General features: G+C 41.4%; 9 protein-coding genes across 20 annotated transcripts in view; 5 read left to right on the top strand and 4 right to left on the bottom strand.

Annotated features, from left to right (window-relative positions):
• The window catches only part of grm2b (glutamate receptor, metabotropic 2b), a 27316-nt gene extending 9292 nt beyond the window's left edge, over positions 1–18024 (top strand). For all 3 annotated transcript variants that reach the window (XM_028998674.1, XM_028998672.1, XM_028998673.1), the window contains exons 3-6: positions 8558–9395; positions 9822–10879; positions 16246–16429; positions 17261–18024. In XM_028998674.1, the coding sequence (XP_028854507.1) occupies positions 8558–9395; positions 9822–10879; positions 16246–16429; positions 17261–17334 (2154 nt within the window). In that variant the 3' untranslated portion in view covers positions 17335–18024. The remainder of the gene's footprint in view (positions 1–8557; positions 9396–9821; positions 10880–16245; positions 16430–17260) is intronic.
• A 1428-nt stretch (positions 18025–19452) lies between these two features.
• Positions 19453–24679, bottom strand: rrp9 (ribosomal RNA processing 9, U3 small nucleolar RNA binding protein). The gene is made up of 15 exons (XM_028998797.1): positions 24513–24679; positions 24324–24409; positions 24129–24241; positions 23978–24045; positions 22644–22685; positions 22428–22554; positions 22222–22346; positions 22037–22129; positions 21406–21506; positions 21048–21182; positions 20902–20964; positions 20632–20777; positions 20352–20431; positions 20152–20225; positions 19453–19677 (listed from the first exon to the last, which is right to left on the bottom strand). The coding sequence occupies exons 1-15, from the start codon at positions 24588–24590 to the stop codon at positions 19587–19589; spliced, it is 1422 nt and encodes a 473-aa protein (XP_028854630.1). The 5' UTR covers positions 24591–24679; the 3' UTR covers positions 19453–19586.
• Positions 24680–25580: 901 nt separating this feature from the next.
• Positions 25581–29683, top strand: LOC114801058 (probable G-protein coupled receptor). Its single transcript, XM_028999008.1, has 2 exons — positions 25581–25736; positions 28085–29683. The coding sequence occupies exon 2, from the start codon at positions 28152–28154 to the stop codon at positions 29490–29492; it is 1341 nt and encodes a 446-aa protein (XP_028854841.1). The 5' UTR covers positions 25581–25736; positions 28085–28151; the 3' UTR covers positions 29493–29683.
• A 4239-nt stretch (positions 29684–33922) lies between these two features.
• Positions 33923–36905, top strand: cav4a (caveolin 4a). The gene is made up of 3 exons (XM_028999124.1): positions 33923–34299; positions 35343–35530; positions 35768–36905. The coding sequence occupies exons 1-3, from the start codon at positions 34078–34080 to the stop codon at positions 35916–35918; spliced, it is 561 nt and encodes a 186-aa protein (XP_028854957.1). The 5' UTR covers positions 33923–34077; the 3' UTR covers positions 35919–36905.
• Positions 36906–38871: 1966 nt separating this feature from the next.
• Positions 38872–46684, bottom strand: LOC114801060 (isotocin receptor-like). Its single transcript, XM_028999011.1, has 3 exons — positions 45643–46684; positions 44409–45438; positions 38872–40293 (listed from the first exon to the last, which is right to left on the bottom strand). The coding sequence occupies exons 2-3, from the start codon at positions 45361–45363 to the stop codon at positions 40067–40069; spliced, it is 1182 nt and encodes a 393-aa protein (XP_028854844.1). The 5' UTR covers positions 45364–45438; positions 45643–46684; the 3' UTR covers positions 38872–40066.
• A 31223-nt stretch (positions 46685–77907) lies between these two features.
• On the top strand, positions 77908–84156 carry ptgis (prostaglandin I2 (prostacyclin) synthase). 2 transcript variants are annotated; one of them, XR_003751364.1, is made up of 10 exons: positions 77908–77996; positions 78067–78190; positions 78359–78534; positions 78601–78753; positions 80034–80158; positions 80841–81016; positions 82118–82262; positions 82370–82548; positions 82631–82793; positions 83666–83799. XR_003751364.1 is itself a non-coding variant. In XM_028997411.1 (10 exons), exons 1-10 carry the CDS (start codon positions 77923–77925, stop codon positions 83808–83810), a joined length of 1449 nt encoding a protein of 482 aa, XP_028853244.1. In that variant the 5' UTR covers positions 77908–77922; the 3' UTR covers positions 83811–84156. The 2 variants fall into 2 exon arrangements, 1 of the variants encoding a protein (XP_028853244.1); XM_028997411.1 differs by having other exon boundaries at positions 82642–82793; positions 83666–84156.
• A 3442-nt stretch (positions 84157–87598) lies between these two features.
• Positions 87599–113126, top strand: kcnb1 (potassium voltage-gated channel, Shab-related subfamily, member 1). Its single transcript, XM_028997401.1, has 3 exons — positions 87599–87894; positions 88323–88948; positions 105258–113126. The coding sequence occupies exons 2-3, from the start codon at positions 88394–88396 to the stop codon at positions 107184–107186; spliced, it is 2484 nt and encodes an 827-aa protein (XP_028853234.1). The 5' UTR covers positions 87599–87894; positions 88323–88393; the 3' UTR covers positions 107187–113126.
• On the bottom strand, positions 110579–120574 carry LOC114800262 (somatomedin-B and thrombospondin type-1 domain-containing protein). Of its 2 annotated transcripts, none has more exons than XM_028997412.1 (6): positions 120261–120574; positions 117479–117712; positions 116972–117163; positions 115215–115293; positions 113970–114152; positions 110579–113676 (listed from the first exon to the last, which is right to left on the bottom strand). In XM_028997412.1, the coding sequence occupies exons 2-6, from the start codon at positions 117678–117680 to the stop codon at positions 113559–113561; spliced, it is 774 nt and encodes a 257-aa protein (XP_028853245.1). In that variant the 5' UTR covers positions 117681–117712; positions 120261–120574; the 3' UTR covers positions 110579–113558. The 2 variants fall into 2 exon arrangements, with proteins under 2 accessions (XP_028853245.1, XP_028853246.1); XM_028997413.1 differs by having other exon boundaries at positions 120224–120278.
• A 732-nt stretch (positions 120575–121306) lies between these two features.
• On the bottom strand, positions 121307–130591 carry stau1 (staufen double-stranded RNA binding protein 1). 8 transcript variants are annotated; one of them, XM_028997402.1, is made up of 15 exons: positions 130384–130591; positions 129302–129555; positions 127594–127715; positions 127143–127299; positions 126745–126898; positions 126436–126607; positions 125776–125871; positions 125348–125560; positions 125105–125266; positions 124869–125015; positions 124706–124775; positions 123943–124265; positions 122714–122836; positions 122441–122520; positions 121307–122358 (listed from the first exon to the last, which is right to left on the bottom strand). In XM_028997402.1, exons 2-15 carry the CDS (start codon positions 129492–129494, stop codon positions 122283–122285), a joined length of 2088 nt encoding a protein of 695 aa, XP_028853235.1. In that variant the 5' UTR covers positions 129495–129555; positions 130384–130591; the 3' UTR covers positions 121307–122282. The 8 variants fall into 8 exon arrangements, with proteins under 8 accessions (XP_028853235.1, XP_028853240.1, XP_028853237.1 ...); XM_028997407.1 differs by having other exon boundaries at positions 125105–125248; XM_028997404.1 differs by having other exon boundaries at positions 126745–126895.
• Between the last annotated feature and the right edge of the window lie 13588 nt (positions 130592–144179).

Below are 144179 nucleotides of genomic sequence, written 5' to 3'. Positions count from 1 at the left end.
TGTCGAGCAGGTTCGTATTTTCATGTCAACCATCTACACAGCACACAACGTTTCTCCATGGTTTCTCCATGATGTGACACGAAATGACAGGATTGCTCACTGGGAAAATCTCATCCTGTTTCCAGACCTATAACTGTATTTAACAAAGATTCTAGTTTATGTACTTGCGTTCTGTTAAAAATGTGGGTGATGACACACGTTAGAATGTGAGATTTATAAAGTATGTGCGAAAACAGAATGTGAAACGTGTATCTTCAGACATTTAAAGGAGCTGCAGAAATGTATTAGCTGGTCATCACTTTGCTTCTCATAGGAATTTTATTTGTTGGACCTGGTCATTGATCTTGGACATGTCAATCAACCTGTTAGTGTGGGATCTCTGGTGCCGAAATGTATAGATGCAGATCAATATTAACTTACAGTCTATTTTAGAACGTGTTAGCAGCTACGGAACAGATTAAACGGTGTGGGGGATCTTCAGTCCTGTCCCTGGAGGAATCCCACTGGCATTTTCTCTTTCGAGCTGTCCCTTAATTATGCTCTGGTCATCATTAACAGTCTATTGATGTGCAAAGCAGGATGGAAAGTGTTTAAAGACAAAATATGCATGCTCATACAGATTTTGTGGGGATTGCAGTCCCGTGTCCCTCACCAGTGTCATCAATAAACAATCAATAAGTTGATGCATTCGTGAACTATAACAGCACAAATAATTAACCAGTCCACAGCTTTGACATGACTCCAGCAGAAAACGTCCAAATATTATTTTTTGAATTTTGATTTTTACAGAAGCAAATAATGTGCGAGTGTTCCAAAGAAAAGTTGTGCCCTCTAGTACCTCTGAATAAAAAAATATGGGACCGTTGTTATTACAAGCTACACTCTTTGGACTGGGTTGCATGAGAGTCGCATGGTGTAGAAGAACACCATTAAAATTTGTCTCTTGGATGTCGGTAACAATAACTCACAAAGCAAAAGGGCTTGGTGGATAGAAGGGATGGAGGTTGAGGTTGCCCGAGAAGCCCACAACAGCAAACAAATGAGCCAACTACGTTTATTTCCTCCCCCAGTGAAATGTAGTACTGTTCGTGTGCATGTGTGTGAAAGACATCATAATCACCTCCTTTGCGCTCATACATCATATCAGAGATTTTAGGGCCAATGATGCCTCAGTCGGGACTTTTAGGAAGTTCCTGGCCTGAATGAGGGAATGTTAATGTGTGTGGTGGGGCAATGATGCCACCTGCATGGCACTGAAGCCCACTGGCTGAGAGAAGGCCTGGCACCAGCCTGCTGACCGGTGGACTGGCTGGCGTCATACAGAGGCTCTGGCACAGTAGTCAAAACCAACATGTTCATGAACATGAATATAAAGGAGGTGACACATGGCATTGCGTGCGCCATTTGGTTGTCTCACTTCTCTTCGCCATCTGTGCACTGGGACGACAATCCAAAAACCGAGTGACCACTAATTGACTGTTTAATGCCAAATTACCATTTTCAGGCTCTGTAACATTGCAGTAAAATGGTGATATGTGCATTACGTTTTTGGGTGCAAATTCGTTGCCATTTTTATATTCCTCATGAATTGATGATGTTCTGAGGAGATTTTTGCCGTTGTTGTTTTTTATTATAACGTGTCTCAGGGAAGACAGCATCCCTTGTAATCTGAAGCCTTATGCTTTTATGGTCGTATGTGGCAGTTCTGGAACTGAGCTGCAATCTCCACCGTCATTTTCAGCTCACTCACAGATGGCGTCTTAATATGGGGACACACGAGTCACAGTGTGCTGTTGCTTAGCTATGTTTAGAGACGATCCGCTGACGGCATCTTTGGTAGGCGGTAAGATACGCAAGCCTGTCATACATTTTAAGATTTTAACACAATGCTGCTTATGAAACCAGCCGTTCGGGACGCATGTGACCCTGCATTGATCTGCTTGTGGTGACCCATAATGGGATCAGTCAAAGGGAGAGGATGACACAATGCTTCTTGAAATGCTACTTAGGGACAAAAGCTGCTGTTTTTTTTGCTTAAATAATGGATCAATTTCATGACAGTGTGGTCGCAGCAGTTTAATATTTCCATTTATGGCATTGATCAGACTCCAGAACGACTTATCCAGAACGACTTACAGTCAGTAGATACAGGGACAGTCCCCCTGGAGACACTCAGGAACACAATGGTAGTAAGTGGGGTTTTATAGTAAATAGTACTTTTGGTTCATAGTACCCACTAGGCTTCAACCTCTCAACTACTACTCATTGCAAACATATTGCAAACGTATTGCGAACATATTGCACATAGTTGTGTATGATTCAATTATGATATCTATCTCACTAAAGTAAAATGGCAAAATTTGAAAAGTAGAATTTGCTGAATTTCATCATACAGCACTATACTATACTTGAATATCATGATTTTTAAATGCCTGGAAATTTGAGAGAAGATGTGTGACACACTATTAATGTACGAATATTTACATGCCCACAATGGGAAATGAGTGGGAGGAAATTGTTAGTGTATGAGGTGTCATGAGGCTTACTGTTTCCGAATGGCTAAATTCTGGCTGGTTAAATTCTGCTACGTCTGTGAAGGTATACTGGCCACAGGATATGTGATAGCATCTCAGGAAATGTGCTGAAAAACAGATGAATGCCGCAGGAAATGGAAATGTGCACAGAAAGTGCTACACCCTTGCAGAAACCTCTGTTTATAATACGTTGGTTTAAAAGTTTCCCCTACATACATGAAAAGTGTTTATGAATGAAAGTGACATGATGCAAGCAAATGACAGTGTGGGTACATTGACACAGGACCCACTCCCTCTAGGTTGGCATCAGTATTGCAAGCCAAGGGACGCCTGCCCCCTGTTTGTTTAATCTGCCCTTATAGAGATGTTGATTTAATCCCGTGCAAGGTGATATGGAATAAATTATCATAATTTTGCACTGATCCTGTGGCTGAACAGTATAATGACTACTATTAACATTCATAAATATGCGCAGCAGAATTATATCCTCTGGTGTTGTATCAGACATGGTATGAGCAATTGTGAGGTTATGCTAATGGTGTTTTCTACGCTGTGTGATGCTGTAATATTATAAGAAATAATATTATAAGGACTTTATATGCAGATGTGTTGTTGCTAAATTTGTTAATTAGTTTGAAATCATTGTATCAGAACACTTTCCATGGTCATTATACATGCATATTTTCACATGCACCTCAAATTTTCTGTTGTAATAGCTGTATTATACAGGTATATCACACAGTCACTGTCAGTGGTGCAGTTGCAGACAGGTGAGCTGAGCTGAGCCTGGCTTTATTGGAGGGAGAGTAGGGTGAGTGAGACAGTGTCTCAGCAGGGCTGAAAGACGCGCATGTTCGCGATGCCGCTGTCAATAGGAGGGGTCAGAACTGGAGAGAAGTCAGTGCAGATAAGGTCAGGCCGAGGGAGAATTGTCAGGGCAGGCAGGGTGGAATCTGTGAGGGAAAGTCAGAAGTCTGGGGGAATGCAGTAAGCAGTGGTGCAGGAAAAGCAGGGTCGAAAGCACAGTCATCAGGCTCAGCATCCTTATCATGTTTATTATGGTTGTCTTCGTCTGTAATTGTTAAGATATGGGGTAACTCCTGGGGCGTCCATGCCCTCCCTGCTGGGGGTTGGTGCAGCTGGGACCATGACAGTGTTGAGGAAGCAGTGTTCGGAGACACATGATCGCTTGTCATGACACCCGCAATTCAGACGGACAGACTTTACAGTAATGGCCCTCTGTCTGTGGTCCCCTGCTGGTTTTGACCTACACCTGTTATGACCACTTCTCCCAGCGAGCTCCTATTTCCGGAATGCCTTTTCCAGCTACGAATGCAGCGGCATCACCCGCTACATGACCCATAACCAGACCACGGCCCCTCACTGCTCAGCACAACGTTCACTCCTGCTCTCCATGCCCGCTGCCCGGATCCTGCAGCCCCCTCCCAACCAAACCAGGATGTCTGCAAATGCACCCCTGGATCACGACATTGATTTATCCCACAGGGGTACCTGAAATTTCCCTGAAATATCAAGTTCAAATCTGGCCAGTCTTGCAAAACTCGTCACAAGGTCCTGGTCACATCCTTTTTTTCTGCTTCAATCACGTTGCGTTGATGCGTGATAGACAATCATGCTCAGCAATCAGATGTCCCCAGATAAACGCGAGCAAGGACACAACTACTTACAGTGTAGTATTGCAGTTCCAACGTTTATGTACGTTTATGGTACCGTTTTTAATACACATTGTATAGTGAATACTGAACCGAAAAAAAAAACCACAAATGAAATTGCAATCGCAATATCTGTCAATGGTTAAATTATGGTTAAATATTTTCTTTAAAGTGGGGTTAGCCCTAGCAAGATGACTATAACCAATATAAACATGGTCAAAGATCGTATGATGAGCTAGTCAATCTTAAACTGGAGGTGCGATGCAGGTTCCCCGTTTGTGTGTAAGATTTAAATGATTATATGGGGCAGCAGCACAGACTGCGGCAGCACAGACCACTAAAGATTTAGAAGATGGTCTGCTTCTCTGAATTTTATTTGTTTGTTTGTCTTGAACACATCAATCAGGTTTTTTGACAGTAAATCGAAGTGCTCTCTGAGAAAGATGAGTGATAGAACGAGAGCACACTGTCTATGTCAGTTCGGTTGGGTTTTTTTTTTTTCCTATTCCAGGATTTAAAGCTTCCCCAAGCTCAGAATAAACCTACTTAAATAAATATGGTCAACGAATCACTGCACAGAAGGCGGCTGAAATGTGACCAATAGAACATAAGCAGCAGAACTCCCCCAAATAATGTAGAATTGCTTCATTCAAGTCAAGGCATAGTGGGTCCTGCTGCTTTTTAAATAATCGCACAAAACCTATAACTTCTCTAGTTTATGTGGCCATACAGGTCAAACACTGTTCCAATGCATTTTCTTGATTCAGCACATCATTTTACTTTAACAGCACATAATATTCTCGTTTGTTTGCTGTTTACGTAAATGTTGTGCTAGCTTCTTCTGTATACTTGATGTATACTTGTGTGATTGTTCAATTTTATGATTATCAGATTTGAATAGTTTCTACTAATGATAGAAATATTCCTCAACTAGCCAACTGCATTCAATAGCATTACAAACAATAAGCCTACTTATTACTAAAAAAACAATAATATTTTAATATGGATGATATTATACAGTGAAAAGAAAAATGTTTTCATGTATTAATTTATCACTTAATGTGATTTGATCTTCATCTAAGTTAAGGAAATTGATATATATAAAGTGCCTAAAAAAAGAACACAAAAAGTCAGATATTTAATTTCATTTGTGGAAAAAGTATGTGAACCCTTGGAAAGTACCTTAGTCTCATCAGTCCACAAAACATTTTGCCAATACCGCTGTGGAGTATCAATGTGTTCTTCATATGGCATTTCAGATGTGCAGCAATGTTCTTTTTAGTAAGCAGCAGCATCCTTTGTGGTTTCCTGCCATACACACCCTGCTTGTTCAGTGTTTTAAATAATGTAAACTACATTAAAACTATGTTCCAATTTAAAATTGTTGTCTGTAACTACTCTTTCTTGCCACAGTTTGTATGATATGATATACTGTATATAATACTGATAATGTCAGTATTATACGGGTAGTGTGCACTTTGCATTGCTGCTGAACGGAATGTGTGAACAGCTCAGTGTTCATGAGGTACATTGTGAGGCAATGACAGGTGCCCGGGGAGCAGTGTTTGGGGACGATGCTTTACTCAGTGGCACCTTGGCAGATCGGGATTTGAACCGGAAACCTTCTGATTTCGGGTCACTTCCTTAATGTATATAGGCTACTACTGCCCCAATAATAGAATCTATTTTTACCACAATGCCTCTCTCCTGCCCTTCCTTCACTCCTCAGCCCTGAGATGTGACAAAACTCTAATAATTCTAAACACTAGACCCCATAATGAGGTTGAGGTTTTTGGCAAATTAATTAAAAATAAAAAACTGAGAAAGGTACATAAGTATTCACAACTTTTGCCATGAAGCTCAAAATTAAGCTCAGGTGCCTTCTGCTTCCCCTGATCATGAGAAATACAATTCTCTGGTCAGATGAGACAAATATTGAACTCTTTGGTGTGAATGCAAGGCACCAGCTGATCATCACCAACGGTTTATCTTTCAGCAGGACAACAACCCTCAGAACACAGCCAAGACATCAAACATATGTCTTCAGGACAACTCTGTGAATGTCCTTGAGTGGCCTGGCCAGAGCCCAGACTGATCTTAAAGTGGCTGTGGACTGACACTTCCCATCCAGCCATTTAAGCAAAGGCTGTGAATATTTATGTTTTTCTTATTTTAGAAAAATTTGCCAAAACCTGTTTTCTCTGGCCTTTTGTTAAAGTCCCACACACTCATTTCACTTCACTTTGACATAGTGTCAATTATAAAGTCCAGTTTATCACAAAATCCCCCTGTTAGACACGGACAGGGTTAAATTCACCGGGCCACTGTAGCACCAAAATATACCACTATTACCACGTATTTCAGTATCGGTCGTACAGTGCCACCGTCTGCCGCTGCTTCTCACATTTTCATTGTCGTTTACCTCAGAACATAAGCTAAATCTACACCTTTTGAAATATTAGGCTCTCAAATAGGAGATTTTGTTCAGAGTTGTACAGATGTGCTAGGAGTTGTGAATTAAAGGTCTCACAATTAAGAGAGATTAAGAGAGTCATTACACTGGACATAACACATCTGCATGAGCTTCTCTGTGGGCTTAGTAAATTCATTTTCCACATGAGAAACATTTTGAGCCACTTAATCAACATGTTAAGGACTTTAAAAGAGTCTAAAAATGCACTTTCACACAACTGAAGAAACATTTTGTTCTTTGCATTTGGTCAGTTTTTGTGAGAACCAAAACCTTAAACTAAATTACTGAACAAAATGACCTGTTGGACATTGAGTCAATTATTTGAATATGATTGACACATCCTGCGGTTCCAAGATCATTTTGCTCTAAGCAAATGTACTGTATGCAAGGAATTTAAAATAATGTATTGTACTTACAATCAAATTGTAAGTACAATACATTATTGTACCACAAGATCAATTTACACTGTGTTAATATTCCATTATTCGAGAAAAGAAATTAGTATAACTACAGTGTGCTACTGAAAGGAACACAAATTCCCCAAATGATGAACCAAGAGCTTGCCTTAATGAACAGACCGCTGGTCTGCCGTCTATTATTGTCATAAAGATGGAAAATATTAGCAGATAAATAAGTGTTCAAACGCTATCATCTTCCGAATGTGATGAAATTAGCACTGGTTGCCTTGGAAGGAAATTGGTTATTGTCAGGCTCCTCTATATCGTGCTCTATCCCTTGTATTTGCATTCTCCTATTTAGCTGGCAGGTCAAATGACAATTATTCTATCAGATGCCCATATACTCATATTGACATTATTAAAATTTGAGAAAGGTTTAATTTGAGTTTTGATTTTGCACATTTGTTAATTCCTAGTTTTTTCCCCTATGCTTTTGCAGACACTGACCACTACCAAAGTCATTAAGGCAAATGAAAAAATGGGTGATGCTAATGTGTTCATATTTTAAATAACTTAGAGTGTGAATGAAAAAAAAGACAATTGGGTCTAACAATGGTGATTCAGCTGAGAGAAGCTTTATTTAGACATGTGAAAGGCGAGGAGGGAACTGTTGGTTTTCGTAGACCCACACAAATCTCTATCAGCATCTGCTGGTCCCTCAGGGGCTAATTGTCTCCCCAAATTGCCTGGCTTTGCACATTTTCATTCTCCCCTCCCTTTCCAGCTCCCAGTGTAATGAGTTTCTCCATGTCCCTGACACCAGATTCTGTATTACAAACCCTGCACGGTAATACCTTTCCACTCAGGAGTCTGGATCAATATTCGATGTCTGAGTTGTGTCTGTAGGATGTGTGCTTATCTCAGGGTAAAACATAGTTGGCTGATTTCTGGAACACTGACCATTTTTTTGGCTTCCCCATCCAGTAATTGCATTAAAAACCTTGGAGAAACACAGTTAGTGAGTCCTCACAAACCATTCTTCGTATCTGCTGCTGCTGTGGCAACAGCAACTTCCTCCATCTGGATTATCTTTGATCCATGCAGAGGACAGTATCCTAAAAGTGTGAAACCGGAATTTGAAAAAGAAATGCAAAGTAAGATGTGGCTTCCTTAAAATCAAGATTGCAATCATTTCCTGCATCCGCCCTCTACAACACACTGCTGTTCTTTACACTGATATTAATACCCGCATTGCTTATACTGTGTATTGTAATTTTGTCGACTTGCATCATTGTGCAATTTGCACCAGTGGTCTTTGTAGATGTAGTCAGCATGTTATTTGGAAAAAAGGAATCAAAAACCATTTCTTCCAGGGTATAAGACTAGCAGTGTTGAAGTGAGAAGCCGCTGAAGATTGTGGTTTGAAGGACCCTTGAATCCTTGGTCTCCCTGAATATTTTTCTTCTCTCCCTGCGGCAGGTGGCCAACCTGCTCCGCCTCTTCCAGATCCCACAGATCAGCTACGCCTCCACCAGCGCCAAGCTCAGTGACAAGACGCGCTACGACTACTTCGCCCGTACCGTGCCCCCAGACTTCTACCAGGCCAAAGCCATTGCAGAGATCCTGCGCTACTTCAACTGGACCTACGTGTCCACTGTGGCGTCCGAGGGCGATTATGGCGAGACGGGTATAGACGCTTTCCAGCAGGAGGCGCGGGCGCTGCAGATCTGCATCGCCACCTCGGTGAAGGTGAGCCGCTCCATGAACCGCCTCAACTACGAGACCGTGATCCGCTCGCTGCAGCAGAAGGCCAACGCCAAGGTGGTCATCTTGTTCACCCGCAGCGAGGACGCCCGCGAGCTGCTGGTGGCCGCCGCCCGCATGAACGTCAGCTTCGTGTGGGTGGCGAGCGACGGTTGGGGCGCCCAGGAGAGCGTGGTGCAGGGCAGCGAGGTCGCCGCCAACGGGGCCTTCACAATCGAGCTGGCCTCCTACTCCATCCGCGGGTTCGCCGACTATTTCACCAAGCTGACGCCGCACACCAACCTGCGGAACCCCTGGTTCCAGGAGTTCTGGGAGCATCGCTTTGGCTGCCGCCACACTGAGCCGGGTTGCGCCCAGAAAAGTCTGCGTGAGGGCAGCTTCCGGCACGAGTCCAAGATCATGTTTGTGGTGAACGCGGTGTACGCCATGGCGCATGCGCTGCACAACATGCGGCAGGCCGTGTGCCCCAACAGCACGGGGGTGTGTGATGCGATGAAGCCGGGCAATGGGAAGAGGTTTTACCGGGAGTTCATCCTCAAAACCAAATTCAATGGTGAGTGGTGGTCAGGCTCAAACGGCTGGTTTGTTGAGTTTGGTGACCCTTGGTGACCCTAGCTTGGGGAACTTTTATGATGTACCATTCAGACTAGAATAGCATTTGTAGCATCTAACATTATCTTAGGCTGAACAGAGACTTCAAACGTGTTTAAGATATTCAACTATGCTTCAGTTGGTTTTTCCACCGTGGATTCATTATTAATTTTTGTGCTCAAAAACAAAGAATCATTTCAAGCAACTTAGAGGTTTCTAATTGAAATCTAATTTGCATTTGACGAGCTTGATCAAAGCTCATTGCTCATTTAAACTGTTTGCATAGCATTCTTTTGCCCTCTTTGCATGTAAACTGTTCCTCTTGCTTTAATTGACTTCCCATTGAAACTCATTCGGAACTTCATGTTCACTTCCTGCTCCTCCGTAGCCCCTTTTGCAGAAACTGAGAATGTGGTGCGCTTCACGTCAACTGGAGACAGTCTTGGACGCTACAACATCTTTCACTACCACCAGGAAGATGGGAAGTATGTGTACAGGAAGGTAGGATACTGGGCGCAGAACCTGTTCCTGAACACCAGCCAGGTCCTGTGGGCAGGTGGAGTGGTGCCCACATCCCAGTGCAGTGACCCATGTCAACCCAACGAGGCCAAAAGCATGCAGCCAGGCGACGTGTGCTGCTGGATCTGCATCCCCTGCCAGCCCCACCAGTATCTTCTGGATGAGTTCACCTGCCAGGACTGTGGGTTTGGTGAGTGGCCCCTCGGAAACCTGACTGGCTGCTATGAGCTTCCCGAAGAATACATCCGCTGGTCGGACGCGTGGGCCGTGGGACCAATCACCATCGCCTGCCTGGGGATGCTGTGCACGTTGGCCGTTGCCGGGGTGTTCTTACGGAACAACGACACGCCGGTGGTGAAGGCCTCGGGCCGCGAGCTGTCCTTCATCCTGCTGTTGGGCGTGCTGCTCTGCTACGCCATCACCTTTATCTACATCGCCAAGCCCTCCGCGGTTGTGTGCGCCCTTCGCCGCCTCGGCCTGGGCACGTCCTTTGCGGTCTGCTACTCGGCACTGCTCACGAAGACCAACCGCATCGCCCGCATCTTCGGCGGTGCCCGGGATGGGGCGCAGCGGCCCCGTTTCATCAGTCCCGCCTCGCAAGTGGCAATCTGCTGCGCCCTCATCTCCTGCCAGCTGCTGGTGGCTGTGATCTGGCTGCTGGTGGAGGCACCCGGCGTCCGGAAGGAGGTGAGCCCGGAGAGGCGCGATGTGGTGACGCTGAAATGCAACAGCCGTGACTCCAGCATGCTGGCGTCACTGGCTTATAACTGCGTTCTCATCGTGCTCTGCACCGTCTACGCCTTCAAGACCAGGAAGTGTCCTGAGAATTTCAACGAGGCCAAGTTCATCGGCTTCACCATGTACACCACCTGCATCATCTGGCTGGCCTTCCAGCCCATCTTCTACGTCACAGCCAGTGACTACAGGGTGAGTCTTGTTATGAGCTTCTGGTTTATTAGTAAAGTGACAGTGAAGTGATTGTCATTGTGAAACACTGCAGCGCAGAACACGGTGACACAACCAAATGTGTCCTCTGCATTTTCCCCACCACCCTATGTTAGCAGTGAGCAGCCTTAAAAGGTGCCCAGGGACTCTTCTCTGCTCAGTGGCACCTTGCCAGTTCAGATTCGGGTCTGCTTCCACAAGGCCACCACTGCCATATTAATGATATGTGCCTGTGATATGACGTTGAAATCATACATGAGGATTTAATGTATCCAGTTTACATAAAATCCACATACTTGGATACTTGACAAGACGCAACATGCGCTAATGTAATTCAATGTAGAAAGATGCGTCATACGTAAACTTCTCATCTCATGAATTTAAAAAGAGGCCAGTTCAGATTATCTGGATTAATACCACCTTTGATTTTAATAGACTGCAATGCACTACAGCTGAGGGAAGATTCAACCATCATTGTACTGTCTTTCGCGGTAATAAACAGCATGAGGGCCAGGAATACAAAATAGGACATAAAAGTAAATGAAAATGCCACGTAATGTTCCGTAAAGAACCTTAAAGACGGACATGAGAAAACAAATGAAGTAGAAAGAGTCCAGATTGACCAGGACCCAACACTCCTGTCAGCACATAGAACCATTCCAGAGTCAAATTGAATAATTCACTAATTAGTATTAATAAGATGTTTCATGAGCAAAAACACATGCCCTTAAAAGGAACAATTCTCCTATTGTTCAAGCAAAATTGGTATTATTATTTGTCGTGGACATTATGCTGTGTGAGTATTAGTCATATTTTCTACTAGGGTGGTCCTCGTCAGAAGCTACTTGAACTTTTATGAGCTGCTCAAAAATGTAAGGGCTCCTCTTCTTAACTAAATATTTCACTTCTTCAAGCTTTCAAGCTTTAGGGGTGTCGTGTTTTTGTGACGTGAGGATCTTCTGACATTTAGAGAGAGGTATAATAGACAGACAAGGGGACACCCTCGCTGTGCTCTAACACAAACAGACACAAAATGTTGGGACAGATGTAACAAATTTCTAGAAGGGAAAGTCTAAAATCTAAAATACATTCATATGTCATCGTACAATTTAAGAAATCATTACTTATATAAATATGATTTATTTATACATTTTTTTAAAAATTACACAACACACTAGAACACAACTACATTTGTAGTTGGTTTCCTCCATTGTAGCCAGCATATCAGTGGATTTTATGAGCCACATTCACTCTGTAGTGTTCAGTTTTTGGGATTTTGAGCATGCAAGTGTTAGTGTGTAAGTGGGAGTGTGTAAAGATTGAACTTTTTTCTAACCAGTCAGCAAACAGCAGGCACTCGACAGTAGTTTTCAAAGCCCATCCTTGGTGGACATGGAAGACTCCTCACATCACTAGGTTTTGGTAGAACATGTCTCATACACCCCTGTGTGCAGTAACGTGCAAAATGAGTCAACAAAATGAGGTTCATGGGATGGCTGTCTCAAGCCAGATATGGACCACACCCGTTCTAAGCCCATCCTGAATCAATATAAAAACTTTTGTGCGGCTCAAAACTGTATGCTCATTGTAGGATGAACAGTGATGGGAATTCCTGGATTTTGTGTAAACCAGTGGCTGGTCAGTATGTGGCAATATGGCGGCGAGCTTCAGGACTGGCAAAAATGCCTAAATACAGCAGCGGCTTCTATATCCTCACTCTCTTTAGTAATCAAAGCTTATCATGTCAATATGCTTGGCCAAATGATTGTTGTTTTTTCATGTGAATTTAATGCTACACAAATTATATTAATGATACACAAATATACACTATTTTATAATGTGAACTTAGGAACATTTCCAAACTTCTAATTACGATATAATCCATTTTTTTTCAACCAACCAGTTGAGTAATAGATCCACTGCCCAACTGCTTTTTTTAATCAAAATCTTTTTGCTGAAAGCATTAGAACACACACAGGGCAGTGGTGGCCTAGCAGTTAAGGAAGCGGCCCCGTAATCAGAAGGTTGCCGGTTCGAATCCCGATCTGCCAAGGTGCCACTGAGGTGTCACTGAGCAAAACACCGTCCCCACACACTGCTCCCCGGGCGCCTGTCATGGCTGCCCACTGCTCACTCAGGGTGATGGGTTAAATGCAGAGGACAAATTTCACTGTGTGCACCGTGTGCTGTGCTGCTGTGTATCACATGTGACGATCACTTCACTTCACATCCTAACGATGCATGTTCTGCAGCCAGGTTCAGATGGGTGGAGTCTTCTTCCATCAAGCCCTGGCTGCTCAAGCTTCTGCTGAAATTTGTGGGAAGCTGAAAAACATTTCACTGAAGCATATGAATGCTGGCTCATCTGAGGAAGGCCAGATTTACTAAACAGATGGTTCTATCACTTTTCTTAGATGTGAACACATAATTGAGATTTTCGAGTGACTGTGGGTAACATTAAAGGAAAAGGAAGCCTGATAGGCCTATTTTGGCACTGCTGCTGTGCCAGCTGTCTGCTAACCGACTGCTGCACATCTGTTAACTGAGCATAAATTCTGTCAATTTCTTGTCACCCTCTTCCACTGGTTACACATTCCCAAGCATTGGAAAAGCATTCAGAAGCACCAGACCATGTTTCTGATTTGCTTATGGGTTTATTCAGTGGGAAAAATCAGTGCAGCCTTATTTTTTGACGGTTCAGATTAAAGGTCCCCTATTGTGAAAATTTTACTTTGTGAGATTAATTAACATCAATACGAGTTCCCCTAGCCTGTCTATGGGCCTGCAGTGGCCATTCTGCTTTGCCGTTTAGGGTGTGGCAGCTCAGACGATCGGATCCTTTTTTTTTCTAATTACTAATTACTAACTAATTAACCAGTGTGTTAATTTTATTTTTATCTGGAAAAACGTAGACACAACTTCCTGTCTGCGCCGCCAAACATCGTGGTTGATGAATGGTGTCGACGACGTCATTTCCACGAATGCCCCCTCAACATAGGCCGCTCTCCTCCTCGTCCCGCCTTGCTCTGACTCCGAACTGCACGTCCTGGGGAAATCTCATTGTGGGACTGGATCAAAGTGGCTGTAATTCTGCATCTAGGCAGAGTTTCAGAAAGAGACTTCAGTATTAATACAGTATTAGGGGACCAATATAAATAAAAAAATAAATAAACCATAATAGGAGACCTTATTAAAAAAAAAAACAAAAACATTTAAATATATAATATATATATATAAAAAAAAAATCAATGTTAATGGCACTTGAGTGTGTCTCCTCTTACTCATAAGGGTACCCTGTGATACATGTTCATAAATATTACTTCAGAAAAGACTGTTCATTAGTTTTGATGTCCCGTTTCCTTTTGGTGGAAAGAAATATTGATCTTCCCCTTCCTTGCTTTTTGACCTTTTGTTTCTTTTGTCTGATGTGGGTTTGACTCAGTTTGAATTTCCATTTGATACAGATGGTCTTGATTAGATGACCTGATGATGAATTAAACATGATCTATTAATGTCTGCAAATCAGTAAGACAAATTTTATGTGACATTAGGTTAGATGCCCATTTCAGACTGACTGAGCACCCTGTGGGTTTTTAAATGGTAAGTGTCCTGGTGTCTCTTTGCTTAGTGTGGACATGACTACCTTGTGTTCTACAGGGTCAACTCTGATTTCTGAGAGTTCCAGTGGATTTAAAATAATGTGCAAAATTAATTCTGACTTCTCATTAGATAAGGAGTTCTCCCCCGTAAAGGAAATGGCATATGATGTTTCCAGAGAGCATGCAATAGAAAATAGGCTTATTACAAAAGTCAGAGGCGTGAAGTTCTTAGCATCTAAAGTGGCGTGCCGTGATTGAAGTTCTTTTCTAAGAGCACACACTTTTCCCAATGAGACCACTGGTACACACAAACACACAGGCCTCAGGTCTCATCACATCTGTGAGGGGTGGCGCCACCGCACATTTTTAAAGCAGAAGCCCAGCCCATTACTTTCATTTTTATTAGATGACTTGATGAAGAATTCACGTATTTTTAAGCTCCAAAATGTTAGCGTCTTCTTTCAATTTCTTCTCACAATCAAAGCCACATTAAAAAACAAATGATATTTGGACACATGTCACATATTGACAGGCGCAGGTTGAAGAAGTTGTGTGCAGAAGACCTTTCAATTACTGGGCTCCTTCCATTTTAAACTGTTTATACAGAAAGTGAGTGAATCTTGTCATTGTGATACAGTGCACGTCCTCTGCTTTTAACCCATCACCTTGGTGAGCAGCGGGCAGCCATGGAAAAGTGTGTAGCAGTGATGAATCGGGATTTGAACCCGCAACCCTTTGGTTACGAGTCCGATTCCTTACCCACTAGGCCACCATTGCCACCTAAAGATTGTGTTCTTAGGACAGGAATAATTACACACTAATAAAATCATTTCTCTCCATAAACAGTGAGACTGACACGCAAAAAATAATTTGCTTCAAGATACAGACAATAACCAACCTGCACTCTCGTTTTATGTATTGATGTAAATCCTGAGGACACCTTTCACTTTACACTAGCAATCAAGCACCATGCTTCATGCTTCTTATTTATTATTATTATTAATAAGCTTGGCTAAATGTATGTATATAGTCTGCAGAAATGTTTAGAACAAAGTGAGAGGCAGAACTATATTGGGAGATCAGTTTGCTTTTAGGTTTTACAGTTTGTTTTTCTTCATATGGTTTTCTCTTTAATTTCTTGTTTCTATTGATTAATTGATTGCAATGTTCCTGTCAGCATATTTACATTTACGCCCTTATCCTACAATGTGCCTACAGTGACCTACAATGTGCCAGGGTTTCCGCGGGTTTAAGACCTTTTCTAAGGCCACTGTCATCACATTTAAGACCCTTCATTGGGGTGGACAACTACATTCCTCCAAGGGCCAGAGTTTTTCTCGGCAGACACTGTGAGGGCCAGATGCTCCTCTAATGAATATATAATTAATATATCGAATAATTATATATTTCTTAAGATAAAATACAATTAATTAAAAAAATTGTGAACGGTGTTCCATTTGTTTGTAAGTCACAAATGCTATTTGTGAATCTTCTGTTACATTTGATGCTGAAGCAACAAATATATTTGTGAATATTTATTTGTAAATTCTTAATACTCCATACTCTCCATACTCGGTCACTGAAACCCCCTGAGGAGAAGCAGTATTTCTAGGTTGAGTTTAAATAGTTACACGGTGGACTGAACAAAAATATGCTGGCTCCACTGTTGTCAAGCTTTATTTCACAATATGCATATGAGGTGCAAATATGAACAATACCAGAGCAAAATATCTTTTGCCTTGTCCACAGGTACAAACCACGACCATGTGCATCTCGGTGAGTCTCAGTGGGTCCGTGGTGCTGGGCTGCCTCTTCGCCCCCAAGATGCACATCATTGTGTTCCAGCCTCAGAAGAACGTGACCTCGCTAAGATCAAAAGAGAACCGCTTTAACACCAAGATCACTGCTTCCACTGGCTCCAACTACTCCCAAGGTACTGGCCTCCACCGGCAGCATGTACGAGGGGGGGGTTTAGAACCTGCGTTGCTGAAAGGTTTGGTTTGTTTGCTTGGAAGAAACTCGAGTTGTTTTTTTAAATCTTCTCTTGTCCTTTCTGAGAATTAGTGTCGGCGATTAATGGTTCAAAGACCTTCTCTAGAAGAACAAGATAAGGGCTGTGGAGAATGTTATTTGCCAGGCCTAATGGGATTTTGGGAGTGGAAAAGGGGAATTATGCTATCACAAAGATTTTTTCAGACAATGACATTAACTCCTTATTAAACCACGAAAGACATGAGGAATTTAAAAAAAAAATCCGCTGTAGGTCACATGATCTTCTTCCAACTGGACTTTTGAGGGTGATGGATGTCTTGGACTGATGCATGCTGTTCGTTCTGTTATCGGAGGAATCCCCTGTGCCAGAGCTTCAATAAAAGTCCATTTCCTGGGGGTACAAGCACGTAAACTTATTGTACCCCCCAGACAGAAAGCCAACCTTCTAATTGGCTTGTTAACGATGGACTCGGGGGGGATAGCATGTGTTCCACAGGCTCAGTCAGAGAGGGGGAGAAAACGGGGGGAAACTGAAGTGGGGGTGAAAGGCAGAGGAGTACACACTTTTCCATTCATTTCTCAATTTATGACCATGTGTCTTTTTTGCTTTTCTTTGGTAAAGCCATAATGATATTTAGATAAAATTGGAATAAAATATAGAAATCTATTTAATCTAAATTACATAGTTAAAATAATATGGCCACACAAAAGAAATTCCCCAAGCCATGACGTGTGTGTGTAAATGTTTCTTTTCCCCCCTCCAATCGCCCAGGGTCTTCCTCAACCATAATGCCAACAATATGCAACGGGCGAGAGGTGGTCGACTCCACCACATCTTCCTTATGAAGAACAGAACAGAGTCCCGCTTCTCCACAATGGATCTTCCGCCACAACCTTCACCAAGGGTGCTTAGACTTAACAGTTGGAGTCGAGCAGAAGGTTCGAAATCAACCTTGTAGATATTTCTTTCAGCTCCGTCACCATAACGGTTCACAGGAAGGCAGTGCTTAGTTCCTGCGGCGGTTTATAAATGTATCTTGTTCCATCATGAGGCATGCAGTCATTGGAAGAAACCCTTTGTATTGTGTTGGCGAGACATTTAGCTAACCAGCATCAGTGGTGACCATCTCAACCATCATATAACTTCATTGCTGAGGCCTCTACTACAGACGGCAGTAGTCCCGGTGTAACGTTAGATCCTACGATCCTGCAACTTCTGTTTGCAAACATCTGCCTAAATAGTGAGTTAATAAAAGGTTAAAAACTGTTAGAAATAGCCAAATAGTGTTCTTTACTGGGTGTTAGTCTCAGTGTAAGTGATGTGAATCCCCAAACCCCATTATTTATTCTTGCTTAATCGGTATAGGACCCAAGTGAAGTAAATAGTAACTCCCTTTTTTTGGCAGAGTTGAATGAAAATATTGTGATCGGTTCTTAAACCTTAGAGATTGTTTTAATATATTGTACAGGTTGTGGAACCAGTGAGTGCATTCTTGTAATTTATGTAAATAAACATTTTATAATTATTAACTCAAATTTTCATTGCATGTGTTTTGTGTGTTAGGCAGTAAAATACAGAAACCATCAGAATATACAGTGAAGGCCAAAAGTTTGGACACCTTCTCATTCAATGTGTTTTCTTTATTTTCATGACCATTTACATTGGTAGATTCTCACTGAAGGCATCAAAACTATGAATGAACACATGTGGAGTTATGTTCTTAACAAAAAGTGGAGACCTGCCCCCCACAGTCACCGGACCTGAACCCAATCCAGATGGTTTGGGGTGAGCTGGACCCCAACAAGTGCTAAACACCTCTGGTGTTGAACTCCTTCAAGACTGTTGGAAAAGCATTTCAGGTGACGACCTCTTGAAGCTCATCGAGAGAATGCCAAGAGTGTGCAAAGCAGTAATCAGAGCAAAGAAACTAGAATATAAAACCTGTTTTCAGTTATTTCACCTTTTTTTGTTAAGTATATAACTCCACATGTGTTCATTCATAGTTTCATAGCCTTCAGTGAGAATCTACCAACGTAAATGAAAACAAAGAAAACACATTGAATGAGAAGGTGTGTCCAAACTTTTTGCCTGTACTGTATATGATCAAAAAGGCAAGAGGTTGCAATTGATTGCCACATTACCAGCTAAAACCTACTTCGGTTCATTTGGTACATAATTATTTTCTTTATAAAGAAAATAATTCCCCATTTCCAACCACACGCAAAACATGATTACAGAAAGAGGTCGCTGTTGGGGTCATGGATCAAATTAAGGTTATGCATCAAGCAAATAGGACAAGTTAGGAGACTGCTGCAAGGATGTAGCAAGATAGTTGAGGGCAGTCATGAAGTGCAAGAACAATCTTGGTGGACCATGAAGTGTTACCACATAAAACAGAAACAACGGCATGGGCAGAATTAGTGAAGTCAGCATGAGACATCACTTACGCCATGGAATCCCGACCATAACCTACTGAGAACCACCAGATGGTTCTGCAGAAGACTTGATAATAGAATAATACAAGCCCCGGAATAAAATATATGTTTTGAAACGTCAAAACCTAAAAGTAGTTTTCTCCTCTACAGAAGTGTACACATACAGTCCACCATTCACATTTTGGTTAATATATTATATCATTCCTTGAGACAACACTGAAGATATGACACTAATTAAATACATAGTGTAGTCAGCGTACAGCATGTATAACAGTGTAAATGTGCAGTCCCATCTACATAACTACATCGAAGGGTCATATCATCGGCGTGGTCCCAAGGCAAGATATAATGTTTACAAAAATGAGAGGGGTGTAGTCTGTACAGTGAAAGTCTGTAATTTTGCAACTTCTGAGATTTGTGGCAAGCCCTATCCAAAAACTTAAAGCACGGCAAAGAAAACGAGCATCCAATTACTAAATAAAGTGAACAAAGAAATCTTTTCTTTTAAAATAATGCAAACACCAAGTGTTTTCCACATAATTTTTCTTTTTTCAAAAGCTCACATGTATTTGGTGTCAGTCAAATTAAAAATGAAAAAACATTCCAAAACAGCATCTGCACTAAAACAATAAACATGTATCTATAATTTTGCTCATGAATCCTCAGCGTTCTTCCAGCTCAGGTTCTTGCCTCTTCAGGGGAATAATGCAGAGTCCATTCTTAGCTTCCTTTATCCTCCACCATCGTCCCAGTCTGCAGAAGCACCACAAGCACATTAACGTAAGTCGCAGTTTAACGTAAGTGAACAGCTCCCCCTAGTGACAAATTCCTGAAAGTGTAGCTTTGTAATTAAAAAAATAAATAAATAAATAAATGTGAAGTGATTGTCATTGTGAAATACTGCAGCATAGCAGACGGTGACACAACAAAATGTGTCCTATGCATTTAACCATCACCCTGCTGGTTATGGGGCCGCTTCCTTAACCACTAGGCAACAACTGTCTCTGGTTAACTTTACATGTATGTAAATAAAAGGGATTGGTTCCAAATTATTCAAATATAGCAGATGAACTGCCAAAACAACAATTTTATTTTTATAAAATTATATTCTAAACACCACATGCATGAGAAATCACAAAGCTATCTTTGGATGGATGTAACAAATATTTACTCTTACACATAAGAGACTATGAATGCTCCTCACATCATTCCTAACTGCGTACATACCTGTGCTCCTGGCCAACTCCTGCTACCAAAAACTTTCCTGAACTTGAAAACTTCAAGCAGTTTACAAAGCCGGGCTAAAATAAACGGGACACAAAGTCAAGCGATTTACAACGGCAACACAAGCACCACTGCTGAGAATGATGATAGTCCATATGAGAGTGCGTTGAGTTCTGCCCTGCCAGTACCCACTTCAGACCTACCATAGGGATGGTGAAGAGGGGCTCCAGACTCCGGAAGCCCTGGCCACACCTCCAAAGCTGCAGTCTGGAATTATGGGAACCTGTATAGATAATGCAGAACTGTTACCCTGATGCTACATGTAATAGGTAGTTTGTGTCTCCATGAACAAATGTGTCACTAAGGTTAAGAAACAATGGAAAAATAAACTATATACATTTGGATGTTTACAAGATGACTATTTGCGGTGTAGCTCCTACAGTGTGATCTCATAGAAATATCTTGTAATCATGCCTGAGGCACCTGAGGCCACTGTGTCAGAGTTGTGCAGGGCCGCCACCGAGGACACCCAATATGGCTGCTCCAGACCCACGTCACCATGGGAACCATGGGCCTGCTTTACAGTGACAAGAGGCTTCTTCTTGTTAACAGTCCATAGGGACACAGAGCTGAAAAAAAAAGGGTTCAGAACTCAAATGACCAAGGTTTCACAAATTAGGAGAAAAAAATATATATGGAAAGAGAAAAATTATTTGATGGCCAATAAAAGAAAAGAAATTGTTACAGCCTTACCCATCATCTCCTCCAGCAACCATGTGCTCCTCGTTGATGAGCTGAATACAATCTATTGAGCCCCTTCACAAAACAAATGAAAAATTCTAGAATAAAACAGACTGGAATAATAAATTCATCTGACAACAAGCCAGAGCAGAACTCACTCATGGCCATGAAACACAAGCTGGGACTCCTCAGCAATCTTCCACACCCGCACCGTCCTGTCCCTACCGCCAGCGGTCACACAGCGTTCTCGACTCAGGCAGTCCAGCCCTGTGATGGCATCCTGGTGCCCGAACCTACAGGACAAGAGCAACAACCTAAGTCCAAAGGCAGCTCACACAGGTACTTTACATTTACAGCATTTATCAGAAGTCCTTAACCAGAGCGACTTGCAACCCAACAAAGTTTTCATTCCAACCCACAATGCCTACAACCTGCTACGCTCATTAGGAACATTCCCATGGACCAAATATCATGAGGCACTGATACTAACAGAACTCATGCAGGCTGAATACTCACAAAGTTTCCACGTAAGCATTTTCAGCAACGTTCCACACTTTGATCGAGCGGTCGTGAGAGCAGCTGTACAGATCATGGGTTCCTCTCCTGAATGCCAGGCCCTGAGGAGGAGGTAAGGAGATGTATGCATGTTGACAAATGCCAAAAAATATCTAGCTTCATTGGATCATATATGTACTAGAGGTGTGATGTATAAACTAATATATGTACTTGACGTGAGAACCTTACGATTCGATTACGTTTATCAGTGCCTTGATATTGATGCATCACGATGCGGCCCATACATTTTGTAAATGGTTATGATGTTTTCAAATACAAGAATTAAGGTCTCGATGTAACTTTTCAAAATGTCTAATTTCGCTGCAGTGACAGAAGGTAAAGAATTGAACTGACATGTCAGTTTTTCAGTATTTTATCTATTTAGTCACACCAAGCAATATCATTATGATCAATCACGGCAATATCGGCCATGTCTGATGCATCGATTATACGATTAATTTCAACAGCCCTAATACGTACACATCTTAATGAAAACCAGACTCAATTATTCATGTTATAATCTAGCTATTGGTCTATATGAGAACATGCAGGCAGTATAAATTATGGAGAAGAATAAGAAAAAATTACCCACCGACACTGCATCTCTGTGCCCTGTAAACTTGTAAAGATGTTGAAGTGTTGCCGCCTCCCAAATCATAATCAGTTTATTCTTGTCCCCAGTAGCCTGCAAAATAATCCACAAGCAGCATAAGCATGTATGTACACTGTGTTACTAGATCACAGCCTCATGTCAAGTAAAAAAAAAAAAATTCTTACCAAATATTTACCATCTGATGATATAGCCATACATAGGATATGAGCCGTGTGCCCGACATGGTGGTGCTCTGTTCCCTTTCTCACACCAGGGATTTTGTGGAGTTTCTGTCCAGTTTCCATGTCCCCTAAATATACAAAAATTCAAAGTCGTTTGGTGAAGCTTGTCAGGTAGATTACTCCTATAAAAAGTTGTCCGTCTGCCTCACATTTGATGATGCAACAGTCTTTAGCTGCTGAGAAGATGTACTTGTCATCAGGCGAAATGACCAGGCAGGTGACAGGAAGTTTGTGTCCCCTTAACAGCCTGAATTCGGATTCTTCCGGAGGCAGGAGCTAAAAAGCAGTGCGGGAAATGACTGGTGTTCTACACGTCTGGTCAATGTGATGTTCGGCCTGTTAAAGCGTGATGTATGGGTACTTACATCTTTGGCTATTAATCGTTGAAGCTTTCCTTTCTGTTCAAGCTGTGGGTGTAAAAAAATTTTAAAAGTCGAGTTAAACAAAAGTCTGAGTCGAAGAAATGCCAGAAAGAAGCACTCAAGGAGAAAATAATGGGTTGCTGTGAGATTTTACAGCATACGTGCATTTTACCACGACATTATATAGACAGATAGGGAAACTCAGTGTTTACATTTCAAAATTATACAAAAAGGCTATGAAATTGGTTAATAACTTAGAACCTTTTGTCCTACTTAGTGTCCCAACCTTTCTAGACTACTTAGAAGCAGAGCTGGAACACGCTGTGGTATCCTAACCCTCTTGAGCATTATTTGAACAATTTTGAACTGCAAAACTTAGTGTGAGTGACCATAATAACACTTAATAACACCATAATAACACACAAAGTAGGTCTTTGCTACAAAGATGTTTCAAAGCAACTCAAGGGGTCAGTAAAGTATTTTTTGTGTCATTGTGATGCACAGCACCTCTGCATTTAACCTTCACCCTTGGTGAACAGTACACAGGGGAGTAGTGTGTGGGGACGATGCCATGATCAAGGGAACCTCAGTGCCATTTTTGCAGTTTGGGATTTGAGCAGATTACGAGTCCACTTTATCACACGGAAAGCCACCTCTACAGTCTCCTTCACAGTCAAAAGTGACTCTGTACAGAGTAATAGGAAACCTGAAGCAAATCGGCCACCACAGCATTCTGCAGTGCCGTCTGGTATGCACCAAACTGGTCAGGGGGTTCATCCCACAGCAAGATGGTGACCCATATCAGTTCAAGATATGCTACCTTACGAAAAAAAGAACAAGACAGCGAGCTTGCGATCATTTAGTGACCAGCAGTCTCCAGACGTAAACCCCATCTAGCTGGTTTGGATAAACTGGACTGAAACTAAATCAAAAAAGCAACCTACAAGTGGCCGAAATTTATGTAGAAAGAATTCCACAAGTGTGTTAAGCAGCTATATCTACCTAAGGTGGCTACAAAATGTGTCCTCTGCTTTTAACAATCACCCTTGGTGAGCAGTGGGCAGCAATGACAGGCGCCCGGGGAGCAGTGTGTGGGGACGGAGCTTTGCTCAGTGGCACCTCAGCGGATCGGGATTTGAACCGGCAACCTTCTGATTACGGGGCCGCTTCCTCAACCGCTAGGCCACCACTGCCCCACAACTGCCACCCAGCAGCAACACATCAACGTTCAGCTTGTACTTTTGTGTAGTCATTAGTTCTTGACCATCACAGATTCATCAGTGTTGTGACATCATCAACATCACAGGCAACATACTGATACTGTATCACATCCCTACCACATCCTCCTGAAGACGTCCAGCAACCAGGTCCGCCTCAAAAGACTCCTCCTCTGCCCGCTTTTCTTCTGATCAAATGAACATTAAAAATGTTATTAGTTTTGTTAGTTTAATGTCATCGATGTTTTACTGCATCGTGCATGGATTCTACCTTCTTCCCTCAGCTGGTCAAGGTAGATCTTGGCCAAGCGAAGCTTCTTCTCTTGTGCGGTCTCCTCGATCTCCTCCTCTTCATCCTCTCTCCGTTTCTTATTAACGACGGGACTGGGAGGAAATTTAAAAAGCGACTTTTAATGGAAGGATAGCGGCCACGGGATTATAACGCACAGCGGGGTTTTCCTCTTACCTTTCGGTCTCAGAGTCGCTGGAAATTTCTTCATTAAGACGCTTGTCCTGTCTGCTTTTGCGCCGTTTGCCACCGTCGCCATCATTCTATCCCACAAACAGAAAAAGAGCGTCACATGGCTAGTTAAGAGCTCATGTTTGCTGAAACAGAGTTCCGATTTGGCTAATTTGAACTTATACTCATCCTCACCTTTCCTGCTGCACTCAGTGAACTGGCCTTTGTTTGCGAAACTTTCACGCTTCCCTTTTTCTTTATAAAGAAGGACATGACGAGCGAAGTGCGTCTACTTAACGAGTTAGCAGATCGTCCTCACCGCCCAGCCTCGCGCATCTCTGCTCCACGTGTGTTCCTCGCAACCAAACTAACAGGCGCTCTGCAGCGCGAGGCCCGACGCTCATTGGACCGATTCCACAAGTCACGCCCAAAGACCACGAAGTCCCGCCTATTATGGAAGCGGAGTGACATTATTGGACGTAAAGCAGGAAACTCAATGCGCGAGGTTGGTTGAGAATAATACGTATCGCTTTTTAAACTGTTCGCGGAAGTCTAATTGATTTGGCTGTATGTTTTACATCCAGGACGCCTAGAAATCACACAAACGGTTACCAAAAAATATTAATATTAAAAAAAATATAATAACAATTACAATGGGTAAATCCTTCCTAATTTGGAACATTTACCTTCTGCTAAATGTGGGGCAGTGGTGGCCTAGTGGTTAAGTGGTTAATCAGTGGTTAATCAGAAGGTTGCCAGTTCGAATCCCGATCCACCATGGTGCCACTGAGGTGCCACTGAGCAAAGCACCGTCCCCACACACTGCTCCCCGGGCGCCTGTCATGGCTGCCCACTGCTCACTCAGGGTGATGGGTTAAATGCAGAGGATAAATTTCACTGTGTGCACCGTGTGCTGTGCTGCTGTGTATCACATGTGACAATCCCTTCACTTAAATACAAATGGTTGTCAATAGTATCGGTGGGTGATTTACATTTTGCCACCAGGTGGCATAATACCAAGTCAATGAAGCCTACATTCTCACTGGAGAGCAGATGGAAGTATCAGTAGTCCTGACATTCAATCAAATATTATTGTCTGTACTGAAATTACACAAGGAATAAACAAAATATGTAAAAGAAAAAAAAAAGAAAGAGCTGCAGAGAGGAGGATGGACCGTCACAGCAAAGGGACCCGATTGTGACTCCGCCTGCTGTGAGGGCATCACATTATCCTCCTCTACACACCAGCTGTACTCTGCCAGAACTGGCCACTGCCTCACTGTCTCAGTCAGACACTGGCCGAGTGCTTTCGGCTCGCATCTCCCCGACTCACGGTCATCAAGTAAGGGATCAAAGTCAGGAGCCCTGAAACAGAGGGAGCACTTCTGCCCAGAATCTGCTCCGACGCACCCTCTTCAGGTAGGACAAAATTCCACAATACGTAAAAGTGGCCACTATTGTTTAGATCCCAAAATCCAGAATTTGCTAACCAAATGGATTAGAAAATATGAATAATTCTGATGATTAATAATATCTGCTAAATCACTTATCTCACTGATCTTGCCAATCTGATCTCAGGGCCTAGAAAAGATGAGTGTGTGTGTGTGTCTGTGGGTATATATATGCATAAATAGTTTTATAAAATCTTGTTTTAAAACTGATTGTACATGGCGATCTGCTGTCTTATTTCTACAGTTTGACCGAAACTCCTGTACAAAAGTATTGAGTTTTCTTTATTATTCAGTATTCATTTACATTCATTTTCAACATTTAGAAGTCTAGTCTAGTATAGCCCAAGATGTAAATGTATTTTCTATTGTAATTTATTCCTTGTAATATGGACAGAATTTATCATTTTTAGATCAAAATAAATGGGTCAACATCTAAATCTAAGACATAACAAATGAATTTCATCTGTCTATTATTATGTAATATTTAAATTTTTTAACCAATCATCTTGTAATAGATCTAAAAAGTGCAATATGTTGTGAGGTTTGGTCTGACTGTGAATAAAATGAAAGCGGTCTTATGTAACACACGAAAAAGGGGAGACAAAAAAAAAAAAACACACTCATGCTTGTAAAATCCTGTTATCAAATACATTGCCTGTCCAAAAAAAATTTCACCTTCTGAATTTAATAAAGCTGATAGGTAAGAGGATAATTCCTGCACAGATGATTATATTCCAGCTGGTAAGAAGTTTTTTTAACCTGAACTGATTTCATTTCTTAAACCACCATGTTGGAAAACGCATCCAGTGTTCATGGAAAAGATGTTTCAAATATGGTCAGATGCAGCAGTCAATCAAAGGAAGCGCCTAAGGGGATTTCTGAAACTACTCAAACTAAGAACTGTACAATGCATTATTAAAAGCTGAAAAAAAGCTTCTTTGCAGAAGAAATGTGGTCAAAAAAACTATCACTGAAATCAAATCATAAAAAATCAACAGCTGATCTCAAGGCTACGTTCAACAGTGACAGCACAAGCATTTCCACACGCGCAACGTGAAGGGAATGAACACGGCTGTGTAGCTTTGTGCAGTGGCCCGACTGTCCAGTCATTTCTATTTCTTGGTGAAAAGTGAATGAAACTCTGTGAAGAAATACATGTAGTGCAACACTATAGAAACTCAAACATGGAATTAGGACATGACTAGGATTATTTTATACATAAAATACCAAGAATAAAAAAAATTAGCAGAATGCGCATTTCAATAATTTTTTTTAAATTAACTACCTTTTACTGATGACACACTAGTTGGGGCAGTGGGGGCCTAGCTGTTAAGGAACCCAGTATCCAGAAGTTTGCCGGATCGAATCCCGATCCTCCAAGGTGCCACTGAGGTGCCACTGAGCAAAGCACCGTCCCCACACACTGCTCCCCGGGCGCCTGTCATGGCTGCCCACTGCTCACCAAGGGTGATGGTTAAATACAGAGGTCACATTTCAGTGTGTTACCATGTGCTGTGCTGCTGTGTATCACAATGATAAACACTTTCACTTTTACATTCATACACAAACTGTGAAAAGTTTCTGCCTGTTAATAAAAAACCTTTTCCCCAGACCTGTAGATTGTGCTTCAGACAACCAAACTGTTCGTGCTTTCAAAAATTGACATTCAGGCATGTTAAAGACTTTTGTAACTCATGTGACAGTAACTACTTTAAATCTCTGTGAAAATATCAAGCAGAACAATTAAGAAAAGTTGTCTGTCAGCATCAGTCCACCCTGCTGGATGTGGAGGTGACAGAGGTAAAGCAATGCCAATGTGGTATGTGGCCCAGTGCAGCTGCACACTCACAAGACAGCTCATTATGCCCCCTCTTCAAAAGGTTTGCACCATGAATTATTCCCATTGATCAGATCTTCCGTTCCGCGAGTGCTCGCAGTTGCTAAAAAAGAAAGCGTGCAGAACTGGTCTTCCATTCAAATCCATTCACGGTGCACATTCTGTGGTTTGATTGATAACAAAAAGGTAATGAAGAGCTTTTGTTTTATCTCCTCAAAATTTGCATTGTAAATTGAAATCCCTGTCACTTTAGATTTGAATGATGCCACAATGAATCTTCGAGCTGTCCATTCACGCACGTCCCTTATCCCTCAGAGACGAAAACTTCATTCCTACAAAATGCCACTAAATATTTTGCTTTTATTAAATCAATGCAGTTGAAATATTTAAGAATGTTGTTATCTAACAATGATGATATTAATGTTTAAAGCAAATATGGACATATAATTTTCTGTTTTTTGTCTCTATATTTGTCACAGGAAAGTCTGTTCAAGTAAACAACACAGAATGGCAGATTATGGAAGATTTGGGCGTTTCTTATAAGCCATGGAGGACTTTGCTTCTTCTACATTGGCTCCTGACCTCAACCACACCATGCCAAACATCTCACTCACCCATGATGCTTCTTTGCAGCTAATTCCTAGCATGCACCTGGGCACTGCTGTTGCCCCTCAGTCACGACTGAAGGACCTAGCTGGCGTGGTCTGCATGGTGACGGTAAATGCGGTGGCACTGCTGGCCAACACGGCCGTGTTGGTGGTGGTGGTGAGGGCACCCCACCTGCGCAGGCTGGTATTTGTGGGACATCTGTGTGCCGTGGACCTGCTGTGTGCCACACTCCTCATGCCACTGGGTGTGTTGAGCAGCTCTCCGTTGTTCTCCAGTGTCCTCTTCTCCTCCCTGGAATGCCGTCTCTACGCCTTCCTGCATGGGGCCCTTGTCCCTGCCTCCATATTTACAATCACTGCAATTAGCATAGAATGCTATTATTACATTGTACACCCCATGCGCTACGAGGCTAAAATGACCACCCGTATGGCGACCACCACCCTGCTTCTGGTGTGGCTGGTTTCTGTCCTGTTGGGCCTGGCCACTATGTTGGGGTGGCCGCCACATGTCCGCCGGGGCTCCGTCAGCGCCTCCCTCTGCCCTCTGCATTGGCGTCACAGTAGGCATCGGTCAGCCTTTACTCTGCTCTTTACCAGCATCTGCTTCTGTCTGCCCGCTGCCGTGATTCTGGCTGTCTATGGGAACGTCTACAAGGTGGCCAGAGTGGCGGCTCGGCACCAAAATGGCCCGCTGCCTAGCTGGTCCTCTACAAGGACCACTGTGACAAGACCACTCCGCTCTGATTCAGTCAACAGCCAGATCACAATCATCACCACAATGACCTGTGCCAGAAGCAGGTGGAGACATGGTGGAGCCTCTCGCAGAAAGAGGCATTTGGGTGGAGGAAAGGCAGCGGTGACGTTGGCTGTCATTGTGGGCCAGTTCCTGCTTTGCTGGATGCCATATTTTGCATTTCACCTCCATCTGTCTTTAGGTTCCTCCCACAGCATGGTGGACGAGGCTGTTGGGCCGGTCACATGGCTGGCATACTCCTCCTTTGCCATAAACCCATTTTTCTATGGACTTCTAAATCGGCAGATCCGTGAAGAGCTGTGTAAACTTCTGTGCTGTTGCCGCTGGCAATGCTCCACTGCGTGGCCGGTTAGGCCTGAGGCAGCAAATCATGATGGCATGGCCCCTGAGGAGTTCTTGCAGATCCTACAGAGGAATAGTGATGTAGGAAGAACACCCTGCAGCTGTAACACTTCTGCTTCCAAGAGTGTTCTGGACCAAACATCTTTGAGGATCCCTGGACTGATCCCTGAGGAACTCCCATAAAAGATATGTCAGTATATAAAAAGACAATATACAGCTAAACAATAGCTAAATAGTTATTTAGTTTTCTTCAGTTTAAATAAATATTGTTGTTCAACAATAAAATCATTGAATAATCGTGACTTTTTGGGTATAATACATGTTGAAAATACAACATTGCTTAAAAAGTTAGGGTTTATATTGTTTTTTAAATTAAGTTGAGACATGCTGCTGGGTCTCATGCTGCATTTAATTACTTTACATTGGGTCAGTTTCTGGTTCATGAATTAAGTCTAGTCCTAGACTAAAAGCTGTTTTGTCTAGGACTTGTAGTCTGGACTATAGGCAACTGACTAATTGTGACTTCTTAAGACTAAACACATGTGTTTGTGTCCTCTGTAAGAGCTCCGTTTTGTTGTCTTGATGATGGTTGACATGGTTGGCTCTTCTCTGTTCTTGTAATGCAAATGCAGTTCATCGTTAGCCTCATTTTAAAAAAAAAAAAACAATATCACAATTATGGTGTTCATTTAACAGATACGTTTATGGCAAAAATTGCTAGCAAGTAGTAATGAGTTTAAATAAAGTTTCTATAAAGTGAGTTTCTATAAAGTGGGGTTTAGCTGCTCTGATGGGGGGCACCATCTGGGAGCTGCTACAGACAAGGGTACAGGGATCATTCCAGGCAACATTCTGATGAGGAACGCAGCAGTTTGGATGAATATATAAGCCTTCATCAGTTCAGGTAGGTGTTTGGGGATCAAATGTCATTGCTAGGAGATCCACGAGAAGAGTATTTCAGTAGTTGCCTCGAATTGACTCGCCTGGAGTTGAATCTGGCTGCATTTCAGCTGGGTCAGCCTTTGTGTGCCACTCTTATAAGCAATGCCAAAAACCAAAAACCAAAAAAAAAAATTAAGACTCATATTCCATGTATGACAAATTGATATACAGTGTCTAAACTAACAACTGTGTAGCAATCTCAGCAGCAATATAGTTTATTTTCTGCAGAAATAATTCAAATAAACCTAGTGATCTCAACTTGACTCATGGTGAGGTCACATATTCTGCTTTAGTAAGACAAATACATCAATCTCTTGAAGCATGAGACACATAAAAGGGCAAGCGCTGGTGCCAGGCCTGGTTTAGTGTGAAGTGTCTTGAAAATGCCCTGCACACAGCTACCGCACCACTGCCACAGATATTTGCTGGGCCGTTCGCAGCAGATGGGCGGTGACCACCATGCCATGCGGTGTTTGCACTACGCAGCTCATCCTCTCATCTCCATGCGTGACCTCTGTGCCGTTGCACATTTATAAAAAGACTTAAGACCATTACGGGGCCGGTTATGTAAGAGGGAAAATCGCCCCTGAAACAGCTGGAAAACAGCATAACTAAAGCCCTTGCACTCACAGCTTAATCGCCCGCACGCCTCCCAAGCCCCAAACCCATAGCCCTTTCAGCCAAAGAGTCATTATAATTATCATTATGGGCCAAGCCGGCACACCTGCACACTGAGAGCTACGGCGCAGACCCTGAAGAGGCTTTTCAGCCGGATACTACATGATGCTATTTTTGGAGTGACAGTTCCGGTGGGTTACGAGTGACCTGGACATGCAGATTAGTTTTAAGGGATCAAGCTGAGAGGAACGTAACAAAATTCCAAAAGAACATCCATCACTCCCCTACATGGGCAGCTTATGACACATACACACACACACGCACACACACATACTGCAAAATTTCAATGATTTAAATACACATGCTGTGAATATTTAATGAGAGCTCTGAATATGTTTATTAATCTCAACTGAGGCTTGAGATTTAAAAAATCATACAAGTATGATACTAATGTTACTAATGATACTAACGATCTTTGAGTAGGTTTGTATAAAATAACTTACTTGACAGCAAAAAAAGATCCTGCAACATTACGTCATAACATACTTCTGTTATGAATTATGCAACCTGGATGGCAAAGTTCAAAATCTGAAGTTCAAAATCTGCAGACGCTTCCCAGAAACCCTTATGAAGATGAATAAGCCTTTCAAAAGGTTGTCCCAGTCTTTTTTCACAGTTTTAATAGATACATATTATCATCAGAGTGACAGGAATGGAAGTGATGAAACGAAAATAAAGATGCAGACATAATATTGTAGTTCAGCCTCAAAGGAATTCTTAAGAGGACATTTTTCTGAAGGCAATAAAAACCACACGATTTTCCGCACTATCACCGGTCCATTATTTATACATGAGTTTATGGAAACGTATTGGGTAAATGGCATGACCAGGAACAGGGAAAAGAAAAAAATGAAAGAAATATATTATTTATCTATAAATCTGGATAATCTTTATGTCATTTGTACAGAGTGTATAATGGCTTATTACACCACACACAAGAACAACACCTGGTTTTATCACTGCATCATAAAAAGGTTAAACTGCTCTAATATAGGATCTCTCTCTGTCTCTCTTCCTAACACACTCACCTACACACACACACCTGGAGGTCCTAGCCACCCAGTTAAAGGTGCACATAAGAGAAGTAGAGTTGCAGTGGAACTCTTCACAGTGCAAGAGACTGTTTCTTCTGTCCGGGGGTCTAAATTAGAGTCATACAATCCATATTCCAAAATACTGGGACGATGTGTTAAATGTAGATAGAAACCGAATGCAGGGATAATCCAATGTTTAGTTCACAATAGAACAAACAAAACATATCAAAAATGAGACAATTACAAAAGGCTGGGGGAGTAAATAATACTAAAAGGAAACATCTGGTGGAACATTTGGAGAATAAGGTCAGTATTGTGTGTGCAGAGTAGTCATGTTCTCCCTGTGTTGTTCCCCAGGTTCTCTGGTTTCCTCCCGCAGTCCAAAGGCGTGTACACTAGGTGAGCTGGTGACTCTAAATTGTCCATCAGTGTGAAGGTATGAGTGAATGGTGTGTGTGCCCTGCAGTTGGCTGCTGCCCCACCCTGGAGCCTGATTAGGAATAATCAGTTATGGAAAGTAAGTGTGTGAGAAAGGTTGGAAAATTCTAGAATAAAGATATTGGATATCGCATCATCACCAGGACATAATGTCATCAAAGAATTCTTTTTGGACGCCCATGATCTTCAGGCCCTCGGGTGTCAGTGCATTAAAACATGCATGATTCTGTTATGGAAACACTTCCTGACACCACTGTGTTCAAAGTGGAAAGTGGAGAACGGTTCTGACCAGTCCTCCATACTGCAGAGGAGAGGGACTGTCCACCTCAGTTCAAAAGCCTGCATCAGCACCTGGATACCTGGGGAGGCACCACGCGCTGCGATGTCTGTAAACGTCATTCAGGCCTTGCACATCACACACTGCATCTGTTTCAACTGCATGGCTTCATAGCAGAAGACTCTGAGTGTTGTACAAAGATGTCTGTCATCAGAGACATCAACAAATGGAAACATATGACACATGAAATGAAGGATTCAACAAAGACGAGCCAGGAAATTTGAGCATCTCTAATCCAATATCTAACGAGAATGGGACAACATTCTTCTTTCAAAACTTGGTCTCCTCTGGAGATGCTGCAGAGCGGTAAACATGACCCAGTCATGAGACACCATTACCTCCATCAAAATGTTGTTATTTTACAATGGATAAATGTCAAAATTAGTTGTGATGTCTAAATATGAGAGATTTGTAAAGCATTGCACTAATTTAATGCCAGATGTGAACAATTTACATTAGTGGACTACATAACTAGAATAAGATGATTTGCTCTGGTGAACATCCTCATTCCCTTAATGAAACATTGTTCCTAAAAGCGTGTTTGCAAAGAAAAGACATTTTCCACATTATCCTTACTCAGAAGATGTCAGCCTGACATGCTCAGTGCGATTCATTACAGACACAGTCTGGGACTTGGGCTCATAAAGTTTCTATGGAGCAATAAAACCTTTTTGAATCTCTCTTTCTTTTTCTGTCTACACTCACACACACACACACACACACACACACAAACACACACACATGTTGAGCAACCTTGAAGAGAAGCAGGCCAAAGAAGTGTATTTGGCGGTAGGGGGCGCACTTGTACTGTGATCCTTCTGGAACAGTCAGTGGTTCTTGATGGTTTTACAAAGTGAAATGTTCATGTGAAATACCCAGCCAGTGATTATACACATAAATATCCAACAGGAATAATGAATAATGAATACATGATAAATAGAAATGATATATTATGAAAAATGATCAATTTCTTCTGGTACTGTCTGTATCAAATAAGACATATTAACACTACTTCTTGCTCTATGCAGCTTGATTTGCTGCCTGGAGGAAGTATTTACAGTGTACATGAGGAGACCTCACACACAGGATATTAATAACTGCTGTATTACTGCAGGGGCTCTCTGGTCCACCCATGCAGGGCATGCTTGGAAATTCCAGCCGGGGCACAGTCAGCTGCCCGATATATCCTGCCGAATCCTGCCCCTGTGTGTGTGACTGAGACTGACGAGCGTGTTTTTACACGTAGAAAATGCTGTCCTGAGACACACAAAGTGTTGCAGGCTGCCCATTTCCAGCAGGACCCCAACTCCTGGTGGTTTTACGCGAGTAACGGGCCAGAATGATGCGAGGAGTGGGTCGGGAGCATTTGAACGTCGATCCGGAGGACCCTGAGGAGCAAGAGAACCAGGAACAGGCCTGGAAGACGCCCCTTGAAACTGTGCTGGAGGAGGAAGAGGAAGAGGAGGAGGAGGAGGAGGACGAGGATGTCATCTCCACACAGAGTGACACCAGGCCCTTGATTAATGAGAGAGATCCCCGTCAAATTAACGAGTGTCTCAAGGTAAGCTTCCTTTTATGGGCCAGCTGATGATATTAGATCAATATGCCATGGGTATTCCGACACCATTCCGAGCTACTTTACTGCCCTCTGCTGACATTTATTCCCCTCAGTTCTGCAATTAAATAGATGTGAATATTCAAAATCTTTCTTAAAATAAAATTACATTCTTTTTTTTTTTTTTTTTGTGCCATTAAATGGTTACATGTACATTATATTTCTATGTTGCTTAAAACCACTTAATCATAAACATTTTTTCAATAAAATCCTTTTACTTCTCTGAAATAAATGTTAAAAAATATAAAATGAAGGTAAAATGTGTTTCATCTGTTGATATATTTTGTACATACATGTGTATACCCTATACTATATGTCTGTGCATTTGCAAATAGCATATTTATTCACAGATCCATCTATATTTCAACTATATTTATCGACTGCTTACTTTGCACTTGTACACCGATCAGCCACATCTTTATGACTTCCATTCCACTATTGAGCACATGAGGGTTTGCTGTGGTATCTGTGGCAGATCCTATAAGTCCTATAAGTTGCAAGGTGGTGCCACAACTAATTTTCCAGAACATGCCACAGATCAATCCATTCCATTAATAGCTAGAGAATTTGGACACCAATTTGTGGTTGTGCTCCTCAAAACATTTTTGAAGTGTGGCAGAGTGCAAAATGGACACGGCGATCAGGGAAGGACATTCCGAAGAATGGGGCTACTTGGAGAGCAACAGTGTTTAAGCAGGTGGTACGTGCCAAACTAACATCCACATGCGCAAAGGACCAAATGTTCTCCAGCAAAACCTCGTCCAAATCTTGACACTGGCTCAAATCATCTCCCCACGTACATTAGCGAGACATTCACCATTTGTCCTTCCATGGACTTCTTTGGTAGGTCCTGTCTGCTGCAGAGTGGGAACTTCCCAGATATGCAGGAATCTTTTCTTTAATTTTGAATCTTTTAAAGCCGTTTGGGGCTTTAAACGTTTTTGCTTCAGCATTGTTGCAATGAAATGTGGCTTACTGTGTGGCCTTAGGTGAGCTTTGAGGATGTGATAGCCGAGCCGGGCTCGGTGCGCAGTGGCGACCGGATATGGATTTGGAGCCACGCCCTATTTGAGGTGTCGAGGTTGTGGTTCTACCGCGTCATCACCGTGCTGCTGGCTGTACCCGTGTCCCTGGTGGCGGGAATCCTGTTCGGCATTTTCAGTTGCTTCCACATCTGGTAAGCAAGGTCCACTGTCAGCCCAATATGTTCAGAAATTCATTTGATAAAGTTGACTAAATAAAGAGATCATTCTTCTGCAGGAGAAATCCTTCACAGATATACAAAGCTGATTAGACAGTTGTAAAATGTATTTTTCCTGATACTTGCCAACTGGACAACGAGACAGCAACATGACTAAAGATGGTTCTTGAAGGCAACAGGACGTGTTATAAAAAAATCTGACTGTTTCTGCAGGTTTTTTACTCCATGTGTGAAGATCACCCTCCTGAACCTCGGCTGGGTGCAAACCCTGTGGAGCAGTGTGCTGGACACGCTGCTCCAGCCCTTCATCCAAAGTGCCTCCAGGTGCTGCAGTTTCATCAGCGTCCGGCTCAGATCCGAATGACCGTTCACTAGACTGAGAGACACCACAAAAGACATTTAACTCTGAGGATGGGAAAAATGGGACTTAAAACGAAACCTTACTTCTTTTTTTTTTACTGAATATTAAATATGGCTCTGTCATGATTTCAAAAAAGACTCCTTAACAACTTACATATTATTATATCACAAACACACACACACACACACACACACACACACACACTTTACAAATGTTAAAAGGAAACAAATGACAAAACTGGCAGTGGTGAGCACAGATCACCTGTAAACACAAAGCATGAATAATTTGGCCCATATTCATGCCATTGCCATGAGGCTGACGTGGACTGTACTAGAACATGAGTAGAGCAGGACTTCTCCATACAACCGAATAAAGCTTAGAGCACAGAGAGCTCAGAAAAATTGGATGGTTTTGAATATGAGCATGTTGCGCGTGTGTGTGTGTGTTTTTATATGTCAGTACCCGACATTAATAATTCAGTCTGTCACTGAGGAGATCTGTGACTCGTCATCTGCAGTGAAGATCTGAAACCTGTTGTGGTTCCTCCATCTCCATCTTGCCACTCTTCATTCCACAACCAGTACGCAGGAACGTGCCATGGAACACCGGAGACGTTTATCTGCATGGCAACAGCTATAAGAGGAATAAGGAGAATAGAAATGCCAATGTCACAGTTCCCAGGGCACCTCTACGCTCGCAGCAAGTGTGCGGCTTTTTGGATTTTTACCTTTTGCCTTGTCCTTGTCTTATCTTGTTTGGATACCTTTGTTGCCAATCTCACCGCATGTCCCTGGTTTCTGATTCTGTCCCCTTCTGGTTCCCCACAGCCCTTCCGTGACCCACCCCACCCAGTGGTTAAGGTAGAGGCCCCGTAATCAGAAGGTTTCTGGTTCAAATCAAGGTAGTTTGCAGACTTTTTCCAAGTGATACATTATTAAAATAATACGATAATAAGGATATATTATTAAAAAATAAAAGACATTCATGCTTTATGTGGAATTCCTCTGCAAATGAGTGAACACAGACTATAGGACTATTGGAACTAATAGTACTAATAGTCTTAGAACTATAGGACTATTATTTGCATAAATGTGTGATTGTATTAGTAGAGCAGGAACTAAGACCTTTTTTTGTCTGCAGTGCTTTGGTCAGTGAGGTTAAAACAGCAGCCCTGAAAACATCTTTTCAGCTCTTTACCTGTAATTGGCAGCCTTTTAAAGGCAAAAGCCAAATCACCATGAGCCAAAAGATATGGGTGCAGGACTAATTTAACTTCATATCTACTATGTACTACTTTCCCTTCCTTGCAGCAACACTGCAGTGTGTACTCACACGTTGTATAATAGTACAATTAGGTAATTGTTCATTCTTGGGAATAACGTAATGACCTCGGACTGAAATGGCCATAGCAGCTGGGCAACTAAGCATACAGCTATCAGGAATGGATGGTTAACCAGATTATTGGTGTTCCGGACATCTTTATTGCTCTTTTTTCCCCAGTGTTGCATGATTAGGTGCACATTGTTCTGTCTGCTGGCTAATGATCTGCAGACTGGTAATCTCAGTAATTCTTTTAGATCCTTTGAGGTCACCCAGTTAACCCTCCTATCTTTACTATATTGTTGGGAAATCAGACATATAATTGCAGAACAACAGTGGGGTACTGCAGTATGAATTTGGTCTTTAGATCAGAACATTTAGAGAAAACTAAATCAGTTTTAATTTTACTTCTATGTATGACAAAGCAAATTACACACATTTCTAACATCACAATCAAAAAGGTTTAATATATGTTATGCTTTTATGAATACTTTTTACTGATGATGTCTGATTCATTTAGGTAAATCTAAATCTAAGTGTCAATATGATATATACTAACTCAGATAAGAAATATGATGCCACATGACAGCCTGCATTACACAGACTCATCTGCTTGAGTTCAGAGGTCATTCCTAACTACAATTTATACACATTTTCTTGAGAATATAGCTGAACACCAAACTTAATGGGAGGAACACAGGGAGAGCATGCATGGGTCAGGAAGTGGACCCATAATTGGAAGGTTGTGGGTTCAAATCCCACTTACTGCCCAATGCTCACTAAGGTGATGTTAAATGCGGAGGACACCTTTTGTTGTGTCAACTGTGTGCTATGCTGCAGTGTATCACAATAACAATCACATCACTTTCACTTTCAAACTCCAAGCATATAAAGATACACACACACACACACACACACACACACACACACAAACACATTCGATCTTAGAGGTGTGCTTTGATAGTGCTTCCCGCTGCACCACCCATTCATTATAACTTCCTCTAAGATAAAAGTGAAAGTGGAGTGATTATCATGCAGTGCATACGGTGTCACAGGGCACACGGTGACACAACGAAATGTCTCCTCTGCATTTAACCCACCTTAGTGAGCAGTAGGCAACCATGAAAGGTGCCCAGGGAACAGCATGTGATGGTATTTTGAACCAGCAACCTCCTGATTACGGTTCCACTCCCTTACCTGCTAGGCCACCACTGGCCCCTATGCCAGACACCATGTAGCTTAAAAACACAAGCCCAGACACTTTTTTATTATTATTACAGTATTAATAACAGGAATAAAACTAATCTGAGTGAAGGAACAGTCAAGAAACACAAAACAAATGAAACAACCAATGACAATACTCCTATAAAGGAATCACACAAATAAACACACTGTCTGGAATATGCACAGTTTTCGCAACTAATCATGATATCACGCTCCAGAACAAACTGAGAGTGCTCCTTCATCCACAGAACATTCAGAGTCCACAATCAGGATCGTGAAGATGCTTGCTGCCTCACATTAGGGTCAGTAAAACAAAGTGAACGAGACAGAGACATTTGGGGTGGAAAGCACCACTTCGTCTGTGAAAAGAGCAACTACATCAGTGGTTCCCAACCTTTTTTTCCTTCCCTGTGTCCAAGACGAGCCAGGACCCCCCCCAACCCCAATTCCTTCCCGCATACATACGCTAAAAGAATAAAGTGATTAAATACATTTACATTTGCATCATGTAAATGTAAAATGTACAAACTTTCATTTGCAGAAAATAAACAGCAGTTGTAGGATTTGTTTTACACTGAAGGCTATGTAGAGTCTATATGTCCTACAGAGTTTGGATTGGCTGTGGAATTGATATTTTATAAAGTGAATGCTTAATTGTGGTAACCGCAGCGCAGGCTAGGTAACTGGTAACTCCCCAGGGTGGTCACAGACCCCAGGTTTGGAACCACTGAACTAGATGACCCTGGATTTGAATGTACGAGCAGCGTTGAGTTATCATATTTTATTGTAAGATTTATGAGCATTTTATGAAATGCAGAATACAGAACATCCCAGCAATCTAACCATATCCCAAACCTGCAGGTCGCTGAAACCTGACCCAGACCTTCCCATCTTCGGTCAAGTCAAATAGCCAAGCCTGAAGACAACTTATCTTAGACCAGCTTGTTAAATTCACTTCGGTCAGTGTGGTCTAGGATGATGTGGTGAAGCATAGTGAATGCTTGCGAGCAGCCTGCAGCGCCACTGCCCATTCGTTTTTGAATAGGCAGTGATTGCCTGGAACGCTGATCTATGAGATGACAGTGGTTCTGAGTGGTTTGCACCTGTTAACAAAATGAAAGGTAGCATATCTGTTCCTCCAGATTGCTTCGTCAGAACAGCCTTGTGTACGTGCACACACACATGCATACGTGACACAATCTTTGCACACAAAAAAATTGTTTCTTGGTAGACACCAAGTGATCGGAGAAATTCTTTCCTCGACATACAGGACATGTAAACTGCCGATGCACTGGTTCAGACCAGAATGCAACAACAGGCAAATAAGCCTCTATCATTTATACCTGAATAATCTGGGCCAGTGGTGTTGACAGCTGAAAATCCTTCTCTGATGTTTATCCATCCAGAAGGATGCCACATCCAGAAGGAACCTGATTCATGTGTTGGTTTTAGCCTTTTAGAATACTCAATCTTCCATTAAACTTAAATCAAAGAAGGTTCTCCCATGGCAACAAGGAAAAGCAAATGGACATCTTATTTTTGCGTCTTGTTACAATACAAGCAAAAACCACAGACACTACTAAGTAAGTGAGAGATGCCGCCCTTCCTCATGTGATGGACGTCTGGGTGAGGCTCCTCTGGCTGCCGGTGCTCTTGGTGGCGAAGTTGGTGGCAACACACTTTCTTCTGGGCTGCCGGTCACAGCTGCAGGGGACACTGCGCAGACAGCGGCGCATCAGATCACGGAACAGATGGCCGGCGAAGAGTAGGTAGATCCAGGGGTTACAGCAGCTGTTCAGGCTGGCCAGTAGCATAGCAATGATAAATGGCAGAGCTGAAATGGAACAGGAAACTGATTTTTTAACTGTAAAATATTTCAAGATTACTTGACTTTGCACCTTCATGTGTTCTTTACAGAATGAATTCAACTCATCAAAGTCTAACTCATCAAATTTCAGTGAGATGTTCATGCTGAGACCTTCTACACTCAACTCATGTTCATTTTCATGGAATCATATTGGTCATAAAGGCGTGTTTTGGTGGAATTAGAGCGTAACAAAAAAAAGTTTGTTGGAAAACTCACCAGAATGACCCAGTCCCTACCCATGTCTAAATAGATTTAAGCGCAGGGCCTGTCAAAGCCCTGTATGTGATTTGGGGCTAAATAAGAATTAAACGTTGTTGTCATACAACTTGTGTATGTTATAATGTCCGGGACCGACTCCGTACAGAGTTTCGTTGTGTTTGCGTTCCCAATCATCCTCATCATGTGCAGTTGTTCTGGCATGTACAAATGTTTGCCTTTTGTACTTTGTCCTTGTTGGGTTTTTAAAATGTCTGTCTTGTATCGTTGCGTGAACCTGTTATTTGTATTAAAACCCCTGTTTGTGATAAGACGTGCAAGTGTGTCCATCTGTCCACCACGTCATACAGTGCATCCGGAAAGTATTCAACCTGATGGAGCAGAGAGGAATGGGCCAAACTAGCCAAGGATAGGTGGGCCGAGCTTGCATCATATTCAAAAAGACTTGAGGCTGTAATTTCTGCCAAAGTATTGCAACGACAAAGTATGGAGCAAAGGCTGTGAATACTTATATACGTGTGCTTTCTCAACTTTTTTCTAGTGGTGGGCCGTTATCGGCGTTAACGTGCTGCGTTAACGTGAGACTCTTATCGGGTGACAAAAAAAATATCGCCGTTAATCTATTCACAAAGTTGGGTTGGGAGCTGGGCCTATACTACGCAAGCTATTGTGCCGGAGTTAAATGGTTACACTAGATTTATAAGTATATTTCTTCTTTCTTGTGTCTTTTATTTTCTTATTTTCTAAAGACTTTTATTTTGTTTTTGAGACCCGGTTCAGGTCTCTTGGACACATGGCGTGAGTTGTGAGGTGCGTGGGGTTTGTGTACAAAAAGTTATTTTTTTAATTTTAATTTATGTACATATTAGGAATATTTTGCATGTGTGTTATTTTGTGAATATTTTTTTTATGTTCTTTTAATACTGTATGTTGTAGAGAGAGGTGCAGAAAGACGTGATGTGTGATGCGATGTTCTAACGCGACCTTGCTTTTTCTACAGAATACACTTTGCACAGAAAATCCCTTGGGTGTCAGCTCATCATTTGTGGTTCAAGAAACGAAATAAAAAAATTACACAATGCAGAAGAAGAACCGCTACACTATGATGACTTTCACCTTGATATTTTAGGGCGGATGTATACCTAGCCAAATTGCACTGTAGGGGGCGAGAACGAGTCTTCAAACGTGACTATTTAACTGAATAAACAGTTGGTAAACACAAGTACATCTTATTGAACATAATTTATTTTAGTAGAACAGCTTTCTCAAGCCGTTTGTGATGCATTTTGGAAACTGGTCTAATGTGCCACCTGGCTTGAGAAACCTGTTCTAAAAGACTTACTTTTAGTCATTATTTGGGTAGCACACATATTCTGAATGCCTTCGGCAGAATTCAAATGAGTCATTTTAATGTAGATTAATCTAAAATAATTCCAAGATTACAGTGATATTAATCTAGATTAAGAAAATTAATCTATGCCCACCTCTACTTTTTTCACATTGTCATTATAATAAAGCTGCATCCTTGATACATTCCTGGACGTATACTCCCTCATGTGTGGCTGGCTGGGTTTTTGTGTCATGTATTTACTTTACTTTACTCAAATTTACTTTACTTGGCAGCCTTTCAAGAGGAAGACACCAGCAATTCTCATTCGGTTTCCAGTCTCTTTTAGGTTGACTTCATGGGAGGAGTTGAAACCTGCCAGCTCCACCTACTCTCTGACTATTGGTCACCACCACCTCAAACTTCAGATGGTCCCCAGGGTCTGCTAGATTCTTTCTCTTTCGGGAGGTCCACGGAGGGTCCACGGAGGTCTGCAAGGAGCTCCGTTGTGGGTTTCACTCGTGTGTGTTATTACTTTGTGTGACAGAACGCTTTTTATTAGCCAGTGTGCCCTTTTTATTAACGTTCGTGCGTGTTTGAGTTTCCCCTCTGGACCACCCCTTCCTTGACGTTAGCTGCGCTGAGCCTGTTGTATTGTACATGTTAGCTCACCGTAAATAACAGCCATGTTTGTATGTCCTGTTTGATTGTGTGCGTACCAGTCCTCTCCACACACTTGTCATGTTTCGTAAACCCCTAGACTTAAGAACATGACAAACATAACAAAATGTGTGAAAAAGTGATGCGGTATGTTCCAGATTCACTGTATGCATAAGGAATACAGTTTGTCAGAAGGGACATTTTTTGTTAATTTTTGTTCATTCCATGACCACTGTGCCCTCATATGCCCTTCTGCATACCTTGGTTGGAAAGATTTCTTACATTAAGTGATGTAACAAGAAGAGTGTCAGCTTGAGCAGTGAACCTTCACCCATATTCCTCTACCACGGTCCGTGTTAACTTTCAAGTCTGCAGCGCATTCAATTCCAGAAGATGGCAGTTGATGGATGTTGCAATAATCACATCTGGGACAAACTATATTTTTGGGATTATTATGGTGGTTATTGTTGCTTATATCATTAAGTTGGCAGTGGAAAGAATATGAATTTTCTTTTCCTTATAGTTGAACAATATAAAAATATCTAAATAAACTACTTTTTTGGATTGTACTATAAATAAAGTACATTTTCATGTTTGTAAGATTTTATCCAAGCAGTTCAAACCACATAAAGCTGCCGCAAACATCAGTAGCATAAACACACGTACAACAAACCTGAAAGGGAAATGCCTTTTTCCAGCACACCCACTGATATCATGGTGTCATCTCCCATTGGCCAGTCAGCATGTAAACAATACATGGGCATTTGCTCTTTATCTAGAGCGACAGAGACGAGCCAAAATTTAAACCATTCATTAACTGCATGCGCTGTGAGGTAACCGAGAAGCAACTCAACGAAAGACTACAGTACAATTCACTATAATGACATTAATAAGCCTCAGAGCAAAGCACCCAGCCCCCCTGCTCATGCATTTCCATAATCCGTTCCAGCATTCTCTGGAAAACTGAAATAACTCAAAAACAGCTTAAAGGTCAGCACCTTTTCTCTCTGTGGTTTTTTAGCTGGTAAAACATGCTGTTCCTTATGATGAATAATTTTTGTGAAATTTAGAGATACTATACAATGTTCTATAAAAAAAACTAATGAGAGGCTGTTGCTTCTTATCAGCTGTGGTCAGGAACAGGATGTAAGAACCGTAACTCATAGCTAATTTGATGGGGCAAGTACAAAACCCCCCCTTATCACAATGAGCTGTTAAGATACGCAGTGACTCTACACAGATTTCTGCATACTCCTGCTTAGGTGTAAATAGGGTATATATATATATATATATATATATATACACACACACACACACACACACACACACACACACAGTCACATCAGCTTCCGTCTGTCACGTATTCACAGTAGACACTGCTGAAGCTGGTACAGCACTGAAACACAGAGGATCTGATTAACCGCGATGGCAGAGAAGAATCACAAAAGAATATAAATGCAATCCAGTCCTAACAAAAAGCAGTGAACGCCACTGACCTGTGTATTAGTGAGTACATGTATATGGTTCCTAATTAGCATGACGGTTTTTGTATTTTGTGTTATGTTTTTTATTGAGTATTTATGTGAATATTTATTGAGTTATATTGTTGGAGAGACACTAATTGCTGAAATCCCATCACGTCCTAATTCATCCAATGTAGTTGCATTTTCAGATCTCAATATTTTAAGAGCATCAATTGTCAAACTAATTTTTCCATTATGCTGTTATTTATGTTCACAGGATCATTGAATTATTTTCCAATAACCTGACCAGACTAAGAACCTTTTCAAGTTTTAGATCCTGCATCTTGATTAAGATAGAACAGTGTTTTAACAGCGTTTGCTGTAGTTCCACGCTCACCAGCCTCAGAATCATTTACCTTCTCTGGGAGCCTGGGGGTCCCACGCAGACCACATCTGGACGGAGAAGAAGGGGGTCCAGCAGATGATGTAGGCCAGAACAATGACAAAGGTCATTTTTACTGTCCTGATCTTGGCCTTGGAGATCAGCTTGACACTGCTCACCCTGGACAGGCTGGTGCATTTCAACTGCGTGGGTGTCAGCGATATGCACTGCTCGCGCTTGGTTTTCAGCTTAAAGTTTTGCCAGATTTTAAAGCTGATGAGGCTGTAACAAACACTTAAAATCCCCACAGGGATGATGTAAATGGTACAACTGATCCATGTTATGTAGGCCTTGGCCCCCCAAGGTTGTACAAAGTCCCCCCAGCAGTCATAGACTCCGTTGCCCACGTCCCTGAGGGAGAAGATGTAGACCTGAGGAAGGCTGAAGAGGAGGCTGAGGACCCAGGAGGCCGCCACGTACAGACGGTCCTTCCTCTGGTGCAGGGAGCGCAGCGGCTGGCAGATGGACAGGCATCGGTCCACAGACATCAACACCAGCATGTAGGTGGAGGCGAACATTCCCACCACCTGCAGGTACTTCACCAATCGGCACAGGACGTCCGGGCCGTAGAAGCGAAAGGTGATGTCCCAGATGAGCTGGGGCAGCACCTGGAACACCGCCACCACCAGGTCTGCAATGCTGAGGTGCTTCATGAAGTAGTACATCCTGGACTGGTTGTGCTTGCTCATGTGGATGGCCAAGAGGACACAGAAGTTCCCCACCAGAGCGAACACCAGCACCAATCCCAGCACGGTGACCTCCACTTTGGCCACCTCCTCGTTCCGCTTTAAGGGGTTCACTGTCGAGTTCCGCACAAGGGTCTCATTCCCGCGACTGAAATTTGTCCAGGATCCATTCACTGCCCACGCATCTTTAATGTTTTCCATCATGTGGGCTGTGGGAACACCGGTACGGCTACTGGTGTTCATGGGTTCTTCTTGTTATAATACATGTTGAAGTGTGAAGGTTATACAGAAATCCCATGTGAACCAAAAAGCTCAAATCTATAAAAGAAAAAGAAATAGAAGATACTGTGAGATGAAATATCTACATATTAATTGTTTTCTGTTCTAAAAAATGCAGTATAACTAGCATGTGTCTTACATTAGTTTTTTTTAGTTGGATGCATTTGAATATTTTCCTTGAAAATTATAACTAACAGCATGTATGTAGCAAACACCCCCTTTCCTAAAAAGTGCAACCCTTACCTGATGCGTGATTTCAATCCCCTCTGTCACATCAGCCCCTGTTTCCTCGGTGGAGCCGTGGGGAACCCACTGAGGCTGTGACTCGCCTTCTGGCACGTCTCTCTTTATGACTGCAGCCACTTCTCTTCTCCCTCTTACAGACAGCAGCAGACTGAATCAACCACGAGGTGGCAGTAGTCCATGCGTCCTATTCTGTAATCCAGCAATTACCCCCTTTTCCTTCTACTCTCCCTACCTCACTACGGTCCTCATATGTTGGCCGAATGCCAGGTTTTATTTAAGTAGTATTTATTCATTTCTCCAACTCAAGGACATTTTGTGTGTGTTCTGCATCAGAAAAGACAAGACCCCATTTTCCCATGTCATTTGCCTGTCTGATCCTGATGGTGATTTTTGGTAAAGCCTTCTGATTGGCATAAGATGCTATCAGTGATCACTTCTGAGAGAAACAGTCATAAGATGGTTTCAAACGTACCAAAGCACAGTTATTATATTATTGTTTCTGAATATAGGGGTTGGCTTGAAGGCTGCTGCAAATCCCCCTGGTTGCAAGGCCTCCGGGAGAGAATTGGTCACCCTTTATTAAAAGATATCCTTGTGAGGCAGGAAAGGGTACGGTTGTATGGGTACATCTGGTGTCATTTTGTAATCAAAGTCCTACTTTGGACATTCTCTTCTGGAAAGGTAGGAATCTGTTGTCTTTTATAAGCTCAACTGTAGGATTGTGCGGGACTGGATTGAGTTTTTGAGCAGAATTTTCAAGTGTCATGCTATCATTAGTTTGTTCGTTTCAGGTTCCCCTTGAGGTGGGAGTTGGGGGGCTTAGTGATTTAAAGTGAAAGCCATCTACAGATGGTGTAGCAGCCGTTTGATCCAAACCTTGTACCTTCTCGAAATATCACATTTTTACCTTCTCCCCTTTACCAAACTGCCATCATGTATCTCAGTACAGGCTTCATGCTGCAGAGGCTCTGTTATCAGAAACCTCATCTACCCACTACTGTCATCTGCTTCTTAAACAAGAGTAGTAGGTGGGCTCTGGACCTGACAGTCTGCTGTAAAAAAATGAGCATGTAATCCGAAGGTTGTGGGTTCGAATCCCGAACCACCAAGGTGCCACTGAGGTGCCACTGAGTAAAGCACCGTCCCCACACACTGCTCCCCGGGCGCCTGTCATGGCTGCCCACTGCTCACCAATGGTGGTGGTTAAAAGCAGAGGACACATTTCATTTCAGTGTTTCACAATGACAATCACTTTTTTTTCAGCAGCACGACTGGTTTTCTACCTTCCCAAATTCTCCCACATCGCCCCACTGCTACACTCCCTCCACTGGCTCCCAGTAGCTGCCCCACCACCATCAGATTCAAAATACTGATGCTGGCCTACAAAGCCAAACATGGGGTTTCACCATCCTACCTCACAGCCCTCATTATACCTCACACTGCACCTTCAGTACTGGATAACGGCATCTGCCAAATAAATGAGCTTTTAATAAGAGCTTAATATTTCTTTGAGGAATTTCACAATCAGTTTTTTTTTATTTAGGTTAAATATTGAAAAATGATCAGCACATTGGGTTAGCAACAGTTTTACACCATTAAAGTTTTAAAATCATGCAACATTTAATGCACTTTGATTGTAAAAGAAGTGCAAGCCCTCCTGTGAATGAAATCGACACGCTGCCTTCTTTTAGATGCAGAGCAGATGGGCATGAAGGGGGTTCGTGGCCTGCAATCTCGTGTGTCGAAAACTTTCAGTTTTAAGAGTTTGGGGAAATATGAATATTCGTATATTCGTTGTGTATTTTCCACACTGTGTGCATTGTGGACACAATAAGCCACAATGTGGTTCTATAGTGAAACTGAACCCTGAACCTGAGCTCTGGCCTTCAAAATTCCTCTGTGCCAGTCACACACAAAAAGCATAAATTCATATACACCTCCAGTGCTTTGATAAATGAACTTGATAATTTGATCATTTTAAGCACTGCTGCCTCACAACAAAGATGCCTGGCTTCAATCAGGCACCCTCTGTGGGGTTATTGCATGTTATCCCTGGATTCACATGGATTTCCACGGGTTTATTATTAATTTTTTCTCTCACATCCCACACATAGGGTGCGATTAAACCAAAGCCCGTAAAGTGCATGTTCTTGTTTACAATAAATAAATCTTTTAAAATGAATTCTGTTTTATCTCAAATCGTTCATCTGAATGCACAAAGTCTGCAGCCTCTTTGTGACCTCTGTGTATCAGATGTAAGAGGTTTAGGGGAGTATTCCCAATATGAAAGATTAATCCAAGATCCCACATCAATGCCGAAGCCATACTGAGGCAACTTAACTCCCTGGCTAATCTTCTGCATGGAAACCATAGGGTCTGGCATTCATGTGGCTGTAATTTTGACACAGAACAGCTTCTTAAAGCTGCCGCAAAGGGAATATCACTGATGGTAGTGGTGTAAGGGTGACATGGTTCCTGGAATGTGACAAAGAGTTCAAGCTGTTCAATCCAAACATCTTAAAGGATGTGCTCCTAATATGTTTTTGCCAGATGGAGAGGACAGCCTCAGTGCTTGCCCCGTTGCTATTAGATGACTGGTTATAATGTTGTTGAGGGTTTCTGTACACTGATATTTATGTCTAACTCCCCGACCTTCCCTAAATGTGTTATCCCCAAACATGCACATACTAACATATAACACACGTTCCACTAATTCTCAACTCAATGCTCAACCATTTACTTGCTACATGCACAATGTAGTGTTAATGGTACATTTTGGACAGTTAAACATGCTTAAATATGTCCAGTATGACAATATTCATGAAAAACATTGAGCAGAGAGTCCAGCCACTGGCCTTCTCCTGCATTTCCTTTCTCATATCTTTTACAGTCATTTCAAGACAGTCACATCCACCATTGAACCAAGCTTGCAAACAGATTATCAAGAACTAGTTCATCTTTCCTTTTGTCTTACAAAGTACAACAAACAATTAATTATCTTGATTACTTTCAGGAACAACCCTTTTCAGTCCTTTTCCAAAGCTCTGGAAATTATTCAGTGGGATCATTTTAAACAGAAAATTCAAACATTTAAAATATATTAATCTCCAGTTTAATCTCTTAGTTTAAAAGAGCAAACTAATATTTTAACTGATTTAATTTTAAATCACATTAATCAAATTACAAACATGGTTTACTTTGTTCAGTGTAGTGGCTGGGTTGGACAAACTAACTTTTTATGAAGCAAAACTTTAAATAGACATGCTTCACCCATAAGACTGTGCAATCAATTAGGTAGTAATGCAATTCTAGAGATGGACTATAAATCAGAGAAGTAGAAATGATGCAAAGTGGACAGGTGCCATTTATTAAAATGTCACACAGGAACAGTGAACAGAAAAGATTGAAATTACATCTTGAAATACATCCAATTTATAAATTAGTGTTCCATTAGTTAGAAGGCTCCTTGGTTTCTTCTAATACATTTTATTAAAATGTTTCTGTATAAACATCATTAAAGACAAAGGTTGATGACGGGGGCAAGCAACCTTCCGATTATGACTTTTTTTACCCACCAGACCATCACTGCCACTGCTTTTATGGCTATTCATGGTTATTGTCTTCAAAAGTGTTTATATTATTTGCATTGGTTGGAAAGAATGTCATATCTGTGATGTGGTTTAAAATGTTTGTAATTGCACATCAATTACATAGTCTGCATGCCAGCACATGAAGGAAAAATGAAATGTGAGTAAAGAGATGTAAGTATGATGCAACGTGCTGTGGTAGTCTGCACCAGTGTAAGGTTGTCAATCAAACGTCAAATCAAATGGTATTCAGGTCCAGACACTCCTTGTCTCTTTCTCGTTTATTCTTTCAAAAGGTACTGGGATGCAATCCAATTGACCCGTGTAATAGCAAGAATATTTAGTGAACCTGTATTCTCAACAGAAGAGAAATATTAAAATATTAATATTTCAAACGATCCAATATGATCAAATAATAAAATAGAAAATCTAATATTTTGTTACATTTGAACTTGCACTGATCTAAGTGACAAGACACAAACATAAATTCTGATTGGTTTGTGGCAATATTCATGAATTTGTACTTATAAACAATAATTTCCATTCTGTCTCGTGTAATAAATTTGGAAATTGACTGGATCACTGCTTAAAAAAAAAAAAAACTTGGATCAATACAAGATGGATCCGGTTCAATCTTTGAGGATCAGGTAGTAGAGGAGAAAATATGATTCCAGTTTTCTATGTGCCTTAGTCAGGGCTAACAGAATAGGAGGCACCTTGGTCTCATGGAAGTGACGTGCAAGAAAGGCCTGTTGTTTTTATCTTATTGAATGCAGATGCAAATTTCACTGATCATTTTACCATCTTTCGTAAGCCAGCATTCAGAAATCAGCAAGCTGCATGAAGTAAATTTCAGAAAGATTGTAGCTGATTATTGTAGCTTGTCTCCTAATTACACAGCACTCTTTTTATTGCTCACCAGGATGGGCTTAATCATGCAGGAGATGGTAAGTCATGGTTCTGCAGGAGGCTCCAGTAAAACCATGTGCACTGTCCCTTTCATACATCAGCAGCAGCATGTATGCAAACCACCAGCCATTATCTTCTTCCAGGGTCTGGAAAATCAACACAAACCACATTTCCCACACAGGGACAGACTGAGTAAAAAACATGGCTGTGTTGGACGCTCGTTTCCTTTTTAAATTCTCTCTCCCCTGTTCCTGATGTTGGACCTAAAATAGCATCTTGTCAATTCTAATTCAATACTTCATGAATCTCTTAACCATGATCACTGGAGGAGAACAAAGATGCTTTAAATGAGTTAATGTTCTGAACAGCGCAGGTGGTGAACAATGTGACCCAGTCTGGCTTGCTAAGCACATGATGCTGGTGGTGGAGCAATGGACAGTTGCTTCATACAGAAAATTATTATAGAAATTACACAATAAACAATTACCTTAACATGTTCAAGGCATTTTATTTTTCATCATTATTTTTCATTGTACAAATAATGTACACACAATGTACACTAAATTACATACTGTATGGCCAAAATTACAAATGTATGCCTTCACACATACATGAGCTTGAATTTTTTTCCCTTTTGCAGACAAAGCAGGCTCTCCACAGGGTTTCTGACCAGGTCTTCTATCGGGTTGAGTTCTCTGTGCAGACCAGTCAAACTCGTTCATGTCTTTATGGAATACAGTCATGTTAGAACAGTATGAGATGTTGGAACCTCCCCAACCAAATCCCAAAAATGTTGAGAGCATGAAATTCATCTCACAAGAACTAATGGGGACAATATGATATAATATCAGAAGGTGCTAGAGGGGACATCACTGAGCATGATGGAGATGTAGGAGAACTGTTGGCAGCAGGACGAGGGGTGATGCAGCCATGACAGATCATTTGAAATGTTACATTGAAAATAATCTATAACTATAAATGTATATATTGTTCAAACTAACTAGAGCAAAAAGTAGGAAAGCTTGAGACTGATTCTTTGTGAGTAAGAGAAAAGGTTTGTGCCTTGTGTCCTTTGCAGTTTACAGAAGATGGGTTAATGCCTTTAAGCCCAACTAAGCACAAAATGAAAACATTTGAGCCTGTCCTTCTGATGTCTCCACTTAGATGTCTCAAAGAAAGTCTTTTAAAGCATATAAGAATATAAAGCTGTCATGGCCAACGCGCCTCCAGCCCGCTAGAGGGCACCTCACCAGCCTGGGAGATGGCAACCCGGAAGAGGAAATGGAAGCGGGCGGTGGCAAGTATAAAAGGGAGGTAACACCAAGGAGACACGCCCGCTCTTTGTATGAGTTAAATGAGTTGTATGAGTTTACTCGCCAGAGACGCTAGCTCTCTCACCCACGACCTACGATAATTGAGATTCCCGTAATACGACCTTCGCCTGCCCACGACTTCGAGAATTGCCTGATCCCCTGGAAACCACGAAAGGAACCCCGACCGGAACTTCCTGACTCCAACCTCTTCCTGCCCCTGACCTTGAACCTACCTGACCCCTCGGTTAAGACGGGATTCCATGCTCCCCTACCTTTCTGCCGCCCAAGACCTACTCCCGTCCTCCCAAAGATACCGAACCATCCTGAAACCCGCCGTCTTCCGGTTCTCCTCTGCCCCGGTCCTTCCCAAAGATCCCGAACTGACTCCCCGCTGCGTTGCAGCGCGTCCATTACTTCCTCATTCCTCGCCGGCCAGGCGCCCCCGGTCCTCCTGCCCCGCTCGCCCAGTGTCCTCTACCGGTACGACGGCTTATCCCCACGCCGAAAGTATGTCTGCAACTACGTCATCGTATTCCCCCTGTGACAAAAGCATATAAGTCACTTTTATCATCTTAATCAAATACAAGTATTTTGAATTTGAAATACATTTGGTACATATTTGAAATACACGTCTTTCAGACAGAGGAAGTGTTTGTCAAATGCAGAACTTCTCTACGAAAAGCCTCAGGCAGAATTTGATGGTGCTATTTGTTGGTGGGCAACCACCACCAGAATTTCTGGGCAAATGAAAGCTCTAAATCTTGCACAAAAAGCAGAGCATTTAAGCCCCAAGAACAAAATGGTAGATGGACTTATCTGTATGCCAGTGTGCTCTGAAAACTGCTTCTGCACTAAAATGCAAAAACCTACCGAAAGTATCACCTATTTCATTTTCTATTTCAATAATAATGGAAACAATGTGCTACACAAGCTATTTATTTAAGTGCTAAGTAAATGATATACACATACACAGTTTCAGAAGAGACTGACCAACCATGAAATGACTCTATTTCAAAAATGAATTTGATGCATAAGAGGCATAAAATAATGTTGTGTTATTAAATCATGAATGGTATCATATGTATCACTGCACAGGCTTAAGGCATCCTGGAATCCCTGGACCCAGCCAGTGGAGCAACAAGTGTCCGATGTATATATGTAATTTCAGCAAAAAGACATGGGACTGCTGTGTGATCCGCCTCACAGAAACCTTGCTGTCGGACAGTGTACCGGACTCAAGCAGCACCAAGGGTTTGCACGGAGGCCAAACACTGAAGTACTCAGATAAAGGGGGACAAGCAAACTGTGTCTGCGTCTCTATTAATGTTGTCATGTGACAGGAACAATACAAAAGATCTAAAAGCATTTGTCAGATGTAATCTGCCACCACGGTGCCAGGACATTTAATAACAGTGCTTAAGAAGTAAGAAGTGCTTAAACCCAGCCTGAAAATAACCAAAAGAGATTTTTTTTTTTTTGCTTCTCACCAAATAAATTTGACATTAATTTGTGTTCCATAAACATCTTACAGAATCAGGTCTGGAGAATATGGCTTGCAGGAAATGTCACATGGCACCTTAAGCTTGTGTCAGAGAACAACCTCACTGATAGTGGACTTAAGGAAGAGGAGTGTACACCCCCGACAACATCAACAGTACTGCTGTGGAGCGTTTCCTAGGATCAAAAACCTGCCATAACAGAGTTATGTAGTGATGGGAAAGTGAAGCGATTGTGCAAAGTGATGTACATGTAACATCAATAAATCAATAAATCAATGAATAAATAATCATGGCACAGTAGTCAGAAACACTGGGAAAATATAGCTTACATTTGTGTCAAAGTACGCAAAGTGTGGAAAAGTCAACTAAACTAATGGTTCTAATCAACCCAAAGACAAAAAACTGTGAACCAGGAGCAATGTAGCAACACAGAACACTTTTTATATCCACTGAATCTCGCTTCACTACCATGACTGCTTTGCACAATATTGTCATAATCATAAGCAGGTTCAGTAGATGATCATTCTCATGAGTGAAGGAAAAGCAGAGAACAAGTGCTCAACACTGGACGTCTATGTACATATTCAGTTCTAACCTTTTAATGCACCTAATAACCTTTTAATTACACCCAGGAATGATCTGTGACATGTAAATGAAAGCAGGCCAGGCAGCTCCTTCAAAGAACAGAACATGAACATAAATTCATTTAGTTTGAAAGTTGACCTCCAGGTAGACCTCTGAATATTTCATCAGTGTGGAGACTGATGCAAGTGCATTTCATTTCCTCTGTGAAGTTTGTGCCCCTGGGAATTAATGTGAATGCATTGTCATTTTGGTGCAGTGTTTGTAGTCCTGTTAATTGGATGTACATTTGAGAGTATGTATCCCTTACCAGCAAAAGCCTCTAACATCTAAACATGTGTCTCACACACACACACACAGCTTCTCCATTAATTGGTCTCAGACGGTGATGCTTTCAGGTAAGTTTGAATTTGCTACATGAACTGCATACAAATTATGCAGAGTTGAAAACTGCCATATTCCAAGTTGACCGAACACAGTGTGATTTCAGTGTCATTGTTGCTGGTATAAAATCTATAAAATATACTAAAATAATCAGTGCCAAATCCATTCACAGTCCTTTATAAATCGATCATCCTTGATTATTCAGTATTATGGATTTCAAATTCCTCAGGATGATATTTAGACGCAATGCATGTAATGCAAAATGCACCAAATGCACACAAAGAATTTTATTATACTTCTCTAGAGGAATCCATTGCCATGTCCACAGTACGTGGTAGACATATCAAAGCACTAGAAGCCCTGACAAGATTGAAAGTGGGACATTTGGAGAGAAAATCTAAGGACAATACTTGCTGGAAGCAATCTGACATATAAAAACTACATGTTTGCATTTGGATAGAACAGTGTATTTATATCTGAATATATCTGAATTAATGATTTAGAGGTATATATTCCTTATGGAATACATCTGGATAAATTACTTAAGAAACTTTTAGAAACCGGCACAAAATAAAAAAAAAATTACGTTGTAATGACATTAGACAGTGTTGAAATTGTGTTTTTCTAGCCAAATAACAGGGTTGTGTTTTCCAACGTTTTGCTTGTCTCTTGTATTATACTCACCATCTTAATTCTGAGCACTCACACAAAGTAATCCAACTTCTTATTTAAAACCAAATAAGAACTGTTTAGACCAGAAAGTCTAATGCCACGATGTGAGGAGGGAGGCACAGGTGCTCACATTGTGATGTGTGAAGTGTGTTTTTAGTAAATTAAAGGAAAAACACACAAACATAATCTCACACACTTCACACAAAAGAACATATAGTAACAAAAGGCACAATGTCCCAATTTAATGTTGATGGGGGTTATTAGGACGGAGTGGACACTGTGAGTTGTACCACCTGGTGGTACCTCTTCTAATTTTATCACATTTGTAGAAAAAAAGTTCTTTCATTACCCTTTCATCTTTCTTTTCATTTCATAGTTGTGACCTGACTTTTTGGGGTGGTTATGTGCACCTGGTGTTAAATGTATATATGTATCCTCATTGTATCTAGTCCTCGTCAGGTCATTGTATGTGAGCACCTTAAGATAGTTCATGGCCTCTGTACAGGAAGAGCATTATATATTAAATGTGTCCAAGTAAGGTGCTCACGTTCTTTTAATAGCTTTTCTGGTTCACTGGATTCTGAAGAATGTGATTTTTCACCATGTCAAAGGGGTCTTGACACAAGTACTACTATGGTGCCTGTTGATGTGGTGCCTGAAGCTGTGTTGTAATAATCTTCAGCAGACTTTATTTCTGATCTAAAGTCAGGCAGTGTTGGACAAAGTGTATTGAATTCTGCAGTGAAATCCATGGAAGAGATTGTTCAAGATAACCAGCAACATGCTAAAGAAACAGAATCATTGAGCATGTCTTTGATAATGAAAGAGAAACAGAAAAGTGCAAGAAAGATGAAGCATGTTTTGAAGAGTTAGAGAATCTGTTCTCAGTTCTCAGTAGTGCATCACTTACTCTACCCTCCTAATACACTGCACCTGTCCACATGTCTTACACTAGCCATATAGCTCTCAGTGTCAGTGTTCAGTCTTGTACCAGTCCTACACAGATTATTCCAGGTTCCAACACACCTCATTCAACTCAAGAACTGAGTGATAACGAGTACAGAAGTTGAATCAGTTGCTCTAAATTAAGTTATGACCCCCGCGTCTGGGGGCATCACAGTGTGTACAATAATAACACCAAGAAACATGGACCATTTCAGAAATATCGCGTATCTTCTTAACTTGGAGAACCTCGACTGCGGGCCACATCCTGCAAGATTGTATAGATCTATTATAGGTCTATGTAAACATCTTTAAAACATATCTCAAAATATATATTTAATACAATTAGTGTCTCCAGAACAGTTGTATTTTACTCAATACCATTAACAATGTCAACACCTTCCCATTCATTGTGTTTTCTTTATTTTCATAAAATGAAAATATGTGTTCATTCATAGTTTTGATGGCTTAAGTGTGAAACTACCAATGTAAATGGTCATGAAAATAAAGAAAACACATTAAATGAGAAGGTGTGTCCAAACTTTTGGCCTGTACTGTATATATAGTTTACAAATGTTTATCTAAATATTTAATGTACATACATTTACATGTGCACAAATTTACATTATTTCTTAAGAAGGTAGTGGTAGCAGAAATTACTGGAAGTTTACTGGGACTGAACTGAACCCAGCTGAATTCATATTTTCTGTGGATACATACCATGCAGTCATCCACACAATCAGTCTGGTCACTCCACAGAGACATCTCTGTTACGTGTAACAGAAGATGCAGCTCAGTTCATAGTTGTCATAATGCTGGACCTCTCAGATGCCTTTGATACATGAAACCTCCAAATCCTGCTGCCTTCTTGGTAGGTGAGTTATCGGTAATACTGGCACTAGTTCATGTTCAAGTGCAGCTCAAATTGGGTCTGTTCATTTTTCATTGGAGCTTTGAAGGTAGTTACGTAAGTCTTTTCAGGGTGATGGAAGTTGTTCTTTTGAAATATTTTTAACAGAATCATCTGTCATGGTTTCAAGTGCTCTTTGAACCTCTGTGATGACAACTTTTCCAAAATTTTGAGCTTCTGTATATTGGACTGGCTAGACATCGGGTGCCTAGTATTTAACCAAAGCATTCAAACAGTCTTGATGTTATCAAGCCACAAGCACATCTTCTTCATTCAAAAGAAGCACACGAAAGACCACATGCTGGGGCAATTCACCTCACCTCTGTCAATTTACAGCCTACACAGAAGTAACTCTCTGTGTTTTTTTTAAAGGCATGTTTGTACCATCCTGTAAGGTCTTTTAGGCCATAAGCACTGTGAGGAAAAAATCGTTTTGATGTCAGTTGAATGTAGGCATTTTGTGGGTGTGAAGGGTCAGGAAAGTCTAAGACTGCATTTTGCTTAACAGTCTCATGGCAGAGGGCAGTGAGCTGTGCCTGCTGTACACTGTTGAATTTACTTCCTGTATTTGCGGTGCGTGCTGTCTGATGTCTTGAAGATCACCGAAGATGCGCAAAACGCTCAACCCTCGTGAAAGGACTGAATAATGAATGATTTGCATGCTATTGTAAAATTGTGGTGCGGTGGTTTGCCTCGTGGCCTCACACCTCCAAGTGTCACGCTGGATTTAACGCAGGAGACGTTGTGCATGGCGCCGTGATTTAAAAATGAAAACAACAACAAAAAAACATACAATTAGACATACATACAGGGGATGTACATACATCACGAGTGACAAAGAATTGTGGGAAGGTGAGACTGCTAAAAATAAATAAATAAAGGGAACAGAAAATAAGACATCCTAGATCAGAATGAATGAAATATTCTTATTAAATATTTAGTTCGTTACAAAGCATATCAACCCAAATCTATCAAACCATGGAGGTCTGTATTTGGAGTCATGCTTAAAATTAAAGTGGAAAAACATTACAGGCTGACCCAACTTTGACGTAATGTCCTTAAAACAAGTCAATAATAGGCTCAGTAGTGTGTGTGTGGCCTCCTCATGCACATTTGTGAAGAAAATCCTTTCCAAATAATGTAATGACACTGTGATGTGATTGCATAATTTAGTTTATAACTGAACACACACAACTGACCTTGATTAGCATGGATGGTGGAATGATTGGGGAAGAGCATAACAGGGACGACTTGTCCTGTTTGTAAAGCATATGCATTCTGCATATCATGAGATATGATTCTCCCTCGTTGGGGCCGGTCGCGGATAGTCATAACAGACAACCAGCCAATAGGATGCAAAAGACAAATCACAGCCAATAGGATTTGAGCTTTTTGCTCTAGTGGTTTCGCAGAGGGCAAGAATCTCATTCCCAATGAGAGTTTATCAAATGTGTGCTATAACAGTAATAAAACCTACTCCAACTTCATAATCAATCAAAAGTAATTATTTGGTTGCTATAATTAGTCATTATCTATTTTTTTCATTTGTTTGTCAAAGTGTGTTTAATTATTACTTCCCAGAACAATTGTTACATTTCAAATTCACAGAACTGACATGTTACAGTTTTATTGCACAGCTGTTTAAACTCAGTTTAAACTGCATAATGAAACATTAAGTATAAAAGCAACATTTAATAATAAACTTTATCTACATTTACAGAATTTATCAGACAATCTTACAATCTGACAATCAGTAGTTACAGGGACAGTCCCCCCCAGGAGACACTCAGGGTTACGTGTCTTGCTCAGGGACACAATGGTAGTAAGTGGGATTTGAACCTGCAGCAAAAAAGTGGGATTTGAACCAGCATGAAAGGTTTTTTTTTAAATATGTCATGATGATGTCTGAAAGTTTGATGAATTTACATGGAATTACATGAATAACTCTAGCTGAAGTAGCAGGTAAAGTGCTACTTTTTTCTCTCTTCTGTCTCATAAAAGGGAGACTTTTGAAACTGCTCACCAGCAAAACCAGTATGTATATGGAGGCTGTTAGGGCTGCTTCAGTGGTAAGTGGCAGAATGTACATAGTGTCAGGATCCGGTCCGAAATGGGGGTTACTCCGGTCCGGATCAGGATCAGGATCCGGACCGGAGTTTCATTGTTATCATGTGTAATGTTCCCTAATCGTTTTCACCTGTGTTAATTGTATAAAGCTGCCCTGTTCGTTATTGTCCGCTGTCAGGACTTTGAAGTTATGTTCTATGTTCACCAGTGTCTTCGTCTCGGATGTCTCCCCTGTCCTGTGATTCACCAATTAAACCCCTGTTCCGTGATGTCAGGTGAAAGCGTCCTCCATTCCTCGTCATTCCTCGTCACTCCTCGTCCTCCTCTACGTTCACCCGCCGCGTCATGCCCGCATGGACGTGACACATAGACGTCTAGTGGGATACTTTTGAAGTTTCTACCATCTCACTCTTGTAGTAAGATGCTGCCACAGGGTCTCCTGGAGAATCTCCTCACTTGTGTTCAGTGAAGAGCTGGTGTTCTTCTTAACCAGGTTCTTAATGTACCTTGCAGAGCTGTCCTCTGCACGTGACAAATAAAATTTAAATTTAAAATTCCATTCAATCAGAGCAAAGTTTATTCCTCCAAAATGGACTGTTAGTCCTGACAAAGGTCAATTCTTTGTACTGCAGACAGTAGCAAGGAGCATCTGCTGTCAAAACAGCGCCGAAATCTATTTGACCAGAAATATATTACATCCATACTGTTAAGCACTACCATTGAAAATGAATGGGAAAAGTTAAGGGAAGCGCGGGTAAGGCTATCTAAATAAACATCATGAGTGTTGAACGAGAGAAAATATGGCATCAATGAAATATAGTTTAATTCTGAAATGCAGATGTTGTCTATTTATGAATAATAAGAAGATAGTGATCAGAGCATGTTTTTAATGAAGAGCAAAATAATGCAGGCAAAAAAACATTACAGAATGATTGTCATGCAGAGCCGGGAGGAAAGAGAGGGACAGAATAATAGCCAATAACAAACATGACACGATGACTGGACACTCATTCAAAATCAAAATGAAAAGACTTCGCACAACAGTAATGAAGGACATAAGGGTGCAGGAGGAAAACACTGTAAACTCTTTTAAACATAAAGAGGCATGGCACAATAGTTACAAGAATTTCTACAATTTCTAATTTATTAACACAGGTAGGTAACTATTGCAATAAATGTTGTACGTAAAAATGGTATCAATGTTACAAAAAAAATGGAGAATGGGTTGACCAGAGAGGGAGACTGGACCTGCAGAAATAGAGCAAAAGACCCAGAAAGCTGGGGGAGAATAGCACCTGATGGGGGAGGAAAACCAGAGAGTGTAGCCCACAAGAGAAACTCTTTTATACTCTGCATTTGACTCGCAAAAGGTTGCCACAGACCAATCAGATTTTCCTCCTCCTTGAACAGTCATCTTATCATGGTGGAGGAGTTTGACAGCCCTAATGATCCTAGGAGCTATGGGACCCCTGGTAGGGTCTCCCATGACAAATTGGTCTTATATAAAGGGTGAGACAAAGAACAGTTCAGAACAACAAAGAGTCCGAGTACCAGCCCCACCCTGGGTCCCACCCTGGAGCCAGGCCTGGGGTTGGGGCCCATGAGCGAGCACCTGGTGGCCGGGCCATTGCCCATGGACCGAACCGGATACATGGGCTCATCCAACTGTGGACCCACCACCCGCAGGAGGAGCATGAACAGTCCAATGCAATGTGTCCCCCGGGGGACGAGAGGGTAGCTTCCCTGCACCTTCGGGTCGGGGACTGTTGTTTGCTCTTATGCACCAAATAGCAGCTCAGAGTACCCACCCTTTTTGGAGTACCTGGGAAGAGTGCTAGACAGTGCTGTAACTGGAGACTCCTTTGTCCTGCTGGGGGACTTCAATGTTCACATGGGCAATGACAGCATGACCTGGAGGGGCGTGATTTGGAGGAGCAGCCCGCAAGATCTGAACTTGAGTGGTGTTTCGTTATTGGACTTCTGTGCAAGCCGCAGTTTGGCCATAGCGAACAAAATGTTCGAACATAAGGATGCTCACCGGTACACTTGGTATCAGGGCAGCCTAAGTCGCAGGTCAATGATTGACTTTGTAGTCATATCATCTGACCTGCGGCCATATGTTTTGGACAGTTGGGTGAAGAGAGGAGCGGAGCTGTCAACTGATCACCACCTGGTGGTGAGTTGGATCAGCTAGCAGGGGAAGATGCCATGTAGACCTGGCAGACCCAAACGTATAGTGAGGGTCTGCTGGGAATGCCTTACAGAAGAACCTGTTAAAAGTGAAGTGATTGTCACATGTGACGCACAGCAGCACAGCACACGGTGCACACAGTGAAATTTGTCCTCTGCATTTAACCCATCACCCTGAGTGAGCAGTGGGCAGCCATGACAGGCGCCCGGGGAGCAGTGTGTGGGGACAGTGCTTTGCTCAGTGGCACCTCAGTGGCACCTTGGCAGATCGGGATTCGAACCAGCAACCTTCTGATTACGGGGCCGCTTCCTTAACCGCTAGGCCACCACTGCCCCTTAAGATGGTCTTCAATTCGAATCTGCAGTAGAGAGCAGTGGGGGACATTGAATGGACCTTGTTCTGCTCTGCGATTGTTGAGGCGGCTGTTGCTAGCTGTGGTCGCAAGGTGGCCAGTGCCAGTTGTGGTGGTAACCCCCTGCTGGTGGGCACCATAGGTTAGGGGAGCTATCAGGCTGAAGAAGGAGGCCTACCGGGCATGGTCTCCAGAAGCAGCAGACAGGTACTGGATGGCTAAGTGGGGTGCAGCAGTGGCAATCGCCGTAGGAGATTTGGTAGGAGTTCGGTGAGGCCATGGAGAAAAGAAATTCTGGCAAACCATGTAGTTGTCGTAGTTGACACATCTCTGTGTGGACATCGCTGGCAGTTCTGGTGGAGTGGCAGACTGGGGTGGTAGTCCCCGTTTTTTGAAGGGGGACCAGAGGGTGTTTTCCAACTATAGGGGATCACACACCTCAGCCTCCGTGGAAAGGTCTACTCCAAGGTACTGGAGATGGGTGGATGACCTTTTGTTAAGGGCCATTCAGTCCCTGTACCAGAGGAGCGTGAGTCTGATCCACATAGCCAGCAGTAAGCCGGACCTGTTCCCGGTGAGGGTTGGACTCCGCCAAGGCTGCCCTTTGTGACCTGTTCTGTTCATAACATATATGGACAGAATTTCTAACATCTGAGACCATGGTTCTCGAGCGGAAAAGTGTTGCTTGCCAACTCCGGGTCGGGAGAGAGGTCCTGCCTCAAGTGGAGGAGTTTAAGTATCTTGGGGTCTTGTTCACGAGTGAGGGAAGAAGGGAGCAGTAGATCGACAGGCGGATTGGGGCAGCGTCTGCAATGATGTGGACGCTGAACCGATCTGTCGTGGTGAAGAGGGCTTTCGATTTACCAGTCGATCTGCATCCCAAACCTCACCTATGGTCGCGTTCTCAAAATTTGCGGCCGAAATTAGTTTCCTTCGTAGGGTGGCCGAGCGCAGCCTTAGAGATGAGGAGCTCAGACATTCAGGAGGGTAGAACCGCTGGTCCTCCACATCGAATGGAGCCAGTTAAGGTGGTCCAGGCATCTGGTCAGGATGCCTCCTGGGGAGGTGTTTCGGGCATGTCCTGCTGACCCAGGACACGCTGGGGAAATGATATCTCTAGTCTGGTCTGGGAACGCCTTGGGGTCCTGCCAGAGGAGCTGGTGGAGGTGGCTGGGGAGAGGGCTGTCTGGGATTCCATACTTGGGATGCTTTCCTCGAGAACCAGACCCGGATAAGCGGAGGAAGACAACAACAATTGATGACAATGACGATGAAGACGATGACGACTGTTTGTGCAGTCCTCAACATAAACTTATTCATTGAATCAACAACATAATGCACTTTCATCTTTTAGACGCCTTGAAAAATGCAGTGAAAGTTTTACTTTTACTCTTGAAACTTGGTGCATTGCTTATGTGAAACTTTTTAATGAAAATGTTCAGTGCAAGAGACTAAAAGCCTGACAGTGTAGATTATTTCTCTTGATAACATTATTATAATAGCATAAAATTTTAATTTCCACAAGTCTTAGTGGCAATAGTATGCTGCACTGCATTTTTGAATAATGTATTGAGTAATTTTTTTTATAATTCAGATGAATGATGCTCATGTACCATGTGGCTTATCCAGCCGGCTCCTGTTTACCTGATTATCAGGTCCTGATCACTTGATCCTAGTGTGAGGAATCAGGACCTAATAATCAGGTAAACAGGAGTAAGGTATACCTGCAGAACACCCAGGTTATGTTTTATGTATGTTTTAGAGATTTAAACTAAAAATCTCATTGCCTGGAAATGGTGTTCTGTTATTTCATTGGAAAGTTTATGTGGGTGGCAACAGTACATATTTATGAACAAAAACATGCACTCAGTTCTGATGTATGAAAAAACAGGTTTTGTTTGCAGCAGTAACTAAACTTACTGTACTGCACATCAATGACTGTGCTCCTCAAGCCCTGAAGCAACGAGGCCTGAAGATACTTGATGTCAGAACACTGAACACTGACAAAGCCATGCAACAAAATACTGTAAAGAATTTGGTTTTGTGATGGTAAAAAGTGAACAAATGCCACAAAATTAAAGTGGGTTTGGACAAAAACTCAGTTGTTTTATAATGCTGTTTGATACTAAGGCAGGCAAATAGGACAAATAGTTTCAAATAGCATAGTTCAAATGTGTGGAAGTAGGTGTCATAATTGAATTTAAGTTTCTTACAAAGTTCTAAGGTACTTCTCTAAAAGAATACAAAAAGAGAAGATGAAAGAACTGTGAAAATGTATTATTTTACTTACACCGCAAGTAAAAACAGCGCAAATGTACAGTTCAGGCAAAAATGATTAGCACCCCCTTATGAAATCAGACAACACTCTAGATGTCTTCATGAAAATGTTTGTTATTTTGGAATCAAATACTTCACTAATGTCCACTACGTTTTATGTAGACATTTTATTGATACAGTGATTTCAGACAAGAAGGGGCAAAAATTATTTTGGATGTCTCATTTTTGTCCTTTCTTGTTGTATTATTTTGTATTCTTTTAGAGAAGTACCTTAGAACTTTGTAAGAAACTTAAATTCAATTATGACACCTACTTCCACACATTTGAACTATGCTATTTAGTATGTCCATTAATATTCAACAGTGTACCCCTTCTGAGCCACAACTGACAGCAGACTCTTAGAGTAGTTCTTCACTAGATTGGCACAGGTCTGCTGAGGGATTTCTGGGCTTTTGTTCCATTGTAAATTGTTCTAGCTGGTCCAAATTGCATGGTTTTCCAGCATGGACATTCACTTTGAGCAAAACCTATTTTATAACGTATTGAAAGCTACTTTATAACTCTGGTACATATTTGACTATGAAGTTTCATCAATGCTGCAAAATAGGTGTAACTTGTAACATAACACTCAAAGATTTAAGGTTTCTGAGGGTGCACACTCCCCCTAGGTTGGCGTGGGTTTTCTTTATATTCTCAAATTTCTCTCACTATCCGAATGCATGTACACTAGATGAATTTGTTACTCTAATTTGTCCATTTGTTTATGTAATCTGTGACTGTGTGGGCTGGCAAATTTAGTGCGCATGTGCACTTCGAAGAGTGCATATTAAATTAAAGTGCATCTATTACAAAACAGCAAATGCATTGCAGTGCTTTTGATCTTCAAAAAGTATTTCATGGGTTTTACATAATTAATAAAATATGTATTCTGTTAAATAATTTTTTTGTTATGACATCCAGATTCATTCATACAATATTTTTTTTATGTAAGAGATGCCTTTTAGCTTTGATGGAGTGTTACAACCAGCCAAACTCCTTTCTGAGTTACAAAATGATTAGAATCATCATAAGGCAACAGAGTTGTTTAAAAGGTGCATCATTCTTGTGACCTGGAGCACTACTGAAAGTCAGGCTTCTTTAATCGTCACGAAGTAGAGGTTTTTCCCTCACATGCTTCAGTGTGGCTCCTGACAGCTTTTGACTTGTGAGCCTACGGGCTTAGCCGTCATCAGTGTGCCTTGCCACTTTTCTGTTCAGTTGGTCCCTGCCACACTGCTTGCTGCCTGTCTCTACATATGCCTGCTCAAAGACCTCCTGCTCAACCAGGAATTAAATACAGACTCTTTTTTTTTATTTTATTACAGCCGTTGCACCTTATTTTTTTATAAAAGCCAAACCATCATATTTTCTGATAGTCAGTTCCTGGGTGACACACAGTGTTTTGTATGCTATTGTCTATAAAAAAAAATTTCTGGATTTCACTCTCAAGCGATGAATCGTATAGATTATGTCCATGAATAAGCAGACTTTTGGTCTCAGAACAGAGTTGCGACAGGAGATTATAAAATCCATCCTCAGTCTCTTGACAGCTTCAAATGACGTTGGACTCATTTGAATAATTATTACTTTGGGAGTTGTCTTTGCTGTCTTTTACCAATCCTGCACAGAATGTGACTACTCATCAGGGACTCGGTGTGAACAGCGAAGAGCATTCCACTCGAATGTAAATCAGATCGCAGCCCAGGAATACACAATGATTTCCGAGCTGTGGGAGTTTCAGCTTGACAACATCAACTATTTTGGTGCAGCTGCCTGACATCCTGGTTTGCGAGCAGAAATGAGACAGGCTCATGCTGTAAACCAGTTAAAACTGAGGAGCCTTGGTTTCTTGGTGGTAGTTTAAGTTTCTTTACATGAACAACTTGAGTATTTGAGAATTCGGTATAATATCTGCAGACTTTACTCAACTTCTCTTACCAGACTTGCTATGGTTGTGCCTGGTAATGTCTATCAATCAATCAAACTGAATTTATTCATCCTAAGATGCTTAACTGTGGAGAAACAGAAAAAATAAAAGATAAATAAATACACACTGGAGGAGAAAAATATTGGGCTGCATGGTGGTGCACTAGTTTGTGAGGTTGAATCCTGAATCCTGGCTCGGACCTTGTCTGTGTGGAGTTTGCATGCTCTCCCCGTGTCTGGTTTCCATCCACCATCCAAAGGCATGTAAATTCACACTAGGTGAATTGTAGACAAGCGCATGTCCATTGACTGAATTAAAAAACAATTAAACACGTGGGGTGAAAGCAATGTATTGTTCTTTTTGTATTGTTTGCTTAGTTTAATAAATGTGTTTTGTATTAACCAATCAGGTGAGCTGAATGTACTGCAATTTCTTTAAAAGAGTTTGTGAAATTTTTGAAAGCCTTTTTCTTTTTGTGATTGATCCAGCCCTCAAACCCCTTACATAACAAAATGACTACCTCACCATCTGGTAGGGAGCCATTATCTTTGGTTCCCTTCTCTATGCATATATGCTTTAATAATTGTGCTGATAGGTGCTTGCATTTATCTTACACTTCAGCTCTTTTGATGAATGTTCTGCATTTTAGCTTCAGATAAACAACCATTCTCCTGTATTCATGACATTAAAAAATTGCGTTATGGTTTAATGCTGTTTCATAAATGCCTCTGACTCATCTTTCCTTGGAACATTTCTGTGCACTAAACAAATACTGTAAAATCTACTGTTCCTAATGCACATTTAATCATGTCACCAAGGTACAGTAATAATTGCAGTGATTATTCTCATCACAGTATTATGGTGCTGTACATTTAATTACATTAAATGATAATGCATTAAATGTATTGCTGTAAATTGATAACTAATGTAAAGTGATATCAGGCAATGATTGAATAATAGTGTCATCTCATAGTGTCTCACTTGTGAAGATCTGTGATTATATCTGAAACAGATCTGAATCTGTTTATGTCTGCTTCAAGTGAAACAGGCCGTCTTTAGTTTACACTTGCGCCTGGGCCCTCCGCTCCTTGAGCCAGATGCTACAATTTGATTCTACTACTGATAAAAGTCACTTTATGAAATGAAAGTGAAGTGATTGTCATTGTGAACTGGGGAGAAGTGTGTGGGGACGGTGCTTAGCTCAGTGACACCTCAGTGGCACCTTGGCAGTTCAGGACTCAAATCGGCAACCTTCTGATTACGGGTCCGGTTCCTTAACCGCTAGGCCACCACTGCCCTGTGTGAAATGTGAAGAGCTTTCTGTCGCAAGCTAGGTTTATATAAAGGGAAAAAAAACATATATTGTGTATGGGATATAAAGTATTTCTGTTCCATTTTTGTCCTTTTTGTTATGTAAGAATGTACATGTACAGTTGGTAGATTATCCTGATTTGTTTTTCGGCTGAAGTGTCAGACTCATCATGGCATGTGACAGATAGCATGATAGACAGAGTTAAATGGTGGTAGACTCTATGAGAGAGCTGTTTAATGCGAACCTGCATGTTTATTTCGGTGCATTCCGTGATGCATATAAACTTCAAACCCAAATAAAAGTTGCCAAAAAAAAAAAAGGGAGAGAGAGTAGTCTCTCGTTGATTGTGCAATGGACACAATAGGTTGAATGGACACAATATGTTTTAGATAGACCTGAAAATCTATAGCCACAATACCCTCAAAAGGATCATGACCTAGACATGACCAAATTCCTGGTTGACACATGGAAATGCAAACTCAAACTCAAACTGGTCTTTGTGACACCTTGCTCCCTTAGGCGTCCATGATTAGGGCCCTGTTATAAGGAAGGAGATAGCAGCAGACAATGCTGCTGCATTAATGTGGACTGAGACTTGACTGGTGTTTTGTTTCTGAGCCTTCAGGTTAGTTTTAGTGTTAGTTTTCTGTTTCCTTTTCGGCCATCACGCCTGTTTTTTTTTGTTCTTTAAAAACCCTTTCATTGAGCATGATAAGCATCTGCGCCTCCTTCCCTTCCCGACCCACGATCATGACATCCTTTGCAAATCTGTCTCTGGTTATGACATTCCCTGTGAAGCCGCCAAGTGAATGCGAGCACAGGTTGTCATGTACAATTCAATTCATTCACAGTCTCTCCAAGTTTATCCAGGCAAAGAATACTTTCTGTTGTCCAAATTTATAATCATACTCCCTGAAATGCATGACTAATTGCATGGTGTCAGACGATGACCTGTTATGAGGTAATATCTCATACACAGATAGGAGCTTTATGCACAAAACCGGCCCCATTCACTTCCTGGTCATCATGTGAAGTGTGGCAGTGTGTGGCAGTGGTATCTGCCATGACACAAAGTGCCAGCAAAATCAAAAAGTTGATTCAAACAAGACAATGAAAACAAAAAGAAATCTATCATACATTTACATTGTTTTTAATACCCCATTCCTCATTTACCACCCTTACCACAGCCTACAGCCTCATTTCTAATTGCAAGGGTCCATGTCGGGATGGGCACAGGTTTGTGGTGGGTGAGGGGATATTTGCTAGTTAAGCGTTAGCGTGCAAAGCAGCCACAGTTTCATTACCTCAAAAAAAACAGACAACTCTTAAAACTGGCCAGACACCCCATAAAAAGAAGGGGTTGGTAAATATCAAGTATTCGGCAGGGGGTTGAGTACCATTACCAGATGATTATACATGCTGTTATTTTGCTAGCAAATGAAATAAACAAGTTCTTAATGCCAGATAATTACTATATTTATTAATCAGAATGATGTGATAATAATGGGGGGTATATTGGCAGGATCAGACCCCAGTATTTCGCTATCCAGGATTCTCAAAGCGAAAACAGACCTTCTTTGTGGGGGCTCTTTCCTCCTCAGCCGCTGGGGTTCTTTTCCCCATAACTTCTGGGCTCTACTCCTGTGGTGTACATGGCTGTGGTTTAGGTTTCTTTTTGTTCATTTTCACACCAAAGGGGGCAATAGTATCTAAGATAGAAAAAGTAACAGAGTTAAAAATTAGGTGCTGGGTGTCCTCTGGACCAGCATTCTCCTGGGAGTTCTGCAGATCACAACATATCCTCACCAACACAGACAACAGGTACTTCTGCTACCAGTCATCCCCAGTACTGATGCCCCGGCACTGAACCCCACCCCATTGCGTTCTTCTAGCTTTGGTCTGGCTGCTAAAAAACTAATATTTTAGTTTTAGTTCAGTCTTTGCACCAAGCTGTCATTTTAGTCTTTATTAGTTTTTGTTACGGCTATACTCATTTCAGTCCGGTCAAGTTTCAGTTGACAAAAAGTCTGAGCATTTTAGTCTTATATTAGTCAGAATTATCCATTACTATTTTAGTCTGGTTTTAATCAACAAAAACTGATGGCATTTTAATCTAGTTTCAGTCATTCATTTTTAGTGATGCAATTCAGTTTAACCATGTCAGTTTAGTGCAAGTACCTAGTAGAATAGACAAAACCATTTTTTTTAGTTAAACCCATTTGACACTTCAAACAAGGTTATCTTATTGTTATCTTATTACTTTTACAGACATCCATTCCAATGGTCACAATTCAACAACATTTTCTGTTTCCTTTTCCCCTTCATTTTAAAGAAAGTGTGTAAGAAAGAAATTAGATTAGTTTTTTCTTCCCGCTGTCTACTAAGCCACCACCATATATCTATGACCCACCTCAAGCATCTAAATGAAATCTAAATAATGCTTGAACAGGATTTGAGTTAGTGACTGGATCTGTGCGACCGGATGTGACACAAAGGGAAACAGAAATAAAATGTCTTATTTTTATTCATCAACAATATTACATTATATATTTCATTATAGTTATTGTCACATGACCAGCATTCACGTTGCATCTCGTCTCATCCCCATCACATCTTAGCATTCACTGACAAAAATATTCATATAACATTTTCAGGGTTGTTTCCAGTACCAGCACAATGGCACTGAGCCCTTACTCCTTCCAGCATCTCACCTCCTGTGTCTGTCTGAGCACTGCACATCCACTCTACCCGAACCTGCTCTCTGTCATCACGGCAAACAGAACCAGCTTCAGATCCCAGTAAGAACTGAAAGTCGCTCTCCCACTACAGCGACATGCCAGTGCATGTGCCACACGGAACCTGCCCTTGCTGTGTTGTTGCTTCTAGAGTCTGTGTGCTCTTCCCATTCTGCCCCTGATGCTTAGACCACACCAAGATGACATTTCAGTTTATAGGCTCCCATTTTTTTATAAATATATAAATATTATTATGCTGTGCAATTGGGCCTCAGCCTGACATGCATGCACAATTTGAATTCTATTGTCATGCTGTGAAAATGACAGACATTTGTTAGTATACAATTAATATTTCAAGTAAAAACTACAGAAAAGTCTGTGCGGTATTAGTAGCTCAGCCTCAGAAGATAAAGGTACAAGTGCACACGGATGATCATTAAGGGGAGAGCTGACCTATGATGTTTAGGCCTCTGACATCTTTCCTTGGAACATTTCTGTGCACTAAACAAATACTGTAAAATCTACTGTTCCTAATGCACATTTAATCATGTTACCAAGGTACAGTAATAATTGCAGTGATTATTCTCATCACAGTATTATGGTGCCTTTTGAATGTACTGGGTAGAGTAAATACCAGAAGATAGACCCTGGGTGGGTGCAGACAACATCCCTAATATTTCTGTTTTTATTTGACTGTGATGCTTGTCAGTATCAATGGCATTGGTAGAAAATAAGTGAATTCTTTGTACCCTGAGAGAAGTTGGAACCATTTCAGCTGTGTTTGGAGGATCAAAGGGAACACAGTGGTGTGCTGGGTATGATAAGTGTCCATTTTTGGCTTTGTAAGCAAGTGTCAGTATTTTGAATCCGATAGCAGCTACAGGAAGCCAATGGAGGGAGAATAGCAATGAGGTAGTGTGGGAAGGCTGAAGACTCAGCATTTTGAGAGGTTGAATGGTGCTCAGAGAGCACTATACCTGGAGTGTACAGTAGTCTAAAGATGGCATGGGACTGAACAAGTACCTCTGTGTGCAAGAAACACATTGACAGTCATTATGTTGCATAGATACAGTCTCAAGACTACAGTTAGCTGATGCAACAATTTGGAGAATTAATTAATCACATTAGTTGGCACTTTTCAAAATTATGGAGAGGTCAGTCTTGCATTTATACATTTAGTGTTTACATTCTGTCGAAGGTAAGTCGAATAATTTTAAATAATAACATTATTATTATTATTATTATTAATAGTAATAATAATGTATATAATCATATTTGTTGAGACTAACATTAGCATTAGTGTCAAATTGGTGTAGAAGCCACAGCTTCTTTGCTGGTTAGATTATATAACAGAGGATGTCAGTCAAGGAATTAAACACAATAATAAAGCTGAGATTTATTACACACAGAATTAAATTAAAAAGAACTTCCATAAAAATGCTTACATCAATAATGTTTGTGATGAAATATGTGTCTCCTTTTACAATAAAAACAAGCTCTCTGTTTATTGTCACACGGGCTCCCAGACATTCCTGTGAAGCCAAAGGTTCAGGCCATCATATCTTAGTCTGTAATGAGACTACGTGTGGGTAAACAGCTGATGTCAGTCATCATCTCTCAACCGTGGGACTAGTACCCCCCAAGGCACTGCCAAAACTGTAACACAGGAAGAAGACCCCATGTCATGCTGTCCCAGCAAACCACTGATCCAATGTGGAAAAGCGAGCTGTTTCATCTGAAGGGAAGTAAAGCTACATACATGGTGCATAGTGAAACGAATCAACGTTTCTCCAGAACATGGAGCTACATGTAAAATTTCAACAATTACACAAAGTTACATACTGACATAAAGTGCATGTGTGCGACACAGATAAACTGGGCTACATAAAGTGCAAAGAGGGGACACAGGCAGTGCCAGAGAATTTGATATTAAATAGGCATTATTATGAGGCATACTGAGCAGCCAGAGTCAAATGACATGCATGGAATCAACATGATGGCCTAGGTCTCATCAGTGGTGGCACAAAGCACTATGGGCTGGGAATTAAGCCTTTGCGTAAGCGACATGAAAACAAGCATATCCTCCTCCTGCTGAGATGAAGCTCATCATCTTGAGATCTATATATATCTACCATTTTTCCCATCCCACAGAAAAAAAAAACCCACTTAGTCACTTTGTAGATTTTTAAAAGTCTTTAGCATTCTAATGAAATTCTAGTGCGATTTGATGAAAAAGTTATTGATCGTTACCAACTCCAACATTTGTTTTTTTTGCTTCTCACATTCTGCACTATTTTGAAGACTCATTAGCTCAGTAGCTGACCCTACACAGACCTTAACAAATATTTCAAGTGGTACACTTTTGGTGTTGGCATGTGAATTCATAATATCCCTGCAATTCATTTTATTTAAAATAAATGAATTGATTTTATTTCCAAGAATAAAAGATTATTTAGGAATCTGCAGTGATCATATATCCATCTAAATACCGGGGTAGGCTTTATGCTGGGGCACACTGGAGCGGCACCCCCTCAAACATACAACCTGTTAATGATGCCTGTAGTTTGTAAACTACTAAATTTTACTTTTCAATTGGATTTAGCAATATAACAGACCAGCTCAAACAGTGAATCTTGAGGAGGCAGCGGTATACCAGGAGACTTGTGATGAGATTTGGGCTCACTTTGAGTTGTTTTTGCTACTGAAGCAAAATGGATGGGATGCTCCTGCAGATGTTTTTCATGCTACAGATCTGTACATCTCACTCAATTAACTAAAATATCTAAAATGCATTCCTGTAATTGCTCTTATTAACTCCATTTTTACACCATGGCCTGTGTCGTCCCTCATTCATGCTTATGCCACACCCTCTCTCAGACTTTCTCCAATTCATAGCTGGCGGTGTAGTTTCTTGTGCTCTTTTTAAGAAGACAATGTAACTTAACTAGCCATTATGGGAAGGATAACTCCCAAAATTAAGATAGGAGGGATGGTTTGAGTGTCAGACCTTTCTCCAAGGTGTGTAGGTCAATCATTTAAAAGTACATCTTGCTGTAGTGTGGTCTGAATGATCTTACGATTTTGGAGCATGTAGCTAAGTTAGTTAAATATTTTCTTTGTCATTAAGTAGAGCTGTGATTCTTCTTAAACAACCACAAGTTGTTCCTCAATTTTAAGAAGTCGAAATTCTATTTACAGTGGCAACGGAAAGTAATCAGACCCCCTTACATTTTTTCACTCTTCGTTTTTTTGCAGCCATTTGCTAAAATCTTTTTTGTTCATTTTTAAACATTGGTGGACAGCCATTTTTAGGTCTCTCCAGAGATGCTCAATTGGGTTTAAGTAATGGCTCTGGTTGGTCCATTCAAGAACAGCCATATTCATCTTTCCCTCGATTGCAGCCAGTCGTCCTGTCCCTGCAGCTAAAAAAAATGCTTCACTGTTGGGACTGTATTGGACAGGTGATGAGCAGTGCCTGGTTTTCTCCACATGTACCACTTTTTTTTAACCAAACATTTATTAAATACAGCTGTTACAGACTTTGCAGTAGTTTAACAGTGTGCATTCAGCATCAGAAAACAAGGTAAAAACTATTCATTTATAATGAAAAACTCTCTTTTTAAATCCAGTTGAACTTACTGAATGCAAAATGTTAGACCATTAAAAACATAAAATGGCCTCTACATCCAAAATAGAACATTTCCTCTCTATGTGATGCACTCTACCCTCTCTCTCTGAAGGCCATTACCTCCTCAAAGCTGTCTGAACTGCTCATATGAATAAATCCTTGATATGTAACAGTACATAATATTAAAAAAAATTCTTTTACAAGAAAAAAGTACATTATTTTAAGCAAACTTGTGTGCCAATTATTTTCACAGCATAAACAGAAAGGTGGAAACTTTTGGTAGGTTTAATTAATATTTTTACAAAATAGAGAAAAAACAGATAAATAACATTGCAATTACGTTCAGTTATTTATGAAATGTAATATAAAAAAAGTAAATGTTCTCTTTCACATCTATTACACCACCCATAAAGCTAACCAACTTTATTACATATCTTTGTTGAAAATAGCCTGTATTAATGCAAAACATGGCTGTGTGTGATAGTGATGGGAAGTTAGGCTCTTTTCAAAGAGGCAATGAGGCATTGTTGAAGTGTCTCATGAATTAGGCAGCTGCGCATGAGGCTTTGAGAAAGCAAAAAATGTCTGTCATCATAATCATAGTGAAATATTGAGATAATTAACAACAACAAAAAAATCGCCTAGTGATCCATTGTTCTTCTCCCAGTTTCAGTCTGGAAGAGAAGTGTTTCTTTCTGGATCCCACAAGCCCCCCCCCCCGGCACAATATATGTAACTTGGCCTACCCTTTTTAGTTTTGCTATTATTGGCAATACAGAAAAGTATTATTGTTGAGTTTGAATATGTTCAACATTTGTCATCAAATTAAGTGAAATGACATGTTTTTAGTTGCTGTAATCTGATAAGGAATAATTTGTAATGGTCAGGGGGGTTGCGTGCCACAGTGACCCTAAAAGCTACACCAGCAGAAGCTCAGCCTTCTGGTAGGACACCCAATTTGGACAGGTCTTAGGGTAGGGCCAGACAAAGTGCAATCCAGTTACAAGACAAAAACAGTTATCCAGAGCACCCCACCCCGACCCACCCATTTCCCACCTCCATCGCCACTTCACAATTCTGTCTGCCCCCTCGTGTAATGGTGTAATGTAATACATGTAATACATATACCTCCAGCATTTTTGGCATCTCCTGTTAAAATGTGTAAGTTGTTTGAATGAAATTGAGGAGACACCAAAACCGAACACTCAGTCCACTTGAGGCGAACCATGTTAAGTCAGAGAAAGGATATAAAAATAGCTACTTATTTGCAAATTCCCATTTCTTCTTACCCTTACAAACATTGAGAAGGATGGTAGGAGAAGCAAAAAATATCTCCAAAGAGAATAACAGGGAAAAGTAAATGTCACCTTGAACGCAATCAAACTGCACCTCCATGCCAAAAGATTATTTGGAGGTTATACCAGAAGAAAACCTTGTCTGTCAGTTATCCCCAAACAAAAGCACCTGGAGCTTATAACAGAAACCATATGCTAATAAAAATGTTTGGTAATAACCATATGGTAATAAAAATCTTTTTGGGGTGTATAGTGCATAGTGCAAACATAAAGAGTATCCCAGCCCATCTGCCAAATATAGTGAGTATATGTTCTGTTGAGGCTGTGATATGATCCGCATCGTATAATACACTCTTGATATTGATAAAAAAGGAGATATGAGCTCTTTGCTTGTCATTTTTCATTACATATCTGGATGGATCCAGTGATCCACAGATACCACAGTGACCCATGGAACCCCCTTATATTATCATTCACAACTTCTAAGTATGAGAGACTGTGAAGCACACCGATTTCTGGGAAAATGTCAAGGTGAACAGACTACTTGTTCACAATGGGCTCCACCACATGACCCATACCTGACAAAATCATTCAGAAACAGAATGATAACTTTAACATCCTGATGGGCAGCCCTCTAAGAGCTGGTCGCAAGCTGTTCTCTTCCTGAATTGCCCAACCAACACACACAAATAGCTTCTCTCACTCAGGCCATTAGGCATTTTACTGCTTGCTCCCTCAGGCCGACATTTAGCACCTATCACACTGAACTTATTGAATTTTACTGTGTAATTTTCTGATTTGGAAAGGGTCATGAACGTGGTTGAATTGGCCCTTGAACATCTCATCAGGCACATGTGTATGTTTATAGGACTCAGATAAGTTGGAAAACAGCCTTTGTAAAAGTTTAATCAGCATTGAGATTTAGGGCCCTCAATGGGGACCAATGTCCTCTTACAGCTTTCAGATCAATCTGCCTGAACAAAAGCATTGCTTTGTCTCTGTATGCCTCTGTATTGCCGGTTTCCTTTTCTTCAAAAGGCAAGAACGATTTGGCCCATTTCATTTTCTTTTCACAAAATCCCAGGTGGCTCCAGCCACCATTAATAATATCCGCTGTTCCTGTGGCCCTCAGTTATGGCATATTCATCAGTATTACTCTGCAGGTTAAATGTTTTCTGTTCCTAGCCGGGAAGCTAATGAGCTGTGGATAATTTCTCAACACCACTTTAAAGACTGGATTGACGCAACCGAATGCCATATAGCCGATGAATTAGCTGACTCGAAAAACAAATATCCACCAGCATAACATGTGAGTTATTGTTCATTTTCAACCCCCCATATGTAAATTCCACGAATAGCTGCCATGATGGCATGGTTGGTAGTACTCTGGGAAACTCTGCTATCTGCAATCTTACCATAATGACTGTGTTGACTGCTTCAGCATTCTTCCTTGTAGGTGTTAACACTTACTTGATCCTTGAGTTTATTTTACTTAATTTAGCACTTTTACACTGTGGTCACATGAACCCTGCCACTAGGGACACTTGTGTTACCGTGCGTTTATTGGGGGACTTGCATAGGGAAGGGACAGGTCTTAGTCCACTGTGGTGACCCCTAACAGGAGAAGCTGAAAGGGAGATTTATTTTGTGGTTGCATGAATCCAATAGACACGTTGTCACTGAATGGCACAATGAAAGTGTTCAGGGACAGATATGCCTCTTCTAATGAAACGTCTGGGGTGAACTTAACCAATTGTCTTCTATTCTAATTCTCAGAATCTCATCCCCATTTTTGTATGTATATTTTGTTAACTCTCTCTGTTCTTGTCTGATCAGAGCCTGTCATGATTAGTGATTGTTTGATTCAGGACCTAAATAATTGTGTTAAATCTGACAGTTCAGAGGTCAGAAACACGCTGCAACTGAAATAATTTTTATAGCAGGTAAGCAGTTCTATGGTTCTTTTTGAATTGAACTTTTTCTTTTGTCATAAACTTGGTGTAGTGCAGCTGCCCCCTAGTGACCCTAAATGGTACATTAACAAATCTTTTTTTTTTTCTCTTTTAGATCAAATTTTAATCAATGTAATTACAGAAATTGTGTTTTCTAATACCAAAGTGGAGGGAAGTTGAACACAAGAAATACCTTCACACAGATGCCTTACATTCTGCTTGAGACCTGTGTTACAGGAAAGAATGTTGGGATGCAAGTCTAAGCTTGTCACAAATGGTAATGATAACCGTCAAACCTGCACCAGAATCCTTCTTAGCTTGCACCTTAATGTATTTATCAGTGGATGGATGGAGACTGTCTTTTTTTATAATCTCTTATTTAGTTGAGAAGAAGGGAATGTGTGCAGAATTGGCTAATGGAAGACAGTCTGAATATGAACTGGGAATATCTAATTTTTCTTTAAAACCGGAGCCAGAATAGTCTGTGGACCAGGCGGGTGTCAGAGTTAGGGAGGCATTAAAAAGTTTAAGGGCAGAAGAAATATGCTGTACTTTTCTGTTTAGACGTCTTTCTCACCATGATAACCTCCCCGAGTCTAACTGCTTAATCGTGCATTTCATGTCACAACGCTAAAAAGTAAGGCAAATAAAGACTTATCAGTAACATAATTTATCAGAAACTCAAGAAAATGTCAACTGAAAATAAAACATAAAATAAAATTTATATTAATAAATAAAAGAGGAGAAGGCCAGGATGTACATATGAGTTTTCAACCTTGAGTTAAGTCCTGCTATGGTGGGGGCTTCCCTTATGTCAGGTGGCAGTGAATCACCCAGATGGGAGCAGGCTGAATGGAGGAGACCATTACTACTGGTGTGTAGAGGAGGTCAAACTAAAAATCAGAATTTTTGCATATCCGTGGAAAACCATGAAATGATTTATCAAATTCTTAATAAGAATTTGAAGGCATTATACTTCATTGACTAATACTAACTGATTAACAAACCATGACCATTACGCCTAGATTATTAATATTTTTTGATTGTTAATTAATTTTTGTTTGTTTGATTATCAGCTTCTCCTGTTCATAGGGGTCTACATTGATGTAGTTTTTTGGGGAAGAATAAAAATGGTATATTGTGTATTTTGTTGCATTACAGGAACATTACTGTGCAAAGATGTGAAAGTATTGGTTTGTAATGTACATCAAGATGCTCACTATTTCTCAATATGCTCAATATTTTTAGAAATATGTTGCAACGTTAGAAAATGTGATCCTTTGTTATAGATCAGATCCTTCTTGTAAGATATGAGCAGTTCATTTATTGGACTGACCGATGTGTCGTTTAGGATATCTGAAGACCAAGTCAACGCTTTGAACACCTTGTCAGAAACTTTTACATCTAACCAGGTGCAGTTGGCCTGCGTCATATTATCAAATAGTGACTGTAATATTTGATTTATTAAAATGTTGCGGTATGTATCCTTTTTTGCTGTCATCCTCTAATGACTACAAACTCCGACATCCAGTGAAGTCAGGCAGGAGATTCCATCCCGGGTCAGAGTTTCTGCTGGTACTGGTACCTGACGGAGTGAAACCTGGAGGCCACGCCCCCCGACGGTAGTTGCGTGTGACGTCAGGCCGGCGTGCCGGTATAAATACCGGCGACGTCACGCCGCGGCGGCGCTGTTCCGCTGCAGACATGATGTGGGCGCTGCTTCTGCTGCTCCACGGACTGGTTGCCGCTGCTGTCATCTTTTACTCCCGGCGCTGCAGGTAAACCCCGTTATGGCCTCTATATTACAAAAACTCCAGAAAAAAAAACTCAATTCGATTCTCCTTTCAGACAGAGGAATGAGCCGCCGCTGGATAAAGGCTTCATTCCGTGGCTTGGACATGCGCTCGAGTTCGGCAAAGATGCCGGAAAGTTCCTCACAAGGATGAAAAAGAAGCACGGAGACATTTTTACGGTTATTACCACCTACCTCTACCCATTCTACATATTCAATAATGCGTTTACCACGTGTTTACCAATGTGCGCATATCAATAACTTAATATATAAAACGTGTGATCCTGGCTGTATAGCTGAGTTATAGATGTATTATTAATAAATACCATTTTCATTGTGCTTGAACAGGTGCGAGCCGCTGGTCTTTACGTGACCGTCGTCCTCGACCCAAACGCCTACGACGCGGTGCTGTCAGAAACCGAGGCCCTGGACTTCAAGCGCTACGCCCAGGTGCTCATGAAGAGGATATTCAGCCTGAACCTGCCCAATCACAACCCCGCGTCTGACCGGGCCCTGATGGAAAAGTAGGTGTCCGAGTGGAGCCCATTTCCAAAAGAAAAGGCGCTGAAACCGAGAACTTTCTCCCGCAGGCACTTCCAGGGTCTCAATCTGGCAAAACTGTGCGGCTCCATGCAGAACAACCTCCAGGTCCTGTTTCACTCCTCAGAAGCGACACAGAACTCTCAGAGAGCTCAGTGGCGACAAGATGGACTTTTCAGCTTCTGCTACAGCCTTCTGTTCAGGTAACGACGGTGCAGACGTCCCTCAGTCTCCTACATCAGCCCACTTTACATTTTACGGGTTTATGAAATTTTAAAAGGGACCAGCAGTGCAATTCTCTGGTAAATTGAAACCTAAATGCTATGAAACATTCTGTAATATTTGCACTTTTACTTGACCTAATATTTAAGATGGGGAACATTTAATTTCAATGTATTTAAAAAACTGAAAGGTTTTGCAGACATTTGAAACACTGTTACCTCTCGCAATGTAAAAAGATAATTGTCATAACCCAGACATTCAAAGTGTATCAGTCTAGTGTATTAAAATAATTCACACAATGCACCACATTTTAACTTATTACTGGCCATTATATGTTAAACTTAGCAGCACTCCTGTAGCTTTTAGGCCAGTGACATTGTGGGTCCTGTGCATCACATCCCGTGCATCACACCATCTTGGACATTTTAGTTGCATATGTTTGTATTGCATAAACATTATTTTATTGAACTGTTGCACAGTTTTGATACCCATTATACATTGAAATATTTGGTCCAATAGTTTTGTCTGAATGCTTGTAGAGTACAGAGTTTTATTGTGGAAGTTCTTTTTAACAAGCAAGACTAGTTTTCTGTGTCCCGTGCATCACATGGCAAGTTTTTAAACTGCTTGTGTGGCTTTTGTCCTTACTTTATATTGAAGTACCCAGTAGTAAAGTACGTAAATTACTACATACATGTCACACTTGTTCATAGTTCTGACCACTTGTTATGGGGATCCCATTCTTCACATAGAGAATCATCCCTTTTGTTATACCCAGTATGACAATGACAGTGATCTGACGGACTTTGAGGATTCATGGTATTATTGTTGTTGATAATAATAGAATGAAGAATATTATCATGCACATTCTTAAAGTTCATTTTGGGTTGAGTTTTGCTGCGTGTGTCTCAGATCTATTTAGTGGTGATTTTATAACTGACAAATAATGTGATCCTTAAATAATGGCTTCTGGAACATTCTGTGGTTTCACAAACAAGCCTCTTCCCCATTCTACACCAGTTGGTATTTGCATTCCATGCGTGGATGACTAACAACAAATGGTGCACACACTGTTCCCGTAGGCACACGAACACACACATTGTTAATTAGATAAGTGTGTGACTTTATCCCAGGGTGTGTTTGTCCTTGGTAAACTCCAAAACTGAATCTGTGCATCGTTTACATTCATTTAGGGGTTTCATTTCATTACATGCTCTATAATTTAGGTTCTTTCTCACTTCCTCCTTTTTTTTTTATTCAGGGCTGGTTATTTGACCTTTTTTGGGAATGAGAAGACCACTCCCAGTGAGCTGACTGCAGTGTATGAAGAATTCCGCAAATTTGACGGGTTCTTGACCAAACTGGCCCGATCATCTTTGAGCCAGGGTAAGCAAACTTAACCAAACGAGCATTTCTGGGTCAGTACCGAGTCCCAGTCTGCATATGACAACAGATAAATAGTGGGATTGAGGAACTCCACAAATGCACCGGGAATTTACAAGCCCATTGGGTTGAGGCAGTTAGTGTTCTGACACATGTCCTGAGGAATTTGGGATGAATGGGAATTTGTTGCCTGTTTAACCTTTCAGTAGAACCTGTCAAGATCCAGCATAGCTGCCCTTTATTATTTACTATGATATTTAAAGGTAAAGTTATCATGGTTATTTAGTTTGCACCACAATGCCACTTCTGCTTTTTTGGATTCTGTGACGAGAAACGCTCGTTTTTGACCGCACGATGACCTGTTTTTGTTCTTTCATCATCATCTTGCAAGAGAATGACAGTTAAACATTGCAGGAAGAAAAACTGTATCCAAATGTGTTGTGGTCACATTACTTTTCTACTAAATCATATATATACTATGCAAAACTAGTACATACACTTCCTATTTATGTTACTGGGTACTTAACTATACATTTACTGGATTAGCTTTTATGTTTATGAATAAATTATGCAGGGTTTTTTTAAAACTGGTAATGGTGTAGTACATTTTGAGTTTCAGATATAATAATTAAGGTGGTATTTATTTATTTAAGACATGAATCTGTGGCATCACATTGTGCTGCAGGGGAGCAGCAGGCTGCCAGCTCTGTACGGAAGCGGCTGTGGGAGCTGCTGGGTGGCGTTCTGGAGGGAAGGCAGTGGAGCAGCTGGCTGGGGAACTACCTGCAGCACCTGCAGATGGAGGGAGTGGAGGAGGAGAGTCAGAGACGAGCAATGCTATTGCAGCTGTGGGTCACACAGGTGAGTGTCTGTCTGTCTGTTTAAAAAAATATTGTTTCAACCAGTTGTTGATTAGATGAGAGGCTTTGGAACACCGGAGTGGAATGTGAAAAGAATACATTTTATAGTGCATCCTGAGTTTTTCAAGCAGGGGACATGGGGGAAAATAGTCCACCAGTCATCTGGAACAGAAAATTGCATATATACCAAAATTTAGTTTATTTGCAGTTCTCTCTGAATTATTTTTTCATTCCTGATCTGTCAGTCTGTCCATCCACCCACCCATGGGGAGTCCTGTCTATTTTCACAATTCTCACCCATTCTCCAATAGAACATTCTGTGTGCTAGTGTGCTAGGTGACATTCTGCATTCCATGTTCCCATGGCAACCCACACTTTTTTTTACAGGATTTTATGGGTCCTTGTGCCACTGGAAACAATGCTTCTTTTCTTTACTCTCGTTTGCTGGTGACTCATCTGATGCTTCGCCAGCATGGGAAGATATAACAGAGGTGTAAATATGACCAGTGTGTTAATTTGGCCTTCGGGGTGATGTCATCCCTAGATATGGCGAAAGTGAACAGTGCGCACACACACACACACACACACACACACACACAGAGAGAGAGAGAGACAGAGACCTTCATATCTCATCTTACCTGCTGCAGTATTCCTCATCCCCACATGAGTGCTGTAAAATGTCGTATTTACTCATTGACCACATGCAGGGTATTTATTATAAAGATATAACTAAGACCAGGTTCTTCCCTGTAATTAAACTTTATGTGTTCTAGTCTCTTCAAATTTAAACTGTGGGATGATATTTCCACACAGATAATAGGGTATTCGACTGCCCACATCTTTGAATATATTTCATTAAATTAATCTTTTGAAAGATTTGGTTGGAATGTATTGCTTTGAAGTAAAATTAGCAGTGAATTGTGTGCGCTACAGAAATCTCGTGTCTATGGTTATGATATTTTTTCAGGAGATCTGGTTCGAACATTTTACTCATGTTGAGGAGTATGGGAGGGGCGGTAGATTTCCTCTACCTCTCCAAGATCTCATTCGCTCTTTGTTTTGAAACGGTTCTTGTGTCATCTTGTCTGACTTGTTTGTCTAGGGTAACGCTGGGCCAGCTGCCTTCTGGCTTCTCGGCTTCCTACTCACTCATCCTAATGCTATGAAAGCTGTGACTCAAGAGCTCAGGGGACTACAGTTACATCGCCGCCCTCTGGCCAGTCAGGACACTTACACTCCTGTGTTTGGTGAGGAGGTTTTTATTCAGTAAAATCCAATATTGGGTGCAAACATGGTTTTGAAGGATGCTGGACGTCTGATACAAATTCTTCATTTTTGCCGGGCTGCCCTGCAGACAGCATATTTGGAGAGACATTACGCCTTACAGCGGCAGCTCTCATCACCAGGGACGTGGTGGAGAATAAGATGCTCCGAGTGTCCGGCCAGGACTACATGCTCCGAAAAGGGGACCGTGTCTGCCTTTTTCCCTACCTGAGTCCCCAAATGGACCCTGAGATTCACCATGAGCCAGAGGTGGCCAACATTGTCTGACAGTTTAAGATGAAATCATATAATGTACAGTACATATTAATAGAAAAGTAATATAACTGTACAGAACTGTTGCAGGAATTTAAATACGACCGCTTTCTGAACCCGGATGGATCAGAGAAGAAGGACTTCATCAAAAATGGTGTGAGTGTGAAGTACCACACCATGCCATGGGGGGCAGGGCAGAACATCTGTGTTGGCCGTCATTTTGCGCTGAACACCGTAAAACAGTGAGTATGACCTCCAACAAAATAGAACAGTTTTTCAGAAGCATACTACGTTTTGGTAGCTAGTTGATATTCTCATATACCTTTTTGAAACATTAAGCATAAATGTAAGTGATGAGTGAGTGGGTGATATCAGTTTTAAAAATGTAGAATTACATCTGAAAAGAATGAAAAGTACATTAAGTATTGCGAAGCATACTTAATGTAAACTAGCTGTCACATTTTAGGCTGACAAGCAGTGGGCATGTGGGTACATGACGGCTGTGTTTGAAACACATCTATTAGACTTAAGCCCAGTTTTGTTAACTGTAAACACCCAGCCAGACCCAACCACTGGAATGTTGCCTATGCAACACTTACATATCCATGGGAAAATGTCTTCTTATGAACGTGCTTGTTCACTGGCAGAACCTCGAACACCAACATTGTCTGTCTGATCAATAGGCTGTCAGTACATACTGCTTGTGAGCTAATAATGTCTTCCCAATGGGTCCTCCAGTCCCAAAAACTCCATCTCTGCACAGCCTGGCTAATGCAGCTTAATTTCAAACCTGAAGACACAGCAATTATCCATATCAGTTTGTGAAATTGACCAATATACTGACTAGAGAGTATTTTTATATAAAAGATAAATACATACACATAAATAATTAATCACAGCTTTAATTTATAAAATATACTTAGGACTGGGCCATATAGCCTAATAAAGTAGTTTCTAAATGTAATCAGGATGTAAATAGTGATTTCATATTTTTTTTCATTGGTTTTCCCTGTCTGCTGTAATATCATAGAAAAATTATATGAGTCTGTTGGAACAACTTTGGTCATAATACAGGCACATCCCCTAATCCTTTTGTGTACCCTTGTAATTTCAGCTTTGTTTTCATGATTCTCACTCACTTGGACCTGGAGCTGTGTGACAAAAGAGCGACCATGCCTCCTGTAAACCCCAGTCGTTATGGGTTTGGAATGCTTCAGCCTCTAGGGGACATCGAGATCAGATATCGCCTCAAAGAGTAGAACAGCATCCCACCATGTGACCACTTTCTGCAGAAAACAGCCTCAGTCGTTTTTACAGATGGATGCCATGCATTACAGAAGTAGAGCATAAAGGTTATTCCACACCTCCCCTATGGGGAGGAAAACATACAGTCCTCTGATGATTCAAAACTACATGAGATGTACAGATGTACATCATTGCTCTGTTACCCTGTGTCCTAACAGCTAGAATTATTTATTTTTGTATTTCTTGGTATTTTTTTTTATATAGTTTTATATATAAAGCACTCACAAATCAAAAAATGTATATGTGTTTTATTTTCAAAATGTTCTTGCAATATACCGTACTGTTATTTTGTAGTTTGCATTATTTTCTTCGCGGGCCACCATCGCTCAATGTACCAATTTTACGAAGTCTCAAATATATTCACACATCCACTTACATTTTCCAAAAAAGTGGTGCTGTTTCTTTAAATCATAGCAATCAACGACTACAGATAGTTATGTTTGGGATGACCAATAGCTATGAAAGAGAATTCAGGAACATATGAGTTGTTTGATGGGGGAACAACTGTCAATCATAGAGGTGGTAGCCTCATGCACACATTTGGCTGTTCTAACAGGACTGTTTCAAGATTTTGCATCATGTGCAAAGTTATAACAGTGCAACACAGTGAATTGAATCATCTACTGTTTGTGCATAGTTAGAAGATTTGCAAGTTATTAAATGAAATTAAATAGTCAGGGTGTGAGGTGTAGAGGCATGTCCTGGTTCAATATCCTTCTAAAAACTCCTCCTGAGTCTCTTAGTCCTGGCCATGATGTTTCAGAGTGTTTTGCCTAATTTTAGATGTTTGAACATGCTGCTGTTTGGGTGTGATTTGTGTACCCTTAATGGCCCTGGCCGTACATTTACATTCATGGCATTTGACTTACAACGTGCATTCATGTTACCATCAATGAAGTAATAAGTTCTGGTTCACCAGGACTCAAACCATGAACACAATCATTTTATTCACTCTGCTGTAGTCTTCCATAAGTCAGACTATAAGAAAGTTACTTGAAGGTCTTAAGCTGCTGTTTCAAAATACTCAGTGACTGTGCTGTTCTGACCTTGAGAAGTTCATTCCAACACCGAGGGGCCAAGACAGAGAAGAGTCTGTGTACAGACTCGTGTACAGAATCTACAACAGAGTGAATTAAATAGATGTATTCATAGTTGGGGTCCTACTGAACCGGAATTAATCTCTTCATCGATGGTAACTTGAAAGCACGTTGTAAGTCGCTCTGGATAAGGGCGTCTGCCAAATGCCATAAATGTAAATGTAAATGTAAGAGTCTTCCTCGTACCTTCAGCGGTGGAGGGACCAGGCGTGTAGTACTGGAGGTGCAGTGTGAGGTATAATAAGGGCTGTGAGGTAGGATGGTGAAACCCCATGTTTGGCTTTGTTGGCCAGCATCATTATTTTGAATCTGATAGCGGTGGAGCAGCTACTGGGAGCCAGTGGAGGGAGCGTAGCAGTTGGAATAAAGCTCTTGGAGGAAATGTCCTGCAGATATGGAAGAGGGGACCATGTTTCACCCTCTGTAGGGCTTTGTGATCCTGGACACAGTTGTTACCAAAGCATGTAAGGTTTTGTGTCAGGAAGCTCTCCACAGCGATGGTATAGAAGACCTTGAGCTTTCTCAGCTTTCTCAGCTCATTCTTTTGCCCTTTAGGACTGAACCAGGATGTGTTCAGACCATGTCAGGTCCTCCAATATGTGGACACTGAGGTACTTGAAATTGTTTACCCTCTCCACTGGAGTCCACCTGATGTTGAGTGGCTTGTAGTCCCATTGCAGCCTCCTGCTGAAGTCCACTGCCTTAACCTCCTGAGTCCCTGTGTCCTTATATATGAACATTACATTTTGGCTTTATTCTGTTCAATGTAAACCCGTTTTCCTCATTCAGGGACCGTTACTTTGCCCTCTAGTGGTCAGAAAAGCACGAAAAGCAGCATTCTTCTATGGTGCCTCCAGAAAGAAAAGAAAGTACACCAGCTACTAATGTTCATCCAATTTGTGAATTTTTACTTAAGTGTTTGTATTTTTAAATGTTATAAGAATTTAAGTGTTTAAGTAATTGTATAAAGTAATGGTACATAAATATGATTTTATTGTAAACTATAAAAGGACATTATTTATTATTTTATAATGCTCTTCTAATCCCAAACAGCGAGGGGAGATTAAAAACAAAAGGTCGGGTCTCATTCAGACAACTTTCGGAAGGACCTTTCCAAAGCCTAGATTTCAACCCTACTCACAATCTGTGGACTGTGGACTTCAAGGCCAGGCATGTGCCAGGAAACAAACACATTTAAATGATTTCTGTATATCCTGCCCAGATGAGTGGTCAACAATGCACCCAGCATTATGCCCGAAGCTTGACAGCTGCCAAAAGTGTCTGGCCAAGGGAATTCAACCAAATGATAATTATTTTTAAAAATGCTAAAATCAATGACATTTCAGTTTGAAAAAGTAACTAAAATGAGTTCATGAATTCGAATTTTAGCTATTACAAAATCAAAGAGGTTTCTTGTTATCTAGGTATATACATTGCAGTGCATAGAAGAGACAAAATTGCATCCTCCTGAGCAATAATGTGCAACATAAAACTCAGGAAGAGCCAGCAACCCTCAGACAGAGCAAAAACCCAGTTAGGGGGCAATTATTAATCCAGCTATAAACTTGTGTCTACATGAAAAAGACTTTAACAAGGGTCACCCCTGCTGTGAGGATAGTGAAGACGAGTGTAGACACTGAGCAGGAGCAAAAAGAGGAGTCCAGATTAACAGTGTAAATGGTTGTAGTGCAACTGGTTATGTTATTTTAAATATAACTTGGTTTAAAAAAACGAGCCAAAACATGAAAAAATACATATAGTACAGGCCAAAAATTTGGACACACCTTCTCATTCAATGTGTTTTCTTTATTGTCATAAAGTGGGCAGTGGTGGTCTAGCGGTTAAGGAAGCTGCCCCGTAATCAGAAGGTTGCCGGTTCGAATCTGCCAAGGTACCACTGAGCAAAGCACCGTCCCCACACACTGCTCCCCTGTCATGGCTGCCCACAGCTCATCAAGGGTGATGGTTGAATACACAGGACAAATTTCACTGTGCACCGTGTGCTGTGTTGCTGTGTTTCAGAAGTGACAATCACTACACTTTACATACGTTGGTAGATTCTCACTGAAGCCATCAAAACTATGAATAAACACATGTGGAGTTCTGTACTTAACAAAAAAAGGTGAAATAATTGAAAACATGTTTTATATTCTAGTTTCTTTGCTCTGATTACTGCTTTGCACACTCTTGGCATTCTCTCGATGAGCTTCAAGAGGTCATCATCTGAAATGCTTTTCCATCAGTCTTGAAGGAGTTCAACACCAGAGGTGTTTAGCACTTGTTGGTCCAGCTCACCCCAAACCATCTGGATTGGGTTCAGGTCCGGTGACTTTTTGTTAAGTACATAACTCCATTCATTCATAGTTTTGATGCCTTCAGTGAGAATCTACCAATGTAAAAGATCACATTGAATGAGAATGTGTGTCCAAACTTTTTTTGACCTGCACTGCATTTGCAAACTAATAATCGGCGATCACAGCATATGACGCTTTCATGCATTTTGGTGTTGGGTGCAAACTTGTGTAGTAAAAGTCCATAAATACTCTGACACGCTGAGTCTGGGACTGCTTGAGACCCGGAGCTGCAGAGCAGTGCTCGGTACCGGCGCCATTTTTTTGGCTGGTGACGGATGCTGTGGCCTCGAAGAGCCCGTCGCTGCTCAGGAGGAGTTAAACGGCGCGGACGTCGGGTCGGGGGGGGGGAGCTCGGCCATCTGCAGACGCCCAGCGGGCCGGCGTCGGATTAGAGGCGACTTGTTGATCCTCGGAAGCGGGGAAGCGGGGCGCGTTTCCGCGGGATGGGGAGCAGCGCGGCGGCTGCGGGCGGCGGCGACGGCGGCGGCGGAGAACCCGCCGAGAGGTACCGCGTTTTAAAACCACCATTACCGCTGCGATGCACGAAACGACGCGGAATGAAAATGCCTGAGAACGATACCTCCACGGTAAACAGAATCATTTACATTTTCATCCGTTTGAAATTTATTCAGCATTAGACTTTTATTAATTAGGCGTCCAATGAACAGATTTTGCAGAAATGATGAAAGTCATGTGTATGTACATAGACGCTGTTCATTTATATTTATGTCATATGAGCGTTATAAGCGTGCCACAGTCGGGTCTCGTTTTGATTGGTTGAGGCAGTGAATTTCCTGTCCGTATTCACAAAATCATACGGAAACAGCGATGGATTAAAAGAAGAAGAATAATACTAATGATAATAAGGAGAGTGCATGCTGTGCAGCTTCAGCACCGGACAGCCACCCGGTCACCCCATAAAAAGGCCGCACCCAGGTTATATACACCGTGTTCGAGAAGGCGGTGCGATTTGTTGACGTGACTCTGACATGTCTCCCTCGTCCCCCCCTAACAGAATCAGAAATGGATGTAATGAAGCGCTGAGGGACGTACTCGATACCGTGCATCGGCATAGACGCGTCTGACATGGAGAGGTCCTCGTTGGGGGTGACCAAGCCGAGCTCGGGGTCCACGATGGACGTCGCCCGCAGCATGTCCGGCTACCGGCGCGTGAAGCTGAACGTCGGTGGCCTCCCGCACGAGGTCATGTGGAGGACCCTGGACCGGCTGCCCCGCACGCGCCTGGGGAAGCTGAGGGACTGCAAAAACCACGACTCGCTCATGGAGATATGCGACGACTACAGCCTGGATGACAACGAGTACTTCTTTGACAGGCACCCGGGTGCCTTCACCTCCATCCTGAACTTCTACCGCACTGGGAAGCTGCACATGATGGAGGAGATGTGCGCCCTGTCCTTCAGCCAGGAGCTTGACTACTGGGGCGTGGACGAGATCTACCTGGAGTCCTGCTGCCAGGCGCGATATCACCAAAAAAAGGAACAAATGAACGAGGAGCTCAAGCGAGAGGCGGACAATCTGAAGGACCGTGAGGGGGAGGAGTTTGACAACACATGCTGTGCTGAGAAACGCAAGAAACTCTGGGACCTTCTAGAGAAGCCTGGTTCCTCCGTAGCAGCAAAGGTAACAGTAGAGCAGTCTGAAGCCACGTGGTCACGTGTTGGAGACCAGAGGAACAGTTTCTAGTTTCATTGCTGGGTTTGCTTGAGTTACCCGAGCAATGTCCTGCAGTGGTACATAGCAAGTAGCAAGTGAACAGCAATTCACTAGCCCATGTGTTGGAGGACCGAGTTGTGATGGTCTTGGAATCTCCAAAACAGAAAGTCATGCAAAGGGGTTGTGCCTTGGTCAAAGGTACCATTCCAGTGCCATGGTCCAAGTATCATTGTAAGAGAGGACCCTCGTGCCCACTACGCATGTGGATCGTACCTTTTGACACCTACCTAAAATTAATTTCAGACCACATACACTGTTTAATCCCAAAGGTATTACACTGCTAAATTGATCCAGGAATGAGGAACACGACAAATAATAGAAATTTACTATGCTTTTAGTTTTTAGCCCCAGATATCATAGAGCACCTCCACATTTCATCTATCTATCGATATAGTGATATAACTATGCTATATATATATGTGTGTGTGTGTGTGTGTGTGTGTGTGTGTGTATAGTTATATCACTATTTTTGCACTATATCAGTCCATCTTAAAATTGTGTTGTTGTTGTTATTAGTGTTTATTCCCGTATCCCCATGGAATCTAAAATGGTTCAGAGTATTGAGAAAAGAGCCCTGGTCCATGGATGAGCCACTTTACCGTATGATGCTCCAGGGCTTCTGTCCCTGTAATTACCAAATGCAGATTGACCTGGTGTCTGCAGCAGCTAGATGAATATGTGTAAGTGGATCTGATCTTTGCACAGAATGCTTCTTGGTTGGAATGTTTCCTAGAAAGTACAGGCCGTGATTATTCTGAAGCGCAGCTCAGCACAGTAATGATATGGATTACTTTAGATGCATGTGTGTATTTAAATGTATATAGATCAGCCAATGAATGCTGAAAATATTAGAGCAGGCTGAACCGACTGATCAGGGCGGCCGTTTCTCGAGTGCTTCGTGGTCGGTTGTGATTGTGTTTGAGGCTCACATTACTCGCATCTGACTTCCTTCTTTGAAGCCTAATTGAATCATAACCACAAGATGGGATGTGTGCTTTTAATGGAACAGTTGCCGTGACAGGACATGGGTCAAGCTGCTAAAATGTTCTCACAAAACCAAGACATTCATTCGAAATAAAAAGGCAAATTTTGCATGCGAGCACCAACATGAAGGCAGGAGGGGGGTTGGGTTGCCAGCCACCGGAAAGCAGTTACCTGGCAACACAGGCGATTCGCTTCCCTTTAAAGGAGTGCCAACTGATCACTTACCTTGGTGGGTTGAAAGGCGTGGTGGCGTTTCTGTGAGTGTGTGCTTCTCAGAATGAGTTTGTGTAGAATTGGTTTCCATTTGTGACGTGTGTCCACCAGTCTTCCTCTGAATAATTTTTTTGGAAACGACAGCTGATTACTCATATGCTTTTCTTCTCTATTCATTCTGGCCTTCCCATCTCCTTCCTCTTTCTTCTGAAGGCTGGTCTACTGCACCCTGCTGCTAAATGTCAGGGAAATGTCACATTAATTATCTTCCAACGAGACGCGTGTCTCGTGGCCGCCGCTGCTGCTGCCACCGCCGCTGCTGCTGCCACCGCCGCTGCTCCCTGCTTCCCCGCCCTCGGTCTGATGGGAGCTCGCCCTGCTCCTGCCCGCAAAACACATTTCTCCGGGCGGCCTCACCGCGCAATGCGATTACGGCTGACCGCAAACACATCACTGCAAATTACTGTTTGCTCCACTCTTTTCCTTTAAAACAAATCACTTGCATGAAAATGACCCCTATGCCACCGGGTCAAGTCTGTAGCGGGTCATTCCCCGTTTTATATTCAAGCAGTTAAGATCAAGGTCGCAGCTGCTTTAAAAAGCACGCACCAGTTATTATTTTATAAGCAGCAGTCATAAAGGTGTCACCTGGGACTAAATTGGGTTGTTAATGTGGGGTCACCATACCCCTTTGGAGATTACCTGTATGCCCTTAAGAAGAATAAATGCATCAACGCACCTTCATGTGCCACTATATAGCCATGCATTTTCCTCTTTTCTCATGTCAGCATTGTGCGTTATCTAGATAGATAACGCACAGCTAGAACGGGTTCATGTTCCCCAACAGTTCTTAGACCATGACTGGTTACTGGAATGTCACTTGCCAGCATATACATAAGGCTGTCTAGGATCGGGACATGTTACTACTCACATCTGTGAGTCACTTGGATAAAATTCTGATCTATTTGCTTAATGTAGTTTACTCTTAAGTTTTAGAAAAATGTTGTTAATTTGCTGTTTTGTTAACGGAGAACTCCCCATAAACTTTTATAAACTGTATTACTGATGTCTGCATTGTATTTCAGTATTGTGGCAGTAGTTGAAAATGTACGCATGGACCTCTTAGGGTGGGTCAGGCCTAGTTTGTGATGTTTGGACTTAACGGGCTCTCAGGTGTCACTCTTAGGCCCTGTCCACACGACAATGGTTTTCTGTGGGAAAAAAGTGGGAAATCTTTTATCTGATCCAGCCTGGCATCCGTACAGTGTTTTAGGGGGCCCTGTGTGTGTGTGTGTGTGTGTGTGTGTGTGTGTGTGTGTGTGTGTATTCCATGTGGACAGTAAAGCAGCTATTTTTTGTGAAAACACTGTTATATTATCCCAACTAACATATACATATACCCCAAAAACAAAAATGTCATCTAGTTAAGGGTCCCCCTCCCCATCAAGGGCATTTAATGGTCTTGAACTGTAATGTTGGGTTTGGTAGATAATTGAATCTTTATGTTAAAATCCTTTCGCTCCACATGATGGTTATACTGTGTTGCTGAAGCGGGGGTGAGGCAGCAGCTACAAGATTCAGCTTCATGTGTCCCAGGGAAAGAAGTGAACCATTTGTTGTGTTTGGTTACAGCTGAGAACTAAATGAGTTCAGCTTGAGGTTATTCATCATCATGCTCTGTATAAAAATGCACGCGACGAGCCGTGCCGTCTGTGTAATTGATTTTAATAGTGCTGTGGAGGGGGATGAACCTAAACGATGCAACCAGTGAAATCTGCTTTAGTTGGCGCCTGCTGAGACGAACATCACAGTGAACATCCATGTTTCATGCTTCCTTTATCTGGCATCATAATGAGAGCACAATGTGACCTCCAAACCACTTTTATTTCATGAGCCAATGTGCGTAACCATTTAAACATATCTATGCCAAGTAGAGGTTAGTGTATAATGTTAGATTTTCACCACAGATACACTATTAAAGAATCAGGCCGTCTCTTTAAATTTCGTGCTGGATGATTTTTTTTGCTAAGGGAATCACTGCAGGTCTAACTTAACTACATGTCCTATTGAGTTGTTCCCTTGTCCATGTTATGATATCTTTCAAAATAGCATATGTCTGAAGAGCATGAAGACCTGCCGAGGACACCCGGAACACCGACTACAGGCCACGCCCCTCGCCATATAAGAGGTCCTATCACAGTGTTCCGGGATTGCACAGAGAACTGAAAGAGCGAAGGGAGACGCAGATCGTGCTTAGCTGCTTGTATTTATTTTGTTATTATATTTTATACCGTCTGGGTTTTGTTTATTGCGGTCACAGTCAATTTCTAAGTGGGAAATTCAGGGGCTGTGGTTAAGGGTTTTGTTTTGCATTTCAGGTGGTATATTTGCAGTTGGGGAATGTAATTCAGTTTTTTGGTTGAATACCTATGTAAATGTGGGTTAAACTCAGTATTTGAGCTGAGGGAGGATGTGGAGGGATGTCATCTGCCCGAAAATAAAAAGTCCAAATCATCTGCTTGTAAAACAAACATCCCCCCGTTCCATCCCACACGACAATGGTTTTCTGTGGGAAAAAAGTGGGAAATCTTTTATCTGATCCAGCCTGGCATCCGTACAGTGTTTTAGGGGGCCCTGTGTGTGTGTGTGTGTGTGTGTGTGTGTGTGTGTGTGTATTCCATGTGGACAGTAAAGCAGCTATTTTTTGTGAAAACACTGTTATATTATCCCAACTAACATATACATATACCCCAAAAACAAAAATGTCATCTAGTTAAGGGTCCCCCTCCCCATCAAGGGCATTTAATGGTCTTGAACTGTAATGTTGGGTTTGGTAGATAATTGAATCTTTATGTTAAAATCCTTTCGCTCCACATGATGGTTATACTGTGTTGCTGAAGCGGGGGTGAGGCAGCAGCTACAAGATTCAGCTTCATGTGTCCCAGGGAAAGAAGTGAACCATTTGTTGTGTTTGGTTACAGCTGAGAACTAAATGAGTTCAGCTTGAGGTTATTCATCATCATGCTCTGTATAAAAATGCACGCGACGAGCCGTGCCGTCTGTGTAATTGATTTTAATAGTGCTGTGGAGGGGGATGAACCTAAACGATGCAACCAGTGAAATCTGCTTTAGTTGGCGCCTGCTGAGACGAACATCACAGTGAACATCCATGTTTCATGCTTCCTTTATCTGGCATCATAATGAGAGCACAATGTGACCTCCAAACCACTTTTATTTCATGAGCCAATGTGCGTAACCATTTAAACATATCTATGCCAAGTAGAGGTTAGTGTATAATGTTACGAACTGCTATAGTAAGTCTTTAATACCCCAGGAATCATCACTATTGACAGCTTCTCCTAGCTGTCCAAGGTGGTAGGAGCCGAGGTGGCAACACACTCGCCTATGAACCAGAAGACCCAGGTTCAAGCCCCACTTACTTCTGTTGGGTCCCTGAACAAGACACTTAACCCTGAGTGTCTCCAGGGGGGGACTGTCCCTGTAACTACTGATTGTAAGTCGCCAGTTTGACTCAACGTTAGATGTAATGAGCAGGGGGGAAAAGCCTTAATGTTTGGACAGATGGAGTGATCTAATTTTACTAATATTGTGATGGTGGCGAGACAGGGCAGGTAAAAAAAAACACAAAGCAGAGACGGGGGAAAAAATGTCCAACGATCAGATGAGGTCATGACCCAGCAGGCATACATTTTTACACACGAACACAGATGAACAATCAGGAAATTACAGATCTGAAACCACACCTATGCTGTCAGTTGGCTTCCTAACAACATTCAGTCAGCATAAAAAGACTCCAAGGAACAGGACACCTGATCACATGACACGGAAAACTAAATAGTATCCCGAATAATTTAGTAACACTTAGTTCTGGTAGTTAGATTTTCACCACAGATACACTATTAAAGAATCAGGCCGTCTCTTTAAATTTCGTGCTGGATGATTTTTTTTGCTAAGGGAATCACTGCAGGTCTAACTTAACTACATGTCCTATTGAGTTGTTCCCTTGTCCATGTTATGATATCTTTCAAAATAGCATATGTCTGAAGAGCATGAAGACCTGCCGAGGACACCCGGAACACCGACTACAGGCCACGCCCCTCGCCATATAAGAGGTCCTATCACAGTGTTCCGGGATTGCACAGAGAACTGAAAGAGCGAAGGGAGACGCAGATCGTGCTTAGCTGCTTGTATTTATTTTGTTATTATATTTTATACCGTCTGGGTTTTGTTTATTGCGGTCACAGTCAATTTCTAAGTGGGAAATTCAGGGGCTGTGGTTAAGGGTTTTGTTTTGCATTTCAGGTGGTATATTTGCAGTTGGGGAATGTAATTCAGTTTTTTGGTTGAATACCTATGTAAATGTGGGTTAAACTCAGTATTTGAGCTGAGGGAGGATGAGGAGGGATGTCATCTGCCCGAAAATAAAAAGTCCAAATCATCTGCTTGTAAAACAAACATCCCCCCGTTCCATCCCTGTGTGAATGTTGAGTTTCCCTTCCCCAAAGTAGAACCCTATACGTTGTGACAATATGTAAAAAAAGACAAAAGTTGCACAGTTAAGAGGTTTCAAGCCTGCTCTCCGTATCTGTAGACATGAAATGGGTGTCTAGACCGCTGGCAGGTCCTAGATCAGTTAAGGGGTTCACATTCTGTATTGACATTTATCATTCTTGTTTCTAGAGATGACGTATGTGAGTTTAAAGAGCCGTTGTCCTGTGTGTATTGTGGTTGAAAGTTCACTGTTATTAATCATCACATTCCAATTCACCTCCATAGACTGAGGCAGAGCAGCAGTTGCCATGGAGAAATACATCCGTTTCCAGGGCAATAGTCTCTGTGCCGATGCTGAAATAACAGGCATGTGCACAGAATTTAATACAGTTGCTGCAACAGTTCCAAATTTATCCATTCTTTATCAATCATTTTGAATTTTCCAAAAAGGAAGACAGCATCACAATTATATATCACAATATCTCTTCTCTTCTCTTCTCACCTGTTTGTGCTAGGCACTCTGCCTCAAGTCCTGAACTAAAATGAGAGGAACACCTCTATAAATACACACACCTTCCTTCTTCCTACGTAGAATCTTATTAAGTTCTTATCTTTTAATCATTTCATACTTATCACAGAACATCTTCCAGGTCCTGAAGCCTCAAAACAACAGAACATCACACTACCACCACCATAGTTTACTGTTGGTAAGATGTTCTTTTTCTGAAATGCTGTGTTACTTTTACACCAGGTTTTTGCCTCGTCAGTCCTCACGTTTTCCCAAAAGCTTTGGGGATCATCAAGATGTTTTCTGGCAAAATTGAGATGAGTCTTAATGTTCTTTTTGCTCAGCAGTAGTTTTGACTCTGCCATTTTTGTCCAGTCCCTTCCTTGTGGTGGTGTCATGAACACTGAACTTAACTGAGGCAAGTGAGGCCTGAAGTTCTTTGGTTGTGTATGCGGGGTCCTTTGTGACTCTTGCACTCCTGGGGTAATTTTTGTTGGGAATGTTCACCACTGTTCCATGTGTTCACCACTTGTGGATAATGGCACACACTGTGGTTCGCTGGAGTCCCAAAGCTTTAGAAATGGCTTTATAACCTTTTCCAGACTGATTGATCTCAATTACATTTTTTTTGGAATTGTTCCTGAATTTCTTTGGATCTCGGCATGATGTCTAGCTTTTGAGGATCTTTTGCTCTGCATCACTGTGTCAGGCAGCTCTTATTTTAGTGATTTTTTGGTGTGGCTACAGATATTGAACTCGGATGCGATGAACCACTATTAAGTTACGTTTTAACAGGGGGGCAAACACTTTGTCACACAGGGCAATGTAGGATTAGATTTTTTTCTCCCTTAATAAAAAGCCCTTTCACTTAAAACACACATTTGGTATTTATTTGTGTTGTTTTTGACTTATTTTGATGATCTGAAACATTTTAGGCTGTCACTTGAAGGAAAATAAGTAATATATGTGATAACAGCAAGTTGTACATGTAGTGTAACCAGTATTCGAGCTGTAAGAACAAATCAAGGGGATGTTGAATTTTTATTTCATCCGACATTTTGTGCTAATGACAGTGTCCATGGTGGGAGGCCAACCATGTATCCTTTAGATTGTTGTTTAACCAAAAAACATAATTGATATATTCTCATATATCAACCTGCCTGCAATTGTAACATTATCACAAGCTTGCTTCCAAACAATGTGGGCAATGACAGCACAAGATTACACCTATGGTAGCATAATGGTAGGTTTATAAAAAGAATGACCTCGGACTGTGGTCCTATGGATAGGGTCAATGAAATTTTTGAAAGATTGGTGTTTGTGTTGTGTTTGACCAAGATACAATATTGCTATTTTCTGATTGGTTATCGTGTAGGCCTTTTTTTGATTGGCTGGTAATTGACCAGCTCTAGGACCCAACGCTTGTTACTTAGTGAGGTGCTACAGTCCCGCGGTCTGAGAAATACTGCCTACAAATTTAAACAGGGCGCTCTCAGCGTGCGAGTTACAATGTGTGGCGGGAGTGTGTAACAGAAGACTAAAAAAAGTGACTGTCACGCTCAAAAACATGACACTTGAGGGTCCTGTAGACAGAGGAGGGGAGCGGCTTGGAGGGCGGAGTGCCATTACGTATCATTATTATTACTACTGCCGCTAAATAGGCTATGCTTAGCAGGTAAATTCGTGGTGGTTTGTTTTTTTTTTCATAGTGAGACACATGGCAACTAGTTTTAAGAATAGTGAAATGTTTTTACCTCCTCCATTTATGGTGCCCCCTGGACGGATCTTGCTCATGGTATTTTACTAATTGATAAAATAGCACAAGGGATGGAACGGGGGATGTTTGTTTTAGAAGCGGATGATTATGACTTTTTATTTTGGGCAGATGACATCCCTCCTCATCCTCCCTCAACTCAAATACGGAGTCTAACCCATATTTACATAGGTATTCAACCAAAAAACTGAATTACATTCATAAGGGGTTCAAGTGAACATTTTTGCTTAAAACCGTGTTCAAAATTTTTTAAATGTGGGGTAGCCTCCAACAAATGTTCATATCAGAAGAGTACAGAACAGAAGAGTACAGACACATATCTCAGCATGTATGTCTGCATGCTCTACCTTTAAATTGAAAAAACACAACATATTCCCCAGACATGAAACACAAATCAGAAACTAGTTCACACGGTCACAGAAAAATATTTTTTAATAGTATTTTAATAGTATTGCCTAATGTTGCATGAAAGGAGAATGGCTGCTGAGGATGAGACTGTAAATCTGTATTCCTGTGGCCTTTTCTTTATGGTTTTCTTTTTTCAGTCATGTAATGAAAAGCTTATCCATTCAGTTGTTCCCATATATATATATAAATATCCAACATTTGATAGGTGCCATTGTAATCAGTGTTATGAATGGAGTGGTTTTAATGTTCTGGATTACCACTGTTTTTTCTTGGGAACCAGCCATATTGTCCATTAGGTTTTTTATTAAAATGCTGATAGAATTCTTCTTCACACACGAACAGACACTCATGCTGCACCCCTTGCCATGCCATCTAAGCAATGCTAAAAAGCCTGCCATCGTCATTGCCGTCACCATAGCAACAGTGACTCGGGCACACAGCTGTCTTCCTGAAGATTAGACAGGCTGTGTGTTTGGATGTGTGTTAGTGTGGTTGCATGTTAAAGATCAGTGCGTGCATGTATGTCACCGGTGTAGAGGGGGGTATGTAGGCTTCAGTGCATCTTGCCGCGGCCGTGCGTGTTCGGCTGCGATAGATCTGTTTGTGTACGCTCCTGTGTGCCCTGTTTAAAGATCAGACTCGGTGTGTCCCCACGTGCCTGTGCACGGTCCAGCTCCAGGCTGCGTCTGTCCGCCTGTCACCACTCGGGCGTCGGTCTGTTCCCTTCTCTGACAGCGTGCTATTATTCGATCTGCTTGTCTGTGGGTTTGTGTGGGCTGATCAGCAAGGCGATGGCAATAAAGTGACAGCTTGTGCATGTGTGTCTGTCTTGGTCTGTGACCCTTTTCAGACTGGCTTCCCTACATTCATGCTTTCACACTGTCAAACACACAGTTACATCTAGGGCTCTAGATGTAAGTCCTTCACCCAGTATTTCTCAAACTTTGTTTAACAAGTGGTGCTTTAGCTAACTGGATTGGTTATAACCTAGGAAAGTATCAGAGTAGATATTTTAAATGCAGTGACGAGGATAACACAACCATGAATCTGATTAACTATTTACCATTGATACTAGAAACTAGAAAATAAACTACAGTACTGGTTATGTCAGACATAATTTCCCGGTCCAGCTGGGTCCATTGGGAATAGAGGGAAACAGAGCTTTGTGACACCTGATTATTGGTAGTTTAGGTGGCAATAGCTGTCATTCCATTGGGCTCCTGCATGTTTAAACTTTGTTTAGAATGACATTTTGGAAATATTACCCTCAAAGACCCCCCACTAATATATTTAAGAACATTTCTGGCACATTTACATTTACGGCACTTACCAGACGCCCTTATCCAGAGCGACAATCAGTAGTTACCGGGACAGACCCCCTGGAGACACTCAAGGTTACCCACTAGGCTACTACCACATCATGGCGCAATTCTACATTTAGCAGCAACTCTTATCTTCCAATCTTACAGTTAATTCCAGTCACTAATTGCAGTAATTGTCCCCCTGTAGAAATATAGGGTTGTGTGTCTTGCTCGGGGACACAGTAGTAGTTAATGGTGATTTGGACATGTGACTTTGTAGGTCATCTGGGTGATGGCCTAGTGCACATGTGTCAACCTCGCAGTCCCTGGGCCACATCCCGCGAGATCACTTTAAATAGATCTATTATTATGTAGTTTGTGTGTTATCAGCACTTCATATTGGCGGGTCATAATAATAGATTTATATAAAGTGATCTATATAAATAGATCTATCGCAAGTTTGACACCCCTGGCCTGGCGGATACCCATGCTTATGCATGAATATTGTCCATAGGTGGGCAACAAAACCTATTATTAAAAGCAAATTCCACAATATGCGTCTAAGGAATTATTCCATAATGCATTGAGGTGGGCAGCATTTGAATATTTTAGTATTTGGTTGATGCCGGGTATGCGCTGCAATCTCTTGACGATCAGAGATCGGAGATCACAGTGTCAGCCAGACTATCCATGGAGGTATATTATTCTGGTTGATCTGCAGCACATTCATTTACACATTCATCCACACAAACAGCTCGAGAATTAATGCAAAGTGCCAATGGGATCTCAGTGTCAGATCCCTGCATGATTTTTAGTGCAGAACTACAGGCAGTCACCCATACCTGCCTCTGATTGGATGCCAACAAGCATAAATGCTGAGCCTGCAGTTATGCTGAAAGATCGAGCCTGAGTGATGAGGAGAGAGAGAGAAAGAGAGAGATGCTTTGATTAAGTCTATAAATAGCCCTGTCAGAGCGGGCCGGGGTTTAAATATAGATCTGTGTGAGACAGGAATCTCCTGCTTAATCTCAAATGCATGAATAATGGAACAGGACTGCAGGAAACAACTCAACAAGGGTGTGCTTATCCACACTCAGGATCACTGGGTCTGTGGGTTTGGGTAGAGGTGAAAAGTGTAAAATAGTGTGAAATAAACACATTTGTGTGTATATCTCCTTGTTAATTAAGCTACTTAGTTGCTCTCCTGATCCTTTTGTATTCAAGTACTTATTTTTCCTGACTTTTGTAGCTTCTGATCCAATTTTGTCATTTTTTTCATGAAACAGAAAAAAAGCCTCTATTTCCACATTTGCTTTCCTGTAATTTGGCTTATGAATCATGATTGATATTCTTTGCCATGAAATGAAAAAAAAATTAAATGATTTTTGAGGTGCTATAAAGACGTAAATAACATTTAATGCACTGTTATCATTAAAATGTAAATCTCGAGAGGAACTCCTTACCTCTCCTCGTCAGACCATCACTGTGTGTAGAAAATGCTAGAGACATGGCCTCCTCCTGTCACCATGGAAACCCTGTTCCTTTCAGAAGAGGAGCTGGGCTAGGAGGCTCTTACAGAGCATGCCTGACAAAAGCAACAACAGCAGGCAGCACCAACGCTGTCACCAAGCCCCTGGTGGAGCATGCAAACAGTGTGGAAATGTGGAGGAGACGGCGCTACAGGCAGTTTGTAAGCAGCTATTTGCTGTAATTGGGAAATTACTGGTACTTTACTAGGGTTGCATAATCTTGCAACGTTACACAGCCATTTTGAAGTTCAGCTATAGTTTGTTTCAGCGTGTGCAAAAAAATCTTCTCTCTTAAAATGTGTGCATGGCGTACCCTTCCACATATCACAGCCATGCATTATTGGTGGGCACACTCTCATGTCATGTGAGTTATTTGACTGGCCTGGTTTCAAACCCATGTCAATAAAGCAGTCGAGGTCAAACTGTTGCTTTGGTCGAGCAGTTCTTCACACGCTGATGTCCAGGGGATATGGAACCAGCATGAAATGACTCATATTGCAATGGCAATGATTAAGTCATTTTACTGCTATTGCTAGTGGGAAAATGTACACGTCAAATACATCTACAATTAGCTTTTTTTTTTTTGATTCTGGTCTATCCAGTATTCAATTTTATGTCCGTTCTAGGTTATCTTCTATCATTACTTGTAGCAGCTGTTCTTCTTTCCTTTCTGTCCTCCATTAATCTTGTCCTCTCAAGCTGAACAGCTGTTCATTTCTTGTCCTGTCACTGCAAGTAATTCCTAAACATCCATCTTCCAAGGCATCCAATTCTCTTTTCTTGCTCTGCTTGGACGGTCCATGTATCCACTTTGCATGTTTCTACCCTGTGGCAATACCTATAGACAAGAAACCCCGAGTACCTTTGTAAAAAATGTTCTCTAATCATCCTGAAGTCTTCTGTCGTGTCCCTTTATTTCTTCTGGATCCGAACAGATCCTGATTCCATATTGGCACATTTTTCTTCGAGATACTTTGGTGCATGGCACAGGCATTAATCCAGGCCAATGTCCTGTCCTGATATAGACAATACTGTTCAAACATTTTAAGCTGGTGTGAAAAACGGCATAAACTAACAATGCTTTTAGAAATTAAATCACAAATTGTTGAACTCTACTGAGTTCACGGTTGTTGAACTCTACTGGTAGGTTGTTTTAAACATTTTGCAGGCCAATATGAAACAGAACTGTAGCTGCTGGCACGTGTGTCAATTCATTTTCCCTAATTCCTTCTGCATCTTCTCCACCTTCAACTCGCTCCAATTTTCTCTTCTCATCTTATAGATAAATCTTGGCATCTATCACCATACTACTGCTTGATCTTCCCTTGAACTTCTAACCCTCCTCTTTGCCTTACATCTTTTCTCTAGACATGCCACTTTTGCTTATCTTCTTCCTCTTTTTTTTCTAAAACATTTCTTGTCTAGCCAATAGTTATTGGTCTTGACTGGCTATTGACTTAAGGCGTATACTGCCTAATTTTATACATTCTCACTAAGTTGTTATTTGAGTATTCAGAAGGTTGCCGGTTCGAATCTTGCCACTGAGGTGCCACCGAGCAAAGCACTGTCCCCACACACTGCTCTAGAGGTGCCTGTCATGGCTCCCCACTGCTCACCAAGGGTGATGGTTAAATACAGAGGAAACATTTCGTTGTGTTACCATGTGCTTTGCTGCAGTGTACCACTTTCACTTTGTCTGCGCTCTGAAGGACATGGCCACTTTGCCCCCTCCTCCTAGAATGCATTCTGGACACTTGCTGGCAGGTCGTGGTGTCCAGTACTAGATGGGCTATGGCTCTGAAGACCATTCCTGGGTGCCAGATAGCTTGATTCTGGATCCATACCTTATCACAGACTGTCATCGCCAGCCCAACTCTGTCCCGGTTCAGTGCAGCACCAAAGTTACAGAGACGTAGGTGCTTCCATTTATAAATGCTCATTACTACCAGCCAGCCGAAGCTCAGTCAGTGAGTTCACACAGCCATTCACTCAGAACGTCACTCTGACTCACCTTGTGCTTGAGAACCCCGATTCTGCTCTACTCACTTTTCCACCAACCTACTCAACCCAGCTGTCAGACTTTTCCCCAAGTCATTTACCACTTCACTACTTAGTGACGCTGCAAACATTCCGAACACCACTAGCAAACCAGTGGAATAATACTGGACGAATAGGGGCTAGTATCCCCCCAAATTCCCTCACCCCTCTTGTTAAGATCTTGCTGATACTTAACTTTTTTTAATTTAATACTTTTATTGGTCTTGCTGTACTGATTGATACAAAATTGCAACATTCATGACTCAGAAGCTCTTCTACTAAATGCCTGTTTTGCAGTGTAACTAGATGACATAAAATGTAGCATAAACAGACACACACTTAATTGCATAACATTAATCATCCACATTACTTTATATTTAACTAAATTAACAGCAGCCACCAGCATACCTTTTCCCATTGTATACGATCAAGGTGTTGTCAGACAGAACTGGACTCCTGAATGCTGCATAGCAACTATTATGCTCTACAGAATAACACTACAATATTTTTTTAATAGTTAACCAAGATTACACAACATTCTTCTCTGCACATCATTGCATACTCAACAGTCTTTTTCTGTTCTCAGCCCTAATTCTGATTTTCTCTTCCACTCTATAGCTCTGTGCCCCTGCATGTTCCCCAGTGGGTTTTGAGTGAAGCAGTCAAGGTTGATTATGTGTAATGACTTTTGAGTGTTTGGAGGGGCATAATCCCTACTGAAAGCTCTGGTGGCCATGAGAATGTGAGTTCCCGATGACCTTGTGCCAAAATGACAAGAGACCAGAAAAGTGTTTTTCTCTATTGCTCTTTGTAACTTTCTAACTATGATTTCCTGTGCTATTTGGTTGTATAAGCACAGGTTTGGCCATAAATTCTGCTGCTCTCTTTCTCAATTTCTCTCCCTTATTTATATATGGACTGCCTCTGAGAAAGAAGCAGCAGCCTGCTGCATAATGTTGCCATAGCTACCGTCCCATCCTCTGGTTGTGACTGAGCTCTTCAGTTCTTTCCTTAGCAGCTGTGGTCTAATCTTGTGATAAATCAAGTGTGCTAATAATGGTGCGCAATATTGTCATTATGAGGTGACTAGCATAATTATACTTTCATTCTGTGCTTGGGGCAGTAGATTGCCTACAGTCACGGCCAAAGGTTTTGAGAATGACACAAAGGTTTTCACAAATTCACAGAATTACAAGCATTTTATAAGTTTCAGCTTTTATTGTAAATGACATCACAGTCAATATTTGAAGCGTTGGCCCTTTTATTTTCAAGACCTCTGCAATTTGCCTTGACATTCATGTCAATCGACTTCTGGGCCAAATTCAGACTGAATATAAGTCTGTCCTCTATGTTTTTCTTGGGCAGAAGTGGCTTCTTTGCAGCCCTTGAACCTCTCCCCTTCAAGTTTTTGATAATTTTTTAAATGGTTGATTTCACCCTCCTTTTATAACAACCAGTGGGGGCAGTGGTGGCCTAGCGGTTAAGGAAACGGTCCTGTAATCAGAAGGTTGTCGGTTCGATTCCTGATCCGCCAAGGTGCCACTGAGGTGCCACTGAGCAAAGCACCGTCCCCACACACTGCTCCCCGGGCGCTTGTCATGGCTGCCCACTGCTCACTCAGGGTGATGGGTTAAATGCAGAGGACAAATTTCACTGTGTGCATCGTGTGCTGTGCTGCTGTGTATCACATGTGACAATCACTTCACTTTAAGTCTGCTATTCTAACTCAGTTAGCATGACAGCCTTGTGCTCCTCAGCACCCTCACTTGTGTTCATGAAAGAATCACTGAAATGATCTCAGCAGGCCCTTTTGTGGCAGGGCTGAAATGCCGTGGTAATGTTTTTTTTTTTTGTGGGGGGGATAAAGTTCATTTTCATGGCAAAGAGGGACTTTGTAATTCATCTGATCACTGTACATAACTTTCTGAAGAATATGTAAACTGATATAACAAAAAGCAGAAAAGCTGTCCCATTATACAATATGGCAAAAGATTTATTTATTTATTTTTGGTTTTCATAATGCAGATTTTTTTTATTATTCTTGATCATTTCATTAAGGCCATGTGGTGAAGTGGCTGATAGTGAGAATTTAATTTTGTGATATTTTAATATGAAACAAAACAAACATTACAAGGGCATAAACATAGTATAGACACTTTATATACTATATGTAGGTGCCAAATGTTTGTAATTTCCTAGGTGGAACACAGGGTGGCGCATGCAACTATTCAGGTATAAAGGTAGCAAACTCTATGTATTTGGTTGGTGTTTGACCTGGAAGGGTAAAGGGTTTTAATCGCTTGCACAAATGCCACGCCAGCACTTACAGGACTGCTTGCACAAGAGCTTACACCAACACTCAGGCAAGGCCTAAAGGAGGACTGTTTGCTGTGCAGCCTACTGCTGAACTAACCGGTGATGTCTGCTATCTGCTGGATTGGAACAAAATTGTAGTAGTGACATTTTGTAGAAGACATCAAGAATCGTTTAATTGTGTAGCATGTAACGGAACCAGAGAGTTTAGCAATGTTACATCAAGCGTGTCCGCCAGGTCACATCCTGTGTCAGGCACCTCAGTAGACCAGATTCCTTTAATACTATATATACTGTGTAGACAAGACACTGAGCAGATGTGTGACAAAGGTATTAGAAATATAAATATATAGGTAAATAGTGAGAGAATTTTCAGTTTGTACACCAATTAGGATCTTGTTAAACGCAAACACAAATGACTTTTTTCCCCTGCCAATTTATGTAAACGTGCCAAGACCATTGTCAAAGAGAGAAAATAGCCAAGACCATAGTCAAAGAGAGCCCCAGCTTCTTGTAGTATGTGGAGAGACTTTGAATGTCATTCATTCTCCCACATTTTGCTTTGCAGGATCTGATTAATTGGATATTAACAAATGTTCTAAAATAACTGTATTATTATGTTTTCTCCTCTTTGCAGATCCTGGCCATCATCTCCATTCTCTTCATTGTTCTCTCGACCATTGCTCTGTCCCTCAACACCCTCCCAGAGCTTCAAGGTACAGATGAATTCGGCCAGACGACAGACAACCCACAACTGGCCCATGTAGAGGCGGTCTGCATTGCCTGGTTCACAATGGAGTACCTGCTGCGCTTTCTCTCTTCACCCAACAAGTGGAAATTCTTCAAGGGTCCTCTGAATGTGATCGACCTGTTGGCAATTTTGCCCTACTATGTCACCATTTTTTTGACGGAGTCCAATAAGAGTGTGTTGCAGTTCCAGAATGTAAGGCGAGTTGTGCAAATCTTCCGTATTATGCGCATCTTGCGCATCCTCAAGTTAGCACGACACTCCACTGGTCTGCAGTCCCTTGGGTTTACATTGCGGCGGAGCTACAATGAGCTGGGCCTACTCATTCTCTTCCTGGCTATGGGCATCATGATCTTCTCTAGTTTGGTCTTCTTTGCTGAAAAGGATGAGGATGATACCAAGTTTAAAAGCATTCCTGCCTCCTTCTGGTGGGCAACCATCACCATGACTACAGTAGGATATGGGGACATCTACCCTAAAACATTACTTGGAAAGATTGTAGGTGGGCTTTGCTGCATTGCTGGTGTATTGGTCATTGCCTTGCCAATACCCATCATTGTCAACAACTTCTCAGAATTTTACAAGGAGCAGAAACGCCAGGAGAAAGCCATCAAGCGCCGTGAAGCCTTGGAGCGAGCCAAACGCAATGGTAGCATAGTGTCCATGAACGTGCGAGAGGCTTTCTCACGAGGGGCTGAACTTGTAGATGTTGTAGTCATGGAGAGAGCTGGTGGCAGTGATAAGCCCCAGGACAATCATTTATCCCCTAGCCGCTGGAAGTGGGCGTGTAAGCGTCCGACTTCTGAGACTAGCTCCAACCGTTCTTTCAACCCTGAGCAGGGATCACCTAGCAATGCCCGGACAACTAGCCCACAGCACCTCAATGCCCAGAAGCTGGAGGAGATGTATAACCAGATGGCCAAGACCCAGTCTCAACCCAACCTCAATACTAAAGAACGGGGCCTGGCCTCCTCCAGACCGGGCAAGCGAAGGGATGAGATGGAGCTTGGTATCCTGCCAGGCCCGGGGGGGACAGACCCTTTACTGGTAGCACGTGATGGCATTTCAGACATGAAGAGCCTGTCCAGCATCGACAGCTACATAAGCTGTGCTACTGATTTCCAAGAAACCTCAAGGGGCTTTCATTACAGCCCTGCCGCCGGTCTGTCACTTTCAGAAAAACAGCGTTTCTCCCATGGCTCAGCACCCGGAGGTCTCACCAGTCGTGTCAGTGCAAATCCCGTCCTGCAGACTACTCTGGAGCTTCAGGAGGCCATGCTCACCCCGCCTTGCTCTGCAGCCAATCCACCCAGCGAAAGCATCCAGCACCACAGAGTCTTTGGGAACCCTCTTATTTCCAGCCATCCACTCACAGCAAAGGAGCCCTGTCCTGCTGAAAGTAGGGGTCCACTGTCAGACAGCTCAGTCCTTTCAGAACGCTCACTTTTGAGTCCCGAAGCTTCAATCTACACCACCGCCAGTAGTCGCACACCTCCCAAGACTCCAGAAGGTTCGGTGGCAACGCCAGCCGTCTTCACCTTCCATGACGCTTCAATAAGCAGGTACATTGATGCCGACACAGATGATGAGGAGCACCGACCTACTGAACACCTGTTGGGTGGGGTCAGCACCAAGCCCTGTCTCAACAGTGGCATTTCGACAGGGAGCACAAATCACCTGAGAACAGCCCAGAGGCTGCTAGGACACAACTGCTTGCTCCTCCCTGAGGGGAACCAGGGACAAGCGGGTCACAGAAACCACGTGACCCCTGAGTCATTAAAGAGACCCAAAGGGAACAGAGAGGGGATGCTCTACTAACTATGAGGACAACCTTTGAGGAAACCTTTGTAAGAGAACTATGGCCACAGTTGAGAGTTTGAGGTAGTTTACAAACCATTTCTGTTTAGTCTCTAGGCTTCAGGAGGCAGCTGTTAAAAGTGCCAGAGTGGCCAGAAAACACAAGATACCTTTAGCAGCGCTGCCTTTGGTGAGGCAGGAAAATACACCAACCCCATTCCAAAATATGTCCAGTCAGTTGTTATGTCCATTGTACTCATGCTCGGCAACAGAGAAGCCATTATTTTGGTGAAATAATGTGAGTGAATGCGTGAAGCACACTGCCCTTTGACTCTCATTTCTCCAATGACCAGACAATACACACATATACACACTTGAGCACAGGTGCATATGTGAATTTAACTTATGGTCCTCTTCATTCCCCAACCACACGAGGCCTTCCCAAAGTCTGGGTCTTAGAGACATTGCTTCAGTTTTTGTCTGTATGTGGGTTTGCTTGTCTAGGAGGCCACGGCTGTATGCATATGAACATTCCTTTCCCATATGCACGCACACACACTCTGAGTTGAGTAATGCAGCATAGCTATTTTATAATTTATTTTTATACTAAACCTTATATCTGTAGAAACGCCTCACTGATCTGTTTCAGATAACTTTGCCACATTTGGGCAAAGTTTGCTTTTTGATTAACTGCAATTAATCATTTTGTTTTTGATTGTTTCATATATATCCTACAGTTAGCACAATCTCCAGTTTTTATGTCTGATTGTAGAAGACTTCCACAAATGCGTATGTATTAGAGAGGGTTAGGATTGGGGCCTGTTGGAGCAGGTTAAGCCCCCGCCGCTCTGTTTTTGCCTCTAATGGGAATATAGTTTATTCCTGATCCAGATCCATTGGTTTCATGTTGTGAGTTAGTTCATTTGGAAGATATAGTCAGCCAGCACAAACCTTTAACACTCCCTAATTGAAATCACATCAGTCTGAATAAACAGACATTAGTAGGATGTTAGCCTTCAAAAAAAACATGCCAAATTGTGATTGTGATTCACTTGACAGAGTGGTTTGTTTTAATCTGAATATTTATGAATGACATCTAGATACTGTAACATGCTGTGCAATGCAAGAAAAAAGCCAAAGTTTAGATCTTGTTGACATCTGTCATTGTGTATGCATGTTTGTATGTGTGTGAGTGACTCCGTATGCAGATCTGGGAGGCAGTGTCTTCCAGATAACTGCAGTTGCCATGGTGACAGCTACACCATCCTGTGGAGGCTGATATCTTGACTGTTCAGCACTGAAAGTTGAGCTGGTAAAGGTCTGAACACTTTTGATATAGACACTTAAAAATTCAAATATATCATGGATTTTACACAAATAGATTCTCATCCGCAGTGTTGTGAGTGTGTCTGTGTGAATGGCCGTGTATGTACATTGCTGTGGCTGTATGAAAAATCTGAGTGCATAGGGTTGAAATGCAGAGGGAATAATAATTGCAAATGGGACAGGAGGAGGGCAGAAACAGAGAGAGAGAGGGAGATGGAGGCAGGGTGAAAAGCATTAAAAAAGCAATTACTGGATGTTCAGTGGGGCAAAAAAATATTTTGCAGCCACCGATTGTGCAAGTTGTCCCACTTATAAAGATGAGAGAGGTCTGTAACTTCCATCATAGGTACACTTCCAACTGTAAGAGAGAATCTATTCATAAAATGGTGCTGAAAATAAATATTTAGCCCCTACAAACAAGAAAGAATTCTGGCCCTTACAGTAACTTCTTTAAGGTCTGTTGTCCTTCACTCCTTACCTGTATTAATGGCACCTGTTTGAACTGGTTATCTGTATAAAAGACACCTGTCCACACCTTCAAACAGTCAGACTCCATCCTCCACCATGACCAAGATCAGAGAGCTGTCCAAGGACACCTGAACAAGAATGGGATGAGCCAATCTACAAGCAGCTTGGTGAGAACAGATCAACTGTTGGAGCAATTATTAGAAAACGGAATCACTGACAATCTCCCTCGACCTGGGGCTCCTTGCAAGATCTCACCTCGTGGGGTACAAATGATCTTGAAAGCGGTGAGGAACAAACCCAGAACTACACGACAGGAACTCGTCAATGACCTGAAGAGAGCTTCAGTAAGTAAAAAACTATGTTGTCATGGATTAAAATCCTGCAGCACTTAAAAGGTCCACATCTTAAGACAGCACATGTCCAGGCCTGTCTAAAGTTTGACAGAGACCATCTGGATGATCCAGATGAGAATTAGGAGAAGAAAATAGAACTTAAATAAAACTTGGATGGGGAAGAAAAAGTTGCACCCCAAGAACACTATACCCACTGTGAAGAATGGGGGTGGAAACATTATTCTTTGGGGCTGCTTTTACGAAAAGGGGACAGGATGAGTGATCCGTATTAAGGAAAGGATGAATGTGGCCATATATGGTGACATTTTGGGCAAAAACCTCTTTCCATCTGTGAGAACATTGAAGATGAAACGTGTCTGGATATTCCAACACAACAATGATCCCAAACACACTTCCCAGGCAACGTAACACACTGAGTGGCAACGTAAAAAGCATTACAAGGTTCTGGAGTGGCCAAGCCAGTTCCCAGACCTCAGTCCAGCGAGAGCCCAAAACATCACAGCTCCTGAGCAGATCTGCATGGAAGAATGGGCAAAAATTACCGGCTACAGTGTGCGCAAAATTGGTGAAGACATACAGGAATCATTTGACCTCTGTCATTGCCAACAAGGTTACATTATAAAGTATTACACAAATAAATGATTTTAAAAATCATACAATGTGATTTTTTTTACATTATGTTTCTCACAGTTGTACCTTTGATGGAAATTACAGACCTCTCATCTTTATAAGTGGGAGAACTTGTACTTGTTTTTCAGCACATTCCATCTTTGTGTCTATTAGTCTATTAATATACACTCAAATTTGAGGCTCAGTATTTAACGCTTTAAATTTACAGTAGACTCGATATTAAGATTTTGAAGTGTTGAAATATGAAATAATGGCAAAGTATGTGGACATGTATATGTTTTGGCATGTTGGAAGTGGTTTAAATTTACTTTTAGTCTTATAAATTGCTTTCAAATGTACATTCCACCATGCCCTCTTATGTACTGACACACACCCATATTCCGAGGAATAACCACACCACCATTCAGCTTCCAGTGAAAGTATTCTGTGTTTTCAATAGTTGCCTTGTAAGTGTTCTGCCTTGCCATTTTCTATGTTAATGTATTATTCACACAAAAGCAAACAATTGGTTAAATCTAAAGAATATGTAAAAAAAAAAAAAAAAAACACACACAACTTGAGAAAAGATTATTTATTTTCAGTTAATACAAAAGATCATGCTGTTGATCAATCTGTCTCAATCCCAGCCTACCTCACTAACACACTCTACGTATATATATCTTATGATTATCCATCTCTTTTTGAATCATTGCTTAAGGTGGATTTAACACCATGTAACCACACAATTGGCAGACATTCGGTACAATTCAGGAGACCACTGTGTCCTTATCCTGTGCTCTGCACCTTCACAAACCCAATGGAGAAATAGTCCCCTTCACTGTGCTATGGAAGCCATTTAAGGTGTCGTCATGTCTTACTCTAAACTCTACCTGAGCTGAAGCCTGCTAATGGGCTGTGAAGTATAAACACAGTACTTATTTTAATGTTGTTGTATATGTGTGTAAGTGCAATTGCACATTATGCAGTGGATATCAAATTCTTGCACATAAAGACTGAAATCATAACAAATTGTCTTTCACCAGCTAAAATATTGGTTTATGGACATTTGGGATTTTGTCACGCACACACATAGATTAAAAGATATTTTGGATGATCTGTCTTTGAACTATTCCTAGTCTGAGATGTCTATTGGCATAAACATGTTGTCATGTAATGGTGGATGTTAGAATTCTAGCCCAAAATATTTTGACACTTCCCTTTATCTCAATTATGTAGCCTTATGAAAAAAATGTCAATGCTAAATGGCTTTGAGGGTAAAAAATAATCCTTGTTTTCCATAAAAATAAAATAGAATATTACTAAATGAATAAGAAATAGTAATTGACAAAATTTGGAAATAATGATGAGGTCAAACCCACAGTAAACTGGTCTAAATTTGACCAGTTTTGTTTGATCAGGTTTTTCTAATAATCCGTGAGGCTTTTAAAGTGACAGACCTGCATTAGTGAACACAGCATTATATTTGGGACTAAAGACTACTACCACATTCATTAACAGCCATTAATCATAATCAATTACAACATTAACAATGTCTGGACAGGACTTTTTTCAACATGACGAGGACTTTTTTTTCTAAATGACAGAGACATTCCACTTGATTTCATGAGCATAGGGCATAAATATTGTCTGCAGCTTGCCTCAGAAGACTTCTTGGTAGACTGGTCATCAGTTCTGAAGGGACAGTATTATAGAAGTAGATCTTTCACCTCCTAAATGTGCTCATTTGCTAAAGTTCCATGATGAATCTAATGCCTTTAAAATAACATGCCACACTGTCAACTATGTGGACAACGGAAGCCTGTCCGATGACCATGGGCTGTTCCAATGAAGGGCTAATCAGAATAACTTGGACTGATGCCTTTAAAAGCAGTGTGAGCAGTTAAAAACACCACTTACATTATAAATTTTACGCACATATTCAAGTTTTTGTGTTTGGAAGTTTATGAACTTTAATAATAATTTTCTAGTCAATATTGTTATCATCACATGATTTGTGACATTAAGCTGAGAAGGTATTGACAGTTTACAGAGAATTAACTGATGAATAGATCATTTTTAAAAATATATTTTACCAAATGATTATCAATTTACTTTCTTGTTTAAAGTGAAAAGGGTGGTCTCAGTATTTACATCAGCACTGAAACACTGAACAATTTCAGAGTTTTGATTTCCACTGCATTAAAGACTCATTCAGGGAAGTAGGTTACAACTGTTTACCTATTCTTGTATAGTAACATTGATTTACGTATTTAGGAGGCTGTTGCTTATACCGGTCCTGCCTGGGTGTGCAATGAAATTTTTTTAAAAAGCATATGACTCCTTATAAAATGGACCCTGCATCATCATATCCTCTATTGACTACTGTGGTCACAAAAGAAACATAAACGACAATCAACAATACAATTTTTCAAATGATATCTCTTTGTCAGGTATGAAAGTATTTTTTAACAACAGATACACACATGCTTAGGAACACATACACTTATACACACAGACTACATGCTCGTTTGCATGCACATACAATAAAAAAATAGCTAAATCACTGTCCAATTTTTATTTCTAGACCATAAGAACGGTCTTTTCCTCTTTGGGGAAAAAAAATCTGTTTACTGACAAACTGTGATGATTTGACCAATTTTCTTATCTACTTTGACATTACTTTGCTGCTACTATAGGATGTTTAAAAAGTATTAACTTTTTTTTTTATCATTCATTAGTTTACAACGCTGTTTTTTGTCTTTTCTTAAGGAAAATTATTGTTTCCACCAGAAAGCACAATCAACTGACTTTTTGGTTTTACTTTCTTATGAAGCTGTACAACAGAATATAGAATATATTTGCATAGAGATCTATTATTTCCAAATGCTTATAGCAACGAGAGAGAAATAGCGAGAGAGTAACTAGTTTCAGTCTCCCCTCTTCTGTGGTGTTGTTTGTAGGTCTTGAGACTGTCTGTTTTGTAAAAGAAAAATACTTGTTGACTTTCTATGCGGTCATTTGTGTATTAAATGTTGTTCATGCATGTTGTAACTCTGAAGCAGTGACTGTACAGTGTGTAACAAGCAAAAGCCAATACATGTCTTGTAAACTAGGAACAATGTCAAACTGTCTGATGACTACTTTTGGAAAAAGAACATCCCCTTTTAACTGGTTGAAATTAAAATAAATGCTAAAAAACAATATATATTTGGTTCTTGCTGATTTGTTCTTGCAAATTAATTCACATATTTGGGCAAAAATGTCCCACATAATTCAGTAACTAAAAGAAAGGATCTGGTGCCCCTACTGGCTGCAGTGCAATTTTTTTAGCACCACCCATCCCAATGCATTTCAATGACAAAATAGACATTTTTTTCATGCAACTTTCATCTAAGATGTAAAATATTTTTTACTTTTACTGCAAGAGGTAAGAAGTTTTCATACTACAACATGATTGCCATCCTTTCTATCATTGAATATAGTTGATGGGACAACATTTACATGACGTCATCTACCCAAACAACACTTAGTTCATCCAACGTTACCAAGACAAGATATTTATTTTCTGTGTCTGTCATGTTGATGTGTGTCTGGGTGTGCAGAAATGTAAGGGTAAGATGAGGACTATCGGTCACAGCTAGATGAACAAGAAGCTGTGCATTGTGGGACAGGAGCAAGACTCAAGACGGTGCACACGTCTCCACTCCCCCCGACAGCGGGGGTTCCCCACAGCCTGCCAGTGAAAAATTTCTGTCCTGAGAGGGGAAATACAGAAATTCATTTCAAGACATTTTGAGAACTTGAGAAATATGAAATGGACATGCAGTTTTATAATTCATCATTCTGAAGCACTAGAGGTCTTGGAGGACCTCTAGTGGCTGCGCTTTTGCAAGTCCTGCATCATTTACTTCTCATATGTTTTTTCCAAAGCTTTTTGCATTTAAATTAAAAGGCTATTTGTAGATATGTTGGTTAGAAAATGAAATAAAAAATTTTTTCTAGGTGGCTAAAAGACCACCTAGACACCCCCAGTGCTACAGTGTCTCACCTTTCTCCTGTGATGTTCTCACCGTCTCCCGAGCAGTGAGTTTGTCCAGCGGAAAGGGCAGGAGGCTGGCACTCCACACACACCTGGTGCCCTTCGCGCAGGTACTGCATCCAGCGTGTGTGTGGCGCCGCGCTGTTCCCACATCCAGCAGTCAGAGAAGTGAGCTGAAACTGCACGCAGTATCTACACCACAAAACACACATTAGCAAAGAAACTTTTTTTAAAGCACGCCAGACAGACATTTCATATAAACCGTACAGAACTAATAATTAATAAATGTGTTGCACAACAAAACATAATCAGGTCCAAAATTCCCCCTGTACTGCAGAAAACTGCAATTTCTTACAATAAAAACAAAGTTTCGCAAAACTTGATTATGTTAGTTATATATCAAAAGAGAGTCATCAGCTGATCAAGTGGTAAAAATGATTTTTTTAGGCTTAGGCTGTCCTTCGTGAATGCCAAGAATAAAAATGCTGATATTAGGCATGTTTAGAATAAGCAGGAAAGTACGTGATGGTAACAAATACATTTGTGCTCATTTTTACATACAATCACAGAGCAACTACAATGCTTTGCACATTTGGAAGCCATGATGGTCGGTGAAGATAATGTTTTAGGGGAGGGGTGGGAAATTCTCTGGGCGAATAAACCTTTCCCCTTATGACGCTCTCTGAACGGCAAAGCAGAATGGCCAAACCAGTCGGTATTGGAGCGTAGGTAGATCATTCCCGGGAAACTAAAAGAAGGGGAGTAGTGTGGTCCGAGGAGGAGGCTATAGCACTTCTGGGGAGTTCTTTGCTACCCAAAATAAGAAGCTGTAATGCCAGCGCACGTTAAGAGAAACTACCCAGAATGGAAAGCAGGAAAGGTCTGAACAGTATGAACAAATAAAGGTCTGAGGCCCTGAGCATATACACGACTATCCCTGGTACACCAGGTGGCACCAATATACCAATGGCTGGTCCATAAGCCCCACATGTGTCTCTGTTTAGTTCTAGTTGATTAGGACCTCACTCCACCTTCCTACATTGAGCCTATGTCATGTTGAGCTTTTGTGTTTGGCTTTTATTTCAATGTGTCATGAACCTCCATTGTTGGATAGTCCGGATCCATATCTGGACCGAAGTTTGAGTCTATCCCTGATTCCTAATTGCGTTTGCCTGTGATTACTTGTAAAATGACGCTACTCAAAGTTCAGAAGGAGACAGGAAAGGGCCTCAGATGAAGTGATGGATGGCTCACCCAGTTACTTTTTCACTCTCGGATACCTCTCTCTTCTTTCTGGCATTTCCATAGCCTGCCGTGGTTATCAGAGCAGGCACTGCATCAATTAAAAGCACAGGGAATTGTTGCATAAATATTTCAATATCACAGTAGCTACTTTTGTTCATTATTATTTGCAGCACTCCATCCCAAGTCATCCCAAGTTGGTATTATATCATTCTACATGATCAACCACAGTTGGTTTTAAATACCAACTGGTGCTCAAACCATAATCTCCCTTGTTCAAGCTTTTGTGTAATCAGGGTTGGCTAAGTTAAACGTTTTAGACAATTTGTTACAAAGGTGAATAAATGTCTCTGTAGGCTCTAAAGGTGAATATCTATCTATCTATCTATCTATCTATCTATCTGTCTGTCTGTCTGTCTGTCTGTCTGTCTGTCTGTCTGTCTGTCTGTCTGTCTGTCTGTCTGTCTATCTATCTATCTATCTATCTCCACTTATCTGTCCACAGTTTAATGTATTAATGTCATCTGGCAGTAAAGCCTTTCACATATATGCCACTCAACCTAGTATTCTTGGTAACCGGTGACAACTGGGAAGAAGGTATCTGGTGTTTTGGGAACATTTAATACAAGATTGACACTGGGGTGTAAGGATTTTTTCCTCTGAATTCCACACACAACACCCCATGAAAAAAGTTGACTTGATCTGGGGACGGCTACACAAACATTTCTGCTGCTTTGAAGGTCCAAATGAGCACAGTGGCCTCCAACATCCATAAGTGGAAGAAGTTCAGAAACACCAGAACTCTTCCTAGAGCTGCCACCTAAACGGAGTGATTAGGGGAGAAGGGCCTTAGTTAGCAAGGTGACCAAGAACCTAAAGAAATTTCCTTCGGAATTAATAATGTTTTTCTGATTCTGATTCTAATGGTCACTCTGTCAGAGCTCCAGAGGTCCTCTGTGCACAGAGAAGAACCACTAGAAGGACAACCATCTCTGCAGCAATTCACTAATCAGGCCATTATGGTAGACTGGCCAGATGGAAGCCACTCTAAAGTAAAAGGTACATGGCAGCCTGCTTGGCACCTGAAGGACTCTCAGACCATGAGAAACTAAATCCTCTGGTCTGATGAGACAAAGATTGAACTCTTTGGTGTGAATGCCAGACATCACGAATGCCAGGCCAATAGCATCCCTACAGTGAAGCATGGTGGTGGCAGCATCATGCTGTGGGGATGTTCTTCAGCTGCAGGGACTGGGAGATGAGTCAGGGTAGAGCGAAAGATGACAGCAGCAATGTACAGAGACATCCTGCTCCAGAGCGCTCTTGAACTCAGACCGGAGCAACTGTTCATCTTTCAGCAGGACAACAACCCTAAACACACAGCCAAGATATCAAAGAAGTGGCTTCAGGACAACTCTGATCATCTCTGGAGATCTTAAAATGTCTGTGCACCAACACTTCCTATCCAACCTGATGGAGCGTGGAGGTGCTGCAAAACTGGCCAAGGACAGGTGGGCCAAGCTTGTGGCACCATATTCAAAAAGACTTGAGGCTGTAATTGCTGCAAAAATGTGAACCAACACAGTATTTTTTTTAATAAATTTGCCAAAACTTCAAGTAAACATTGTGTGTAGAATTCTGAGGGGGAAAAAATGATTTAATCCATTTTGGAATAAGGTTGTAACATAATAAAGTGTGAAAAAAGTGATGCGCTGTGAATACTTTCCAGGCGCACTGTATGTGTACTTCATAGCAACGTGGGATGTTACCCATTGACTGTCGGCAGCGGCCTTGCCGACCCCGGTACTCCGCACAGCCAGCCGTCTCCTGCAGTGCGGGGCACGCCTGTCCGCCATGGCGTGGTTCTTGCAGCACGCGCCGCTGTCGCACCCGTATGGTGGCTCTGCACGGCTCAGCACAGCCGGACCAAGCGCTCCACTCGCTCACCACACACGACACGGCTGCCATGAGAGATGAGGGAGATGTTGCGTTGTCACCGATATGAACCCCACCCTTCATTTCAAAGGGTCCATTTATTTCAACACAGGATACAATCATTTTCACCAAATGTTCACCCTTCTCACCAAAACAGAACTGTTGCATGTTAGTACATGAATCTAGTCATTAAAACAGTGGTAGTGGCCTAGTGGGTAACACACTCACCTATAAACCAGAGGGTTCAAATCCCACTTAATACCATTGTGTCCCTGAGCAAGACACCTGAGTGTCTCCAGGGGGGACAGTCCCTCGCGATAAATACTGTAAATGTTCCTCACCTGGACAGGCGACGTGGTAGTCGTGGCAGCAGTCCCGCGTGGAAACGCACGCCTGGTCGCAGTAGCAGTCCCCGTACGCGGAGCACGCCGCGTCCCGGCCGGAGCAGCACAGGCCGGCTTCCTGGCAGCCTCCGTCCGCCGGGCGGAGCAGCGGGAGCAGCGGGAGGAGCAGGAGCAGCAGCCGGCGGCGCGGAGCGGCCATGGCTGAGTGTCCGGGGCGTCGCTCCGCTTCTTCTACTCACGCGGCCATCACGAAATTCATTCAAATGCAAAATAAATACACAAAGAATAAGCGTGGATTAAAAAAAAAAAAAAAGTGAAATCATTCCGGTGGCAGCTGGACGCGCGGGGTTCGAGGGGATGAACTTTATTCCACTGTTCTCAGATCAGCGTCGCGCAGCCCACGCCTGTGCTGGAAGTAGGAATGAAACACGCAACGAAACACGATATTGTACATCGACAATAACAGTTGAATTCAATAAAAATGGTTTCTGGTTGACCGTTCCGAGGACATCTTTGCATTTCAGGTTCCCAAACTGCGCATCAAAAGTGTAAATTAGCTCAAGAAACGTCTTCGTACCGCTTATTAACAGATATTATTTATTATTAAGAGCAGACAGATGGAGGGTTTAAATACCACAGTTTGGTCTGTCATGGATTAATCTTTTTTTTATTGAGGATGGGACAGTCAAACCGCTGTATAAAGTCTTCTCCGAATCCCACAAATCCCAAGTTTTCAAGTGGTCTCAAGGTTGTGGTCAGGCCATGTGTGAAAATGCGTGTCAGAAGGTTGCGGGTTCGAATCCCGATCCGCCGAGGTGCCACTGAGCAAGACACCGTCCCCACACGCTGCTCCCCGGGTGCCCACTGCTCACCGAGGGTGATGGTTAAATGCAGAGGACACATTTCGTTGTGTGCTGTGATGCAGTGTATCACAATGACAATCTCTTCACTTTCACTGGACCCAAGTATTGTTGTTATTGTTATATATATATATATATAATGTACCAATGTAAATGGTCATGGAAATAAAGAATGCACATTAAATGAGAAAGTGTGTCAAAACTTTTGGCCTTATCTATCTATCTATCTATCTATCTATCTATCTATCTATCTATCTATCTATCTATCTATCTATCTATCTATCTATCTATCTATCTATATTTTCCTGGTGGCACCAATCTATACATTTTAGTCAGCTGATTTCTATTTTATTAACATTTTAGTTATCCTTTATCCCACTATCCTTTAAGGTTGTAATAATGTGTGGGACAGCTTTGAACTCATTTTAGCATATCTCCCATTTTGTTTTATTTGTGTAGTTATCTCATTAATAATTAAACGTAATTATTCATATACTGGTAAAACCGTTGCAAAACAAGCCACATTACATCTTATTTCTTTTTAAAGTGAAAGAAAGCTGGAAAAGAGACCAATCATGCAAGTGCAGAAAGACCTTCTTTTCTAGAAGCAGACTTTGACTGTGTGATCTGTACTGGCCGATTGTGTCCAAACATGCAAAAACAGAGGGGATTACTGTAATTCCCATGGCCTCGGACCATTCATGCAGCAAAAACAGTATTGTAGGGCAGGCCCCGATTCATGTACACAGTCCCACAGTGTATCTTCCGCTCCCATGAACCAATTCACGGGAAAATGCCTTTTAGTGATGGCTGACAAACACATACTAAGAAATATTTAAAAACGGCAGTGTACAGTTTGAAATGCTTGCACTCTGCACTCATCTTACAGTCATTCGTTGTATGCAAAAGTTTACTTAGACAATCCAGATTAATTTTGGAGCAAGGTATTTCTGATTGATGAAACATAAATTGAGGTATTTGGTCATAAAAACATGCTTTTCATGGCAGAAGATGAAATTTGGTGGAGGTTCCCTCATGCTGTATGGGCTGGTTCGGGGACTGGAAGCCTTCTTAAAGACAAAGGTCAGATGAATTCAACCCATTATCAACAAAGATGAAGGATATTCAAACAAGACAATGACCCAAGACACAGTTCAAATCAAAGAGGCATTCATGCAGAGGGAATAGTAGAATGTTCTGGAATGGCAGTCACTGTCCCCCGAAATCATCTATGGGATGATTCGAGGCAGGCTGCCTGTGTTCCTTTTTCTGTGGAATAATGATCAAAAATGCCTTCATCCAGGATCCCGACTCATTTGGTCTAGGAGGCTGTTACACTTGCAAAACGAGACTTAACCAAGTGTTGGGACGATCACATTTATTCACCTGTCTAAATTTGTTATTATGCATATTGCATGTTAATCCAATGGATTTAATGTCACTGCTGAACTATAACTGTTTCCATAAAGCATGACAGATGTTGAACGGAAGTTGCTACTTTGAAAATTAAGAGGGATTCCCACACTTTTTCCATATATGATGGTACAGGGATTCATGACAGCCAATATCTCTAAAATGAAAAATTCCATGCGAACAGAAGCGATTCCATTTCATGGCTCTCGGACTGATCTATTGAAATGAATATTTACTTCCATTAGTGACCATTTTTACTAATCTTAATCAATTCATTTCTTAATAAATTAACACAGCCCCATGTTAAATCATTTCAAAATAATTACTTCTTTCATTTTGGATGACGAGACAAAGCTGTTGACACTACCTTAAAGAATACAAATATCACTACACAATAGCCTATAATAAAAACCCAACCTAATAATAATCTATTTAAGCAAATATAATGAAATAAGCAACCGGCTTTTACTGTACGTAATTTTTTTCTGTTATCTCAGTGTACCAACCCAGCCTCTGGGGTGCAGGTGGCCGCGTGGTTCTTGCTGCAGGTCCCAAGCTCGGGTAAATGCATCAACCAGATCGGTTAATCCGCTGTGCTGACCACTGAGAGGAGAAGCCGGACCAGAGAACCCGGGAGAAACCTGTGCCGACGTGGGGACCGCATGTAAACTGTCCCCACACACAAAGGCAGGGACTGGAAGAAACACAGCCTCTGCGGTGTGAGGCCGCATCACTAGGTGCTGAGCGGGACAGTGGGTGCACAATAAATACATGCGTTGATTCATTCAAATGACAAATCCTTTGGTTAATAGGATGGAGATTTTGTTCCTTTGGGATGCAAAAATGGCAACAATTAATTCAGCTTTCTTATGCAAACCAAATTGCACCATTTACATTTATAAGAATATTTAGTTGTAGGCTGTAGTGTCAGTGACGTAATGGGGTGTAAATCATTTCTCTCCAGTTTTGTCACCAGCCTTGCTTCTCCGGTGCTTTTGAGGTCATGAGAACATTGTTCAGATACGTACTGGCAGCGATGGCTAAAATGTTGTTGTTGGTGGCTGAGCTCTGATTCATCTTGTTTGAAGAATTATAAAGTTTAGTGTTAAAATATGTATTTTATTATTAGACGCCCTGTGAAGGACATGATGTTCTGTTGCCTTAAAGAACGCTCACACTCACGGTTATGAGACTTACAGGGGATTTCGGACGTGGCACTAAACGTGCCGACTGGTCTCCTGGATGCAAGAACATGAATTTTTCATTTGGCTCCAACAGCTCCGTCCTACTTTGGATAAAATTGTCCGAACGCATTCTTAAGAGTTGTGTGTTACCTCAGAGGTCCAAGCAGAGCTTTATGCAAAAGGTCTTCAACATGAGAGCAGGAGGGTCAAACACGTGCAGTGTTCCACCTCAACTGGTTCTATTCAAGAGCTGTGAGGTAATTAGCAGAGATGTTAATTGTGTGTTAATATTGCACGCTGCTTCCAATATCTTAAAGTATATTTAAAGATTGTTTTTGTATTTCCACTTAGGACTCTCAGAACGTGGCACGTCTATAGAAGCATCTTTATCATACCCACATTATGATTTATTCATTATTGACTCTGCTTTTGACTGTGCACATAACAATGAGACTATAGTTAGAAAGGGTGGTGGCCATATTTCAGTGATTACTGCAATGACCGCACTTCATAATTCTGATTTATCATCTCCCATGAGCTGCTAGTTTTGTCTACCGGATAAGTCAAACATGGAAAGTTACCTACTGACAACTATTCTGTTACACAAATGCACAAAGCCACTCATTTGATTTGTGTCATACAGACACATTTTACTTCCATGGTGAGAGAGCCAACCAGTACATTTAGGGTGGTTCTTCCACAGACATGGAAGAGATGGGCCAGCACAACCGGACAATGCCAGGTTGTGCTGGCCTTTAACTGACACATACAGTGCCCCGTCACGCACAAACAGAGGGTCAAGGAGATGACACCACAGGACACCACCACACAGGCTACATTTAAATTCACAGAGACCCATCCCAACCTGACAAGGGGAAATAGAGAGGCAGAAAGTGGAATAAAAGAACATGAGAAGAGCAAAAAGGTAAATGAAGGAGTTGAGAGTGGGATGTGGCTGGTGGGAGGGTATCTTCTTCAGTCCAACACAGTGATGTGGATGAAAGATCTGCTTGTTTATCGGGGCCACTGTAGTCATTCTGAAGCACTAGAGGAAATCCAAACGGTTTAGCTTGACTATAATCTTCAATGGAATCCAACAGAACCAAAAAAAAAAAAAAGGTTTTTACACATTTACAAAGCAAACCATGCAATTCCGTAAACCATCATAGTAAAGTTAAGGTCATTCTGAATATTCAAACAACAAATGTAATGAATAAATAAACACTTCAACAGCATTAGCGAGGGGAATTTCAGCCCCCTGTTAATCTTGCTGTGAAAAATACTGCTGGGAGACTTGATTTCAAACTTGAGTTTTCTCTAGTGCTTCCGGAGCGGAGCACGCTTCTACACTGTGCCATCGAGGGTCTGTGAGTTAGTTGGTTTAAGCAGCGGGTCAGCTTCTATTTCTTGTTTTGCACACCTACAGAGAAAAAAGATGATTCATTAAGTGCAACCAGATATTAAACTTTCTGTCCTATTCTATTCTGTGCCCCAAAACTGACCCAGAAAGTGGCCCATTGGCTGTTCGCTCACATGGCTGCTGGTCCAGTTCAGAGAGGAGCTTGAGAATGTTCAGTGCCGCCTGGGGAAAACAAAGCAAGCATGTCCCATACCAAAGAACTACAATTTTGAAATTTTTATTGCACTAAGACAGACTTTTTATTAAACAGTCCGTACAGTGCAAGCACTAAAGCTCAGCTACTAGGAATTTGGTAGTAAACTGGTAATGCAAAAGGAACAAATTGCAAATGGACAAAACAAACAACTGTACTCACCATGTCATGGCATGACTCCACATCCTTTCCGATGCCATGGCTGATGAGTGGAGGCTGGGATGAACAATTGATGAGGGATACAAACTCGTTCTTGTTGTTCTTGGGAAAGTCCTTGTACTCAACCTGTTAAAAAAAATTTAATTCAATAGTTTATAATTTATATGTTTATTGACCCAGTTACTATAACAAAATCAAGATTGCTCTGCAGGTTTAAGGAAGCCAAATTTAAGACTTTTTAGACCTTTTAAGGCCACTTTCATCAAAATTAAGACCCTTCACTGGGTTGTCAACTACATTTATTGGCAAACACAGTTTTAATGTATTTGTGGCAAAACAAATAGTCAGAAAGTAACAGAAAGCATTACAGTTGGCAGATTCATCACACGCGTTATACATTCTTGGAAAAACGGGGACCACTTTTCAATATATGTGCAATTGAGAAACGATTTGATAAATGACTGAAATGCTAGAAATTAATTTCCAGCTCTACCCTGCATTCCCTGACTAAAGTCCGGAACACGGCAGGAACGGTTCTCAGATTGAAGTGAGACCGAGCATCCGGTGTCCATGTACTCGTAGTATAACTACTCGTAGTGAACATGGATTAATAATTTAAAGCTTGTTTCATTTGATTTAGAAAAAATAAACAAACAGAGGAGCATACTTTCCCCTCCTAAGTGCTCCTGATTCAGTGAATATCAACGAAATACTTAATATTTCTAATAAAAGAACTCCCAGTCTCAAAAGACGTCCGGCGGTGAGTAGAATTTAGCTGTCTAGATAACCGCAGAAATGCTGTATTGGAGAGTTTCCCAGAGAGGAATTGATTTGGCCTTAAGTCAAATAAGAAAAATAATATTATTAAAAAAAAAAAAAAAAGTGTCATCTGTCTTACTGTCAAGCTGGAGACTTTATAATATAATTATAAAAAGATTTGGCCTAAAATGGGACTAAATGATGCAGGTTTTTAACATTCCAGAATGTGCATTGTTCTAATGAACATTAGTTCTAATGAAAACAATTCTTGGTTTGATTTGAGAATGTTCTGTATTCAATGTAACAATGTGTCTAGGTTAGAGCTAAATCAAACTAAATGCTTAGTTTTACTCTCACTAAATTGGCCTTCCCACTCAATCCTAACTTTCTTAATACTTCATACCACTATAGCATAAAGGTAATTATGTTCATGTAATATGACATTAATATAACTGCGAGCGTGAGGTGTTTACCTGTAACCCCTGCACAGTGGCCAGGTACCCAAGTTGTTCTGAGGGTCTGGTGAGGGGGCCATGGGGGACATGGCCCAGGTTGTTGTTGCTCTTCAGGATGGCCTCAGCCGTGGGCGAGGTGCCCGCGTACAGCAGCTCATTGGCTATCATGGCTGTGACAGTGGCCAGGGCAGGGTTGGGAGCCACTGTGCGCCCATACTCTTTGGCGTGGGGTCCCTGGTTGGCCCCTACAGCCTGGGCCACTTCAGGGACCATGGGCAAAATTCCAGCTGGGAGCTGCTGGTGGCTGAGGAAGGGCAAGCGAAAGTCTTCCTCTTTGGGTACTGCAAGGAACAAAAAAGGAGGTTTTCAGGTGGCATAAAATAATAATGACGTAAATTTGAGAGACATTACCAGAACACAAGTGTAGCCCTGTTTACTTTACTTTACTAATTTACTTTTTTCAATGCATTATGCCAGGATTATGCTGGACAGGCCTGACTGATGACACATCTTGAAAATTCTGCCCAACAATCCCTCTGCATTCGTTACGAGTGATCAAAGTATTTCAGTTGATCTCTGTTGTAATCACATTTGGACCATGCTTCTTACTAAATTTCACATGGAAGATTATCAGAACTTAAATTCAGGAATTCTGACTATAAAACATTTCACCACAAAGAAAAGGCAGGAGCTCAGCTATGCTAGTAATACCCTGCAAAACATGAACATACACAATTATTAGGAGTATAATTAGTCAGAGAAAATGTAGCTTGAGATATACCCCCGTCTTCTGACAAAGCGGGCTCAAAGAAGGTCACTTTGCGGCCATCACCTTGCTTCTTCTGAGGAGGCTTTGTTAGGACACAGATGCAGAAAATTCATTAATCAGGTGAGCGAACAAGGATCTGTACCCAACATTTGCAGTACAATCCTTCAACACCTACCTTCTCCTCCGTTTTTAGTGCAGGTTTTGGGGGCTGTGGCTGAGGCACTCTGAACCCTAACAGCTCCAGCATTTTTTCTGCTGCATTGCGCTTGGCCACCTTTTTACTGGGGCCCATGCCTTCTGCACTCTGTCCTCCCACGGTCACCTGCCAGCCCAAATACAGTGGTGGTGAATACTAATGTCCACAAATAATCTTCATTTCCCTTTTACATATAGCACACAATCCCTTCCAACCTGTATGATGAACTCCCGGCGCCGAGGCAGCCCCCTCTCGGTCAGCAGAATGTACTCCGGTTCCTTCTCCTTCTTGGCCTGCTGGATCTGCGCTAACCGGCTGATGGGGTTCATTCCCTGGCCATACTCAGGACTCGTCTGCAGCTGAGGACATTTTGCGGTCTGATTTTTACCCATGAGCACGATGAGCAGAAATGAACATTAACAAACCACTCACGTTTACTGCCAATCATGACCTCTGACCTTGATGATGGACTTGGATTTCTTCTTTATGCGGGTGGGCATCTTCTCGATTGTGGGCAGTTGGGGCAACACGCGCAGCTCCTCCAGCACAGCGGTGGCTGCCAGCTTTTTTGCAATCTTCTTGCTCTTCCCCTCCCCCTCGCCCGAGAACTCCCCCACCATTACCCGCACAATAAAGCTCTTCATATGAGGGGGGCCGGCCTCCTTTAGCACCTAGAAAGAAGTGGGCAATGGCTGACATCCATAATATACAGTATATGGATTATGGGAAATGAGTCTTGACTCAATTCATTACTTGAATACAAAAATGGCATAAAACCTTTGACAAATCAATTATATGGATGACCGGACTGGTTGGTCCGCTGTGGAGAAGCCGATGGGAGACAATGACTCAAATACCACTTTTTACTTGACACACACAAGCTTACCTCAAAGTTCACAGGCATGTTCCGCTTTAGTGCAATCTCAAAAACTTGGCTAATTTCAGACTTGTTAAGGTTCTCTTCTATTGGTTCTTCATTCATCTGCAAAGACAGTCAGTGTGATGTGATGACATAACATTAATAAGCACTGACTGGAAAAGGGAGTGACTTGGATTACATATGATGACAGTATACTCTGCTTTTAATAATTGGTAGCGTCAAGCTTTCCAAAGTAGAATTTATCTTGGATTTTTAAACTGCCTGCATTTTTTTTTTTTACACCAGACTTTTTGTGTCAGAATTGGTCAGGGATATTATGAGGTTAATCTAACATTACTTGAAAAGGGAGCAGGGTGTACATAAAACAAAACACACAGTTGGTGTGTCAAGGAACACCAGGACTTTCATTCTGAGTAATGTGTTAAAATGGAACTCTAATAAATGTAATAAACAAACTAACACAATATCAAAGAAAACATTTTTCATGGACTAATAAATAATTTGAAAGAAGCATAATAACTCCTCAATAATTAATTAATAATCTAGTTTCCTTCCTAGGTCCTTAGTCAGCAGAATTCAGCAATACCATGAAAGAAAACCAGCATATGCTTTTATTGTACATCTTTAATGCAGCTACTGAATGTCTGTATAATGGCCAGTGTTCACCTCAGGGAGCTGCTGTAGCAGGGGTTCCTTCTGCAGGGTCTTGATTGCCTTGGCAGCAGCATCGTGTTTAGCTGCCTGCCGTGTGCGGCCCTTCCCATGGAACTGCTGCCCCCCGATGGACAACTCCATGTGGTACAGCATCGGTGCCACCGGAGGAAATGGGTAATAATACCTAATCAGGGGTGAGGTTAGTGTCTCTGCGTATTCCATAATGTATCTAATAATTATTAATAAGCTCATTACTTAATTATTTAAAATACAGGCATGTAAACAGGTAAACCAATGTTTTAGACAAATCAGTTTACTTACTGTTGCATGGACCTCACATAGGGACCAGGTGCTCTTATATTGTAGTTGAAACTGGGTCTCATTCCAGGATAGGGGTCTACAGGTTTATAGATGGGCTTCTTGCCCAGTTTCATACAAAGTGCATTCAGTTCCACGGTGTGAGGGATGCTGTCTGCTGACAAAGTTGAAAATGCTATCATTCATAAAGAATCCCACATGCTGCACACAGACAGTATCACACAGTTACCTAGCAACAGATCACAGAAAAATATAACAAAAATCAGTCAGATCACATTTTTGGTGAAAAAAGCAAAAAAAAAAAAAAAAAAGCAACCCGTCTCCAGAATAAAAGATTACAGAAACCCATGATGAAGGCAGCTGTACTTTAGATTAGACTTGCATTCCAACAGACAGCACACCTGAGTTTTTACCGGGATGTCTGGGATTCCGCAGGCTGGGCTTTGGCAGGGCAGTGTGGGACAGGGCAAAGGAAGCTGCAGAGTGCTGGGCCTTTTTTATACTGGTCCCCTCGGCATCCCAGTGCTGATCACCCAGTGTCAGTCGCACAGAGAACGTCTGCAAGCAGCAGGGAAGGGGAGAAGCATTTTATCCACTTAAATGCTTTACAATGTTTTATAGATACATTGATACATTTTAAAATATGAAAAAAAAAAAAAAAAAAAAAAAAATAGGGTTGCTCAGTACCACATGCAGAAACTATTCAGTGAAGTTATTTGAAGGTATTTGAATGGGAATTCGTTTTCCTCAACACAGCCCTGTTTTATATTACATCACCAGCCCATTGAGATGAGAATAGAGCTAATAGCTAGAACAAATTCTGAAATTAGGGCACATATGTCACCTGCTTACCTTACAGTGAGCTGGGCCCTGTTCACTGAGCAGCTTGTATTCTGGTTGGAGCTTGTTGTAACGGGCTAACTCATTCACCAGACACATGGGGGTCTTCTCTTTAGGGTTTGCCATGTTGGAAACTGAATGGAGGGACAAAGCATTTTCAACATTTGTTATCATGTTGTTTTTTATGTGTGCTTGTAAAGGCTGTTGTCTGGTAGGCTGTAAAAAATTAATCATATAATCAATGCATCGCAATATTGCATTGATGGAGTGCAGAACATAATCGATTATATTATTATGACAGCGCTATATAAATTCTTGTTAAATAGTAGTGCCAAGAGTGGCCTAATGGTTAAGGAAGCGGCCAAATAATCAGAAGGTTGCCGGTTCGAATCCCGAGGTGCCACTGAGTAAAGCACCGTCCCCACACACTGCTCCCCGGGTGCCTGTCATGGCTACCCACTGCTCACCAAGGGTGATGGGTTAAAAGCAGTGGACAAATTTCACTGTGTGCTGCTGTGTATCACAATGACAAGCACTTCAATTCACTTTATCACAGCACCCGGTGGCTGTGATGTGTTTTTGCACGACCAATAGAAATCAAGCAAGCGAGTTTTCTTTCTACATGTTTGAGAATGGAGGAAAAACTGTTTTTTGTGTGAGTGTCCAGAGATCTACAACAAAACATTTTTGTCTTATAAGGATTTTAGAAAAACACGCAGATTTCAGCGCATTCAGTCTGAAAGCTGCTTTAGATTTTTTTTTTCCAAAGTGTCCACACAGTACAGGTGTACAGATAATAAAAATAATGTTAATAGAAAGGTATTAGACATTAAAATAAAGGATTGTTCTATAAATCAGGTCTATGTCACATCAAACTGTTTACAATTACAAATGTTATTTAATTTAATCTTGAACGAAATCTTTGTATTGTTCTCTTTCGAAGTGATTGCCTTTAACTTTTTTCAAAAGAAAACGGCTCATTTCTATGCTGTGACTCAGTTGATAAAACATTGAAAAACAGATGTAAAGTGTAAAGTGAAAGTAAAGTGAATGTCACATGTGATACACAGCAGCACAGCACACAGTGCACACAGTGAAATTTGTCCTCTGCATTTAACCCATCACCCTGAGTGAGCAGTGGGCAGCCATGACCGGCGCCCGGGGAGCAGTGTGTGGGGACGGTGCTTTGCTCAGTGGCACCTTGGCGGATCGGGATTCGAACCGGCAACCTTCTGATTACGGGGCCGCTTCCTTAACCGCTAGGCCACCACTGCTTTTACTTATTGTTTACTTATTCACTATTGATTTGTATAACAGTAGAACAATAATGTCAGTTTAGATCTTTACATTCTTTCACCGCAGTGAAATTAAAAGTTATTTGTGGTTACAGGCATCTTAGAATCTTGGAAGAGATTAATACAAACACTTTTCTGCTCATTGTAGCAATCAAAGCATCCACATTGGTGTACGAGACCTTAACTCTTGTATTTGAAACATCATGTGACCATGTAGAAAAATGATGGCATGCATCATGATGCATCAAAATCAAGGCACTGATATTCATAATCAAATTATGATACCAGTGAAGGTTCACACTTCTATTGCAAAAGTCTTACAGTAACAGTAATCGAATAATCAATTAATCAATATAGATAGATGTGTTTGTGTTTTTTTGTCCTGGGAGCTCCTCAGTTAGATATTTGACCAAACTTCTACTCACCTGTATGGTTGCTGAAGGGCGTGGCCGAAGCAGAAGGTAAGGCGGAGCTCCGCAGGGGGTGACTGGCACTCTCTGACGGGAGGGTGGGGGCTCCAGCACAGGGAATGCTGAACCCAGGCTGGGGTGGGGCCATCTGCAGGGGGGCGGGGCTGGACAGGGGGTTGCCTGGAGACTGGAACTGAAGCTGTGACATACTGGTGTGCTAGTCGGGGCGTGAAGCAGGAGGCCACAAACAACTGCAAGAATGGGTATGCCTGTGCCAGAGAACAAAAAAAGGGACAGAGAGAGAGAGTTGATTAATCTCCTTTTTACAAAAGAACTTCCATGACTTTTCAATGACTCAAAGGCAAATTTTCATGACCAAAAGTTATCTGAAATGTGGTGGGAAAAAAAATCAGGTTCGGGTTGTAGATAATCAGCTCTCAAAGAACTACGTACTTCATATTATGCATTCATATTTCAATCAGATTCCAATTACTTTTCCATTACTTTATATGTTTATTTCATATTCCAAAACTTTTCAAGGCCTTTTCAAATTCCCACGCCTTTTCCAGGTTTTTAAATGACCGTAGGAACCCTGTGTATGAAAACGGAGCATCATTTTATACAAAGCAACGCACAGCATTTAATGAAACCCTTAATATCTATAACGTATCACCAAAGAAAGTGTTAAGATCTATCAACTTACAACAGTTCAGTCCAGCATGATATTCAGAACTGAACATTTTACACGTGACATAAAAACGCCTTCACTCCACACGGCACCCAGAGGAAAATGCGGAGCTGCCACGGCTACTGGCGACATGAGCAGCCAGACAGCGAATCGACCAGTTCGAATCCGACTCCTCGCTAATGAACATTTTCAGGCGGCGGAGGCGCGGAGCCCGTGACTGCTGGGAGTGTGAAGGCCGGCAGCTGTACCGTCGTCGGCCGTCACCCTTCGCTTTTAGTTGCACTTCGCGGCTCGCTTTTGTGAAAGACACCGGGGGGGGGGACCGCAGCGTGCAGCGTCGGGCGCGGGAATGATGCGGGGCTACCTGGCCGGCTAGCTAACGCGACAAAACAGTGCGAACGAGCCTCACCTCGGTACGATTCGGTCCAGTCGCGCCGGCGGGGGTCGTGTTTTCACTCCATGTAAGAAATGTTTTGTGTTCGCTTATCTCTCCCGACGTGGAGGGCTCTGGCAATGGTTGCTGTGGGTGTTTTTTAGGGGGTGAATTTACTGGCGAATATATGGCGAGGAAAAGGCACAGACAGGGCAAACACTAAAGAGAATAGCCGAATTTCGACCGCCCCTTTCAGGAAGTGACGTCACGGCCGAGCGTGGAAAACGTCGTTACCGTCTCCCCATATTTAAACGTGGACGAGACTAAATGCAGTAGACTAGTTCTGCATTACATTTATATATATATATTAGTACAGGCCAAAAGTTCTCATTCAATGTGTTTTCTTTATTTTCATGACCATTTACGTTGGTAGATTCTTACTGAAGGCATCAAAACTATGAATGAACTCATGTGGAGTTATGTGTGTTTGAGCACTGTTACACCACAGTCCAACCATTTTCATAATTGTAACAGAGACCTCACCTTTCACAGGTCGTCCCCTGTTGAACAGTCATTTTGATACATTCCTCTCACCCTGGATCTCCGTGTGCAAAATCTCAGCTGTGCTACAAAAATAACTCAGGACATCGTGCCCGATGTCTTCAACGAATGCTGCAAATAAGCTCCTATTTTCAGCATTAGGTGTCATTAGGCCATGAAAGACATTGGCCATAATTCCATTTCTGGTCTTTATCACAAGAATAACACTAAACTGGTGAAGCTAATCACATGGACTGATTTTGTTACAATGACACCGGCCAAAGAGTGAATATATTAGGTGGTGCTACAACTGCACATAGGGGAAGACACACAATTGTAAGTCGCTTTGTAAGTCGCTTTGGATAAAAGCGTCTGCCAAATAAAGTAAAGTAAAGTAAAGTAAAGTAAATGTACATACAATGTATGTACAAGACATACAACAAGTGCACAGAGAGACTGAGAGACAGATATACATTTATGAGTATAAATAAATATAGATTACAAATAAGCACTAAAAATATGTATGAAGTAATGTAGTAATGGCTACTACTCACTGTAAGAGGTTCTGGCGAAATGCCATAGATGTAAATAAAGTGAAGTGACTGTCGTTGTGAAACACTTCAGCACAGCAAAATGTGTCCTCTGCATTTAACCCATCAGTTTACTGAGCAGTGTGTGGGGATGGTACTTTGCTCAGTAACACCTCAGTGGCACCTTGGCAGCTCGGGATTCGAAACGGCAACCTTCCAATTACGGGTCCGCTTCCTTACCCGCTAGGCCACCACGGCTTTTTAAAGATAAAAAAATATATATTGCAAAGATATAAAGACCTGATTGACTGGTCAAATTGTGATTTTGAACAGTTAAGTTGCTGTGGTAATGACAGTGGTGTATAACCAAAGGTAGGAGGTGTAATTTTTTTTTCTTATGTCATCATGCATGCGCCTTTGAATCACTTACTAGCTTGTTACAGGGCTAATTATCTCTGCTTGATCAATTTGTATGTTAATTATGGTAGGCCATTTTTGGTAAAACGCAGCCACTCATTAAGCCACTCATTAAGACAGTACCACTTAATGCCAGTAGATGTCAGTGTAATAAAGCAAGCTACACAGTGAGCTCTTGTGAGTGGAGGCTCTGTATTTTATGTGTGTGTTGTGTCCGAATCCTGCGAATGTTCACTCTATTGAGCTTCATATAGTGAAAATGTTGTTAATATATTTTCCATAGCACACTGCAGAGTGAAAAAGCTGATGTACTGGCACTATGGCTATAGAAAATTTACATAACAAGGGGTGAGAACCATATAGCTGAAACTGAAATTTACATTGAAATATACAAGTTTCTTTTAGCATGTTCTACTGGCAAAAATATGTATTCTTAATATTTTTAAAGAAACAGTTGCAGGTGGTGCAAATAAGGCTATTTCCGACATTTAAAAATGTAGTAAATAACTGTTTTTGAATAAAATGTAATTATTGTTCTTTATCTATACTGTCATCCATTTCCACCACTTGATATATAGGACAACCATTGTTGGTTAATGCGAAATTAAAATAAAAATACAAACTTTCAGATTTGAACACACTCCCCACAAGCCCATTAGTTTCCAGCAATTATTTCATACTGTTAAGTAAATAACCTTTCGTATTAAATTAATTCTCAATAAGAAGCTCTGCTCTTAGAAAGGGATGTGTTCATTCTTGGCAGGCAAGACTATGGTCTCCCTAGCTGCCAGTCAGCATAAAACACATTTACGATAGGTTCAAAGAACACAGGCCTGAAATTATTAGATCACTTAGGCTGGGTCATCTGAGACTGTAAATGGAGAAATTGTATTGCTAACTACTCGTTTTTTCTTTAACCAAAGATATCGCATCCGATTGTATTTCGCAATTTTATTAAGAGCATGTGTTCCCATCATAGTTCCTATTCAAAAATCTTTTTCATTTTACTTAACAGAACCTTGCTGATGCCTATTGGCTGGAGGTGGAATAATACAGATCACCACATCTACTTCTGTATAAATCTACCTTCAAATCTTAAAAAGTTAATATTTATTCTCCTGGCTGATAACATATTTTTATTAAAAAACTTATACTGCACTTTATTTACTCTATTTATACATAAAATCGTTTTACCTCCTTAAAGCATGTTGAATGACCTGTGATTATGAAAACGTGATGAACAAGTAAACGTGACTTGATTTTGCTGGACTCTCATTTTGCTCCACAGTCTGAAGGCAATAAATGATGGAGGTGGTCCCCATGAGTTTTTGCAGATACATGACAGACGACAGAGGAACACAGCACCAGGGAGGTTAAAACATTCTTTATCCACTACAGTTCACTGTTTATTCTGGCCCAGTTCCTATAACACAAGCTAATATTTATATTTTATGATCAGTGAGAAAAGGTTTTCTTTCATATCTGCACATTCCATTATCAGGAGCTCTATATTTATCATGCTAAGTTAAGATATGCCAAAAGAAGACATATTTATTTTGTCAAATATATGACCTATGTGGAATTTAACACAACAACTCTAAGTCATTGTAAATTTAATACATTAAACACAACTGTTACTATAGTAACCCACATGCATTTGGATTCAAAAGTGAGTGCAAGGACCATGATCAAGGATGGGATTTTTTAAATTGTGGCAAGATCTCTAGTCTTAACATTATCTTAGCCTCCATTATCTGGTTCACAATAATAGAATTATTTGACACATTCCTGTTGTTTTTATTACATCAGACAATGGCTTTGTGCAAGCACAACCCCCACCTTGTCAGGATCCGGTCCGAAATGGGGGTTACTCCGGTCCAGGATCCGGACCGGAGTTTAATTGTTGTCCTGTGTAATGTTCCCTAATCGTTCTCACCTGTGTTAATTGTATAAAGCTGCCCTGTTCGTTTCTGTCCGCTGTCAGGTCTTTAAAGTTATGTTCCGTGTTCACCAGTGTCTACGTCTCGGATGTCTCCCCTGTCTTGTGCTTCACTAATTAAACCCCAGTTTCGTGATGTCAGGTGAAAGCGTCCTTCATTCTTCGTTCCTCGTCACTCCTCGTCATCCTCTCCGTTCACCCGCCGCGTCATGCCCGCATGGACGTGACACACCTGTGGACGTTGGGCCCTCATACCATCCTCGTGGAGTCTGTTTCTGACTCTGCCAGTGCTCCTCCTTTTCCTCCTTGCACAAAGGTGGAGGTAGTGGTTCTGTTGCTGGGTTGTTGCCCTCCTATGGCCTCCTCCACGTCTCCTGGTAGCAGTCCTAGTTTGGCTTGTGTTTTGATTTGTTTTTTTCACTTGGGTCTTTCGATTCATGTACGTCGTGATGGAAGGATTGGCCTTATGGACGGACTCAGTGAACATCCCTCTCCCTGGAGAGGAGAACTCGATGACAGTGTAACTGGAAGCCGAGATCTGTGTGCTTTACGCTGCTACCATTCAGTCCTAAAAGCACCTGGACCACTGAGCAGCTGCGTGGAACATGTACTGTTCTTGGAGCAGCAGTCAACAAGACACGCTTGACCCCCCACCACATCAGCCACGCCCCCAACGACCATGTCCCTAAAACCTGAAAATCCTTGTTCAGTGGTAAAACTCCCTGATCAGTATTACTGTGCTCCTGATTGATTTTTTCATTTCATTTGGACACTGACTGCAACGCTGTGGAAGAGTGGAAGTACTGGCAACATACGAATGCCTCCTAATTCACTTCCAAGCATACACAACTCGGTTCCTTAAAAAGAAGCGGGTGAGTGTCCACCCCAACTGGTACAGCAGAGTTTGCTCTGGAGGTTCATACTGTGGTACTATAGAGCAGGTGGAATGAGGTAGTGTTCTGCCAGCTTCTTCTTCATGGTGTCATTTTCTATACTTACAGTATACTTATTTCTACCACAAAATGGCTTATGGTCAGTGGTGGCCTAGCAGGTAAGTAAGCGGCCCCGTAATCAGAATGTTGCCGGCTCGAATCCCACTGAGGTGCCACTGAGCAAAACACCGTCCCCACACGCTGCTCCTCGGGTGCCTGTCATGGATGCCCACTGCTCACCAAGGGTGAAGGTTAAAAGCTTTTGTGTGCACCGTGTGCTGTGCTGCAGTGTTTCATAATGACAATCACTTTACTTTCACTTATCATCAGTCTCCCCTGAGTGACATGCACCAGGTAAGATGACAGTTAGCAAAGAGTCCTCAAAGCAAAGAAGTCCTGAAGTCCTGGTGCTGGGTTCTGTTACAACCCTGGCCTCGCTGCCTCATTCACTGTCTTCAGCCTATTGATCTCTCACAAGTCTTGTTGCTTTTGAGTCGCAATCCCTGTTTAGTGTGTGGTTTGCTTTGTTTTTGTTACTCTTATGAACAGCCCTTCATATTCACCTAAATCTCTCATTTTAAACTACTGCCTCCAGAAACATCTGCCGTATAGACATGTTGTTGAATGGATCTAAATGTTCATAATGTTAATTCTGCTTGTAGTACCCTGCTAGAGTCTACTGGGCAAAAGGTAACTAAAGTCATATTAATACACTTCCAGCATTGAAATCATGGCCTGAGAAATTTCAGATTGTCTGACTGGGTAAAAGGTGAATGCTGCATTGTGTGAAACCAACACAGTCCCAGTCCTATTTGTGTATTTATTCATCTTCTTGCATGCCGTGTGAAATGCATTCTGTAAGTGTTCGTTTGTTAGCATTAGGCCACGCTCTGTATTTACAGGTCAACTGGTTATTTTCCCCAGGCCTAAATTGTGAAAATGAAGCTAAGATGAGACTAACCTACAGTGTATTGCAATATTTTAATGTACTATATATAATGTAGCAAAAACAGCTTGTCATATGCAGTAACCTGAATAGAGTCCACCTGGGTGTTTTTCAGGTCTGGGAGCTTCCCCAGTTCGATTGTAAGTCTGCCAAAAGCAAGAATGATTCCAAGAAAACATCAATGAAAAATGAGCCAGGACAAGTGTGTAAAGTGCTGAAAATAATTCAAAGTCCATCATTAAAAAAGGAAAAAAATTTAAACGTGGAGCAACTGTGAATATGTCGACAATATGGCTGCTCTCCAAAACGTCTGGGCCAACTCCATAATCTCAGAGCTGTACTCCTACATCAACACTAAACAACTCCACAAGGTGCAAACGCTGCAGGCACTATTTTCAAACTGGTGCTAAGCACAGTGTGACGTGTTCGCTAGTGTAAGGTCATAGGGATTTACCTAAATAGACAAAACAAGAAAGAAACATAGTCTTTAATGCACATTCAAGGAAGTGGTGTGTGTGATAGCTGTCAGTCAAGTGCTCGGCATCAGAAATATTTGCACATCAACAAAAAGGATTATTTGTTTATCTTCATTATGTAAATCCCAAGGGTGACGTTTGACTTCTCACTAGGGAATTAGCCCCTTGCTTAGTGGGCAGTTTAAAAATAGTGCCCTTCATGTCACATTATTGTAGTAAAGATATTCAACAAAATTTATTTTGCACTTTCTAACAATATGCTGTTAATAAAGGTTATATAATGTCTATGTTCTCAATTTACCTTTTAAATGTAGGTGTACTTTTTGCAATGCAGCAGTGCTAATCAATCTAATCAGTAATCAGTGACAATTTTATGAATCATGATTGCAGTGAATTTGAGATTTATACTTACTTGCAGTTAATTTGTCATCTGTGTTCATTTCTTAATACAGTCTGTTGCAAGAGCTCAGCTTTGGGGTTCACATGTACACATACCGCTAAAATGAACTAATATTTCTTTATAATAATAAATAAAGTGAAGTGATTGTTACTTGTGATGCACAGCACACACAGTGAAATTTGTCCTCTGCATTTAACCATCACCCTGAGTGAGCAGCCATGACAGGAGCCCAGGGAGCAGTGTGTGGTGACAGGGCTTTGCTCAGTGGCAACTTGGCGAACCGGGATTCGAACCAGCAACCTTCTGATTACAGGGCTGCTTCCTTAACCACTAGGCCACGACTGATATTAGGTTGACACAAATATTATCATGAATAACCTCCTTCCCTTTGTCACATCCATCATTAAGAAGTCCATTATAGTTGGTCTTATTTTTAAAATGGTTAAATTAATTTTAGTTATTAAGAAATCCATCTCCACAAACAAAATAAAACCAGTCCTATTCCATCCTTTTTTCTCTAAAATGCTAGATTGCACCATCTTCAATCAGGACTCCAACACCACCTTACTCAGAGCAACCATCATGATCCAAATAGGTCTGATTTCAAAACTTCTCACTCCACAGATACTAGTCTCCTGGCTGCTTCAAAAAAACTACATGCTGTCATCAGTCCTAATCCTTCTGGAATTTTAGGCAGCATTTGACACTGTCAACCTCAAGACATTCTTGACCATGCTTAGGGGCTTTGGAATTAGAGGATTTACATGGCAGAGGATCTGGAGGACAGATCTTATCAGGTGACATGGAAAGGGACCACATCTGCTCTTCACAAACCCTCTACTGGTGTCCCTCAGGGCTCAGTGCTTGGTCCTCTCCTGGTCTGCCTCTACACCAAATCTCTTGGTGAGGTAATATCTAGGCCTATCGCAATACACTAATGATCATTTTTCCAGTTTTCATTTTCAAAATCATTTTCATTTGCATGCTTGTTTGTGTGTATGTGGGGATCTGCGCATGCACTCAGATTCCCTTCACTATGCATTCATGGAACAAGTGCTTTAATTACTTTGTAAAACACTGTGGGATTAGCTGTGTGGTAAACGTTGTTAAGTGTGAGAAATGGCATGTGTGGTGTGTGAGTGTGTGAACTTGCTGAAATGCCTGATACAGACTCTCTTCTAATTTAAGGTGCTGGGCAACTTTCTGAACCCCAAATGAGGGATACTTTCTTGCATGTGCATGCAGAGCAAGTGACCAACAATAATGGAAATTGCATGGTTTTATAATATAAATCTACACATTTCGCAGTGTAAAAGGACAAGCCACTACTGTACTTTTTCTCCTTTTTTTGAAATAGCACTAGAACCATATATGCTAGGACTGAAGCTGTCCCTGATGGGACAAATCAAAATCCCCCATATTTTGGGATGTCCTGGATAATTCGGGACGATGGGAATGTTATAGCTCACTGTGCTTTTGACGGTATGCCACGTTTTCAAAATAAACATTCAAATGTAATGATTGGGTAATATTTCGAAATGATGCATCCTGTCTAATACTTAGTGAGGGGAAGAGCAACTGTATTATTTAGCATTTTCACAATTTATGGGCTGCACCTCTTTTTATTTGTTGTTAGCTAGCACTTCATGTTTACAAAGGTCCTACCTGGCAGTATTGCTTGTTTTCCCTATCTGAGTCTAATGTTTCATATTTTAAGGGTGGTTTTGTTTACAGAGACTTCATAGTAGATTAGTGGTCACCTAACACTATATCTGAAGTTTCTGTCCGAAATTTAGCCATGGTGCAGAATTACAACCACTTTACGCCGTTCCGGTGTGTGTAGCTTTAAATGATAATGAGGAGGAGAGAGGTTGGACGAGGAGAAGTGTGGCCAATGGAAGTGCATGGGCATTTCGGAAATGATGTCATAAACACTTCCTGATCAGTAAAAAACAGGAAGAAAAAAGGAAGGGACAGGAAGAAAACAGAAAAAAATAATTAATTAACCCACTGGTTCTTCAGAGTCTCACATGAAGCAGTAAAGCAGAATGACCAAAGCATGCTTTATACAGTGGGTACAAAAAGTATTCAGACCCCCTTAATTGATTCACTATTTGTTACATTGCATTGATTAGCTTAAATAACTTACGTTCATTTTTTCCCTCATTAATGTACACACAGCACCCCAAATTGACAGAAAAACACAGAATTGTTAACATTCTTGTAGATTTATTAACAAAAAAAAAACTGAAATATCACATGGTCTTAAATATCCTGTACATATCGCCATTTCTAGCCACTGCAGGACCATAGACAGTCTAAAGGAACTGATATTAAATGTTAAATAATCCCACAAAGTGAAATTTTCTTAATAGGGCACTTTTAACATTTTAACATTTTATTCATTGTTTTTGCTTGTTTTGTTGACAAACGTTTCATTTATTAATGTCTTCCAGTTCCAGTGTAACATGTTCTTTAGAAATTAAAGTTTATTGATCGTTGAAAGGGTGTACTTGCGTTAATATGCCATTATCATTATATCAGTTGAAAATGGTCTCACAAAAACAATATTATTGTTTATCATATTTACTCTTGAGACAATTTATCGTCCAGCAAATTTTGTTATTATGACACCCAACTGTTCTCTTTTACACCATCTGATGCACACCTGTTCAACAAAAGTTCTGGTAGTTGCCTAGCGGTAGACCTGTGATTTGAAGACCACAGGTTCAAATTCACAAACTGTTAAGGTGCTACTGTCGGTATCCTTGAGCATTTGTCCATTTTTATCAACACGGGCTAATAAGATACTTGTCCGATCTCTGGTCATCTCCAGACTAGGCTGTAACTCACTCCTGGCTGGTCTGCCTCTTAGTGCTACTCAAGCATGCAGCATGAGTTGCTTCACCCACACCACTCCACTGCTACATTTCCTCCAATGGTTTCCTGTAGCTGCCCCCGCATCAGATTCAAAATACCGATGCTTGCCCACAAAGTCAAGGAAGGGTCACACCCTCCTACCTCAGATCTCTCACTCCTCGTTCTGCACCTCGATCTCGCCGATCCTCCAGTACTGCTCCACTGGTAGCGTCATCTGCCAAGGTACCAGGAAAGCATTAATCTAGGCTCCTAGGTGGTGGAAAGAACTTCTACTAGTTGTTCAAACTCAAGGAAAAAAAAGTGCTCTTTTGCAAATAAAAAAAGGTTTGGCTTTGAGTTATTAAGTTAATGGTATTTACAGTGAACCAACTGAGTGATTTGAATGATGCCATTTCAAAGCACTTATGTCAGTCGCTCTGAATAATAGCTTTTATTAGCTTTATTTAATAGCTTTATTTTTTAAATAAAAGGGTTGGAATTTTGGCATAATGAACTTTGTGGGCAACAAATTCAAAGTTGGTAAAGGCTGTGTAGTACAATTCTATTTCACAAAAGACCTGTTAGGTGAAGATCCTGGCTGTGCCCAGGCAGCCACCTCCCTCTTCCCTCTGTTTCCCTCTGGTTGGACTGAAGACGTGTGTAGCCTGGCTGTTTGGATCCATTAAGTGCACCCCTGTTGCTGTCTGTCAGGATCAGTTTCTGCTCGGTCGGCCCCGCTGTCTCCTAACTTCAGTCTATGCCCCAGTGATCCCTGCTCTAGCTGCAGGAAACTTCCACTGCTCACATCAACATGGATTACACACACATACGCACACACACTGTACTTCCTTTTCCACTCCAGCTGCCATTTACTCTAGACCACCTCCCTAGATGATAAGGAACAGCAAGTGTTTTTTAAGGTTAATCAGCCCCACTTGAAGGGAGTCAATTGAGCTTGAATGAAGAAGCTGCTTTTGGCATGACATGCTATACTGTGCCAGGTTGCTGACTGGTGCCATGCAAGATTGAGTCCATGAGTGGGTGTTGGATCTCTTTTTGAATATAAAGGTTTAAGAATATATAAAAAGATCCCTGTGTGGATTGCAACTGGACAAAATGCAAACTAACAAAAAATGCAAAGCAAACCAATGCATAAAAGAAGTAATGTGTGCATAACGCTGAACAAATAATTGGTTTACTGCCACTAAAAAATCTCATGTTCATTTCACAGAGAGATTAAAAGCTGTAATATGTCATTGATTTCTAATGGTTTGAAGTATTCACCACTAGTTTCAATTATTTATGGAAGCACAAGAGAGAACTCTGCAGCAAGCTGACAGAAAAAAATGCCTTTGAAAAATGGCTCTGCACTGAAGACAAGATGACAAGGTTTTAATTCTCGACTCAAGTCATCAGCAATCGTCTGAACATTTCATGATGGACTTTCTTGTTTGCTACCTGTGTTACTATTGCAGTCATGAAATGCAGTCAGAAGCCACATTTCAGTATGCCAATTACTAAGACCCCTTTTCAAAAGCCGCTGACACTTTGAACTTTATTTATTTTTTATTTTATTGCTGGTCTTTAACATATACTGCTGTCTTCAGATCCCTAATGATTCCAAGAATAATTATTGGGTGTTTTTGATTAATCTGTGTGCATTTGAAGGAAGATGTCCAAATCTAAGGCCTGTTACACAAGTGAAATGAAATGGTTAATGACCATTCATTAGGCTACATACATATCACAATAGCTTACGTACAGTCCATTGTTTTAGTAAAATGTATAGTCCAAATTATGCACTGCCTGACCAAAAAAGAATGGGCCACCAACTGAATTTAATATAGGAAATATGTAAGAGGCTCACATTGGATAATTGCTGCATGGATGATTCTGTTCCAGCATGTACGAAGTTATTTAAACCGAACTGATGCAGTGAGTAGATTCTCATTTCTTAAACCACCAAGTTGGAAAACACATCCAGGGCCCAGGGCATCAATCAAAGAAAGCATCTAAGGAGATCTCTAATTGGATTAAGAACCATACAATGCATTATTAAAATTTGGGAGCCATCATTTTCGCCGAAGAAATATTGATGGACAAAAAAACCTTTATGATCATGATTGGTAATCACTGAAATGTGAAATCAAAGCATAAAAAATCACAGCTGAATTCATGGCTATATTCAACAGTGACAGTACGGGAAATTCAACACGCACAATTCAAAGCGAACTCAAGGGACTAAACAGCTGTGTGGCCATAAGAAAACCACTGATCAGTGAGACTAATATGGGAAAAAAGGCTTCAATTTGCTTGGGAAGATAAAGATCTGGCCTCTGGAGCAATGGAAGAAGTTCATGTGATTTACCCTGGAACAGATTTACTTTTACTGAGTGATGGGACATCAGGGTAAGAAGAGAGGGGCATGAAGTAATGCTGCCATCATGCCCAGTTCCTACTATAGACCCTGAACTAAACACTACAATGCCTGGGAAATGGCATGTTTTGTACCTCTTGACATGGGCTTCCCCAAAGCATTACGCAACTGCTGCCTTTAACAAAGAACAAATGTATTTAAATTCTGCTGAGAGGGTTCGATGGGTTCACTGGTGGCACGCTACAGAATGGTCCTCAAACGTTAATGTTGCTTTTGGTTTTTAAAGGGACAGTCTTCAGATTTCCAGTTGTTTTTAGGTTTATATAAGAACTAGACATTTAGTGAAACATATGTGTTATGTTTCTGTGAGGTTTTGGTTTGAGTCATATGCTTTATGGGTACCTGAGTTTGGTTAATTCTGTTAATTATCTAATTTTGTTCATCCCTTTCAGTTGATATGTCTTGTGTTGCCTGTGTTGAGTGCTTTTAAATCCATCTTACCTGCACTTTCACTATTGTGTGTTTTATGTGCCACATCCCATGCTTGGTTTTTATTACATTGATTAATTAAATCCCTGTCTGCTCTCACATGTGCCCTGCTGACACTGCGCATCATGACGGCCCGTCTGAAAGACAATTCTTTGACATTTACCAAAAGCTCAACATCTAACATATGTCTAAAGATCATTTCTTAAGCACTGATATGTCCAGGAAATGTAATGTGGCTGGATTTTGTACTTGTACATTATCAAAAGTGATAGTTGGCCATCAATTTTCTTGAGGGTTGTCACTTGATTCTATGGCATTTGCATATTAACCTTTTGTTGGAAATTCACACAATAGAAAACAGCTTGTCTGAAAAAACTGTTAGAGACAAGGTCACAATGTAATATGATGATGATGATTAATACTGCTATTATTACTATTAATTAATGAACAAGATCCTTGGAAACCTGAGGTCTTTTTCAATATTGACTGCAGTGTTATCTATAGAAGTGAGAACATCAGCAGGCTGAGGTAGGGGAGGGGGATCCCATCTTCATTAATATGATAAAAATGAGAATAAAGTTTGTATTATCCTGTTATTGTGGTTTCAACAATCCATATAACTCACAGATTCCATCTATGGATTGAGTCTGTTTTTTTGTGGTATTAACTGATACTGGGGAGCCAGTTCTCTTCTTTATTTATTCCCATCACTCCTGGGCCTTGGGGAGATGTGGCCTCACTTCCTGCTCCAGTTCCACTTGGCCTTTTTCTTCTCCTTTGACTTTTTATTATTAGTCCCAATAGCAGAGATTTCTTCTCTGTTCGGTTAGATTTTCACCCATTGCTCTTTTGTTCTCCTGTTCCTTGTCTTTACTGCACCCTTACAATTGTCTATATGCAAACAGACTACAATGGTCTAATATAAAATCAATATTGCTTATAAACAAGGTTTCCAATTTATTTCTGGGAAAAGTGATATGTACAACAATCAGCCTTAACATCCATCCTAACTGTGAGTAGGTTTTGCTGCCCCAACAGCTGCACTGAGGCATGGACTCTACGAGACCAAGCTGTCAGTATTTGGTTCTTCTGACAAATCAGCTACACAGATAAGACATAAAACATACCTAATAAATTCCACTCACTGCCAGGTGTCACTGTAACAAATTCACTACACCCGTTATGGCTCATAGATGCATGTCTAAATATTCATTGCAAAAGATGCAGATATTCTGCTTAGGACCAATGACTTTTCATACACATCTACCACAATAATGTATAATTGGGCAAATTTCACATCTTCAGCTTCCAAGTCAACCATTTCTTTTAATTTCTGGGACAGTGAATGTGTGTTCATGCATTCAATTAATTTGATCACAATTTCAGTGTCTGATATTGCTTTAACCCTGAATAAGGCTTACTTCTACCTTCTGCACTTTCCTTCTTTGAGTGTCTGGTATGAAGCGTATAATTGTGCTTGCATGTTTATGACTAAGAGACTGTCGAATTGGGTTTACATTGTGTAGGATTTACTTGGTCCACTAGTGCTGAGTAACATGCACTGGTGGACCTGCTGGGTATACACTGAGATTTCTTTAGTTGTTTGGTAAAACCCAGCTGAAATTGTACAAAGTCACAGCCGTTGGAAAAGTAAAGCTCACTATTTATGTCCACATAATGACTTTGACATGACTGCTCATACTACATGAGTAATATGAACACATTGGAACATATTGTGTAAACGATGCATGGGAAGCAGAAGTTGAACCCACACCAGTAGTGATGCTCACCAAGGAAAAATGTGCTGCTTTGGCCACTTCTGCAATTTTGTGTGGAGTAAAAAATCCCAAAAGATGCAATATGTGGCTTGTGTGTGTCTGTCACAGCTCCACAAGCCAAGCCACGAGCCTTGTACTTCAGTTCTGGG

Source organism: Denticeps clupeoides, chromosome 12 (assembly GCF_900700375.1).
Source record: "Denticeps clupeoides chromosome 12, fDenClu1.1, whole genome shotgun sequence".
Taxonomy (NCBI): domain Eukaryota; kingdom Metazoa; phylum Chordata; class Actinopteri; order Clupeiformes; family Denticipitidae; genus Denticeps; species Denticeps clupeoides.
Note: the sequence above shows the minus strand (reverse complement) of the source record. Positions and strands in the feature narration are given on the sequence as shown.

Bases quoted from the DNA above. Each gene is read 5' to 3' on its own strand.
- kcnb1 (XM_028997401.1), top strand. From the start codon at position 88,394: ATGGAGAGGTCCTCGTTGGGGGTGACCAAGCCGAGCTCGGGGTCCACG. The intron at 88,949-105,257 runs GTAACAGTAGAG...TCCTCTTTGCAG, and splicing joins GTTCCTCCGTAGCAGCAAAG to ATCCTGGCCATCATCTCCAT.
- cav4a (XM_028999124.1), top strand. From the start codon at position 34,078: ATGATGCGAGGAGTGGGTCGGGAGCATTTGAACGTCGATCCGGAGGAC. The intron at 34,300-35,342 runs GTAAGCTTCCTT...GTGTGGCCTTAG, and splicing joins AAATTAACGAGTGTCTCAAG to GTGAGCTTTGAGGATGTGAT. The intron at 35,531-35,767 runs GTAAGCAAGGTC...CTGTTTCTGCAG, and splicing joins TTCAGTTGCTTCCACATCTG to GTTTTTTACTCCATGTGTGA.
- LOC114801060 (XM_028999011.1), bottom strand. From the start codon at position 45,363: ATGAACACCAGTAGCCGTACCGGTGTTCCCACAGCCCACATGATGGAA. The intron at 40,294-44,408 runs GTAAATGATTCT...GTTCCATTTCAG, and splicing joins CCCCCAGGCTCCCAGAGAAG to CTCTGCCATTTATCATTGCT.
- LOC114800262 (XM_028997412.1), bottom strand. From the start codon at position 117,680: ATGGCCGCTCCGCGCCGCCGGCTGCTGCTCCTGCTCCTCCCGCTGCTC. The intron at 115,294-116,971 runs GTAACATCCCAC...TAATTGATGCAG, and splicing joins CCGCTGCCGACAGTCAATGG to TGCCTGCTCTGATAACCACG. The intron at 113,677-113,969 runs GTGAGACACTGT...TTCCCCTCTCAG, and splicing joins GAGAACATCACAGGAGAAAG to GACAGAAATTTTTCACTGGC.
- ptgis (XM_028997411.1), top strand. From the start codon at position 77,923: ATGATGTGGGCGCTGCTTCTGCTGCTCCACGGACTGGTTGCCGCTGCT. The intron at 78,535-78,600 runs GTAGGTGTCCGA...TTTCTCCCGCAG, and splicing joins GACCGGGCCCTGATGGAAAA to GCACTTCCAGGGTCTCAATC. The intron at 82,263-82,369 runs GTGAGGAGGTTT...GCTGCCCTGCAG, and splicing joins CACTTACACTCCTGTGTTTG to ACAGCATATTTGGAGAGACA.
- stau1 (XM_028997402.1), bottom strand. From the start codon at position 129,494: ATGTCACAGCTTCAGTTCCAGTCTCCAGGCAACCCCCTGTCCAGCCCC. The intron at 125,267-125,347 runs GTCAGAGGTCAT...GGTAAAAATCAG, and splicing joins AATCCAAGTCCATCATCAAG to ACCGCAAAATGTCCTCAGCT. The intron at 124,776-124,868 runs GTAGGTGTTGAA...GTCCTAACAAAG, and splicing joins CACTAAAAACGGAGGAGAAG to CCTCCTCAGAAGAAGCAAGG.
- rrp9 (XM_028998797.1), bottom strand. From the start codon at position 24,590: ATGTCCTTCTTTATAAAGAAAAAGGGAAGCGTGAAAGTTTCGCAAACA. The intron at 24,410-24,512 runs GTGAGGATGAGT...TTTGTGGGATAG, and splicing joins CACTGAGTGCAGCAGGAAAG to AATGATGGCGACGGTGGCAA. The intron at 21,183-21,405 runs GTGAGTATTCAG...CTTGTCCTGTAG, and splicing joins AATGCTTACGTGGAAACTTT to GTTCGGGCACCAGGATGCCA.
- LOC114801058 (XM_028999008.1), top strand. From the start codon at position 28,152: ATGGAGGACTTTGCTTCTTCTACATTGGCTCCTGACCTCAACCACACC.